A 132,695-nucleotide genomic window follows, 5' to 3' on the forward strand; every position below is an offset into this window, starting at 1 on the left:
TATCCCTTAATGGCTCCCTACATCATTATTGGACAGTATAAATTGGACATCCTCAAAAAACCTTTAATAACCTAAATAATTATAAATTTGATAAAAATACACTAGATAAAAAATTAAAAAAACTCACCCCTAATCCTCAAAAAAAACGGGTGATACCAACCCGATGCAATTTATATAAAAATTAGTATACAGAATTATATGTATATACAAAATAAGTACATGTATATAAAAAATATTTTAATATACAAAACCCTTAATCAAATACTGTATACTAATAATCTCATATTGCCAATCCATAATACATATATGTGGGTAAACCAAAATAAAATTACCTTTTAATAATATAATTAAAAATGCAAATAAACCCTTAAAAAACAGAGAAATAATGCTCATAATGGTGTATTAGCACAGGTTTTTTTTTGGCGGAGTGTAGACACTCTGTGCCTGAAGGAATGGAGTGAGGCTACCTCTCGGGGAAGTTCTGAAACTGTGGCAGGACAGGAATGTTGGTGGCGCATAGTTCTGAGGAAGTCTCGGCCTTCCTGTAGGGTTCACGAAGTTCAGGATTGATTGCACCTCCTCCCAGTTGGGTGCGGTCTGGTGGGATAACTGGGGTGTTGTGCATGGCCTGATAGGTGGAATGTGGGTGGGGTGTCCTCCTTCAGGGGGTGACCACAGTACCCTGAGGGTTGTCATTCCCCCTGTTGCTGCCATGGGCTCTATTCAGATGTTTTGGAATTGTAATTCTAAAAAAAACCTAATGTTTTATTTAACATCCAATTATTTATTGTAACACACTATTGTGAGTATTTTTCTATGTTAGTAAAACTGAGGACTGGTAGGATGAGGAGGGCGACAAAGGTTCTCTGTGAACAAACTTCACTACAATTAAATCGCTTTAGACCTTTCAGACTGAAGGCATCTATGTGGAAGAGAGCTCTGCATTGATTAAAGAAGGGAAATGTGTCGGGACATTACAGGTGATCATTGCTGACCACTGCATCACCCACCATAAGATAACAGCAACAACCATTTCAAGTCTGTTCTCTGTTTTGTGAATGAAAACGGTTGTTCTTATGTAGATCTTAGTAAACAAGTCTGGAGAGGAAGATGGAAGGTTCTAGGATGAGGCTTATTACAATCAGGCATCTAACACTAAAAATACGATGACTAGCATGGAGTAGGTTAGCGTAGTGTAGTTTAGTGTAGGTCCTGCCCTGAAAGAGTCTACCTTGTCGTGGTGGGCAGGCTTGTCATCTTTTGGTTAAAAATGTCAAAACTGGAGAAAGAATGTATTGTCTCTGGGCAGTTTCATTTTTGACCATGGGATTCAACTAAAAGACTCCTAAGATTTCATATAGGCAGACCAGAAAAAAGTGTGACCAGGGGTCTGACGAAGGGCGGCAAAAACAGCAAATCCCCAAAATTAAGCAAGTGCAGCACCACCCATAAATGAACATAATTAACAATGTGTCTCATTTATAAAATCATACAACAATAAAGTTCTGTGAGTATTTGTAAAACTGTAATGTAACAATGTGAATAAATGCAATAAAGAAAAAAAATATAGAAAAAAATAATTAAAAATGAAAATAATAATTAAAAAATATATTATTAATATATATTTTAAAGTTTTTTTTATCATTTTAATCTTAATTTATCTTTTTCCTTTATTGCATGTATTTATATTGTCATGTTACATTGTTACGAATAGTCATAGAACCTAAGGCCTTGTTCATGCCATTTTTTTCTGTATACCTTTCTGAGTTTTTCTGCATACGTTCTGCAAGGGTACAAAGAAAACAATAGTTCTCTATGTGCCCTATTCCCTGTATAAAACGCACAGATATGCGTATGAAAACAGATGTAAACTTGTGCTCTGCGAGTGAAATCTTTTCCATCAGTTTTTCTGCACGTATAGTGTGAACGAGGCCTAACTTGTATGATTTTATTAATGAGACACATTGTTAATTATGCTGATTTATGGGTAGCACTGATTTTAGCTTTAATAACTGTTGATCCTTCAGTTGAGAGGAGATACACGTTTTTTGGTGTAAGCAGCTTCCTTAATTAGGATACCTATACCACATAATAGGCACGGGATACCTATTGCTCGCCCGCCCGGCAGTATCATTCAGTCACAGAATTCTATGAATGGGAAACGACACTCTCGGCTTGTAGTCCTCAGTGAACTACCACAGCACTGTTGAGCACTGTGATAGTTCGTTGTCTCTTCCCGTCAGTGTGTATCTGCTTGCCCGTACGGAGTAAAAGCACACATACACTGACAAGTCTGCAGAAGTCCTGCATAGCACCCGCGATCTGCTGATTGCAGGAGCAATGCTTTCTAATAAATGCACATTTTCTTACCTGCAAAAAGATGTGCATGTATTATTTATTTATTTTTTTTAGAGGTGAACTTATTGTTTAAAACGAGCTATAAAATGGGATAGTTGCCATTTTTGTATACGTAAGAAACAGGCACAACAATGTGTCACATAGAGGCATGGTGAGGGGTGCAGCAATGAGGCCACAGTGTACAAACTGTGGACACCCTGTCCTCAGTCCATACTGAGCTCCTGAGCCGCACAGTGCCATTGGTTGGTAAGATGCTGTTAGGTGTGCAGTAGGCAGTGCCTTAGCAAATAATTACGCATCCCTCGCCCCATTCAGCTGAAGATTGGAATGTTCCCCAGCCTACAATTGAATGTAAACAAAGGGTTGGGGTGCTGGGGATGCTGACTGATGTCATTGTTCAAAAAGTGCCATAGCCATGTTTGGTTTATTACATCAGCCAGCATTCTTAGCCCCTTCATTTACAATCAGCTGTCACCTGGAGAATCTCCTGGTTGTCAGCTGAATGGAGCCAGAGATGCATCCTTGGTTGCTAGGATAGCAGCAGCCTCCAGCATTCTAGCAACCAGCAAGCCCTAAGGAGGAAGCGTAACATCCACAACAGCTTTGCAGCGCAACCATGGTCTGGCCTGTCTCTGTACACCAAATTGGAGGTGGTTTTAATTACCTCCTGTTACGTTATCTACAAACTGTCAGTAATTCTTACATTTGAAAATTCCTAAAATAGGAACTACCCAAGTCTGTTGCATGTTTTGGAACTTTACGAGCAAGGCTTTCCTTAATTATGTGCAGATGATTTAAAGGCAATCTGAATCTCCCCAATGTGCCTAACATTGATGTCAGTGGGAAAATAATTTTTCATACATTGATGTCAGTTAAAATATAATGCCTGCTTGTACATTTGACTTACATCGATGTCACTGGGAATATAATGCTCTCAAGTTGCTGTAGATGGGAAAATAATTCCTGTTTCACTGGTGTCAGTGTGTTGCTACATAAGTGTACAGACGGTGGGAAGGGGTTTATTTGGTGTGGATGGGAAACCTCACATTGGAAGGAAGACCACATGAAATCACCACACACTGACAGCACAGCAATGAAGAACTCTCTTTAACACGTGTGTGCATGTGCGTGCGTGTATATAACAAGTTTACTGCTACTTTAAATTGGTAAAGATTGTAAAATAATGCCCTTTATACTGGTGTCAATGGGAAAACTATTCCCCACCGACATACCAGTGACAGTGTGCAAAAAAAAAAATAATGGTGTCAGTGGGAAAATAATTCCCCTTATGTGAGCATCCCTTTGGTAATATTTTTCACATACGTGGATGTCAGTGGAAAAATTGCCAGTAAGGCTACGTTCACACTAGCGTTGTGTGCAGGCGGAAGAGAGGCATTTAGGAAGCATTTTTACCGCTTCCCAAATGCCTCGGACAATTCTGCACATTGCAGCACATGGTGCTGTTCTAACGGGAGCATTAGCATCGAGGCAAAACAGACGCCTCTGGTCGAGTCAGGAGGCGTTGAAGCCTCCTATTCTAGTCTATGGTGCCGCTCCGCAAACGCCCGACTGGCGTTTGCGGTGCGGTTGCGGGGTGTTTGCGGAGCGGTAACACCATTCAAACTTCATTATAGGTGTTTGTGGGGCATTTTTAATGCTCGGCAAACGCCTAGCAACCGCCGCTAAACCGTGCATGAGGCATTTGCCGAGCGTTAAAATACGCTCCGCAAACGCTGGACCAACGCTTGCCAAACGCTATAGGGGCGTTTGGCAAGTGTTGGTAAAACAGTCAAGTGTGAACGAGCCTTAAATTGGAGTCAAAAATAATTTCCATTACACTGGTGTCATTAGGAAAATTATTTCTCTTTTCTTTTGTTAGTTCATCCTGGGACAAATCGGTTCAATCTCGGGACAAACTGATGCACCTGTCACCAAACACCAGGTTTTCTCTGGCCTGGTGGATCATCATTCAAGCTTTGGAGTTGGGAAAATCCTTCCTATTGATCTCTTAAAAGATCCTCACAATGGAAGCAAGTCATGGGTTAGATTCCCTATGAAATTGTTATTGCGATCTGTGTTTCCCCTGGGGAGATTCACCTTCTATGTCCTGGTAACAGTAAGTGACATATAATGAGGGATTAAATGGAGATAACTGTATCTATAGACAAATCGTTTTCACTTTTGGATAGAGTAGAACAAATGTCTGCATTGGAGGACTTCTCTATTCCTTTTCTGGGAACAGCCTTACAATTTTACATTTCTCATAATGTTCTGCTTCAGTGACAACAGCCATCAAGAAAAATAGAGACTCTCCCCAGTGGGAAAAAAAAACCAATAAAACACAACAGGGGCGCCGATCCTTCCCACTTAACCAAGAACAGAAAAAAAAGTTTTGGCTATGCATACAGGTTACGTGTTCTGGTGAGGAATGTCTACGAGGGAATTTCCTGGCAAACAAGGCTCCAGGAGGGTTACTGTTCTGATTTTGGTTGCAGGGATGGGACTGTGTTAGTGTTGGGGGGTGGTGAGGAGGCAGGGGTGTATCTGCCATGAGGCAAACAAGGCATTTGTCTAGGGTGGCAGTTTACAGGGGGGCGGTACGCCCCCCAGGCAGAAGGGACACTGTGTGTGTCAGCAACAGGGCTGCCATGGGTGAGTGTACAGCCAAGCCGACACACAAGGAGGGTCACCCGGGCTAAGGGACTGGCTGCAGAGGAGAGAAGAGTGGTGGGCGGATCCCTGGTGTGCGCTCGGAGCGCGTGAGGGCGGGGCCCACTGTCAGTGTGCGCTGGGACGTGCAGGATGGCCAGAAGGTGCCAGCGGAGGAGGAAAAAGAAAAGAACGAGGTCAGGATGTAGGAGCCCCCCGCTCTTTTGCAGCCGCCGCCGGAGATCCTGAGGGATATGGGACACAAGCGTCCCTCCTGGAGTGATCCTGACACTGTCTGGAGGAGCCCCTGCTGGACAGGTAAGAGCTTGGAGGACTGGTGCTTCCCCACTCCTGTCCCCCCGACACACAGCCCCCCACCTGTCCCACATCCCTCCCCCGTACCATTGCCCCCTCTCCGTCACACTGACCCCTGTCACGCTGCCCCCTCCTGTCACCCTTTCCCACACCTGTTCCACTTCCCCCCTCCTGTCCCCCCACATTGTCCCACTACCCCCCATCTGTCCCCACTGCCCCTCACCTGTCCCTCTGTGCTCCTCCTGTCCCACTGCCCCTCACCTGTCCCTCTGCGCTCCTCCTGTCCCACTGCCCCTCACCTGTCCCTCTGCGCTCCTCCTGTCGCGCTGCCCCGATCCTGTCCCATGCCCCCGTCACGCTGCCCCCCACCTGTCCCTCTGCGCTCCTCCTGTCCCGCTGCCCCGATCCTGTCCCCTGTCACGCTGCCCCCCACCTGTCCCTCTGAGCTCCTCCTGTCCCACTGCCACTCACCTGTCCCTCTGCGTTCCTCCTGTCCTGCTGCCCCGATCCTGTTCTATGCCCCGTATCACGCTGGCCCCCACCTCTCCTTTTGAGCTCCTCCTGTCCCACTACCCCTCACCTGTCCTTCTGCGCTCCTCCTGTCCCTCTGCGCTCCTCCTCTTGTCCCGATCCTGTCCCATGCCCCCCGTCACGCTGCCCCTCACCTGTCCCTCTGCGCTCCTCCTGTCCCACTGCCCCTCACCTGTTCCTCTGCGCTCTTCCTGTCCCGCTGCCCCGATCCTGTCCCATGCCCCCCACCTGTCCCTCTGTGCTCCTCCTCCTGTCCCACTGCACTTCTCCTGTCCCTCTGCCCCCACCATTCTCCCCACCCATCATGCTGCCCCCCATCATGCTGCCCTCCCCCTGTCATGATACCTCCCTCTTGTCCTGCTACCCTCCTACCTGTCTCGATGGCCTACTCCCCCTTCCTGCTGCCCCCCTCCTCTCCTGCTGCCCCCTTCCTGTCCTGCTGCCCCCCATCACGCTGACCCCCTCCTGTCCCACGACCCCTCCCTGCCATGTCACACTGCCCTCCATCATGCTCCTGTACTGAAGAGGTGGATCTTAAACAGCAAGGGCAGAGATAAATGTAGATGGGGGGTGCTCAATTTTAGTCTTGCCTAGGGCAGCAAAAAAGTAAAATACACTACTGTGGGGAGGGTCGATGCTGGGACTGCAGGGATGGGTCAGTATGTGGGGATTGCAGGGAAGGGCCAGTATGTGGGGATTGCAGGGATGGGTCAGTATGTGGGGATTGCAGGGATGGGTCAGTATGTGGGGATTGCAGGGATGGGTCAGTATGTGGGGATTGCAGGGATGGGTCAGTATGTGGGGATTGCAGGGATGGGTCAGTATGTGGGGATTGCAGGGATGGGTCAGTATGTGGGGATTGCAGGGATGGGTCGATGCTGGGACTGCAGGGATGGGTCAGTATGTGGGGACTGCAGGGATGGGTCAGTATGTGGGGATTGCAGGGATGGGTCAGTATGTGGGGATTGCAGGGATGGGTCAGTATGTGGGGATTGCAGGGATGGGTCAGTATGTGGGGATTGCAGGGAAGGGCCAGTATGTGGGGATTGCAGGGATGGGTCAGTATGTGGGGATTGCAGGGATGGGTCAGTATGTGGGGATTGCAGGGATGGGTCGATGCTGGGACTGCAGGGATGGGTCAGTATGTGGGGACTGCAGGGATGGGTCAGTATGTGGGGACTGCAGGGATGGGTCAGTATGTGGGGACTGCAGGGATGGGTCAGTATGTGACGATTGCAGGGATGGGTCAGTATGTGGGGATCGCAGGGATGGGTCAGTATGTGGGGATCGCAGGGAAGGGTCAGTATGTGGGGATCGCAGGGATGGGTCAGTATGTGGGGATCGCAGGGATGGGTCAGTATGTGGGGATCGCAGGGATGGGTCAGTATGTGGGGATCGCAGGGATGGGTCAGTATGTGGGGATCGCAGGGATGGGTCAGTATGTGGGGATCGCAGGGATGGGTCAGTATGTGGTGGATGGGAGGATGGGTCAGTGTTGTCTGTGATGGATACTACCAGCACTGATCTCCTCCCACTTCCAGCTCATACATGGGTATGGGGAGCCCTCTTTGTATATGGGTGACACACCATTCCTTCCCACAGTGAGGACCCCTTTGCTCCCATCCTCACCCACCTACCTGTCTTCTGGATGAAGTACTGACAGCGCCTGCTGCTCACTGCACCCATCATCTGATACTTCATGTCCGTCCCCTCGCCCTTCACTTGCCGACATCGTTCCACCACCTTTACGCATTTGGCGTCCATGTTGGCGGCTCACGGCTCTTCCACTATGAGGCTGATGGTACTTCACGTCCAATCAGATTCCCAGTATGGGGGAGGGGCTCTGTAAGACATAAACAGTGAGTTGTATGAGGATCCGCCATCGTTAGCGCCCACCCAAGCAATCATGTGACCATCATGGTGTGGGGCGAAAGTCAGACATGATTGAAGAGCGATCTCCACCAATCTGATCTGACAATGTGTGCTGTGCTCATACAATCCTCCACAATTTGACCTTTCTATTACATCCGGGACCACCTAGTAATGGCGGCTGTATTGTAGGCAGGTTCCCTTAATGGGACCTGGGGGGTCAGAGGTCACTGGCAATCTGCACAGGCCGGCTCCCTGCTTTGAATCTGCAACATAGAGGTGACCCTTCTGATAAAGAACACAGACTGCCCGGACCCTCAGCCATTTGTTATCTGATTGACCGACATGAAGCCACCTCTACCCCTTACATGGACTCATCCCATCAGAGTGCCCCCTTACATGCATTGTTCCCATCGGTTTGCCCCTCTGCATGGACTGTTCTCATCGGAGAGCCCCCTTACATGGACTGTTCCCATCGGAGTGCCCCCTTTACATGGACTGTTCCCATCGGAGTGCCCTGTTACATGCATTGATCCCATCGGAGTGCCCCTTTACATGGATTGTTCCCATCGGAGTGCCCCTTTACATGGACTGTTCCCATCGGAGTGCCCCTTTACATGGACTGTTCCCATCGGAGTGCCCCTTTACATGGACTGTTCCCATCGGAGTGCCCCTTTACATGGACTGTTCCCATCGGAGTGTCCCTTTACATGGACTGTTCACATCGGAGTGCCCCCTTTACATGGACTGTTCCAATCGGAGTGCCCCCTTACATGCACTGATCCCATCGGAGTAACCCCTTACATGCACTGATCCCATCGGAGTGCCCCCTTTACATGGACTATTCCCATCGGAGTGCCCCTTTACATGGACTGTTCCCATCGGAGTGTCCCCTTACATGCACTGATCCCATCGGAGTGCCCACTTTACATGGACTGTTACCATCGGAGTGCCCCGTTACATGCATTGATCCCATCGGAGTGCCCCTTTACATGGACTGTTCCCATCGGAGTGCCCCGTTACATGCATTGATCCCATCGGAGTGCCCCTTTACATGGAATGTTCCCATCGGAGTGCCCCTTTACATGGACTGTTCCCATCGGAGTGCCCCTTTACATGGACTGTTCCCATCGGAGTGCCCCTTTACATGGACTGTTCCCATCGGAGTGCCCCTTTACATGGACTGTTCCCATGAGAGTGCCCCCTTACATGGACTGTTCCCAAGGGAGTGCCCCCTTACATGGAATGTTCCCATCGGAGTGCCCTCTTACATGCACTGTTCCCATCGGAGTGCCCCCCTTACATGGACTGTTCCCATCGGAGTGCCCCCTTACATGCACTGATCCCATCGGAGTGCCCCTTTACATGGACTGTTCCCATCGGAGTGTCCCCTTACATGCACTGATCCCATCGGAGTGCCCCCTTTACATGGACTGTTACCATCGGAGTGCCCCCTCACATGCACTGTTCCCATCGGAGTGCCCCCTCACATGGACTGTTCCCATCGGAGTGCCCCCTCACATGGACTGTTCCCATCGGAGTGCCCCCTCACATGGACTGTTCCCATCGGAGTGCCCCCTCACATGCACTGATCCCATCGGAGTGCCCCCTCACATGGACTGATCCCATCGGAGTGCCCCCTCACATGGACTGATCCCATCGGAGTGCCACCTCACATGGACTGTTCCCATCGGAGTGCCCCCTCACATGGACTGTTCCCATCGGAGTGCCCCCTTACATGGACTGTTCCCATCGGAGTGCCCCCTTACATGGGCTGTTCCCATCACCATCAGCACCGTGCAGGCAGCTGCTCCAAGCACAGCGCCAGTCTCCTAGCAACCGATGTAAACACTACAGAACAGATCACACACATTTCTTTTTCACGCTCCTCAGCTCCGTCTCCTAGCTGCAAAGTTGCTCCGCCCCTTTCTCACTGCATCATCGGAGGGAGGAGTCTAGACTAAGGCGGGGCTCTATTCAGACAAGTCTGACTGCAGAATTTGAGAGGAAACACATGACCTCCACTCCGCCCCTTTTTTAATGAACTTTGAACTAACAAATATTCAGAGGCTACAGAGTGGAGCTCCACTTGACAGGAAACATGTGACCTCCAAAATGGAGTTCCATTCTGCAGCCAGACTTCTCAGTTTCTGTACAAATCTACAAAGGAAATATGTGACATCCACTTCATTGAGCTGCGTTTGTTGGTTGTTTATTAAATTAAAGTTCAATAAACAAATAGAAAAAAAAAGGAGACCTGAACTAAAGATGGAGTGCAGGCCACATGTCCTATCTAGAGTGGAGCTCCATTTTGCTGCTAGGCCCCTCCCCTCCACTCATCTCCTGGAAGGCACAGCGCCGGTCTCCTAGCATCCTATGGATTCTATGATCCTACCCTCGCGCTGCTTTGCCCCGCCTCCTGGCTGTTCGTGCCGCCCCGCCCCCTTTGGACGTTTCCAAAGGAAGAGGAGTCTAGACTGTGAGGAAGCTCTGCTCAGAAAGCAAGGACACTCTGGAGAGGACCGTCCAATCATCTCTGGAACAGACTGGGGGGGGGGCAGGTGACATAAAGGGACACTCCGATGAGAACAATCCATGCATGGGGCACTCCGATGAGAACAGTCCATGTGAGGGGGCACTCCGATGGGATCAATCCATGTGAGGGGGCACTCCGATGGGAACAGTCCATGTGAGGGGGCACTCCGATGGGATCAGTCCATGTGAGGGGGCACTCCGATGGGAACAGTCCATGTGAGGGGACACTCCGATGGGATCAGTCCATGTGAGGGGGCACTCCGATGGGAACAGTCCATGTGAGGGGGCACTCCGATGGGATCAGTCCATGTGAGGGGGCACTCCGATGGGAACAGTCCATGTGAGGGGGCACTCCGATGGGATCAGTCCATGTAAGAGGACACTCCGATGGGAACAGTCCATGTGAGGGGGCACTCCGATGGGAACAGTCCATGTGAGGGGGCACTCCGATGGGAACAGTCCATGTGAGGGGGCACTCCGATGGGAACAGTCCATGTGAGGGGGCACTCCGATGGGAACAGTCCATGTAAGGGAGCACTCCGATGGGAACAGTCCATGTAAGGGGGAACTCCGATGGGATCAGTCCATGTAAGGGGGCACTCCGATGAGAACACTGCATGTAAGGGGGCACTCCGATGGGATCAGTCCATGTAAAGGGGGCACTCCGATGGCATCAGTCCATGTAAGGGGGCACTCCGCTGGGAACACTGCATGTAAGGGGGCACTCCGATGAGAACACTGCATATTAGGGGGCACACCGATGGGAACAGTCCATGTAAGGGGGCACTTTGATGGGAACAGTCCATGTAAAGGGGCACTCCGATGGGAACAGTCCATGTAAGAGGGCACTCCGATGGGAACAGTCCTTGTAAGGGGGCACTCCGATGGGAACAGTCCATGTAAAGGGGCACTCCGATGGGAACAATCCATGTAAGGGGGCACTCCGATGGGAACACTGCATGTTAGGGGGCACTCCAATGGGAACAGTTCAAGTAAGAGGGCACTCCGATGGGAACAGTCCATGTAAAGGGGGCACTCCGATGGGAACAGTCCATGTAAAGGGGCCACTCCAATGGGAACAGTCCATGTAAGGGGGCACTCCGATGGGAACAGTCCATGTAAGGGGGCACTCCAATGGGAACAGTCCATGTAAGGGGGCACTCCGATGGGAACAGTCCATGTAAAGGGGCCACTCCAATGGGAACAGTCCATGTAAGGGGGCACTCCGATGGGAACAGTCCATGTAAGGGGGCACTCCGATGGGAACAGTCCATGTAAGGGGGCACTCCGATGGGATCAGTCCATGTAAGGGGGCACTCCGATGGGAACAGTCCATGTAAGAGGGCTCTCCGATGGGAACAGTCCATGTAAGGTGGCACTCCGATGGGAACAGTCCATGTAAGGGGGCACTCCGATGGGAACAGTCCATGTAAGGGGGCACTCCGATGGGAACAGCCCATGTAAGGGGGCTCTCCGATGGGAACAGTCCATGTAAGGGGGCTCTCCGATGGGAACAGTCCATGTAAGGGGGCACTCCGATGGGAACAGTCCATGTAAGGGGGCACTCCGATGGGATCAGTCCATGTAAGGGGGCACTCCGATGGGAACACTGCATGTAAGGGGGCACTCCGATGGGAACAGTCCATGTAAGGGGGCACTCCGATGGGAACAGTCCATGTAAGGGGGCACTCCGATGGGAACAGTCCATGTAAGGGGGCACTCCGATGGGAACAGTCCATGTAAGGGGGCACTCCGATGGGAACAGTCCATGTAAGGGGGCACTCCGATGGGATCAGTCCATGTAAGGGGGCACTCCGATGGGAACAGTCCATGTAAGGGGGCACTCCGATGGGAACAGTCCATGTGAGGGGGCACTCCGATGGGATCAGTCCATGTAAGAGGACACTCCGATGGGAACAGTCCATGTGAGGGGGCACTCCGATGGGAACAGTCCATGTGAGGGGGCACTCCGATGGGAACAGTCCATGTGAGGGGGCACTCCGATGGGAACAGTCCATGTGAGGGGGCACTCCGATGGGATCAGTCCATGTAAGGGGACACTCCGATGGGAACAGTCCATGTAAGGGAGCACTCCGATGGGAACAGTCCATGTAAGGGGGAACTCCGATGGGATCAGTCCATGTAAGGGGGCACTCCGATGAGAACACTGCATGTAAGGGGGCACTCCGATGGGATCAGTCCATGTAAAGGGGGCACTCCGATGGCATCAGTCCATGTAAGGGGGCACTCCGCTGGGAACACTGCATGTAAGGGGGCACTCCGATGAGAACACTGCATATTAGGGGGCACACCGATGGGAACAGTCCATGTAAGGGGGCACTTTGATGGGAACAGTCCATGTAAAGGGGCACTCCGATGGGAACAGTCCATGTAAGAGGGCACTCCGATGGGAACAGTCCTTGTAAGGGGGCACTCCGATGGGAACAGTCCATGTAAAGGGGCACTCCGATGGGAACAATCCATGTAAGGGGGCACTCCGATGGGAACACTGCATGTTAGGGGGCACTCCAATGGGAACAGTTCAAGTAAGAGGGCACTCCGATGGGAACAGTCCATGTAAAGGGGGCACTCCGATGGGAACAGTCCATGTAAAGGGGCCACTCCAATGGGAACAGTCCATGTAAGGGGGCACTCCGATGGGAACAGTCCATGTAAGGGGGCACTCCAATGGGAACAGTCCATGTAAGGGGGCACTCCGATGGGAACAGTCCATGTAAAGGGGCCACTCCAATGGGAACAGTCCATGTAAGGGGGCACTCCGATGGGAACAGTCCATGTAAGGGGGCACTCCGATGGGAACAGTCCATGTAAGGGGGCACTCCGATGGGATCAGTCCATGTAAGGGGGCACTCCGATGGGAACAGTCCATGTAAGAGGGCTCTCCGATGGGAACAGTCCATGTAAGGTGGCACTCCGATGGGAACAGTCCATGTAAGGGGGCACTCCGATGGGAACAGTCCATGTAAGGGGGCACTCCGATGGGAACAGCCCATGTAAGGGGGCTCTCCGATGGGAACAGTCCATGTAAGGGGGCTCTCCGATGGGAACAGTCCATGTAAGGGGGCACTCCGATGGGAACAGTCCATGTAAGGGGGCACTCCGATGGGATCAGTCCATGTAAGGGGGCACTCCGATGGGAACACTGCATGTAAGGGGGCACTCCGATGGGAACAGTCCATGTAAGGGGGCACTCCGATGGGAACAGTCCATGTAAGGGGGCACTCCGATGGGAACAGTCCATGTAAGGGGGCACTCCGATGGGAACAGTCCATGTAAGGGGGCACTCCGATGGGATCAGTCCATGTAAGGGGGCACTCCGATGGGAACAGTCCATGTAAGGGGGCACTCCGATGGGAACAGTCCATGTAAGGGGGCACTCCGATGGGAACAGTCCATGTGAGGGGGCACTCCGATGGGATCAGTCCATGTAAGAGGACACTCCGATGGGAACAGTCCATGTAAGGGGGCACTCCGATGGGAACAGTCCATGTAAGGGGGAACTCCGATGGGATCAGTCCATGTAAGGGGGCACTCCGATGGGAACAGCCCATGTAAGGGGGCACTCCGATGGGAACAGTCCATGTAAGAGGGAACTCCGATGGGATCAGTCCATGTGAGGGGGCACTCCGATGGGAACAGTCCATGTAAGGGGGCACTCCGATGGGATAAGTCTATGTGAGGGGGCACTCCGATTGGATCAGTCCATGTAAGTTGGCACACCGATGGGAACACTGCATGTAAGGGGGCACTCAGATGGGATCAGTCCATGTAAAGAGGGCACTCCGATGGCATCAGTCCATGTAAGGGGGCACTCCGCTGGGAACACTGCATGTAAGGGGGCACTCCGATGAGAACACTGCATATTAGGGGGCACACCGATGGGAACAGTCCATGTAAGGGGGCACTTTGATGGGAACAGTCCATGTAAAGGGGCACTCCGATGGGAACAGTCCATGTAAAGGGGCACTCCGATGGGAACAGTCCTTGTAAGGGGGCACTCCGATGGGAACAGTCCATGTAAAGGGGCACTCCGATGGGAACAATCCATGTAAGGGGGCACTCCGATGGGAACACTGCATGTAAGGGGGCACTACGATGGGAACAGTCCATGTAAGAGGGCACTCCGATGGGAACAGTCCTTGTAAGGGGGCACTCCGATGGGAACAGTCCATGTAAAGGGGCACTCCGATGGGAACAATCCATGTAAGGGGGCACTCCGATGGGAACACTGCATGTTAGGGGGCACTCCGATGGGAACAGTTCAAGTAAGAGGGCACTCCGATGGGAACAGTCTATGTAAGGGAGCACTTTGATGGGAACAGTCCATGTAAGGGGGCACTCCGATGGGAACAGTCCATGTAAGGGGGCACTCCGATGGGAACAGTCCATGTAAGGGGCACTCCAATGGGATCAGTCCATGTAAGGGGGCACTCTGATGGGAACAGTCCATGTAAGGGGGCTCTCCGATGGGAACAGTCCATGTAAGGTGGCACTCCGATGGGAACAGTCCATGTAAGGGGGCACTCCGATGGGAACAGTCCATGTAAGGGGGCACTCCGATGGGAACAGTCCATGTAAGGGGGCACTCCGATGGGATCAGTCCATGTAAGGGGGCACTCCGATGGGATCAGTCCATGTAAGGGAGCACTCCGATGGGAACAGTCCATGTAAGGGGGAACTCCGATGGGATCAGTCCATGTAAGGGGGCACTCCGATGAGAACACTGCATGTAAGGGGGCACTCCGATGGGATCAGTCCATGTAAAGGGGGCACTCCGATGGCATCAGTCCATGTAAGGGGGCACTCCGCTGGGAACACTGCATGTAAGGGGGCACTCCGATGAGAACACTGCATATTAGGGGGCACACCGATGGGAACAGTCCATGTAAGGGGGAACTCCGATGGGATCAGTCCATGTAAGGGGGCACTCCGATGAGAACACTGCATGTAAGGGGGCACTCCGATGGGATCAGTCCATGTAAAGGGGGCACTCCGATGGCATCAGTCCATGTAAGGGGGCACTCCGCTGGGAACACTGCATGTAAGGGGGCACTCCGATGAGAACACTGCATATTAGGGGGCACACCGATGGGAACAGTCCATGTAAGGGGGCACTTTGATGGGAACAGTCCATGTAAAGGGGCACTCCAATGGGAACAGTCCATGTAAGAGGGCACTCCGATGGGAACAGTCCTTGTAAGGGGGCACTCCGATGGGAACAGTCCATGTAAAGGGGCACTCCGATGGGAACAATCCATGTAAGGGGGCACTCCGATGGGAACACTGCATGTTAGGGGGCACTCCGATGGGAACAGTTCAAGTAAGAGGGCACTCCGATGGGAACAGTCCATGTAAGGTGGCACTCCGATGGGAACAGTCCATGTAAGGGGGCACTCCGATGGGAACAGTTCAAGTAAGAGGGCACTCCGATGGGAACAGTCCATGTAAGGTGGCACTCCGATGGGAACAGTCCATGTAAGGGGGCACTCCGATGGGAACAGTCCATGTAAGGGGGCACTCCGATGGGATCAGTCCATGTAAGGGGGCACTCCGATGGGATCAGTCCATGTAAGGGAGCACTCCGATGGGAACAGTCCATGTAAGGGGGAACTCCGATGGGATCAGTCCATGTAAGGGGGCACTCCGATGAGAACACTGCATGTAAGGGGGCACTCCGATGGGATCAGTCCATGTAAAGGGGGCACTCCGATGGCATCAGTCCATGTAAGGGGGCACTCCGCTGGGAACACTGCATGTAAGGGGGCACTCCGATGAGAACACTGCATATTAGGGGGCACACCGATGGGAACAGTCCATGTAAGGGGGAACTCCGATGGGATCAGTCCATGTAAGGGGGCACTCCGATGAGAACACTGCATGTAAGGGGGCACTCCGATGGGATCAGTCCATGTAAAGGGGGCACTCCGATGGCATCAGTCCATGTAAGGGGGCACTCCGCTGGGAACACTGCATGTAAGGGGGCACTCCGATGAGAACACTGCATATTAGGGGGCACACCGATGGGAACAGTCCATGTAAGGGGGCACTTTGATGGGAACAGTCCATGTAAAGGGGCACTCCAATGGGAACAGTCCATGTAAGAGGGCACTCCGATGGGAACAGTCCTTGTAAGGGGGCACTCCGATGGGAATAGTCCATGTAAAGGGGCACTCCGATGGGAACAATCCATGTAAGGGGGCACTCCGATGGGAACACTGCATGTTAGGGGGCACTCCGATGGGAACAGTTCAAGTAAGAGGGCACTCCGATGGGAACAGTCCATGTAAGGTGGCACTCCGATGGGAACAGTCCATGTAAGGGGGCACTCCGATGGGAACAGTCCATGTAAGGGGGCACTCCGATGGGAACAGTCCATGTAAGGGGGCACTCCGATGGGATCAGTCCATGTAAGGGGGCACTCCGATGGGAACAGTCCATGTAAGGGGGCTCTCCGATGGGAACAGTCCATGTAAGGTGGCACTCCGATGGGAACAGTCCATGTAAGGGGGCACTCCGATGGGAACAGTCCATGTAAGGGGGCACTCCGATGGGAACAGCCCATGTAAGGGGGCTCTCCGATGGGAACAGTCCATGTAAGGGGGCTCTCCGATGGGAACAGTCCATGTAAGGGGGCACTCCGATGGGAACAGTCCATGTAAGGGGGCACTCCGATGGGATCAGTCCATGTAAGGGGGCACTCCGATGGGAACACTGCATGTAAGGGGGCACTCCGATGGGAACACTGCATGTTAGGGGGCACTCCGATGGGAACAGTTCATGTAAGAGGGCACTCCGATGGGAACAGTCTATGTAAGGGAGCACTTTGATGGGAACAGTCCATGTAAGGGGGCACTCCGATGGGAACAGTCCATGTAAGGGGGCACTCCGATGGGAACAGTCCATGTAAGGGGGCACTCCGATGGGAACAGTCCATGTAAGGGGGCACTCCGATGGGATCAGTCCATGTAAGGGGGCACTCCGATGGGAACAGTCCATGTAAGGGGCACTCCAATGGGATCAGTCCATGTAAGGGGGCACTCTGATGGGAACAGTCCATGTAAGGGGGCTCTCCGATGGGAACAGTCCATGTAAGGTGGCACTCCGATGGGAACAGTCCATGTAAGGGGGCACTCCGATGGGAACAGTCCATGTAAGGGGGCACTCCGATGGGAACAGTCCATGTAAGGGGGCACTCCGATGGGATCAGTCCATGTAAGGGGGCACTCCGATGGGATCAGTCCATGTAAGGGAGCACTCCGATGGGAACAGTCCATGTAAGGGGGAACTCCGATGGGATCAGTCCATGTAAGGGGGCACTCCGATGAGAACACTGCATGTAAGGGGGCACTCCGATGGGATCAGTCCATGTAAAGGGGGCACTCCGATGGCATCAGTCCATGTAAGGGGGCACTCCGCTGGGAACACTGCATGTAAGGGGGCACTCCGATGAGAACACTGCATATTAGGGGGCACACCGATGGGAACAGTCCATGTAAGGGGGAACTCCGATGGGATCAGTCCATGTAAGGGGGCACTCCGATGAGAACACTGCATGTAAGGGGGCACTCCGATGGGATCAGTCCATGTAAAGGGGGCACTCCGATGGCATCAGTCCATGTAAGGGGGCACTCCGCTGGGAACACTGCATGTAAGGGGGCACTCCGATGAGAACACTGCATATTAGGGGGCACACCGATGGGAACAGTCCATGTAAGGGGGCACTTTGATGGGAACAGTCCATGTAAAGGGGCACTCCAATGGGAACAGTCCATGTAAGAGGGCACTCCGATGGGAACAGTCCTTGTAAGGGGGCACTCCGATGGGAACAGTCCATGTAAAGGGGCACTCCGATGGGAACAATCCATGTAAGGGGGCACTCCGATGGGAACACTGCATGTTAGGGGGCACTCCGATGGGAACAGTTCAAGTAAGAGGGCACTCCGATGGGAACAGTCCATGTAAGGTGGCACTCCGATGGGAACAGTCCATGTAAGGGGGCACTCCGATGGGAACAGTCCATGTAAAGGGGCACTCCGATGGGATCAGTCCATGTAAGGGGGCACTCCGATGGGAACAGTCCATGTAAGGGGGCTCTCCGATGGGAACAGTCCATGTAAGGTGGCACTCCGATGGGAACAGTCCATGTAAGGGGGCACTCCGATGGGAACAGTCCATGTAAGGGGGCACTCCGATGGGAACAGCCCATGTAAGGGGGCTCTCCGATGGGAACAGTCCATGTAAGGGGGCTCTCCGATGGGAACAGTCCATGTAAGGGGGCACTCCGATGGGAACAGTCCATGTAAGGGGGCACTCCGATGGGATCAGTCCATGTAAGGGGGCACTCCGATGGGAACACTGCATGTAAGGGGGCACTCCGATGGGAACACTGCATGTTAGGGGGCACTCCGATGGGAACAGTTCATGTAAGAGGGCACTCCGATGGGAACAGTCTATGTAAGGGAGCACTTTGATGGGAACAGTCCATGTAAGGGGGCACTCCGATGGGAACAGTCCATGTAAGGGGGCACTCCGATGGGAACAGTCCATGTAAGGGGGCACTCCGATGGGAACAGTCCATGTAAGGGGGCACTCCGATGGGATCAGTCCATGTAAGGGGGCACTCCGATGGGAACAGTCCATGTAAGGGGGCACTCCGATGGGAACAGTCCATGTAAGGGGGCACTCCGATGGGAACAGTCCATGTGAGGGGGCACTCCGATGGGATCAGTCCATGTAAGAGGACACTCCGATGGGAACAGTCCATGTAAGGGGGCACTCCGATGGGAACAGTCCATGTAAGGGGGAACTCCGATGGGATCAGTCCATGTAAGGGGGCACTCCGATGGGAACAGCCCATGTAAGGGGGCACTCCGATGGGAACAGTCCATGTAAGAGGGAACTCCGATGGGATCAGTCCATGTGAGGGGGCACTCCGATGGGAACAGTCCATGTAAGGGGGCACTCCGATGGGATAAGTCTATGTGAGGGGGCACTCCGATTGGATCAGTCCATGTAAGTTGGCACACCGATGGGAACACTGCATGTAAGGGGGCACTCCGATGAGAACACTGCATGTAAGGGGGCACTCCGATGGGATCAGTCCATGTAAAGAGGGCACTCCGATGGCATCAGTCCATGTAAGGGGGCACTCCGCTGGGAACACTGCATGTAAGGGGGCACTCCGATGAGAACACTGCATATTAGGGGGCACACCGATGGGAACAGTCCATGTAAGGGGGCACTTTGATGGGAACAGTCCATGTAAAGGGGCACTCCGATGGGAACAGTCCATGTAAAGGGGCACTCCGATGGGAACAGTCCATGTAAGAGGGCACTCCGATGGGAACAATCCATGTAAGGGGGCACTCCGATGGGAACACTGCATGTTAGGGGGCACTCCGATGGGAACAGTTCAAGTAAGAGGGCACTCCGATGGGAACAGTCTATGTAAGGGAGCACTTTGATGGGAACAGTCCATGTAAGGGGGCACTCCGATGGGAACAGTCCATGTAAGGGGGCACTCCGAAGGGAACAGTCCATGTAAGGGGCACTCCGATGGGATCAGTCCATGTAAGGGGGCACTCTGATGGGAACAGTCCATGTAAGGGGGCTCTCCGATGGGAACAGTCCATGTAAGGTGGCACTCCGATGGGAACAGTCCATGTAAGGGGGCACTCCGATGGGAACAGTCCATGTAAGGGGGCACTCCGATGGGAACAGTCCATGTAAGGGGGCACTCCGATGGGATCAGTCCATGTAAGGGGGCACTCCGATGGGATCAGTCCATGTAAGGGGGCACTCCGATGGGAACAGTCCATGTAAGGGGGCACTCCGATGGGAACAGTCCATGTAAGGGGGCACTCCGATGGGAACAGTCCATGTGAGGGGGCACTCCGATGGGATCAGTCCATGTAAGAGGACACTCCGATGGGAACAGTCCATGTAAGGGGGCACTCCGATGGGAACAGTCCATGTAAGGGGGAACTCCGATGGGATCAGTCCATGTAAGGGGGCACTCCGATGGGAACAGCCCATGTAAGGGGGCACTCCAATGGGAACAGTCCATGTAAGAGGGAACTCCGATGGGATCAGTCCATGTGAGGGGGCACTCCGATGGGAACAGTCCATGTAAGGGGGCACTCCGATGGGATAAGTCTATGTGAGGGGGCACTCCGATTGGATCAGTCCATGTAAAGGGGGCACTCCGATGGCATCAGTCCATGTAAGTTGGCACACCGATGGGAACACTGCATGTAAGGGGGCACTCCGATGAGAACACTGCATGTAAGGGGGCACTCCGATGGGATCAGTCCATGTAAAGGGGGCACTCCGATGGCATCAGTCCATGTAAGGGGGCACTCCGCTGGGAACACTGCATGTAAGGGGGCACTCCGATGAGAACACTGCATATTAGGGGGCACACCGATGGGAACAGTCCATGTAAGGGGGCACTTTGATGGGAACAGTCCATGTAAAGGGGCACTCCGATGGGAACAGTCCATGTAAAGGGGCACTCCGATGGGAACAGTCCATGTAAGAGGGCACTCCGATGGGAACAGTCCTTGTAAGGGGGCACTCCGATGGGAACAGTCCATGTAAAGGGGCACTCCGATGGGAACAATCCATGTAAGGGGGCACTCCGATGGGAACACTGCATGTTAGGGGGCACTCCGATGGGAACAGTTCAAGTAAGAGGGCACTCCGATGGGAACAGTCTATGTAAGGGAGCACTTTGATGGGAACAGTCCATGTAAGGGGGCACTCCGATGGGAACAGTCCATGTAAGGGGGCACTCCGATGGGAACAGTCCATGTAAGGGGCACTCCGATGGGATCAGTCCATGTAAGGGGGCACTCCGATGGGAACAGTCCATGTAAGGGGGCTCTCCGATGGGAACAGTCCATGTAAGGTGGCACTCCGATGGGAACAGTCCATGTAAGGGGGCACTCCGATGGGAACAGTCCATGTAAGGGGGCACTCCGATGGGAACAGTCCATGTAAGGGGGCACTCCGATGGGAACAGTCCATGTAAGGGGGCACTCCGATGGGAACAGTCCATGTAAGGGGGCACTCCGATGGGAACAGTCCATGTAAGGGGGCACTCCAATGGGATCAGTCCATGTAAGGGGGCACTCCGATGGGAACACTGCATGTAAGGGGGCACTCCGATGGGAACACTGCATGTTAGGGGGCACTCCGATGGGAACAGTTCATGTAAGAGGGCACTCCGATGGGAACAGTCTATGTAAGGGAGCACTTTGATGGGAACAGTCCATGTAAGGGGGCACTCCGATGGGAACAGTCCATGTAAGGGGGCACTCCGATGGGAACAGTCCATGTAAGTTGGCACTCCGATGGGATCAGTCCATGTAAGGGGGCACTCCGATGGGAACAGTCCATGTAAGGGGGCACTCCGATGGGAACAGTCCATGTAAGGGGGCACTCCGATGGGAACAGTCCATGTAAGGGGGCATTCAGATGGGAACAGTCCATGTAAGGGGGCACTCCGATGGGAACAGTCCATGTAAGGGGGCACTCCGATGGGAACAGTCCATGTAAGGGGGCACTCCGATGGGAACAGTCCATGTAAGGGGGCTCTCCGATGGGAACAGTCCATGTAAGGGGGCACTCCGATGGGAACAGTCCATGTAAGGGGGCACTCCGATGGGAACAGTCCATGTAAGGGGGCACTCCGATGGGAACAGTCCATGTAAGAAGGCTCTCTGATGGGAACAGTCCATGTAAGGGGGCTCTCCGATGGGAACAGTCCATGTAAGAGGGCTCTTCGATGGGAACAGTCCATGTAAGGGGGCACTCCGATGGGAACAGTCCATGTAAGGGGGCACTCCGATGGGAACAGTCCATGTAAGGGGGCACTCCGATGGGAACAGTCCATTAAAGGGGGCTCTCTGATGGGAACAGTCCATGTAAGGGGGCACTCTGATGGGAACAATCCATGTAAAGGGGTTCTCTAATGGGAACAGTCCATGTGAGTGGGTACTGAGATTAGAATAGTCCATATAAGGGGGCACTCCAATGAGGACAACTGATGTAAGGAGGAACTGTATTGGGGACCCTGATGTAAAAGGGCACTCTGATGGGGTTAATCCATGTAAGGGAGACTCTGTAGGGACATCTTGTGTAAGAGGAACTTTGATGAGGACTCCTGACATAAGGAACCACCATGATGGGGACAGTCCATGTAAAGGGGCACTCCAAAAGGAACAGACCTTGTAAGGGGGCACTCGGATGGAGACAGCCCATGTAAAGGGGCACTCCACTAAGGACAGTCCATGAAATGGAAATTCTGATGAGGACAACTGATGTAAGGGGACACTTGGAGAATCTGATATAAAGAGGGCCTTTGTGGATTACTCCTGATAAAAGTCAGGACTCCAATGGGGACAATGCATGTAAGGGGGACCTTAATGAGGACTGCTGATATAATGGGGCGCAGTGATGGGGAGACCTGATATAAGGGGCACAGTGATGGGGAGACCCGATATAATGGGGCACAGTGATGGGGAGACCCGATATAATGGGGCACAGTGATGGGGAGACCCGATATAATGGGGAGACCCGATATAATGGGGCACAGTGATGGGGAGACCTGATATAATGGGGCGCAGTGATGGGGAGACCTGATATAATGGGGCACAGTGATGGGGAGTCCTGATATAATGGGGCGCAGTGATGGGGTGACCTGATATAATGGGGCGCAGTGATGGGGAGACCTGATATAAGGGGGCACAGTGATGGGGAGACCTGATATAATGGGGCGCAGTGATGGGGAGACCTTATATAAGGGGGCACAGTGATGGGGAGACCTGATATATTGGGGCACAGTGATGGGGAGACCTGATATAATGGGGCACAGTGATGGGGAGACCTGATATAAGGGGCACAGTGATGGGGAGACCTGATATAATGGGGCACAGTGATGGGGAGACCTGATATAATGGGGCACAGTGATAGGGAGACCTGATATAAGGGGGCGCAGCGATGAGGAGACCTGATATAATGGGGCACAGTGATAGGGAGACCTGATATAAGGGGGCGCAGCGATGAGGAGACCTGATATAATGGGGCGCAGTGATGGGGAGACCTGATATAATGGAGCACAGGTTCTGTTTATTCATCCTAATGACAGTCTAATACAGACTAGTGGATCCCGGGTCATGTCTGGTGGGACAGAAGTGTGAAGAGGGAATACTGGTTCTCTGTGTCTCTAGCGCACAGTGTGAACAGCTGTCAGTCAATCACACACAATGGTGACATCACGCCCCTCTGGCTTTTTTTAATCTTTTATTATCTACAGAAATAGTACATATCATACATAACTATATGATACAGCCTGTCACCAACATTACCAGAGCCCCCCGTAATATCAATTTATAAATCTGTGTCCCCCTATAACATTGTTTTCTTATCAGAAGGCTGATGTCTGGAAGATGTTGGAACTAAGTATCCGATATGTGAAGGGGGAACTTTCTGGCCGCGATTCTTCAGATTATAAACCAAACGAGTCCACCGAAATCATTATCAACACATTAGTGAAAGTGTCTCGGTGAATTCATAAGGAAATCTGTAGCATCATAAAATGTAATACAACAAAATAAAACCGAGGGGTGACTCTATGATACATCAATAGACTGTCCACTTTGCAATTGCAGTTGCTCCACAGCTTACTAAATACGGGGAAGCACTGCTGACATCCATCACCTCATTACGTGCGAGAACAAATGTTGTTCTTTTTCATGTTCATGCATGTGATTGGGTATTCTTTACCAGCTGCAGCTTTATTTCATTTACTAAGCTCTGGAGCAATAGAACTTGCAAAGTGCACATGCGATTTAACTTTAGTAAATCAACCCCAAAGTGTCCATGTTTTGTTCAGTTCTTCTCCTTCACGTTGTATTTTAGAGAAGAAACATTGATCAAAGAAAAGGAGATATATAGAGACATTATAGGTGATCATTGCTGACCACTGCAGCACCCACCATAAGATAACAGCAACAACCATTTCAAGTCTGTTCTCTGTTTTGTGAATGAAAAGGGTTGTTCTTATGTAGATCTTAGTAAACAAGTCTGGAGAGGAAGATGGAAGGTTCTAGGATGAGGCTTATTACAATCAGGCATCTAACACTAAGAATACGATGACTAGCATGGAGTAGGTTAGCGTAGTGTAGTTCAGTGTAGGTCCTGCCCTGAAAGAGTCTACCTTGTCGTGGTGGGCAGGCTTGTCATCTTTTGGTTACAAATGTCAAAACTGGAGAAAGAATGTATTGTCTCTGGGCAGTTTCATTTTTGACCATGGGATTCAACTAAAAGACTCCTAGATTTCATATAGACAGACCAGAAAAAAATAGTTATATGTCTATAGAGAAAAAAAGATGCAGACAGTAATCTGTACAAACTATTTTAAAGTGGCTTTGTATGTTATCAGCATTTTTAATGCTACACGTTTATTCCTTCTATTTCATGCCGGCAACATTTCTCTGATCTAATGTTTACAGGGGTATACTCTCTGGCCACGACACGACTCTGGAGATTTCTCTGCTGACCCACGGATGTTGATCAGGTGGCCAGGTAGGGTGGCGGCTTTCTCTTTGGGTCCTCATGCTGTTAGGTCTGCTGTCATAGGACTGCCTTGGTCATTCTTCTCCTCTGATCAGTCCTCAGTGTTGCCAATATAGAAATAATGCTCGTTCAGCAATCTTGGTCAAATGATCAGCCTATTTCTTTGTGAACTTCAAAAGTTTGACTAAAACTCTGGCCACTAGACTGAATGCGTTAATCCCTACTTTGACTGATAAAGATCAAGTACGTTTCGTACCTGGATGCCAGGCGGCTGATAATATCCGCTGCTCTGTTTTAATCAGTCACTTCGCTTGGATGCGATCCCGTGATCTTATGTTTTTGTCCTTGGACATGACTAAAGCCTTTGACACTCTTTCTTGGAATTATTTGCAGAGGGCCTTGCAGAGATGGGGTCTAGGAGTTCATTTTTTTCCATGGATTTATAGACTTTATAGTACTCCGTTCGCTACGGTCCGCTATCATGGGGTTGAATCCTCTCGCTTTCAAATTAGGGGTGGTACGCCTCAGGGTTGTCCCTTGTCTCCTCTTCTTTTTATCATGGCCCTAGAACCCCTAACTGTTCGTATTCGGCTTCATGCGGACATTTCGGGTCTTGTGTTGATGTGGGTACATCATACGATTGTGCCTTTTGCGGACGATATCCTGATGTATCTCTCTTCAACATTTGTTTCTCTCCCTAATCTCCTTTCGCTTCTTACTTATTTTGCTCATCTCTCGGGTTTACATGTGAATCCTATGAAGTCAGTGGCTATGAATATTTCACTTCTTCAGTGGGTTGTGGCGCATCTTCAATCCCAATTTCCGTTTCAATGGACCTCCGCTCTTCCTTATTTGGAAGTTAAACTTACACCTTCTTATGATTTGTTATACCCGGCAAATATTCCTCCCCTACTTTCTCAGCTAACCAAGTTGATCTCTTCTTGGCAATCCATGACCTTATCATGGTTCAGTAGGGCTCATGCGATTAAAATGACCTACCTTCTGAAATTATTGTATCCTTTTCAAGTGTTCCCTGTTCGGGTTCCACCTCATACACACCGTACACCTTGTACACGCATCTCCTTTTGCCTTCTGCTTTGCCCTAGCTTCCTCCGTCCTCACTGCCTAAACCCTTGAATCCTGTTATGGCTCATTCTTTGAAAATCTGGGACTCATGTAAGTATTCGGCGGGCCTACTCTCCCCACATTTACCTCTTCTACAGTTATTCAACTGTCCGCTTTTTCCCCCCCGGGGGATTCTGATGAGATGCCTTTCTTTGATAAATAACCCATGGTTTTACGTCTGTTCACTCATTGATCATGGGTCGGGGTCTGCGTATGTTCGCGCAACTTTGAGAGAGTCATGCTATTCCTCCCTCTGAGATATTTCCGTATTTGAAATATGTCATTTTGTTGCACCCTTGATTCGCAGACGGGATTCCCCCTGAACTTTATCTGGTTTTGAATCGCTTTGTAAGGCGTCGACTTCCACTAAAGGTGCCCTCTCTCATGTTTATTTATCAATCCAGAATCATATGGCTGAACCTTTACCTACAAATTGTGTACAATGCATTGTGGAGCTTCTGATGGAAATCTACTGAGGATTGGGGGCCTATGTGACAAGCGGTTTCTCGATGCTCTCGAATTCCTTTAAGGTGATCTCGGGATGGTATTTTACCCCATCTCAATTAGCTAAATTTATACCAGATCACGACTCGCAGTGTTTTCGTGGCTGTTCTCTAGAGGGTACGATGCTCCATATTTGTTGGACCTCTCCAGTGGCCCACCGATTATGGACTAGGGTTTACAATCTTATATATTCAGTTACGTCTATTAATCTAAAAAAAGACCCTATTGAAGCGTTGCTTTTTAAGCCACTCCATGGCCTACCTCGTTGACCCTCTCGCTTGTCAATTTTGTTTTGTTTCTGGCCACTAAGCAGACTATTGCCAGCTCTTGGAAGTCCCCCACTTTACAATTTGAGGAGGTCAGGTCTAGGATCCAAGGCGTCTTTATTAATGAAAAATTGATGGCAGTTTTGGAGCATAATCATGATAGGTTTCTTTCAGCTTGGCAACCTTGGGTGGACTACCACCCAATTTCTCGTTTTAACATGAAGCTCACTAATCTTTGATGTGTTGGGATTTTCCCCTTCAATCCCCCTATGTGGGGGTCATGTCTCCTGGCCCTCCCGTCAGACAAACTTCTTTTCTTTTGCTGGTCTGTTTCTTTCTTCCCTCTCTTCTTTTCCTGTCTTTTCTGGAGTGGGGGGGGTCTGGGGTTCCTGAATCCTTGGCCCTCTTTGGATTTTCTCTCACTTTTTTTCTTTCTTCCTTCTTCCACATGGTTTGTTTCAAATAGACCAATTGGTTGTCATTTGTTGTTGTTATCTGATAGTTCTATGATTCTCAGGGAAAATATTTCTTCAAGAGGACGAGGCTCTCTCTGTGTTTTTGATGCTTTTCTCGAAGGTATCTTATGTATTTTATAACGTGATTGTGGGCTTCGTAGCCCCCTGTCTTATAATGTGTCATCTGGATCCCTGTGTGGGCCTTATATGTCTATTCCTGTGTTTCTGTGTGGTGTTTCCTTGTCCTCTGTTGTCTGGTGTTGCTTTCTATCATATGATTTGTCATGATTTGTATGTTTCTCTCACTATGTTCAATAAAACTTTTAGTACAAGAAATAATGCTCGTAATAGTGTATTAGCAGAAGTTTTTTTAGGCGGAGAGTAGACGCTCTGCTCTTGGAGGTATAGGGTGATGACTAGCATGGAGTAGGTTAGCGTAGTGTAGTTTAGTGTAGGTCCTGCCCTGAAAGAGTCTACCTTGTCGTGGTGGGCAGGCTTGTCATCTTTTGGTTAAAAATGTCAAAACTGGAGAAAGAATGTATTGTCTCTGGGCAGTTTCATTTTTGACAACGGGATTCAACTAAAAGACTCCTAGATTTCATATAGACAGACCAGAAAAAAATAGTTATATATCTATATAGAAAAAAAGATGCAGACAGTAATCTGTACAAACTATTTTAAAGTGGCTTGGTATGTTATCAGCATTTTTAATGTTACACGTTTATTCCTTCTATTTCATGCCGGCAACATTTCTCTGATCTAATGTTTACAGGAGTATGCTCTCTGGCCACGACACAACTCTGGAGGTTATTAAACTTATCAGTTTCTATTGCTGCCTGTGCCCCCCATTAAAGAGATTCACCCTCTTTATTTTTGCTGTTTATCATTATCATTGAAAGTGAAAATAAAAGAAAATCCCAAATTTTGGGTTGTCCCCAGAAAAGTAGAAGAGGGGAAATCTTCCAATAGGGACACTAGTTCTGGTTACCTGGGGGTCCCAAAGGAATTCCCTTAAATTGCATGGATTTCCTTTTACTTCCTGTTTAGCTATGGGACAGGAAGTGAAGGTAAATCTTTGCAATGGGACACAGATGTCGAAAAAAAAAATCTGGCAGAGGTTATTCCTCCCTTGCTCTATCCAGTATGAAAAAAAAGTTGTGCCTATAGTTCTACATTAACCTTTTATAAATGCATGGTGCACGTCACATTATGCAAAAGAAAGTTATTTAGTCTGAATAGCATCCCATTTTACATGGAATAATTAACCACCAGTAAATTCTCACTGAATGTCACATTGTGTGTTAGGTAGTCATTCATTCTGAATGGCACCCCGATGCACCTTGTCAAAGGGCAGTGCCTGTCTATCAAGCACCTTTTTTAGTTTGGTTTGGTGTGTTAGGCCACCCATTTCAATGAATGGACTGCCTTAACCTCCCTGGCGGTATTCTTGAGTGTAGCTCGGGGTAAAATGTCTGTACCAAAAGCGGTAACCCCGAGCTACACTCGGGCTTACCATGCGGCGCTGCATAGGGAGTCCCTGCAGCACTTACCTTGTCCTTCGCTCCCGCGATGTGTCCCCTGCAGCATCCCCGGCCATCTCCTCCGGCTGATACCGGCATCCGGCTCCTGTGTTCCGGTCCCTGTGACGTCGGGACGTACGGGTGCCGCCAGCGGCAGGAAATTTGAAAATTTTAAAAAAATGTCATTTTTTTCAAGACGATTTTACATAGTAAAACATTGCTGTCTCAACCAATTTCACATACATTTTGTCCCTAGTGCTTTGTCCTGTCCCCTGTCTGCATTTTGACTGTTCTTTCTGCCTGGAAACTTAGAAAAGTCCATGGCGTCCAAAAAGTGTCCCTTTAGGTCAAAAGCGGGTTTAGATCAGCTAGAGAACAGCGATAGTAAATCAGAACCACTTGCAGAATTGAGTGATAATGATTCGTGGAGAAATTCGTCATCAGACACTGAAAACAATTTTGCGACTTTGCTCAGCGATGTGCGAACCTGGCGCTATATTTCAAATTTCAGTGTTTTTGGTTTGATTATGTTATTGAATTAAATGTATTATTATATTATTATTTTTTTATGATTATTTATTAAATTATAATTTATGATTTTGTGTTTCAAATTTTATCATACCCGGGATGTTTAATAAACTCTTGTTCGGACAGATTTCAGTGAGTTATTCCTAAATATTACAGCCTACAATAAAAAAACTACATATTTCCATGCAAAATAATGGTACTGCTTTCAGCACCAAAAATCTGAAATAATCATACCGCCAGGGAGGTTAATGCACCACACATTAAGACATGTGCACTGTGACACCTCAATGGTGTGAATGAGCTCTTAGGGACATATTGGCAAAGCACTGAATGTGACACTCCCCAAGCATTTAATGATGGTTAATCATTCCCCGTACTTTTAGGCGCTTGGACTAGGGAGAATGACTGCTTATTGTATATGTCACTAGATCTTAGTTTCGAGCTAAGTAAAGCCCTGTATACACATTGAAAATATCGGACGAATGATTGTCCGTTTTTTTTTGCATGCTAGTATCATATCGAAAGTGAAGAGGTTACTAAAGTTATGAAAATTCTTGAATACAAATTCAGAAGTGATGTAATAGAATGTAGCACTACCCTCTTAGGAGTTGCTATAGATTTGGGTCCCCCTATAGTCCTGCACAGCCAGGCAACAAGCATTTTCTTCAGACCTTGCACACTGGAGTTAATAAACAGTCTTTGAGCTTGGTTTTTAGGTTTTATTAAGGGGTTTGAACTTAGATGGAGTTGAGAGGTGTATGGGATGCCCAAGGAACTACAACTTGAGGACAAACTCCTTAGCAACTATGTACAAGTCTCTATACAGCAAAATCTCTTCTTGGAGAGTTCTCCTGGTGTATCACCCCAGACCCAAGATTAATTCTTTTCTTCACCCAGCTGCCTGAGGGAATCCCTGGACAAGAATACAAGAAGCTGCCACTTTAGATGAAAGCAGTCCCAGATGAGGAGCTAGTCAGGTTTCCCACCAGAATGCTCTCTCCCCTTATCAGGCCCAGGGGGTGTAGGATTACTCCCTAAGTCCTCTCCAGTAATACATGAACATAAAATATGCAGCACTAAAAATTGGATATTAAAATAGATAATAAAATGTACATGATATACGTGTGCAAATGAGCAACATAACTTGGTGCTGAAACCAATGATTTAAAGCAATATCAAATATCCTGAAGGAAAAAGGTGCATATAGTGACACTAGTGCCAAAGTCAGTCTATTCGGTGGTATTGAAAAATGATAAAAACAATCCGTGACATCTGTGGCTTAGAAAGTGAATGTTGATTGCACTAACCAGATAGCGCAATTATTGCGCATTGGAGTAAATAGGACCTACTCCTGGTCATCTGGATCTGGAGCACTGCAACGTGGATCGTCACCAGGTCACCAGCATTCAGGTACTATGCGTCTGAAGGTAGAAAGCTCATCACCAGGTATTCCGTCATCAGCCACCAGAGGAATGTTACCCGCTCTCATATGTCAGGAATCACCTTAGGGGGGGCTCGCAGGACAAACAAGCCTAGAAGAGAGGTATCCGATAGTGTAGTATTTTTATTAAAGGATGTAATATAAAAACAGGTAAACAACTTACATAAAATATCAAGATGGCCACCGGTCATTCATAAGGACCGTGCGGGCTAAGGTCACTGTGTGGGGGCACCTCCCTGATGCGTTTCGTGTAAGTACACTTTTTCAGGTGCCCATCTGACCACAACACTTTCTCCCACTCCTTCTCTGAATCATTTAGATGTTTACTGGCAAACGTCAGACTTTCACATTTACATGTGCCTTCTTGAGGAGGGGGACCTTGCGGGCGCTGCAGGATTTCAATCCATGGAGGCATATTGTGTTACCAATGGTTTATTTGGTGACTGTGGTCCCAACTGCCTTGAGCTCATTCACAAACTACTCCCAAGTAATTCTGGGTTGATCCCTCATTTGTCTCATCATCCTTACCCCATGAGGCGAAATCTTGCTTGGATCTCTAGACCGAGGGCAATTGATGGTTATTTTGTATTTCTTCCATTTGCGAATATTCACTCCAACAGTTGTCTCCTTCTCGCCAAGCTTCTTGCTGATGGTCTTATAGCCAATTTCAGCCATGTGCAGGTCTACAATCTTGTCCCTGATGTCCTTTGACAGCTCTTTGGTCATTTGCCCATGATGGTGAGGTTTGAATGGAAGAAAGATTCTGTGCACAGGTGTCTTTAGGAGCACCTTCTTAAATTGACAGGACTAATCTGTGGCCCACATGAGCACATAGCCAGTCTGTAGGAGCCAGAATTATTGTTGGTTGGTAGGGAATCAAACACTTATTTTACTCACTGAACTGCAACTCAATTTATAACATATTTTTTTTCTGGATTTTTGGTTGATATTCTGTCTCTATCATTTAAAGTATACCTATGATAAAAAATGATAGACCCTTCATTTCTTTGTAAGTGGGAAAACTTACAAAATCTGCAGGGGATCAAATAATTGTATTCCCCACTGTATACCCAGGTCCAGCCAACAATTAAAGTAATCACTTAAAAGTGACTGGAAACCTATATTTTTTTTTTAATAAAAACATGCCACCAACTTACCTGCTCTGTTCAATCATTTTGCACAGAGTAGCCCCAATCCTACTTTTCTGGGGTCCCCTCTCCCCTTTGCCAAGTACCCCCCATAGCAAGTTGAATGCTATGGGGGCACTCATGCAGGCTCACTCCTAAGACACATCTGTGTGTCCATTGACACAAAGAGTAGAGTAATGGCGTGAACCTCCTGCGCTCCCAAGTGTATCAACTAAATACAAAAAACAAACAAAAACACACCTGGAGAAGCTGCTAACATTAAATCATATACCAGTGATTGTGTTAAATAAATACAATAAAGAATGTTGCGCTACTCCTTAAGGTACATATACACATAAATAATAAATTAATAGGTGATGTGTAATCACAAAATTGCATCAATTTAAATAAAAATAATAAAAAGTGAAAGTGATATCAATTATTATTAATTATTAATTTGTGCCCATGATTCATTAAATCTAAAAAAATTAAAATAAACTCATATAACTGAGAGCATGTAAAAAACACATTTACATATATACATAGATATATATAATACCGTGCATATAGAATCACACGTGCCTCTCGTGTAGTGGGAACACCCCAACATAACAATGCATCAAACAGTGCTCACAAAGTCCAATAGTGATAAAACGAAAAACATGCGCTTCCAATGACTACTGTTGGTGACCATAAATAAACCAGAAATCATGTGGATCTTTGGGTGAATGTGAATTCTGACAATCCGACCACCATCTGGATTAGCCTCTCACCTCATCACTTCGACCTTTGAGGATCAAAGCGCTTTTGTGGATCCCCCTCACAGATCCTCCAAGATAGCTATCACTGCAAATGTTGCTCCTTGTCGCACCCAAATCTCTCAAGACTTAATATTCCACCAATGGCTCCTCTCCAAGTAATTTGCAGCATCAATCTCTCAAATAAGAAATAATATAGATCCTCCCATAGTGCAGTATATTTTATTTTCCACAGTAGGGACAAATAGCATAAAATAATATAAAAGTTTGTCACTCACGTTTGAGCCCTGAGGAAGTCACATGATATTGTGACGCAACACGTCGGCGGGACGTGGTGATGTATTTCCGGCGTGGCGGCCATCTTGGTACACCTGTTTGCAGAGTTGTACACCCATACATACATGCCCTCATCCGAAAGCATGGGGTATTGAATTGGCTGCCACGTGAGTGACAAACTTTTATATTATTTTATGCTATTTGTCCCTACTGTGGAAAATAAAATATACTGCACTATGGGAGGATCTATATTATTTCTTATTTGAGAGATTGATGCTGCAAATTACTTGGAGAGGAGCCATTGGTGGAATATTAAGTCTTGAGAGATTTGGGTGCGACAAGGAGCAACATTTGGAGTGATAGCTATCTTGGAGGATCTGTGAGGGGGATCCACAAAAGCGCTTTGATCCGCAAGGGTCGAAGTGATGAGGTGAGAGGCTAATCCAGATGGTGGTCGGATTGTCAGAATTCACATTCACCCAAAGATCCACATGATTTCTGGTTTATTTATGGTCACCAACAGTAGTCATTAGAAGCGCATGTTTTTCGTTTTATCACTATTAATACCTATTGGACTTTGTGAGCACTGTTTGATGCATTGTTATATTGGGGTGTTCCCACTACACGAGAGGTACGTGTGATTCTATATGCACAGTATTATATATATCTATGTATATATGTAAATGTGTTTTTTACATGCTCTCAGTTATATGAGTTTATTTTAATTTTTTTAGATTTAATGAATCATGGGCACAAATTAATAATTAATAATAATTGATATCACTTTCACTTTTTATTATTTTTATTTAAATTGATGCAATTTTGTGATTACACATCACCTATTAATTTATTATTTATGTGTATATGTACCTTAAGGAGTAGCGCAACATTCTTTATTGTATTTATTTAACACAGAGTAGAGTGTTGCTTGGCTCTGCCCCCTGCTCTCTCCGCACTGGCTGCGATTGACAGTTGCCAATGGCTCCTGCTACTGTCTCTGAGGGAGAGAGCCTCAGTGCTGGATCGAGATTGGACTTAGGTAAGCATGTTGGGGGGGAGCTGCACTCGGAAGGTTTTTTTTACCTTTATGCAGTAAAGGCATTAGGTTAAAAAAAGACCTTCAGCCTCTAGAATCATTTTAAGGAGAAAGAAAAGATGATTATTAATTTTTAATTTTATAGCCACCGTTTAAGTTCCAATTTCCAGAAACTGTTAGTAAAAAGCCGCATAGAGTGTCTTAGTGCCCATGATTGGACTTTATTACTATTGCAACCATTACTAGCACCTGAGGAGCTTCTTTTGAAAACCCAGGGACTATTGATTCTAATGGGAAACAAAGAGGTGCTGATTTGGTGCAGACTGAAGAGTGCTGTAAATGCTGACAATTATTATTAAGGTAGGCATACATGGACGGGCTGAATCAGTCTAAATTTAGGCTGTGAGTGGTCCTGACAACACCACCCAGGTTGATCAAATCAACTGAGCTAGGTGGAAAATATTCCGTCAAAGAGTGACTGCATCCTATCAGATGCATGCACTATTCAGGTATTCAGACAGCTGCGGTTGCTGTGGCTGTCTGAATACAATGCTTGGCATGTAGTGTGGAAGTAGAAATCTATTACTTTTCTCTCATTCAATCTATGGAATGAATGAGAAAAATCTAAATGTGTATTGCTAGCTTTAGTGGAGGGGGATTTTGCTTATACCAGCTACTGTACCTAAATAAAGCAGAGAGTGATTTAAGAGCTTTTGAGGTTTTAAGACCTGTATATTAAAACACTCAGAGCAGCTAGCTGTACTGTGTCATTGTACAGGTGTGTAAGTCTGATAACCAGTGACTAAGTAGTAAGTGTTTCTGCTTCAGAATGCAAAAACAGATCCTCTCTGAATGTAGCAACCAGCCCAGAAAACCACATCTGGAATATTACTTCCCTCTGTATTTTATTGTATGAGTAAAGCAAGCCTTAAGATTTCTTTAAAAAATTTTATGATAAAGGCCAACAGTCTAAAAAAAGAAATAAAGAGTTCAAGAAATAAACTACAAAACACAGCAACCTATAACAACTCAACTCATTAAAATTAAAATGACTAAAGTAGGGCCAACATAAGCTAGATTCTGATCGGTTATCAGTTGGCAATTGTATTTATTTCTTTGCTTCTTGCGTTGGTTTATTGAATTAAAAGGTTAGTCTAGCAGGATGTTAGGACAGAAACCTCAAAAGCTTGTGTTGTTTTACTGCAGATAACCAGGGGCGTATCTGCCGCAAGGCAAACAAGGCGTTTGCCTAGGGCGGCAGTTTTCAGGGGGGCGGCCCTGCCCCCAGGCAGAAGGGACAAGGGACCAAGGCTTGGAAGGTTAGGAGAGCTTGGCAGGGCTCGGGCGGGAGGCAGGCTCAGGTGGAAGGCAGGGTTTAGACAGAAGGGCGGGCTCAGCAAGTTTTGAGCAGGGGAAGGTGGGCTCGGCTTATGCCATCTTGAGTTAATGGCAAGCCAGCTGTCTTACCCTCTCTGTGCCTTCCCGGAGCTCTGATTCCCTGTTGTACCCACTGCCATCATTACGATCCGGCAAGAAGCCCAGAGCCAGACTGACCATTGCAGCTATGCTCCGCTTACCCGGTCTCTCTGCAGCCAGCCGGCTGTCTATTCCATTCACTGCATAGGGCCAGAGGGCGGAGCCTAGAGGTCAGCTGACCGTGCAGAAGGGGTGCAGAAGAGGAGACCATCGCTGCATGGCAGGTATCAGTGCAGCCGCAGACACCACGGACCCCAGATAAGGGCACCTTTACTTGTCAAATAGAGTCTCCCCCTCTCTCTCTCCTCCCCTCTCTGTTCTCCCCCCCCCTTCTCTCCCCACCTCTCTACCCCCCTCTCTTCCCCCCTCTCTCTCTCCCTGTATCCCCCTTTCTTCCCCCCTCTCTCTCCCTGTCTCCCCCTCTCTCTCTCTCTCTCTCTCTCTTCTCCTCTCTCTCATTTTGCACAAGATAAAAGTAGTCTGGGGGCTAACAAGCCTCTGGATTACTTTTACAGGCGGCGGAAGGGTGTCCCTCCCCCTCCTGCCACCGACACCTTTACCAGGGTCTACCATGCAGTCCCAATGCAAATGATCAGACTGATCTGTGTCTGATCGCATGCATTGGGAGGCCAGAGGAGAGATTTGGGGTCTAATAGACCCTAGATCTTTCATAAACAGGAACTATCATGGTGTATGCTATCACAAGGGATGTTGTTCATCCCTTTAATAGAAATAAAGTTGATCATAAAAAAGTTAAAAGGTACAGTGTACAAAAAAATGTCAATAAAGATATAATAAAAAAAAAAAAAATGAAAGCACCCCCGTTCCCCCATGCTCACCGGCACCTAGGTCCCTCACGCATATGTAAATGGAGTTCGCACCACACATGTGAGGTACTGCCATGAAAGTCAGAGTGAGAGTTCTAGCACCAGACCTCCTGTGTAACTCTAAACAGGTAACTTGTAAAGGCTTTTAAAATTTTGCCTATGGAGATTTTTAGGTACCATAATTTGGCACCAAATGGTATACCATGGCTGGAGTGGGACAAATTCAGATGGTGGGGGTTGCCCGATTTTAGTCTTTCTGGGGAAGGAGGAGACACCCAATTTTAGTCTTGCCTAGGGCAACACAAAACCAAAATACATCACTGCATATAACAGTTCATCTTATAGAATGAAATATTGAAATAGCAAAACATCATTTTTTTCTCTGTACTTTTCATTAAAATACTGAAGTATTAAGTAAAGTATTAATAAATAATCCAGTTTTATCTTGAACCAGTGAATAAGGTATTGTCTTTATAAATATGACAAAATACATACATTCATTAACAAAAACAAACTAAAAAAATCGAGTAAGGAATTACATTTGCATTGCAGTACAGTGACAATACCTTTTTTTTACCACAGTGCAAAAAAATGAATGCATCTACCTTGCAGCAAATTGATTCATACATGTTGACTGCCAACACCTGTATATCTTGCTTACTAAATTGTGATTGACTTTCTCAACTGCCTTGTAATTTTTACTAGGATTATAAAACAGCCCATCACAATAGATTGACAATTAAACTATTCAGGCAAGGGGAATTAAACAATAAATGCAAGGGGAATTCTGACAACTGCCATACAGAGGCTATTGTCAAGAGATACTTTGGACCTGTTTTGAGTTGTAATTAAGCTGGGTAAAATCAATGGTGGAGTTAAATAGAGAGAATAACAAAAATCATAATTGGTTGTAACAATATCAGCTTCCTGTGTGCTGATTCTCCAGTTGATTTTTCATGTCTTAAAACAGACTAAATGGTAGTTTCAATAAAAATAAAGATGTTTCAGTACACAAAATGGTAAAATGTTGTAAAACAACTTCATAAAAAAGTGTCATATGAAGTGATCTGTCATATGAAGTGATTAAAGAATGCTGTACTAACTTAGCTATGATGGCGAGGGGAATGTGCAAAGTGCTGGTGATAAATGAATTATTACGCTTTGGCCCCTCACAATTACATTGGAAACATTACTAACTGCTAGAGGCACCGAGGGCAGGACAGCATACCATGAGCTAGGACGGCAATGCTTACAAAGTATTGGCATCCTCTTACCATCACTACAGCAGTCTGGTTGTTGGGATATTACCCTAATAAGTGACATGCTCAGGAAGGCATAGCACTATTCATATCTTGCTGCAAATAAATACATTTCACAATTAAATTAACAGATTAATTTGCTAATTATGATGAGCAAAATACTCAGGAAAAATTACATTAAAGCAGGAGAAAAAGTAAAAAAAAAAATGAAAGTACAAGGGTCTGAAATATGAAAAAAATATATATTTTCATATTTCAGTGCCGCTGGAAGAAAAATATGTCAAATTGCTCTGGGTGACATACACATTTTTATACACGAGGACCATTATAAGTGGTTTCAGAGCTAAACTATTTTACAGTACATGATACTGTAAAAAGAATACACATTCATAAATCACAACTCTAACTACACGTACATACAATTAATTTTACACTCATTTAAATCACAGAAATAAATTACTAGAATTAAAGTTAAATACCTATTAATTGAATGCCACATAGTTCAACTAGAGACATCGCTTTTGTCATTGAGGTTCTCCTTAGTTTTGTTCATACTAATTAGCATGGGAATACCCAGTGTTTCTGTCATGGTCATCATTTTCTTTATTTTGTTGTGCTTCTTTTCTTTACCTTTAAAAAAAACAAAAAAAAAAAAGGTTAAAATATAAATATGACATAATGCATCTTGGGAGACTTGTTTGTAAAGGCCATGTTTGAATCATATTTATAATTGCAGTGCGTTTGACACAGTCTAAATAAGCCCCAACTTCTATTCCACATGTGCCGAATCCATCCCTCCAGGTCATTTCATGTGGCCGTCAGCTGCAGCACCCCCCTAGTCTTTGCCCCCACCTTGCCTGAGCAGTCAGCATCTGGAAGGGAGGCAGAACTCCTCAGCCAGATCCTCCGTCACTCTGTGCAGCCACGGACAGGCTCATCTCCATCTCCTCCTCTCCTGTCTCAGCAGTCAGTAGCAAAGAAGAGGATTGAACTCCTACAGATCCTGTGTCTCTCTTTGCAGCTTAGGACAGGCCATCTCCACCCCCACCCCCTTTCCTGTCCCAGCATTCAGCAGCAGAGAGGAGTACAGAACTTCTTTGCCAGATCCTGCATTTCTCCATGCAGCCATGGACAGGATCGTCTCTGTACCCCCTTTCCCATCTCAGCAGTCCACAGTAGAGAGGATGACAGATCTCCTACATATGCTGTGCCTCTCTGTGCAGTTGCAGCATTCCCACGTTTCTGCCTCCCCTGGTCTCAGCATTCAGCAGACTCCAGTCCTTCTCCAGACCCTACCCTTTCTGCTTCCAAGCTCTGCCCCAAGTTTATTCCCTGCAGCAGCAGTAAGGGGGGTGCACTGTAATGCAATGGAGAGTGGGGGACTCTTGACTTCTGATGGTGGGGGGCTCTTGACATCTGATGTAAGGGAGGGTGGGGAGCTCTGGACATCTAGTCTTACAGGTACAACTGGCCCTTTGAGGGCAACCATAATGCTGGTGCAGCTAGACGTGCTGATGCGGTTAGACACCCCTGTTCTATTCTATTTTCTCTCACTACAGAAGCCTTGGCATTGGTGTAAGACATGAATTAGGGCAACACTTTGGCTAGCATACATATTGAACCACTTGATTTTCGTCTAGGCTACAGGTACTCAGTGTGTAACAAATCTGGCCATTCATGGCAATGGCCAAGTTAGGTAGATGTAGACAAGCCAGGAGGCTACCAAGAGTCTACATTCGTTCAGATGTTTCTGGATGCCCTCTAACCATAAATAATTTATTCAGACAGTTCTGTATCTGCGTGGCAAGCTCTTGCCCTGGAAAAGCAGTCATTAGCCTACAAATAGACCAGGTAAAGACAGAGGGCCTAAAATGAGCTTGCCCTGTGATCATCTGCACGTACAAGAGGCTTTTTAAATACTTAAAACAAAACTTGACTCTCTCAATCAGCATGGACTATTTCTAATCCTTATGCTGCTAGCATTAGTAAAGTATATCATATTTACTTGTTTTAACCTTTTCTTTTTTTGTATTCCTTCATTAACTTCCTGGTTTCCGTGCCTAAGGAAATTATGTCATGCATCCCAGGAGTCTTCAGGAGGGGAGGGTTCTCAGCTCAGCCAATGCCTGAGCTAAGGGCAGATGGATTCCAGGAAGTAACTGCCATATGAAACATCTGCCCTTACTCAAGATGACCACAGCCAGAAATGCCAGGAGGTGTTTTTCAAAATGTTTTCTCAGCAAAATAAAGCATGGAGACATGAATGGATGGAGGAGTTTGTTTTGAATATTAAAAATGAATTGTATAGCATTTTTGGTTTGTGGTGCTCAGATGCAGTGCAGTTCCACTTTAAGTTGGAATCTAAGCATTTGAATCTGAGGTTTAAATCGTCTTAACTTACCCAATCTCCTTCACCTTCTGAATAACCCAGGGCAAGTTAGGTCTGGAGTAAAGAATCTTGCCTTCTTTTGTGATAAACCTGGAAGAAATACATAGTATTTGAGAACACTTCATAAGTGTTTATTAGCATTAAGATATAAACAGCAGATATGCATATAATCAGAAACTGGCTAGTTTTTGCGCATATCAATGTAAACATTTGTTAAAAGTTAATTATACAAATATACTGTATGAATATAGCACAAAGCACAGCACCTACCCTCCCCACAATGCACCACTCAGGACCTCAGCAACCCATCACCAGGATCCAGTACAATCACATGGGGTGCAATTACCCCCAATAATGGGTATTTTTGCCCCACTTCCATTCTCTTCCAGCTCAGTGGCTAAGTAATTAGCACTGCTGCCTGGCAGCACTAGGGTCGTTGGTTTGAATCCCAACCATGACACTACCTGCATAGAGTTTACATGTTCTCCCTGTGCCTGCGTAAGCTCTTTCAGGGCAGGGACTGATGTGAATGTACAATATAAATGTAAAGCGCTGCGTAAATTGAGGACCCTATACAAGTACCTGTAACAAATAGTAAATAAATTCTAATCTTAATACTTATATCACAGCTTCAACACAAGGTGAAGCTGCTGTAGGAGGAAGTCCACTATAGGAACTTTGGATTTAGCTGAGGAGACCTTGGTGCAGCAGGTGCTAAATTTATCAGTGTCTGCAAATATAAACAAGTGTACAGAATTAACGATCACGTGAAATTCTATGTTACTAAAACAAAATGTAAGGTGACAGCAAACTGCGTTTCATATACATACCACTTGATATTTCATAAAGGAATATCTCCACCAAAATGAAGAAATCCCCACCAATTCAGCTTTTGGGTTGGTTGGTTGGTTGCTTGCTTTTGTGCCTTAGTCTAGAAGAGCAAGCCTATAAAAGGTATCACTTTCTTACATCCAGATTCCCAAGATATTTGTTTGTTCTTTCAAATGAGGAATCTGCTACATAACATGACACATCCCTTTAGCTAGTGGATAATGGCTTTGCCAATTGGTCCAAATTGAGAATTTAGAGGGAATATTTTACTAATGGCGAGATTGCCTTTTAAAATAAAATGGTGAAGGATCTGTATATAAAATCTTCAGAAGAGGTCCTGAGTAGCCTTTACCAGTCAGTCATATGAAAATCGTCATTTTATGGCTGCATGATTAAATACATTCAGTGTTGCAAAAAATCTATTGATAAAAGATGGGATGCAGAAACAAACAGGGAAAATATTGCCCAATAAATAGTTATAACACTGTATTGTCTTCTACTCTTCTTTCTCCTTAAACCGTGCCAAACATTTAAGTCATTTTATAAAAAGTGATACAAATTGGGAGATTTTCTCACAGATTCCTCCCATTGTCCTTGCTTAGTTTCCTTGTGTATATTAGAGGCTGAAGTAAAAAACTCACTAGTTTATGTAGGAAAAATCTTTACTGACCCACTTGTTCCATAAATCAGTTCACATGTAACCATACATCCTTCCACCTGCATATTATCTATCTGCTTACTATGTGTTCTTCTGTCGCCACTTACCAGCAGATACGGTGACTACTGCAACTGCAAGGAGTGCCATACACAGCATGGTCTTCGTGGAGCACATGATGTTGGGGTATCTTTGACCTTTAGGGCTCTTGTCTTCTCCTGTATGCAGAGCTGCTGAGTACTGATAGCCACATGGAGCCATCATCTTTTATAGACCCAAAAAGAGGAACTTTACAAAGGCAGAAGGAAATGATGCTGGTATTTCCATGCAGTGATTACAGCTTCAGCATTTACAGGTGAAACCAAAGATGACAAATCTTTTTCTATAGCACTGAATAGCTGAAGATAAAAGAAAAGAAAGAATAATTGTTGCAGAGCTGGCCATCATAGAAACATTGATAATGATAATGTTGATGATGATAAAAGGTCAATTTAACCAACTTGCTGGTTTATTACATTTTTTTATTGACAGCAAGGGCAAAATCTCCTCTTTACAGATCCCAGTTTTCCCCCCTCCACTAAGTCTCACCACTTCTGCTGCATTCAACGGTATATAAAGTATAAATGGTATATTCCACAGGTGAACAGGGAACCTCCTGATAATGGCTCTGGTGGGTAAGCAGAGTTGAGAATTTAGGTACAAAACTGGCATCACTGGTTGTGTAACTCAAATTTTATTTTTTTAATATAATAATAGCTTCCATAGTTGAGTTAGGTCCCTTTTACAGTTTTGCCAATGCTGATCTGTTCCCACTGTTGAATGCTACATTATCCTATGATTTGGCAGTGAAGAACTCCTCCTGTTGTTTCTAGGAGGAGGTAAGGAAGAGTGGAGTCACCAGTTTTCATCAATGGCAGTAGCACCTACATCAACACAAGGCAACTTGTGAAAACAGATGACACCATGAAAAAACAACACTTGGCTGGCACAAATAGGCAGTGAGTGGAGGGACCTGGCAGGGAGAGAAGGTGGAGAAATGCTCCCAATGCAATAAGCTTTATTGGCTCTTCCAAAGACACAAACCAGTCATTTGGATACGTTGCAAAAAGGTAATTTTATTAAATGCATTACTGTTACTGCATATAGTATGTTGTATACGCCAAGTGGCCTTAAGAATAAATTCACCTTTTGTAATATGCTACATGTCACACCTATATTCAGGGTGTAACATGTTATGAAAGGACCGGTCGCTGCTCCCATCTGGCTTTTTTAGATGTTTTTTGGCAAAGTCTAATCTGGCTTTTCTATTTTTTGGGCTTTCCATTAGGATTAATATTATTATTATTATTATAATACAGTATTTATATAGCGCCAAAAGGTTTGCTCAGCGCTGTACATTGTAGTGGGGGACAGTACATGGTACAATACAATAACAAAACAATACACAAGGGGTTTGAGGGCCCTGCTCTTATTATATACCTATAGCTTGAATATGTTTTGGTAAATACCTGAAAAAAAATAAAATTGTGTGCAAATATATATAAACCTAACTGTACAGTTGAAATCTGGTTGAAATTGCCCTGAAATTTGCTTTTGTTGAGAATAGACTGGGTGTCTTCATCTTTTGCTGTATAGAGATTATTTTTTAAATGCCATTAAAGAATTCTGTAGATATAGGAAGAGATAGTCCGGCGGGAGCACATCTGACCCAACCCGTGTAATTAGCTGGTAACATCCCCCCCCCCCCAGAGGTGGAGTGAAACATGTTGGGGGCATGGCTTGGATGAATCAAGTTGAGGCTTCTTTTATCTGCTAACCATTCACGCCAGGGAAGGTGTGTGGCCTCCGGGCAAACGTTTCTTATTTCTACAGCATGCTTTGGGTCTGGACGAACTTTTTCCCAGCCTGCACCTTCACTAGTCAGTGGAATCCAATTCATCGGACCTTGTTAGCCTAAGCATTTATTGTGTACCATTAAGGAATATTGTAATTGTTCTCTTACAGTATATTTAGGTATATGAGCAACATTCTTGTACAGCATGTAACCCTTTACTAATGCAGCTCAGGGTTATCCAGAAATACAAATAAACCGTGCAGCTACTGACTGTTGCAATATAGAGGAAGCAACATCATGCGTCTCAGCAACCTGCAGACAAATGAGGACTGCGAGGGGTTAATTCTGCAGGGAGGCTGTCTAGGCTTAAGGTTGGACCAACAGACAGTTGCTGCTGCTGTGAGAAGAGGGAGAGCTGCACCCCAGAGGAGCTGGTGAGATCCATCCAACCCCCATAACACCCTGTGTACACCCAGCATGCAATTTCTCACCACCCATCACACCCCTCTATTGTGTACAGACACAACTGATACCCTGGAGACTAACATACACTTCATTACATCCCACCATACCCTGTATACACTCATCATACCTTGCACACACCCATTACATCTGATACCCTACAGACCAATGTAAAGCCATCCACTCCCTGCAGAGACCTGACACCACCCAACACTCCCCATTACACCTATCACACCCCAACATACCCTGCCAGCACCACTCACCACATATCCCACCCTACTATTCCTGCTTACACCTATCACACCCTTCCTACAGCTAAGGCCTCCCATCCTACTCTGTGTATACCCATCACGTCCCATAATACACTGCATACACCCCTCCTTCATTGTCACCACCCTTTACACCTAGTTGCTATTGTCACCATGCAACCTCTCTCTCATTGTGGGGGGCGCATGATTTTTGTGTTGCTTAGGGCAGCACAAAACCTAAGTACACCACTAATGCACTGCTAATAGCCCCACCGCCTACTCCACCCGGGGGAGTGCAGTTTGGCATCTTTGCCCTGGGCACTGAAAGAACTTGTCCCAGCAGTGTTCCACTCTAAAACCTGGGAAAAAATGTGTCTCAAGCTTTATTGCCATCAACCCCTTGGGCTCCGTACAAACTGAGTGAGTAATATAGAAAATACAAAATTATAAAAATATTTGAAATAGAAGGTACATGCAATTGTTTAACAAAATATACAAAGCAATAAATTGAAGAAATATTCTTTCCCCTGTGAATTTACAAGGTAAAAGTATGAACTTGTAATGAGAGGTCTCTGATCATCTGCCTCCATCCTTGACGCCCCATCCCTGAATAAATATATGCAATATTATCTTGCCTTTTTGGTCCTCCGGTGCCTGTAGACCAACGGTGGTCAACTTACTAGGTATAGGGGGTCTCAACTCTGATCCCTGACATTACAAATAGGTGCATACTGCAGATGGTCAAAGACAACATTCATGCAACAGGCGTGGATTTGAAACTGGAGCGTGGCTGCAGGAGACAGAGACTGGGGCATAATATGAGAGACTGTTACTGCAGTTACATCCCCTTTACAAATAGGTACTCCAACTCCCACTAATGTGGCTCAAAGAGAATTGATGTCAGACACAGCCAGGCAATAAGCATTGTCACTGCGGCCCCCACACTTCTCCCATAATAGGGTCTGTTTAAGTGAATGGGACTAGAAAGCAGCCGTTGTTAACAAATCTCATATGTATTCAGTAAGTAAATTGAAGCCAACCAGATAGGCAGGAAACCAGCATTTTCTAAAGCAGGTCGGCAATGGCCAAGTATAGAATTCGCTCCATGCTGGTGTTCTTTAAGAGTAAAAGTTTTGCTAAAAATTTACAGCATAAGAAGCTTTTATTTCCACCGTTAATTACTGAGCATGAACATATGAATTTAAAAAGTAAAAGTGACTTCTGTTTAGTTTCACTCTTCAACACAAATGAGCTGTCTGATAGAATTACAAAACACTTTGCCATGTATTAGTAGAAATACAAAGCCATGTACTGCCATCTACTGGGAACTCTCTAATTATACGCTTTTTGAACTACATTGAAATACTGTAGGTGTTGTGTTTGTTGGCTACCCTGCCATAAAAAATCACTTTAAAGGGTAAGCTCACTTTTTAGTAAAACATAATAAATGCACATTTTTGTACAGGTAAAAAAATGTATTGTATTTATTGAATTTATCATTTTTGTCTGCAGGAGCCTGTAAAGCATTGCATCGGTGATCAGTAGATCGCTGATGCCAGGCAGGTCTCCTACAGATCTGTCAGAATATCTGCTAGCCCGTACGGTGGTGAGAAGATCCCCCAATAGATGTCAAAGCGGGGATTGGGAGGGAGCGGGGGCCAGTCAGATCGTAACATATTACATGTTACACCCTGACTATGGGGCTAACGTGTAACATGTTATGAAAGGTGAACTTATCCTTTAACCACTTGCCTACCGGGCACTTTCACCCCCTTCCTGCCCAGGCCAATTTTCAGCTTTCAGCTCTGTCGCACTTTGAATGACAATTGCGCGGTCATGCAACACTGTGCCCATATGAAATATGTATCATTTTTTGGAGACAGATAAAGCTTTCTTTTGGTGGTATTTAATCACCACTAGTTTTTATTTATTTTTTGATAAACAAACCAAAATCAACTGAAATTGTTTTCTTAGTTTCTGTTATAAAATTTTGTAAATGAGTAATTTTTCTCCTTCACTGATGTGCGCTAAGGAGGCTGCACTGATATGCGGCACTGATCAGGAGGCACTGGTAGGTGGCATTGATAGGCATCACTGGTGCACATTCACATACATCACTGATGGGCACTGAAAGGCAGTACTCATATATGGCACTGATAGGCGGCACTGACAGGCACTGATAGGTGGCACTGACTGGCACTGATAGGTGGCACTGAAAGGCAGCTCAGATGGGCACCAATATGTGGCATTGATGTGCACTAACGGGCACTGACAAGTGGCATTGATGGGCACTGATGGGGCTACACTGATCATCAGGGCACTGATGATCAGTACCCTGATGATCAGTGTAGATGTCCCCTCTGAGGAATGCTGATTACCGTCTCTCCTCTCCAGCTGTCAGCGTGACAGCTCGAGAGGAGAGAAATTCCGATAACCGGCATTTCCTTATTTACATGCGATCAGCTGTGATTGGACACATCTGATCACATGACAGAGCCGAAGTCATTGGCTCTTTCTGCTGATTGGTGATCCACTGTGTCCCAGGAACACAGCGCACCACCGATCGAGTGCGAGGACGTCAAATGACATCCTCCTAGAACGAGAGAACCACTTTGCGCCCGTCATTTCCTTATATGGCGGGCGGGAGGCGGTTAAAGTACTAGGCATGAAAAAATACTGTTCTAAGAGAGACTGTTATTGCTGAACTCTTTCATAAATGCTTTACTGTATGTCTAGTTGTCTCTGTTTTCAACATTTCTAAGTCACTGACATAAAAACAAGTATTGAGCATGTAGCCGGTTATAGTCAGCAAAATCCTGATTTGCATACTTGTTCCAAGTCAGTGGCTTAAAAAAGTATCAAAGCCACCAGATCAAGCATGATAGCCAGGGAACTAGAATTTACAAAAGTAGAAGACAACTATTGCATACCCAGCACCTCTCTCAGTATGGGTTTCCTTTAAAAATTGTGTTTAAAGGACTGTTAGAAAGAAGAAAGTAAAGTTTATTTGTGCATTCAGAGTAATTCAGTGAAGAGTGCAGAGTCTTCAGTTTAACCAATAAGAATGTATTTTTCTGAGGTCATAGCAGGATTCACTCTGGTTGGTTTGCTATGAGTTACTGCACACAACTAGCACTCTTGTTGAAGAAGGTTATTTCTCATGTTTTGTGAGTTGCAGCAGGACTGCAAGAAACGTTTAGGAGTATACAATAAGATGAAGAGCCGGCAACTAGTTCTCCTGATAAAAGTACTTTATTCATAAAGGTTACAGTGTGCAAGTTACAGCAGCTTACGCATTTCGGTAAAAAGCTTTTTTTCATAGCCATTTGCCGAAACGCGGGAGAACGAGTTGCTGGCTCTTCATCTTATTCTCCTACGCTGTTCAAAGTGCCAGGAAGAAGCTTTGGAGCACCGTTGGTCTACCTCCAGGGGAATTCTATCTAGGCGTACATTTTCATTTGTGCAAGAAATGTTGCTCTTAGGAGCAACTTAGAGCATTTTCCAACCAAAAGAAGTAGATAGGGAGACATCCATGTTAGACAGGACAGCAGTATGTGCAATGGATAAAATGCAAAATCAGCAATCCTTGGTGCAGAGATCTAAGCAAAGAAGAAAGATTTTATGGTGCTAAACCTTTTGTATGGTTCAGGGGGTTTCAGCGTTAATGGTTAGGTGAAGACTTTAGGTTAAAGTGACCCTTTCCCTTGCTAATGTATGGCAAACTAAAAGCCCCCTCCTTCCCCCAAGCAGTATATAATCAGCTTTTATTGCTCTTGTGCCACTTGTTCCAGCTGCCTCAGAGCCAAAAGCTCTGTGTAAGCTCCAAACCAAAGAGTTGGAGCTTACGCAGGGCGAAGGACTCCTGCATCCTCATGTGACAGTGCTGAGCCAATCACAGGGCACCAGTGCAGCCATGAGAAAACCGCTGTGAGTCACATGCTCAGCCATACCTGGAAGTGCAAAGTATTTCACTTCACCCGAGAGCAGCATGGGAGTAAAGAAAGGTGAGCGTATGTTGTTATAAGAATATCAAGTCATTCTTTTACTCTGCCCCACATGGCCAGAAGAAAGACTTAGTTTGAATTATAAGTGTTAGGGCTAGGATTAAGGTGAGGTTAAGGGTTATGTGTTAGGGGAAAGCTAAGTGGTCACTTTAGAGGTTGGGTAAAGTTTAATGTTAGACATTTGGGGACAAGGCTTGCGTTGAGGTTAAGGACCTGCACTGTAACTTTAATATCCTCTATCTACTAGGTTGCCTTGACACTCAAAACAAAACTGTGTCTCCTTCATATGTACGATGAATCCGTTATACCTGTTAAGGTTGTGATCCCTACCATAAGACTACTCTACATAGCTATAAACAAAAAAAGGCCAAATATTTTGAAGAAAAACTATATTTTTTATTTTCAGCTATAAAAAATATATAGTATACTCAAAGTTAGTTATAAATTTAGGCCAAAATGTATTCTGCTACATGTTTTTGGTAAAAAAAATCCCAATAAGTGTATATTGATTGCTTTGTGTGAAAGTTATAGCGTCTACAAACTATGGTATAGATACTGCAATTTATGACATTTTTTTGCTATACAGCGCTGCGCTAGTTCAACGGACAATTGCGCGGTCATGCAATATGGTACATAAATGAAATTTATGTCCTTTTTTAACACAAATAGAGCATTCTTTCGGTGGTATTTGATCACCTGTGCGCTTTTTATTTTTGGCGCTATAACCAGAAAAAGTTTTGAAGAAAAAAAAATATTTTGGAAAAAACAATATTTTCTCATTTTGGTCATAAAAATATCTAAAAAAACTAAAATTTCGTCATAAATTTAGGCCAAAATGTATTCTGCTACATGTTTTTGGTTAAAAAAATCCCAATAAGTGTATATTGATTGCTTTTCGTGAAAGTTATAGCATCTACAAACTATGGGATAGATAATTGAATTTACATAGCTTTTACCTTCTGACTGCCCATCACATTTCTTGAGGTGCTAAAATACCAGGATAGTACAAACACCCTCAAATGACCACTTTTCTGAAATTAGACACCCTAAGCTATCTGCTGAGAGGCATATTGATTCCATGGAAGATTTATTTTTTTTCCACAAGTTTCTGGAATATGACAAAAACTTTTTTATTTTTACACAAAGTTGTTATTTAAATGATTTATTTCTCGCACAAGCCATGAGTATATGTGGAATTACACCCCAAAATACATTCTGCTACTTCTAATGAGTATGGGGATACCACATGTGTGAGACTTTTTGGGAGCCTAGCCACATACAGGAGCCTGAAATCCAATGACCACTTTGAAAGCCTGAAGGTGCGTAACTTCCTCATTACACTTCCTCACTACCTATCACAGTTTCGAAGGCCCTGACATGCCAGGATAGCCCCAAACCCCCCCAAATGACCCCTTTCTGGAAAGTAGACACCCCAAGGAATTTAAAAAAAGAGGAATGGTGAGTATTTTGCAGATCTCATTTTTTCTCACAAGGTTTTGAAATATAAAAAAATATGTTTTTGTTTTTTTCTTCATTTTCCAAAAGCTTGTGGCAACAAATGAGATCTGCAAAATACTTACCGTGCTTTTTATCAAATTCCTTGGGGCATCTACTTTCCAAAAAGGGGTAATTTGGGGGGGTTAGGTGCTATCCTGGCATTTCAGGGCCTCCGAAACTGTGATAGGTAGTCTGGAAGTGTAATAAGGAAATAAAGCCCTTTAAAAGCCTGAAGGGGTCCTGTACTTGGCTAGACTGCCAAAAAGTATCTCACATGTGGTACCCCCATACTCGGGAGAAGTAGCAAAATGTATTTTGGGGAGTAATTCCACATATAACCATGGCATGTGTGAGCAGTAATTCATTTAAGTGACAATTTTGTGTAAAAAAAATATATATATTTATTTTTGTCATTTTCCAAAAACTTGTGGTAAAAAAATAAATTCTTCTATTGATTCAACATTCCTCTCAGCAAATAGTTTGGGGTGGCTACTTTCCAAAAAGGGGTCATTTTTGGGGGTGGGGGCGTTTTATGCCCAGCATTACAAGTTTATGCCACACATCATTCACTCTTCTAACCACCTGAAGACCAAGCCTTTTTGTTCACATGAACAAAATCAGTATTTTTTGCTAGGAAATTAATTTAACCCCCCAAACATTATATATTTTTTAAAGCAGACACCCTAGTGAATAAAATGGTGGGTACTACAATTTTTTATGGCACATAGTACTCGCACAGCGATTTTTCAAAGCAATTTAAAAAAAAAAAAATACACTTTTTTACTTTTAATGCACAAAAACACAATATATTGGCCAATTGTTTGGTAAAATATAAAAGATAATGGTATGCCGAATAAATAGACCAAATATGACATGCTTTAAAACTGTGCATGCCCTGTGCAATGGCGACAAACTGCAAACATTTTTAATATCCATAGGCAGCGCTTTAAAAGCCACCATTTTAGATTTACAGAGGAGGTCTAGTGTTAGAATTACTGCCCTTGATCTGATGTTCATGGCAATACCTCACATGCATGGTGCAACCGCTCTTTACATAACGGCACAGGGTCAAGGCTTGAGATTTCTTCCCACCTGTGTGCACAAGGCTTGTGCACACAGGTGGGAGGGGCAATTTTTTGTTTTTTTTTTAGTTATTTTGATTTTTTTTTTATTATTTTTACCTTGTACCTTTCATTTTTATTTTTTTTTTAATCACTTTTAATGCTATAACAGGGAATGCAAATAACCCCTATAACTTCAATGGGCATTGTCATATTCTTTTTTGAGAAATCTGGGGTCTATCAGACTCTGGATATCTCCTCTGCCCTTACATTATCTAATCAAACCAAAATCGGTGTGATCAGATGTTTTTCTAATTTACAAATGGCGCTGTTTATATCCTGCGAAACTGAAGTGATGAAATGCTTGTAGCTTGCAAATTCTTAGACTATAGAGATGATTGGCAACATTCTGGTCTCCAATAAGCTCTATGGTCAGCTGGCAGAAACACCGGCTGCATTCTCAGGTTCCCCTGATGGCACGGGACTGCCCGAGAAGGCCGTGGAAGGCAGCGGGGGAGGGGGGACATCATCTCCCATTGCTTGTAAAAGCAATCTTGCAGCTAATTAGCCACTAGGATTGCTTTTACATGAAAGCCGATCGCCGGCTGAAACAAAACGATACCAGGATGATGCCTGCAGCTGTAGGCATCATCCTGGTATAACCATTCAAATCCAGTGATGTACCAGTACTTCGCTGGTCGTTGTTGGTTATATATGCTATGTTCTTTTTTTTTTTTGTACGCAGCCTGTGGACTGAATGAAAAAATTAGAAGAAATCTCTGCCAGAAAAAGTGTGTGGTATGCCCACCATTAGAATATACCGCCCTGCATCCACCCACCTCTAATGGTGGGCACACATTAGGTCACGCTTTGCCACAAGTGCCAGTTCCAAGATTGAATAAATGTCTAAATAGTGGTACGCTTGAATAAAAATTGTCCACGTATAAGTGGTACCCCATATGGAAAAATGATGACACCAAGTCCCAAACTATCTTGCCACTGCTCCCCATGTAGTCTGGGCATACGGGCGGGCTCCACATGACTATCTTTTCCCTAGTAAATCCGAAACTTATAAGTATAGCTTGTTGTCCTCTCACAGGTCTTCTACATCTTGACCCCATATCTGGCAGTCTTGCTGGGGAGAAACTGAATGCAAGGCGGCCAGAAAAATTAATGAGGGACTCATCAACGCAGATGTTTTGCTGGGGAGTATAGACATCTGCAAATTTTAGGTTAAAGTGATTTGCGAGGGGCCGAATTTTGTGGAGCCGGTCAAATTCAGGGTTACCCCGAGGATGACAGTGTATTGTCGCTGAAATGTATAACACACATTATACTCTCATATCTATGCCTGGCCATGGCAGCAGAGAACACGGTATATGATGAATCGGTTTGCGGACCAATACAACCGCAATTGATTTCTTTTAGCAATGCCCATGTTGAGGGTTAGGCCCAAAAAAAATGTAAGTTTGAAAACCGTAATGAGTTTCCATGCGAATGGTCTGGCAAGGTTTGAATTTGGGTTGGCGGCAATAAATTGTTGTGCATATAAACTGCTTTGATCCACAATCAACGCATACAGATATTCTGTGAAAAACAGCTCCAAAAATCAAGGAGGTATGTGAAAGACCAGGATGTACTAGACCGCTGGTACTCGCCAGTTCACCAAAAGGTAGAGCGGCACTAGTACTGGCACTCTGATTGTACTATACTGACCTATTTTAAAATATACATTTAATAAAATATGCTAGATTTTAACTGTATTTGTATTATCTACATCTACCTATTACAACAGAAATGGCCATCGTATAATTATTTAATTTTTAATTATCTATCATTATGATTTAATATTTATTAAATCTTTTTTATAAAGCCATTAGTGAATAACCACTTATTGACTACTCATACTTAAATTGAAAGCAGAATAAAGATACATTTTTTTCCCTTAATTTATATTATGTAAATTCTGTAGCATTTATATACACATATATATACAGTATAAATGCATTATAGTAAATCACCGAGTTCTATCTGGACAGGGGGTTTTTTGTATGGAGCTAATGCTATCATACAGCATGATGCTCCGTTTTGTTTCACCAATAATGCTCATCTCTGTCAGTAGTCTGATCGGCGATTATAATATATTCTGCTTTCCCCACCTAGAATATGGCGCCTATCCTGTAAGTCCCATGTATTTTGAATGGACACTGGAGGAATAACTGCATTCCTCTCAGCGTCCTATGGCAAAATGGCGCCGATTTACTGCGCATGCGCGAAACGCCGGCAAAATGGAGATTCATTAACTCTAACCTTCATAATCCGTCACTGTTTAACCCTCCACCACAAAATAATACTTATATTAATGCTTTTAGGGATACAGTGTTACGTGATTTGGAGACTTTAAAAACAAAGAAAATCAACAAACATGATACTAATCGCAGAGCTATTGATTCATTATTAGAGAAGAAAGACCTCGTGATCCGCCCCGCGGACAAAGGGGGAGGAGTTGTAGTCCTCAATAAAATCGACTATATTACAGAAGTCCAAAATATTCTCAGTGATAGAGATACATATTTACCGTTACCTAAAAATCCAGTAGCTCAATATAAGAAAGAACTTAAGTCTATTATACAAAGGGGATATGAGGAGAACATTATAAGTAAAAAAGAAAAAGCATTTTTATGCCCAGTATCACCTAGACTTCCTATTTTATACATATTACCTAAGGTACATAAGGACCCACTTAAGCCACCAGGGAGGCCGATAATAAGTGGCATAGGATCTCTAACGGCCAGAATAGGTAAATACATTGATCATTTCCTACAGCCACTTGTGATGAAAACACCGGCATATCTTAAAGACACAAAGCAGGTTCTCCATGATATTAAAGATATATCTACTAATTCGAATACATTCCTGGTTACGGCCGATGTGGCCTCTTTGTATACTAATATAAACCACTCGGATGGTATGGAAGCAGTGAGGTTTTTCTTAGATGATTTTAGTGATATATCAATTTTACAGAAGAATTTTATCTTAATACTTTTAGAATTCGCAATGAATAAGAACCATTTTTGGTTTAATCGGCAGTTTTATTTGCAGACTAAGGGTGTGGCGATGGGGGCGAAATTCGCCCCCAGCCTGGCGAATTTGTTTATGGCCAGGTGGGAGGAGGATGTCATCTATGCTAGAGATTGGCCTGAGCTCTCCTTTTACAGGAGATACATAGATGACATCCTCCTCATATGGAATGGCAATGAAGAATCACTTTTAAATTTTTTCACCACTTTGAATTTTAACTCTCTTAACATCAGTCTCACTTTTAATTATAGTCATGAGAACATTAATTTTCTGGACCTGACTCTGATAAATTTTGAAGGAAGAATTATAACGGAGTCATTTTTTAAGAAAACTGATAGAAACAGTTTCATTCCCCTGGAAAGCTGCCACCATCCGGCATGGTTGCAGAATATACCAAAGGGCCAGTTTACCAGAATTAGACGCAACTGTACCAATGTTAATACATACTATAAACAGGCTGCCATTATTAAAACTAAGTTCCTTGAAAAGGGTTATGATGAGAATACCTTGATGCAAACTATGACAGAAGTAGGCAACTCTAACAGAGATTTGATGTTGATGAATAATGATAACAAGAGACCTGAGAGAATCTGTCCTTTCGTGACAGACTATTCAATTCAATATAAGTCTGTCACCAGGATAATTCGTAATAATTGGAAGATTCTTATGTCAGATCCAGTTTTAAGACGATTTTTACCAGATAAACCACAGATTGCTTTTAGAAAAGTTGCTTTGTTGGGGACCAGAATAGCCCCGAATGTTCTCGACCCCCCTATATATGCCCCTTTCTTTCCTCAAATGAAAGGTTTTTACCCATGTAGAAAGTGTATGATCTGTACAAATAGTAAATTTACAAGCAGACACACAAGTTTCAGCTCTACAGCAAATGGCAGGACCTTTAAGATTGACGACTTTATTACCTGTACAAGTAAATATGTTGTTTATCTAATACAATGCCCCTGCCATTTACAATATATTGAACGCACAACCAGACGATTGAGAGATCGTTTAAAAGAACACGTGAATAATGTCAAAAAGGGCTATAAGGATCACTCATTATCACTCCATTATAAAACGCATCACAACCAAGACCCATCATCATTAATATTTATGGGTATAGGACTGATAAACGCACATTGGAGAGGACAAAATAAAAAAAGAGCGATCTCACAATTAGAGTCTAAGTGGATTTATGACCTTGGATCTTTATATCCAAAAGGCCACAACATTGAATTTGACTTGAATTGCTTCATTGATGACAGTTAATGTGCGTTTACATTGTTCTGAAATTATTGATATTTTTGCCCTGTATGAGTTGATGTGGTTGATGGTGTCCTATTATTAACAACACCAACATAACGTTTCATTATGAATTCTATTTTATATATGTTTTTAGGGATTTTTTATATATATATTTTTTTTTTGTATATTTTTATATTCTTATACAATTTTACGTCTCATGCTTATGTACCAGTATTGATGTTTTATTTAATTTTCTGACCATATGAAATTGATTGTACTATACTGACCTATTTTAAAATATACATTTAATAAAATATGCTAGATTTTAACTGTATTTGTATTATCTACATCTACCTATTACAACAGAAATGGCCATTGTATAATTATTTAATTTTTAATTATCTATCATTATGATTTAATATTTATTAAATCTTTTTTATAAAGCCATTAGTGAATAACCACTTATTGACTACTCATACTTAAATTGAAAGCAGAATAAAGATACATTTTTTTCCCTTAATTTATATTATGTAAATTCTGTAGCATTTATATACACATATATATATACAGTATAAATGCATTATAGTAAGTCACCGAGTTCTATCTGGACAGGGGGTTTTTTGTATGGAGCTAATGCTATCATACAGCATGATGCTCCGTTTTGTTTCACCAATAATGCTCATCTCTGTCAGTAGTCTGATCGGCGATTATAATATATTCTGCTTTCCCCACCTAGAATATGGCGCCTATCCTGTAAGTCCCATGTATTTTGAATGGACACTGGAGGAATAACTGCATTCCCCTCAGCGTCCTATGGCAAAATGGCGCCGATTTACTGCGCATGCGCGAAACGCCGGCAAAATGGCCGCCGCGACTAGTGCGATTGCCATTTCTGTGTATAAATAGATGGGGAAGGATGTCCTGCTGTAAGCCCTGAATCTCTGAGGACGTGCATCGCACGAAACGCGTCAGGGGGGTTACAGCTTTTGGACATCTAGCCACCACATGTGGCCAACATTGTATGGTCAGTACTTTTTGTTGTTTCACCCTTTTTTGGCTAAATAAACCTCAGTCATACAGCATCACACTATGTGGCGTCCTTTATTGGGCTCTCTTTGAGAGCACCACCTCCCACAGTGCCTATCTGGACTAAGGGGTATCTCTGACGCCTACACGGTTTGATGAATCCTGGTTACTGTGCTTTGCGGTGAAACAGAGGATAGTGCGGAGTGCGGTCTGACCAGAGCCTTGATGCTGGAGCGTTTATGCAGATTACACTTCTCTACATGCGTTATTTAAACGCACCTCTGGTGAGTGCGCACTCTATCTGTTCCTAGGATTTTTCACCTTTCTTATCACCATTGACCTGGGATGAGGACTTTACGTGTGCTTTAACATTTCTCACAAATAGCACACTGTTTACCATTGTATCACAATTTTTTTTTGATCACTGGCATTCGTATGCATATACATCTTATAGAGATTTTTATTGTATTCTGATTTTAGCGCTGCACCTATTTTTCTCCTTTATTTTGATCATTGTAAGGCTGGTTGGTTGCCTTTTTTGGTGTTCTAGCTGCTTATATATTTTTGTTTGTAGCGCTCGCTATACCATTTCCACAGTACTGGCACTCTGCTGCATATGAGAGTCATCAAAATTTACCGGCAAGTGCTAACAGAGATCAGGCCTGATTCTGCGAACACTGCGGTTTTGTGTCCAATGTATCAAGTGACAGTGACCTACTGACACTGCACTTGCTGGGGGAGAAGGGGGGGTAAGCGTAGGGGCTAAACGCAGGTGTTGGCAGGTGCCGGGGCTGATCCCGCTAACGCTGCGTTTTTGTGAACGCTGGTATAGTGCTGACCTGATCAAAGATATTGACCCGTTCAGACACTATACTAGCAATGGAGGTTTATTGTACATGAGCGTGCTCCTGGCAATCAAGGGGTTAAATGTGATGACTGGTGTATGGACGGGCAATCTGACGCTATCTGGGAGGGGTGTGAAAACCACGGAAGCGCGAATCACGTATATATGTATATATATATAAAATGTGATTTTGCGTACCCATGCCGCCCTGTAGCAGTATTTCTGTTGTAGGGTGGTCAGGAAGCGGTTACAGAAGAGGTTTGTGTTACGACGCTGCGTTACTTTAACTGACAATTGCGCGGTCATGCAACACTGCACCCAAATTAAATTTACTTTTTTTTCCCACAAATTGAGTTTTCTTTCGGTGGTATTTGATCGCCTGTGCATTTTTTTATTTTTTACGCTATAAAAAAAATAAAGAAAAAAAAAACAGACAATTTGGAGGAAAAAAACATTATTTTTGACTTTTTGCTATGAAACATGTCTAGTAAAAAAAATGTTTATAAAAAAAATCAAATTTCGGCATAAGTTTAGGCCAAAATGTCTTTGCTAAAATAAAACCCAATAAGTGCAAATTAATTGGTTTACGTGAAAGTTATAGCGTTTACAAATGGCGATATATATACACTGAGATTTTTTTTTCTTACTAGTAATGGCGGCGATCAGCAACTTATAGAGGGTCTGCGGGGGACATTCTGACACTGGGGGGAACTGACTTCATGTCATGGACATTCCCAGTGACACCAATACAGTGATCAGTACTAATAAATGCACTGACACTGTCCTAATGACACTAGCCAGGAAGGGGTTAACATCTGGGGCGATCAAAGGGTTAACTGTGTGCTGTTTCACTGTAAACTGTGTGTGTGCTTTCCACTGTAAGCACACTGCTTTGTATTGCTCTGCTATGTGAAGCCATACAAAGCAGTGCACAGGAGCTGACAGGGGAGAGAACTGTATTGTTTACATACAATACAGTTCTCTCCCCAGTCGGTAATGCTCGACAATCACTGGGTGCTGGCAAGTAATCACTGACCGGGACCCGGTGATTGACAGCCGAGGCTGCGAATAGTGGCGAGGGTAGGGGCGCACGTCCTCTACCCGGAAATGCAAAATCACAAATACATATACACACGCAATATATATATATATATGTGTGTAGGTGAATTGGATCCTGTCTAAATTGGCCCTAGTATGTGTATGTATGAATGTGAGTTAGGGACCTTAGATTGTACACCCCTTGAGGGTTAGGGACTGATGTGAATGTACAATATATATGAAAAGCGCTGCGTACATTGACGGCGCTATATAAGTACCTGAAATAAATACATACATACATACACACATGATTTTGCGCACCCCTGCTAGAGATATTTTTTGGTAGTATTTGCATTTTTTTATTTTTGCGCTATAAAAAAAAAAAAGACTGACAGACAATTTAAAAAAAAAACCAAAAAAAACCCCAATATTTTTTACTTTTTCTTAGGTGAGGGTGAGGGCACACAGTTGTGGTCTGACCCCATTGAACATGACGTGTTGTTTAACCACTTGCCCTCCAGGGGATTTACCCCCCTTCCTGACCAGGCAATTTTTCACGATACAGCGCTGCGTTGCTTAAACTGACAATTGCGCAGTTATGCAGCACTGCACCCAAATGAAATGTATGTCCTTTTTTCCCCCACAAATTGAGCTTTCTTTCGGTGGTATTTGATCTTTTACTTTTTGCTATAAAACATACCCAATAAAAAAAAATTTAAAAATAAAATTTCTTCATAAATTTAGGCCAAAATGTATTTTGCTACATGTCTTTACTAAAAAAAATCCCAATAACTGTATATTTGGTTTACGTGAAAGTTATAGCATCTACAAACGACGGTATATATATGCTGGAATTTTTTTTTTTTTTTATGCTAGCAATGCCGGCGATAGGTGACTCATAACGGGACTTCGGTGGGCATTCTGATACTGGGTGGGAACTGAATAACTGCCACTGACATCTCCAGTGACACTAATACAGTGAACTGTGCTAATAAAAAGCACTGACACTGTACTAATGACACTGAGCAGGAAGGGGTTAACATCTGGGGCGATCAAAGGGTTAACTGTGTGCTGTGTGTGTTTTACTACGTATGCTGTGTTTTTTACTTGGGAGACATGCTGCTTTGTATCTCTCTACTGTGCAGAGAGATACAAAGCAGCATGTCCATATTGACAGGAGAGAGATCTGTGTTTACACACAGATCTCTCCCCTCTCAGCCCTGCTGTCAATCACCAAGTCCCGGCTAGGAATCGCCGGTCGGGAACCAGTGATTGACATATCCAGCAGCCAATGACCTCCTTTATTGTATACTCTTTGTAAAATCAATGACAGTGCAGCAGGATGAAAGACTACCCCTAACATGTTTTATGCCAACCAGCGCTCTATGAGTAAGCGTTGGTTGGCGTGAAGCAAGCTAGGGTAGTCTTGTTCATCCTGCTGCATTGTAATTCATTTATGAAGAGTCTACAATCAAAGTTAATGTTGTTTACTGGTCATGCAGTCATCTGATTTTCTCCATGCCTCAAGTTTACAGTGGAGAACTGGATTAGCAGCTGGGATTTTGGGCAGAGAGAGGTGGACGGACCCGGAGCAGGATTGTATAGTAAATATGGGAGCGCTGTGCAGAATATGAGCCCTGTTTACATTAGGTGAACAGAAGCTTGCCGGTGGGTGAAAGTGAAAAAAAGTTTAATTCGGCTTTAATGTTCCAGCATACAAAGACATTTTAGACAATGGTGTGCTTCCAGCTTTGTGATAACAGTTTGAGGAAGGCCCTTTCGGTTCCAGAAAGACTGTGGCCCTGTGTACAAAGTCAGCTCCATGAAGGCCTGGTGTGATGAGTTTGCTGTGGAGAAACCCTGGAGTGCCCTTTATAGAGCCCTGACTGAACACCTTGAGGATGAACTGTAATGGTAATTGTGAGCCTGGTCTTCTCATCCAACATCACTACCTGAGGAAATTCCCAATGAAACAAACATGTCTATACTTATCTGCTCTGTGCAATAGAATTCCACAAAGCGGCCCCGACCCTCCCCTTCTCGGGTCCCCTACCGGTGCTCCTGGCGCCTGCTCTCTTGCTGGTGACCCCAATAGAAAGCAGATTTCCATGGGGGCGCTCATACAGGCTTACTCTCGAGTCCCACTGCTGTGTCCACTGACACAGACAGCAGAACCTGGCCCCATCCCACACTCCCTCATCACATGAGTTGACTGACAGGAGCAAGAGTCAATGTCTCCCGCAGCTATCAATCTGCCCAGTGAAGAGGGACAAAGAAAGGAGAGACACAGCTCTTATGCACAATGCTGGATCACAACGGGGATCAGGGAAGTATAAGGGAAGGTGACAGTCTGTTACACAAAAGGTTTTTTACCTTAAAGCGGAGCTCCACCCAAAAGGGGAAATTCCGCTTTAAGGACTGCTCCCCCGCTCCCCCGCTCCCCATTAAGGATTGACACATTTGGGGGGGGGGGGGGGGGGCGGTAACCGAATTTGACAGGTACCAGTTCCCACTTCCGGTACGATCGCCTAGGCGATCAGAAACGGAAGGTGTCCTCCCTCCCTGTAGTCTTTTGGGACACATGACAGGTCCCAGAAGATTACAGGACCATTCATGAAGCGCAGTGCTACTCGCACATGTGCAGTGGGTACCCGGCTGTGAAGCCGCAGGCTATCACAGCCGGGTTCCCACACTGAACATGGCAGTACCTGGAACACAGGATGGCCAGTGAAATGGGCTGCGGGGGACACACTGTGGGACCGAGGGACAGGTAATTGGCTGTTAAAAGTCAGCAGCTGTAGTTTTTGTAGCTGCTGACTTATTTTTGGACAGGGTGAGTGGAACTCCGCTTTATTGCATAAAATCCATTAAGTTAAAAACCCTTGAGGATTTAGAACTACTTTAATGCCTGAACTCAGCTGCTGCAACTAGAAAATGAGACAGAACACTGCACATGCACGTAGATTGAACCTTGTAGCACCCATGCTACAACTGTGCGCCCACTAAAAACCTGGAAGCATACTGGTTTCTATGCAGAAGTGAGCCTGATTTTGCACTCCCCAGCTTTAATAAATAAGCCCCACAGTAACCAGATCACATGGTACAAAAGTACCATGCAATCTGGTGCGGGCAAACGCACTGCATTTGCGACCGGCACTTGGGGTGTCATTACATTTCTATTGACACCCGCTGCAGATTGCAAAAGCCCATGTATATAAATGGCCAGACGGGAGCAGTGCAGGGGCGGGTGGCCGATTCTGTGTGAGGTCCTGATCACATGAAGAGTAGTAAGCAAGATGTCACTTCTGTCATCATTGCTTACTACGTGTGAACTCTTTGAATGATCGCAGAGGTGACATCGTACAAGGCTATTCACAACAGCCTTGTACCATGTGACAAGCTGTGACCAATCACAGCTCACACAGTATTTCTCAATGGCTGCAAGAATGCAGCTAGAGAGAAGTAGAAATTATTGCTTTTACAGCATGTATGGGTTTAAAAGCAATCAGTATAAAAAAAAAAAAAAAAAAAGACAAAAATCTTCACCACGCCCCACAAGTAGTACAGTAGTACCATAGTGACACTGTACTACTTGTGGGGGGTGATGAAGAATTTTTTTTTGCTGCTCTGGTGACAGTATGTTGAAAAAAAACCCCAAAAAAACCACATAAATAATAATATAAAAAAAGAAAAGAAAAATGTAAAAAATGTTTTGAAAAATTATAATAATTTTTGGTTATAAACTAATTTGGGTTATTTTTTTTTTACTAAAAAGATAACAGAATAAATTTTGGCCAAGATTTATGAAGAAAGATTATTTTTTCAAAATTGTTGGACTTTTTTATTTATATAGCAAAAAAAAATAAAACTCTCAGTGGTGAATAAACACCACCAAAATAAAGTTTTATTTGTCTCAAAAAATGCTAAAAAATTCATATGGGTACAGTGTTGCATGACCGCGCAATTGTCATTCAAAGTGATAGCACTGAAAGCTGAAAATTGCCCTGGACAGGAAGGGGGTAAAAGTGTCCAGACTTGAAGTGATTAAAAGGCATTTAACAGAATTTTTTTACTATTTAACTATCTTAAACTAGGAAAAAGTGTTATTCCTGCCAAAACTTTTTTCCAAAGAAGGTGGGATGCAGTTAGGATCTCTGTGCCCACTGCAGGGGAGATTCCTCCTCCCTACATGTTCAAAGGAACAGGAAGTGAACAGAATCTCTCTAGGGACGCATCAGCAAATAAAACCACTTTATTCATAGAAGGGGAAGTGTTAGAACCTCTGTGATTTTTTTTTTCTTTCCTTTCATATAGTGTAAACGTTAGCTGGGTATACACAGTCTTTTTTCAAGCAACCAGTTGATTGAATGGGAAGAAAAAAAACAAAAGAAAAACCAAAAAACAACTTCCCAAATCCCAGCATCCACACAAGTGAGGGATACACACATACTGAGATATGGGCAGTTCCTGCTGGACAGGAGGAATTTCAATACGCATACACCCTGCTTTACTCTCCTCATTTCCTATGTGGGTTAAGTGAAATTTCCTTGATAAATGTCAATAGAAACTCAACAGATGTCCTAACACTTCCACTTGCAAAAACAATAGAAAAAATGATTTTGTTTGAAGATTCACCTAAAATCCGTCTCATTTATTACTGTGCCGGAACCCACAGAGGATGCCAGTGAATAATGGAGATGTGGACATGGAAGGGTTGTGTACCATGTATTGCCTATAGCCAACACACAAGTATTTATACAGCAATAAATGAAAAATAAAAGCTTACTTACTACTGGCACAGATCAGAATAATCCCAGCAATAGAGCTGCAGAGAATACAGATCAACACGATGGTCTATGGAGCGATTCTGCGAACAGAAAGAACACAGCCAGGTCATGAAATAAAGACTAACAAAGCATTCCCATTCCACCAATACAAAAGCAGTTACTCATACGCATTCTTATAACCACTCAATGCCGTCATCTTTCTCATCATCTTAAAATATGTAGGGATGGTTACCTGCAAAAGACACCTGGCAATTAGACCCCTGATGTCTCCCCTGCCCTTCACTGAAGCCAATGAAGCGCAGATCACGCAGTGCGAGTCTGAGGTTCAAAGGTGGAAAACTGGAACCCGGGAAACATAGTGGGAGGTGGTAGGGGAATTGGATGGTGCATTAACGGGGGCCCATGAAAGTGATCCATCAGCTGTACATCCACCAGATCGATTCCACCTGATAGCTGAAAATCGGCTTGTTAAAGATACATGCTACAGCACCTGGGAAACTGTGTAAAACCCTCTGCTGCTGCAGACATATGCCATACATCAGGGGAAGCAATAGGATTCAATAAAGTCCTAAAAGGCTACGTTCACCTTTCTGACCAGATTTCATATTCCAACTATATTTAACCACTTGCCCTCCTGAGGATTTACTCTCCTTCCTGACCAGGCCTCTTTTTGCTACTCGGAGCTGCACTAATTCAACTGATAATTGTACGGTCATGCAATGCTGCACCCAAACGAAATTTACATCCTTTTTTTCACACAAATAGAGCTTTCTTTTGGTGGTATTTGATCACCTGTGCGCTTTTTATTTTTCATGCTATAAACAAAAAAAGACCAAAAATTTTGAAGAAAAATGATATTTATTACTTTCAGCTATAAAAAATATATAGTAAACTCTATAGTTAGTTATAAATTTAGGCCAAAATGTATTCTGCTACATGTTTTTGGTAAAAAAAAATCCCAATAAGTGTATATTGATTGCTTTTTGTGAAAGTTATAGTGTCTACAAACTATGGTATAGATACTGCAATTTACGCCATTTTTTTGCTGTACGGCGCTGTACTAGTTTAGCGGACAATTGCGCGATCATGTAATACGGTACATAAATGAAATTTCCATCCTTTTTTTCCCACAAATTGAGCTTTCTTTCGGTGGTATTTTATAGCGCAAAAAATAAAAACCGCACAGGCAATCAAAGAAAAAGGCTGACAATTTTGAGAAAAAAAAACAATATTTTGGACTTTTTGCTATAAAACATGTCCAGTAAAAAAAATATAAAAATCAAATTTAGTCATAAATTTCTGCCAAAATGTATTCTACGACATGTCTTTGCTTAAAAAAAATCCCAATATGTGTAAATTAATTGGTTTACGTGAAAGTTATAGCGTCTACAAATGGCAGGAAAGATACTGGGATTTTTTTTTATTATACTAATAATGGTGGCAATAAGCGACTTATGGCGGTGATCAGCGATTTATGACAGTGATCAGCGACATATGGCGGGACTGCGGCGGACATTTTGACACTGGGGGAGAATAGACTTGGGGTCACTGACATCTCTAGTGACACCAATACAGTGATCAGTGCAAAATAAAAAAAAACACTGACACTGTACTAACGGCACTGGGGAGGAAGGGGTTAACTTTTATTAGGTAAAGAAAGGGTTAACTGTGTGGGGAGAGAGTTTTACTAGGGGGCGGGGGTGTGTACTTCACAAGAACACGCTGATCCCGAGAGATAAAGTCTTCTCTCAGGTTCAGCGTGCTCTGAACTGACAGCATGGCTGCATTGTTTACATTGAAGTTCTGCTATCTGTCAGTGATTACTTTTAATCGCCGGCACCCGGCAGGAAATGACCCACCGGGAGCCAGTGACAGATGCCTCTCGCGCGCCCCCTACCTGTTTTGCACAGCGACGTTAAAAGACGCGCACAGGTCACATTCTCCAACCCCCCCATCCTGAAACTGCACCCCATGTCACCGGAACCACAGGGTGCTTCTACCTGCACAAAAAAAAAACAAAGATACAAATATCCAGTGACAACTCTTTCCCTTTCAGTGATAACAATAAACATGAGGATAAATAGAAAGGGTAAACCCTCTTAATGTAGGCACAGATATCAGTAAAACCTGACAGGTGTTCTAATCCCTAACCACTATAATGGAAAAAAAGGGGGTTTTAAATACTTTTTTAGTTATAATTTAAATAGTTTCTAAACAAATTGGGTTTTTTTCAGTTTTCCTGAAAACCCCATGGAGAGTCCTTTGGGTGAATAATAGAAATAGACCAAGACTGCATGAGTGATTGTCAGTTTTACAGTCTTTCATTTTACATTATTTTAAAAAGTATCATTTTAGTTCATCATTAAAGTCCATTTTAGTGTAAAGTGATGGTAGGTAATGCAAACACTTAAGCTTAAGTTAAATATTTAAATACACTTAACTTAAATAGTCTTGTGACTTCAGCAGAGCTCTAGTTAAAGCACGTAGGAGTTTTCTTTCTGCTCTAGGAGGATGTGAAAGTTCTGACCCTCTGTCTGGACAGTGCTGATTGGCCCTGTACTGATCACATACACTCTCCAAAGATAAAAAAAAAAAAAAAACTTCTAGCAATACACACCAAACTGAGCATGTGCATTTGACTATGGATTCAATCTGTATCAGGTGGTTATTTCAACAAGAGGAGGGGCAGAGAAGTCAGGATCAAACAGCCTTTTTACACAATGTAGAGGATTAACCCCTTAGGTTCCACAGTGAGTATAACAAGCATGCTTTACTGCATATACAAACTGATTTTACTCTTATGGGTTTAGTAACACTTTAAATGAATATTTAATTTGCTTTTACAATGGTAGAGAAATCATTAAAAAAAAGTCCCCCGGGAAGTTAAAGGCATAATGTGCTAGTATGTACCACATACTGTACTAGCACATTATGACAGACTTACCTGTAAAAGGGATCCCTCCAGTGGTGCTCTGTCACTGCTGACAGGGCTTCCATCTTCAGCCGGCCATTTGAATGGCTGAGCCATGAGGATGTTACACCCGCACATGCACACGGGAGTCACCATCGCGGCACAGCACCCTGGATTGACAGCACATTCAGTGTGCCCTCAGTTCAGAGCTCATGCGCTGGTGACGTCATTAACTGCAGAAATTGTGAATATCTCCATAACCACGTCAAGTCCGGACACTTTCACTTCCTTCCTCTCCAGGCCAATTGTCAGCTTTCAGTGCTGTCACACTTTGAATGACAATTGCACGGTCGAGCAACACTGTACCCATATGAATTTTTCAGCATTGTTTTGAGACAGATAAAACTTTATTTTGATAGTAATTATTCACCACTGGGATTTTCATAAATTTTGGCCAAAATTTATTCAGTTATCTTTTTAATAAAAAACAAAATAACCCAAATTAGTTGTAGCCATTGAGAAATACTGTGTGAGCTGTGATTGGTCACAGCTTGTCACATGGTACAAGGCTGTTGTGAATAGCCTTGTACCATGTCACCTCTGTGATCATTCACAGATATCACACGTAGTAAGCAATGATGTCAGAAGTGACATCTTGCTAACTACTATTCATGTGACCACTGATTGGCCAATCAGTGATCACATGATCTGGACCTCACACTGAGGTCCTGTACAGCGATCGGTATTCCGCTGTGTCCTCTGGACACAGCGGGCACCGTATAGCGGTGCCGCGCGCTCCCGGGGAGCGTGCACAGGCTAAAATGGCGGGCGGCGTTTATGAACGGCAACTCACCCCTACACTGCTCCCATCCGGCCCATGTATATAAACGGCCAGACGGGAAGTGGTTAATAGTGCATGTTTAGGAGACATTCATTGTGCCTACAGGCAGGGGCGGACTAACCATTTGGAAACTCGGGCACTGCCCGAGGGCCCAGGGTCAGTAGGGGGCCCCATGAGATGCCCCTGGTACCTTTTTCAGAGGCTTGAGTTTGGGCAAGGACACAGGGGCCCCAAGATCCCCTATTGCCCGGGGGCCCCATGAGTTGTCAGTCCGCCCCTGCCTACAGGTAAGATTTATTATAAGCATACCTGTAGGTACAATTGACCAAGCGGAGTTTACTACAACTTTATCATTTGATTTAGGAATGGATGTCATTTATCAAATGTAAACTACACATAAGTGGAAATTTGTTTGTTCAAGACAAATTATCCATCTTATTCCTTAAAAATTTGTTCATGGCTATAGTGGACAACAAACGATTTCACCTCACTAAATTTTAGAAAATCGAGTAAAAGTCACTGCTCTTTTCACATTGTCCCTTACAATGTGATTCCTAGAAAACTCAAAGAAAAAAGAGTTGTTCTTTTCTTTACGTTTCCATCAGGAATGATAAAGACAGCAATGTGATACTTATAGTCAATGCGAGTTTCCTTTGAGCACAACACTCCATAGATAAGACAGGTAATCACAAGCAGCAATACATTGCGCACTGAGCTGTGTGGGAGCATCTTGCTGCACTGACCACTGACACATGGACCTGTAGACAAGGCTACGTTGTCATATATAGTTCAGTACACATTGGATTCCAGTTCTCCCCTCCGCCTTCTAAGAGGCCGAGTACAAGTTGCAGCACTGAAAGGAAATTCTTTAAAGGAAAAAAAAAACTGAATCAGAAAATTCTCAGCTGTTTACGTCACATTCAGATTCCCTTCTCAGTGAATAATGACACTGAACCCTGGCTCACACTGATACAGTGCAGAATTTGCTGCGTTTTCTGTGAGAATTCCGCACCGCTTCAGAAACGCACCCTGTTCATGCGAACCGCTGCGTGTGTGTATGTTAACAACAGCCCGGAAGCGGTCTGAAAAACGCAGTGCAATGTGCAGAATCGGATCGCATAGGTGTGAATACCCATGTGATCTGATTCTATTGTGGACCCAGAAAAAGGGTCCTGCACTTTCTGGTGTGCTGCGATTAGAGCCATACAAAATGTATAGCTCCAATTGTACTGCACACAAATCGTATGTGATTTGCACAGGAATGCGGTGCGGTTCCTGTGTGAATCACATGCAAAATACCGCACTGCATGTATGTGAACCCAGGCTCAAAAATGCTCATTAGTCCAGAATGACTGTTCTAGTTTCCTTTTCTATGTACATTTAGTGCTGGTTCACACCATGCCAGCATCTGCATCGCACAGGAATGCACTGTGCATTCCTGTGCGACTCAACCTCATGTAAAACGCACTGCTTTTGCGATCTGTAGTGCATGTCAATAAAAATGTAATGACACGCCAACTGCAGGTTGCAAACTAAGTGCTTTTCCCACACTGGATTGCATGGTACTTTTGTAACATGTGATCAGGTTACAGTGCGGAAATGAATGAATGTGCATGAAATTGCACTGCACTGAACAACCGTATGTGAATCGCACAGGAAAGCAACACGCATTCCTGTGTGATTCATCTCTGGACATGGTGTGAATTGTATTGTCAATTTCTTTATGTTGACCTTGACCATTGTGGATGGCTACTTAGACAAGAATATCTCTTATGTGTACAACAAAGTGATTGTCTCTATTTCTGTCTACAAACAGAAGAAAAATGTAGGCCAGTGGTGGGTACTGTACTAAATACAGAGGTCCTTAGGGGTGGCATTGACCACCAAAGAGTCACATTCATCGTTTTGATTCCTGTAAGTTGTTTTTGTTGTTGTATCAAACTGCATTAGCTTATTATTGTTTTGTAGTTTGGAGTGCCCCCTTACATGCACTGTGCCTATCGGTTTGCCCTTCTGCATGGACTGTTCTTATCGGAGTGCCCCCTTACATGGATTGATCAAATCGGAGTGCTCCCTTACATGGACTGATCCCATCGGAGTGCCCCCTTACATGCACTGTGCCTATCAGTTTGCCCTTCTGCATGGACTGTTCTCATCGGAGTGCCCCCTTACATGGACTGATCCTATCGGAGTGCCCCCTCACATGGACTGATCCCATCGGAGTGCCCCCTCACATGGACTGATCCCATCGGAGTGTCCTCTCACATGGACTGATCCCATCGGAGTGCCCCCTTACATGGACTGATCCCATCGGAGTGCCCCCTCTGTAACACTAAACTGATGACCTGTAGAGGCTTTTGAAGTGTTGCTTATAGAAAATATAAGGTACTGACGTTTGTCGCCATTTCACAGGTACATGTAAATTTAATGTTTGACATGCTAGGTATCTATATACTCAGCGCACCCTCGTCTTTTATATTTTACAAAACATTTGTTTGTAATTTGTTGCATTTGTTTGCCTTAAAATTCAGTTTAGTGGGTTTCTTCATGAAATTTTGCATTTCCTAGACTTTTGTGGTAATATTGTGCGACATAAAGAATTGGAACTACCCCTATTTCATTCTTTAGGGTGTCTGCTTTCAAAAAATGTATAATGTTTGGGGGTTTTGTGTAATCTTCAGGCCTAAAATGGTTTTGTAAACTTGTTCAAAAAAATGCAAAAACGGTTCTGGCAGTGAAAGGGCTAAAATTGTTCAGAATAGCTTGCAGTCTGCCCAAAGACCAAACATCTAAATAGTAAGATTTTTTTTGTTTTGTTTTTTAAACAAGAGTTTTAGATTTGCTTTGTCATTGGGAACCCATAGTAAACATATAGTGGGGGTTTCACAAATGTGACTGCAAATGTAGAACTAGACTTTAGACCTCATGCAAACTTGGTGATTAGCCCCAGTGTATGAGGCTTCTGTGTTTAGGTGTCGACAGGTTTCAGAGGTGCACTGTCCAACCTCGCTGCAAGCAGTCCGCGTTACGAGCATTCGTCTCTGGGCGCTCACTGCCCTTTCGGCCCTCGAAGCTAAAACATCTGCATACTGGGACTGTATGTACTGTATACAAGTCAGCAATTCAGTTCTAAAAACATTAAAGTATGGTGGCTATGGAGGACAAGATAGGCAACCAGTATTGGATCTGGGACTAAGCTGGGCCTCAGCAGGGTCATAGTTCTGTATGAGTCTCTTAGACTTTTTTCTTAATTACAAGCATGCAGGTAATAGACAGAAAATAGTGACAGAGGGTCTTAACTTGCAGAAGGCAAGCAGTGCCTCCCTAGGTGGCTCATTCTCTGGGTGACATGCTGCAGATAAGTAAATTACACATTTTAGACCAATTTTAAGTACATAGGAGACATAAACAGATGAGTAAAGCCTGTAGAAATGACTGAAGATGCCATAACCCATAAGGTCAGTCCACCCAAGGGTGATATTGTTGTTGTGGGTTGAGCCTTGTTGCATGAATCAGCCCCTGGCCTCGTATATTTATTTTATGGGTGTTCCTGCTCCTTCTGTTACATTTTCCATAGTATAAAATAGAAGAGTGGAGACCCCTCATAATGGGCACTGCAGGGGTATAGACCCAGGACTTCAGAGGTCTCATCTTTAGAGCTCTTAAAGTAGAAATAAAGGCAAAGCTTTTTTTTTTTAATTTCCAATAGGGTAAAGGAGGGTTTTAACACTTGTCAGTTTTATTTTGGTCATCTGTGTCCCATTGGGGAGATTTCCTTTCATTTCCTATCCCATGGCCAAAAAAGGAAGTGAAAGGAAACCCATCCAAAGTGAAGGAATCCCTGGCTGTCATCAAAACTAGTGTCCCTTTGGAAGATTTCCCCTCTATTCCTGGTATGGTCACAAAACTAAATTTGTGATCTTCTTTTACTTTCGGTGATAATAGTAAACCGGGCAAATAGAGAGGGTGAATCTCCCTAAAGGGGACACCAGGGGTGGACTGACAACTCATGGTGTTCCCGGGCAATAGGGGATCATGGGGCCCCTGTGTCCTTGCCCAAACTCGAAAAAGGTACCAGAGGAATCTCATGGGGCCCCCTACTGACCCCGGGCCCTCGGGCAGTGCCTGAGTTTTCAAATGGTTAGTCCGCCCCTGGGGGACACAGACAGCAATAAAAACCTGACAGGTGTTCTAAACCCTCTCCACTCAATTCAAAACTACAAAGTTTTTCCTGTAGGTATACTTTAAGAGATACAGAGAACCGCCAGGTGATCTCTCTTTAGCATAAACCCAAACTTTACGGGTGGACCGATCTTTCAATAACACATGTGAATAAATAGGATCGATAATAAATAAATAAAAGCTTTAGACTTCGTTCACACAGGCGTACTGCCGCTTTTAGCCACAGGTGTTCATGCATCCCCATGCGGGCAGTCCCATTCATGTCAATTGGGACACAGAGCTGCATGGACACAGCCACTGCTCTCAATCTGACAGCTGTGTGGGTGTACAGCCCCAAACGCACACTTCTGCATTTCGGACTGCACCCTCGCATCTGCATGGCACCCACCTGAACACCTGGGCATCCCCCTGTGGTCATACATGGCCCTCTCACAGGTATACACTGCAGCACACCCATGTGAACGAGGCATAGAAAGTAAAAAGATGTTTTTTTACAACATCCAAGTGAAAGATAGAACACCAACAGGTCAGAAAAAGAATTGAAAAAGTCAAAAACAGAATCACCGAGTTGGAAAAAGGATCACCCACTTGTGTCAGTGTTTTGTTGAATAAATTTATGCTTTAACCACTTGCCTTCCGGAAGATTTACCCCCCTTCCTAAGCAGGCCATTTTTTACGAAACAGCGCTGCGTTATTTTAACTGGCAATTGTACAGTCATGCAATGCTGAACATAAATGAAATTTATGTCATTTTGTTTCCCCACAAATAGGTATTTGATCACCTCTGCAGTTTTTATTTTTTGCGCTATAAAGAAAACAAAATACTGACAATTTTGTAAAAACAAAACAACATTTTTTACTTTTTGCTCTAAAACATATTAATTACAAAAAAATAAATACATTTCATCGTAAATTTAAGCCAAAATGTATTCTGCTACATTATGGTGAATACTTGTGAGCTATTAAAATTCCCCCTGATTCCCCCAAATTCCCCCTGATGAAGTCACATGACCCTGTGACGCAACGGGTAGGGGAGGGGCTCTGACGTCACGACATTGCACTGGAGAAGCGAGCAGATCCGAGCACAAGCACAGGCAGACAGCACTGCAGGGGCAGCTGCAGAGAGGTTTCTTTTTACCTACTTTTTACCTGCTGATTGCCATCCATGCCTGTTTGGATCATATATGAGCTGCATACCATCAAGTTATACCTGTTATTGGCAGAAATAAATCCATCTTGTGTATAAGGATAAGACACTATGGTCTGCTTTTTCCTCTTTTTGACCAAACATCCCATGAGCTGATATAAGGAGAAGTGAACGAGGAAACAACCCCAGGAGGGGAATTGGGAGATCCCAAGAGAGCTATCCAGCGTACTCATAGATACACAGGGAGATAAAGGAGATAACAGGAGGATCCATCCATATGCATGTCCACCTCATAGGACGGCTAGAGCAAAGGCATCATCCCATTTCATCTATCCTGGAAGGATAAAAAGCGTATTTGCCTGGATTCATTCAGGCAAATATAGAGGTGAGCATATAAGGAGACCATCTAGCACTCGGAGAAAAGGAACAGAATATCCACCTGCACATTTACTTTAAAGACTGTATATATATTTGTTTAATATTAGCACGTGCACATATGCTTTTGCACTATTAATATAGAGTTTACACAGTTATATATAGGTGCAACATAGGTTTACACCGTGGCACTCATTAAGGCATTATTGCTTTAGGATTATTTACCATGCATGCTATCTATATGTATTATTTCATATGCATTTAGTGGTATAATCACAGTTCATATTTGGTAATATTGTTATTTGATACACTTTAGAAGCTTAAGCTGTATATATAAATATATAGGAGCGCGGCGCAATCTTTTTTCTAGTATTCTGCTACATGTCTTTGCTAAAAAAAAAATCCCAATAAGTGTATATTAATTCGTTTATGTGAAAGTTATAGCATCTACAAAATGGCGGCACATACAGTACGTATAATGAATTTTTTTTTTATATACTAGTAATGGCGGTGATCAGCGACTTATAGCGGAACTGTGGGACTGCAGTGGGCAATCTAACACTGGGGGAGACTAACTGCCACTGACCAGTGACACTAATACAGTGATGCTGTACTAATGACACTGGGCAGGAAGGGGTTAACATCTGGGGCGATCAAAGGGTTAACTGTGGGTAAGGGAGTTCAAGTTCTCCTTTATATATCTATATTGTACCGCGCTCCAAAATTAATAAATCTAAGTGCTCTAAATAAATAAATAAATAATTGTATATAACTAAAAATTCAATAATAATCTATATCCATAATACTTAAATTCATATTTGCATAATACTTGAATCCATGATAGAAGTGAAAAAATTCAATTAATATTGTAAATCAATACATAAAAAACTTCGTGCCTGAAAAACTATTTAAAAAAAATAATAAATAAATAAAATAAAATAAAATAAACTGGAAGAAAATTTTGTATGAATTAATAATAGTTCAGTTCATACGAATTGAGATGGTAATGTGAATCAATCTGACTGGCGTGGTAAGTCTATGTTCATGGCATGAACCTCTCTCTCCTTCCTCCTCTCCTTTCTCCTCAATTCAGCTTTTCTCAATTAGGACTTTCTCCTCTATCTGCTTGGCTTATTCCTCCATAAACGATGCATACATAAAAAAGGAAAAAAGAAACATAGTGTCTTATCCTTAGTAAAATTGTTTAATGAGCTTCTGATCTCCCACTCACATGGTATCAGCAAAAGTAACGCTTTGTGTAAATAAATCCAGGTCCTCCTGCAAACAGCCCTGCAGGTGTGTGTGTGTTCACTCGCTATACTCGCCGTTTCCTCTGTGGATGCGTGATGACGTCACCGCCCCTCCCCTACGCGTTACGCTACAGGGACTCGTAGCTTCCTCTGGGGGATGTACATATGCTATACCTGCATTATAGTTTGCAGTGAAAATCGTTGAATTTTCAAAGTGGGGCTGGTCTAAACTGAATCTAGCAGAACTCCAAGGTGGTGGTCCTGGAGCTGCTTATTTTTCCAGATGCATGAACTCTGTTTGTTAAGAACATCCCCTATAGCACAACTTCAGAGGAATTGCAAGAGATTTTTGAAAATGCCAAAGACATCCGTCTTCCAACTTCAAAAGATGGTGCTAGTAAAGGGTAAGTAGATCCATGCTGTCTTTGACTGCCTGCAAAAGAATTTGCACATTTTAAAGTGTTAGTAAACCGCAGGAGAAAAGTGATCCCTGCAAGTTAATGTCATAATATGCACTGCATACTAGCACATTATGTAAAGCTTATCTTAAAACTAAGCCCTCCGGTGGGGCACTGTCACTGCTGCAGAGGCTTCTGTCTTCACCTGGTCTTCCTTTTCAGGTTCCGTCTGATAGGCCGGGCCATGATGGTGTCACTCATGCGTGTGAGAGTCCCGGGCTACGGCACAGTACTCCGAAGGATTGGCATGGGTATGCCGTTCAGGGCGCATGCGTCGGCTTTAAAAATGGATATCTTCTAAACAGTGCACGTTTAGGACATATCATTTCATCTACAGGTAAGGCTTATAAGCTTACCTGTAGGTAAAAGTTAAAAAAAAAAACAAGTTCACTACCACTTTAATGAGATTAAATGGATTTACTCGCGCTTTATTGCATTGAGTTGCCCATTTATTACTGCCAGTGTGTGGTAGCAGACTTTAGAATTGCACAAGAATTTAATACAGTGCACTACAAAATACATACAGTTGTGTTCAAAATAATAGCAGTCAGACATTGCTAACCTGATCAATCACTGTTTTGGTTCAAAATCATCGCAGTGTGGAGTTCTATTAGTGAGCTCATTCATTCTTTGAAAAACAGGTGGCAATTATTGCCCTTATTTAAGGAAGGAAGGCAGCAAATGTTGTATATGCTGTTTACAGTGCATTTCTCTCTGAAATTCTGAGGAAAATGGGTCGTTCCAGACATTGTTCAGAAGAACAGCGTACCTTGATTAAAAAGTTGATTGGAGAGGGGAAAACATATAAAGAAGTGCAGAAAATGATAGGCTGCTCAGCTAAAATGATCGCAAATGCTTTAAAATGGCAACCAAAACCTGAAAGACGTGGAAGAAAGCGAAAAACTACCATTCGAATGGATAGAAGAGTAGCCAAAATGGCAAGGACTCAGCCAACAATCAGCTCCAGGAAGATCAAAGAAGGTGTAAAGTTACCTGTGAGTACTGTTACAATTAGAAGACTCCTATGTGAAGCCAAGCTATCTGCAAAAAGCCCCCGCAAAGTCCCACTGTTGAAAAAAAGACGTGTGCTGAAGAGGTTACAATTTGCCAAAGAGCACATTGACTGGCCTAAAGAGAAATGGCGCAACATTTTGTGGACTGATGAAAGTAAGATTGTTCTTTTTGGGTCTAGTGGCCGGAGACAGTTTGTCAGACGACCCCAAACACTGAATTCAAGCCACAGTACACTGTGAAGACAGTGAAGCATGGTTGTGCAAGCATCATGATATGGGGATGTTTCTCGTACTACGGTGTTGGACCTATTTATCGCATACCAGGGATCATGGGTTAGTGTGAATACATCAGAATACTTGAAGAGGTCATGCTGCTTTATGCTGAAGAGGAAATGCCCTTGAAATGGGTGTTCCAACAAGACAACGACCCCAAAAACACCAGTAAACGTGCAACATCTTGGTTCCAGACCAACAAGATTGACGTTATGGAGTGGCCAGCCCAATTCCCGGATCTTAATCCAATAGAAAACTTGTGGGGTGACATCAAAAATGCAGTTTCTGAGGCAAAACCAAGAAATAGAGAAGAACTGTGGAATGTAGTCCAATCATCCTGGGCTGGAATACCTGTTCACAGGTGCCAGAAGTTGGTTGACTCCATGCAACACAGATGTACAGCAGTTCTCAGAAACAGTGCTTATACAACTAAATATTCATTAAGTGATTCAAAGGAAAGCAAAATCTTCAAACATTTTTCAGTTTATATAGTGAATGTTTGAGCTTGTAAAGAAGAATACAAACACTGCTATTTTTTTGAACCGTCTAATATTCACTTTTCTTCAATTTTTTTTAAGCGGAACAACATAAATTTGATATATTTTTCTTCATGTTTTGATTTGGAATAGAATGTGTAGTGTTCCCAATGCATTTGTGTGTATGGAAATAAAAGCTATTAGAAGGATGTTGAACTTTATTCACTTTTTTCAACACACTGCTATTATTTTGAACACAACTGTATATGTGTAGTAAAATGATCTTTGAATTCTGTTTCTTGAATATATTCAGCTGTGGCATGGTTCTCTATACATGTATATCATGTTAATATGTGAGAATATCTTCATTCCTTTAGAGGCAGTCTCCAGGCTTTCTTTTGATTATACAGTTTAATGTTACTAGTGCTTATAAAGCGCTTACATTTTCTACTGACTGCAATATTCCATTATTTGGCCTGCTTGGACTACAGGCTAGCAAGGACTTTTTGGGACTGTTGGTAATGCCAATGCATCTAGAGACCTACGCCAGCTTTTTTTAAATATATTGGAGAACAATCGGGGTTCTGGTCATACCCTATCTGTCTTTCTGAAATTCTATTGTGTACAGTAAAGGTCATAGAAGATACTGGTCTCCTGTGCATAAGATGGATTTACAGTGGGGCAAAAAAGTATTTAGCCACCAAGTGTGCAAGTTCTCCCACTTAAAAAGATGAGAGAGGCCTGTAATTGGCATCATAGGTAGACCTCAACTATGAGAGACAAAGTGAGAAAAAAAAATCCAGACAATCACATTGGCTGATTTGGAAAGAATTTATTTGCAAATTATGGTGGAAAATAAGTATTTGGTCAATATCAAAAGTTCATCTCAATACTTTGTTATATATCCTTTGTTGGCAATGACAGAGGTCAGTCGTTTCCTGTAAGTCTTCACAAGGTTGGCACACACTGTTGCTGGTATGTTGGCCCATTCCTCCATGCAGATCTCCTCTAGAGCAGTGATGTTTTGGGGCTGTCGCTGGGCAACACGGACTTTCAACTCCCTCCAAAGGTTTTCTAGGGGGTTGAGATCTGCAGACTGGCTAGGCCACTCCAGGACCTTGAAATGTTTCTTACGAAGCCACTCCTTCATTGCCCGGGCGGTATGTTTGGGATCATTGTCATGTTGGAAGACTCAGCCACGTTTCATCTTCAATGCCCTTGCTGATGGAAGGAGGTTTGCACTCAAAATCTCACGATACATGGCCCCATTCATTCTGTCCTGTACATGGATCAGTCGTCCTGGTCCCTTTGCGGAGAGACAGCCCCAAAGCATGATGTTGCCACCCCCATGCTTCACAGTAGGTATGGTGTTCTTTGGATGCAACTCGGCATTCTCTCTCCTCCAAACACGACGAGTTGTGTTTCTACTAAACAGTTCTATTTTGGTTTCATCTGACCATATGACATTCTCCCAATCCTCTTCTGGATCATCCAAATACTCTCTAGCAAACTTCAGACGGGCCCGGACATGTACTGTCTTAAGCAGCGAAACACGTCTGGCACTGCAGGATCTGAGTCCCTGACAACGTAGTGTGTTACTGATGGTAGCCTTTGTTACATTGGTCCCAGCTCTCTGCAGGTCATTCACTAGGTCCCCCCGTGTGGTCCTGGGATTTTTGCTCACCGTTCTTGTGATCATTTTGACCCCACGGGGTGAGATCTTGCGTGGAGCCCCAGATCGAGGGAGATTATCAGTGGTCTTGTATGTCTTCCATTTTCTAATTATTGCTCCCACAGTTGATTTGTTCACACCAAGCTGCTTGCCTATTGCAGATTCAGTCTTATCAGCCTGGTGCAGGTCTACAATTTTGTTTCTGGTGTCTTTCGACAGCTCTTTGGTCTTCACCATAGTGGAGTTTGGAGTGTGACTGTTTGAGGTTGTGGACAGGTGTCTTTTATACTGATAACAAGTTCAAACAGGTGCCATTGATACAGGTAATGAGTGCAGGACAGAGGAGCCTCTTAAAGAAGAAGGTACAGGTCTGTGAGAGCCAGAAATCTTGTTTGTAGGTGACCAAATACTTATTTTCCACCATAATTTGCAAATAAATTCTTTCCAAATCAGCCAATGTGATTGTCCGGATTTTGTTTTACTCATTTTGTCTCTCATAGTTGAGGTCTACCTATGATGCCAATTACAGGCCTCTCTCATCTTTTTAAGTGGGAGAACTTGCTCAATTGGTGGCTGACTACTTTTTTGCCCCACTGCATATATAAGCAGGTGAGAATAATGTAGCTGTAATGAAGAGGCTGGTATCACAGGTCTGCCTAAATGGTTCGGTTTTAAAAATTTAAACCATTCCAAAGGGTATTTCATCGACCTTTCTTTGTAGACAACTTGTCTACAATCCTACTTGGCCTCAGTTAACCACTTGGTGCCCACCCATAATGTACTGCAGACAGGCAGCCACTGTAGGCAAAGCAACATAACCGTACATCGCTGCCTACTTCTGAGTTTTGGGCATGTGCATGGCATCCCCTGGCCAGCACCCTCTGTGATTTTACACAGTGGGAGCCTGTGAGCAAATCCCAGCTGGGACCTGCTGATCACCAGTTTCTCATCCAGGATGAGAAACTTGGAGATCTAGTAGTAAAAGAAGCACACGTTACACATAGTTGGGCACACCCCTTGATGGTAACCCCCCCCCCCTTCCATCCAGTGTCATTAGTACAGTGACAGTGTATAATATCACTGTATTAATGTCAGTGGCAGTTGGTCAGTTCCCCCCAGTGTCAGTGTCAAGATTGTCACACTATTGCAATCCCCAAGTTGCTGATCACTGCCATTGGTACACAAATAAATACAAATGTTAGTGTGTACATGTAACCTAGGTTTGTTTAAAAGTTATAGCACCTACAATCTATCGATATACACTTTTCCATCAGACATATAGCACAATACATTTTGGCCAAAAGTTATTTTTTTTTTTACTATTTTCATTGGATATGCATATAATAGCAGAAAGGGAAAAAATAAACTTTTGGTCTTTTGATTTATATTGCAAAAAAAACCCAGTGGTGACTGAATGCCACTAAAAGATCTTTGTTTACAAAAAATTGTATATAAATTTCTCTTGGGCTCAGCGTTGTTGACCGTGCATTTACCAGTTACAGTAACGCGTCATTCAGTATAGCATCAAATGGCTTAGTCATGTAGGATGTAAAATCTTCCGGAGCTGAAGTTGTTAATGAGTCGAGTAGAGTGTAAGCTTGTTTTTTGTATTTGGCTGCAATGTGGTACACCACTATTCTCATGCATTAACCTGGGGATCAGCAACCCATAGATCGCGGCCAGGTGACTGGAAGATGGCAGTCTGGACTTGCTTACAGAGTGCAATGCAGAGGGGCTACTTGTGAAGTTGGAGCTGTAGTAGGGATCCAGAGCTGCATAAGCCAATGCCGCCTGTGTGCTGGCTTCTGTCCAATGTGAAGTGATACCAAATGCACTCCACCTCTTACCCTGGCCAGCTGTCTCCAGAGTGGTGTCAGCAGCAGGAAAGAGATCTTGAAGTCACTGTGAAGCAATATACTGGGCATAATAGTATAGGGTTGCTTTTGTACTGATGCACTGCGGTTTACCCACACTGGTGCAGTGGACCTGCAGCTTGCCTGTGGGTTTGCTGCACTTGGCCACATACTTTTATTCAATCCTACTTTCTGAAAGCACACCAAAACTCCTGAATGCAGGATTTCAGAAAGCACACCAGACCTGCAAGATATAATAGAAGTTTATAGAAAAGTGCAGTTAACCCAGGAAAGTTACAGATGCTTTGCACCGCAGTGCATGTAAACCACAGCACATCAGTGTGAAAGCAGCCTTCTAGGGTGCCCAGAACGATCCATTTAAATTTGTAGTTGAAAACCTGCAGTTGGGGTGTGGTGTTTGTTTTGTTTTTTATCTTTTTTCCCCCTGCCCTAACTGCACCCCCTTTAGCGGCAATGGCAAGGGGTGTGCACATGTGGCAGCAGGAGTTAGAAGTGGTCATGGTTGGTGGGTGTAGCATCTGTCAAGCATGACCCATTCAAGTGAAAGAGGCTGCTCTGCAATTGCCCTGCAACCTTGACCAGTACAGCAAATGGGGTTAAAGCAGGCAGCATTGTTGCTTCCTCACCCTGTTTTTAACCCTTTAGTCTAGGTTCACACCTAAGTGTTTTGCTTTGTGCAGAAATGCACAGCAGTCCATTTAACATGATTTCCTATGGGACATATTCCAGGGGTGTGGACATTTTTTGAAAAACCTACTTGTCCAAGGGACTAAATCGGTGTCCCAATCTACTTGTCCCTCATGACAATCTACTTGTCCAGATATTGAAAACAAATTGAACCAAAAGCTTATTTAAATCAGAGGTGGATATTAGGAATATTTTAAAAATAAAAAGGTTTTATGGTGACTTAAACATTTAATATTTCTAACATTGCGCTGTTTATGTGATGGGGGGCAAGTCTCTGATGGGGGTGCTGCTTATGATTGAGTGTGGCTTTGAACGAGTGTGAAGCAGTTAAACACAGCACTTTAATTATGCCTTCTCTACTTTCACAGGTAACTGCATCTATCTCCTACCTCCGCTCTTAACCAGAAAAACGCATTGACTCCTGTTAAATTCTGAACAAATGGTGTATTTATATTTGTATATGTTGACCAGTCCTCACCTCCTAGGTGCACTCAGGTTTACGACTGTAGCCTGGTTCCTAAGAAACATCCCCCACTATTCATGTGATCCTTATCAGCTTCTAATTGGGGCGGAGTTGAATGCTCATTTGAGCATCTCCCTATAAATTTAGATCAGCTCATGGGGGGAGATCACTGATGGGGGTGCTGCTTATGATTGACTGCGGCTTTTAACGAGTGCGAAGCAGTTAAACACAGCAGTTGAACTAAAGCAGCAGGAAGACACAACAACAGCATAAACTCTCCTGCACGCTGGACAGACTGCAAGCAAACACCCTGGGAAACCTCTCTTACATACCTGAGTCCCACTCTGTGTACCTTTTATACAATACACCCCCTCTTCTCCTTTCCATATTACTATCCTTTGTTCCCAAATCTCATTTCTTTACCCCTCTGCTCCACCCCAAAACTTGTACATCTCCCCCTCATTGCTATCATCTCCCTACTATTGCTCTCATCACCTCCCCAAAATGCCTCTTCCACTCCTCCTTGTCATTTTCCTCTCCTCCGTTCCCAAAATCCATTCACTATATCCCTCTACCCCTCCCAAACAATTGTATATTGTGTCCTCACTGCTTCCTTCACCCCTCTACGGCACCCACCACCTCCTCCTATTACTCCACTCTCCCACTGACCCGAACACCTCCACTAGTAGTTTCTCACGCTCCTGCACATCGCGCTCCCATGCCACCTTTCTCACCCTTCTCCTCCTCATAACCGCGGGGGACATCTCCCCGAATCCTGGCCCTTCACCACCTCCCTCACCCGCACAACACCCTCCCGCCTCCACGTCCCGCCGCAACCCTCGCAACTTAGTATCTGTCCCCCTGCTCCCTAAAATCTCCCCACCCCCCCCGTTTTCATGTGCACTCCTGAACGCCCGATCGGTGTGCAACAAGCTTACCGCCATCCACGACCTCTTTGCTTCCCGCTCCCTCATCCTCCTAGTGATCACGGAAACCTGGATCCAGGCCACTGACTCCTCCCCTGCTGCACTCTCCTACGGAGGTCTCACCTGGACCCACTCACCCAGACCTAACGGTCGTAAAGGTGGTGGGGTTGGTCTGCTCCTGTCACCGCAGAGCACCTTCCGAGTCCTCCCAAACCCCCCTCCCTCCCACTCCAATGGGATCAGTCCATGTAAAGGGGGCACTCCGATGGGATCAGTCCATGTAAGGGGGCACTCCGATGGGATCAGTGCATGTAAGGGGGCACTCCGATGGGATCAGTGCATGTAAGGGGGCACGCCGATGGGATCAGTCCATTTAAAGGGGGAACTCCGATGGGAACACTGCATGTAAAGGGGCAATCCGATGGGAACAGTCCATGTAAGGGGGCACTCCGATGGGATCAGTGCATGTAAGGGGGCACTCCGATGGGATCAGTCCATGTAAAGGGGGCACTCCGATGGGATCAGTCCATGTAAGGGGACACTCCGATGGGATCAGTGCATGTAAGGGGACACTCCGATGGGATCAGTGCATGTAAGGGGACACTCCGATGGGATCAGTCCATGTAAGGGGGCACTCCGATGGGATCAGTCCATGTAAGGGGGCACTCCGATGGGATCAGTCCATGTAAGGGGGCACTCCGATGGGATCAGTCCATGTAAGGGGGCACTCCGATGGGATCAGTGCATGTAAGGGGGCAATCCGATGGGATCAGTGCATGTAAGGGGGCAATCCGATGGGATCAGTCCATGTAAGGGGGCACTCCGATGGGATCAGTCCATGTAAGGGGGCACTCCGATGGGATCAGTCCATGTAAGGGGGCACTCCGATGGGATCAGTCCATGTAAAGGGGGCACTCCGATGGGATCAGTCCATGTAAAGGGGGCACTCCGATGGGATCAGTCCATGTAAAGGGGGCACTCCGATGGGATCAGTCCATGTAAAGGGGGCACTCCGATGGGATCAGTCCATGTAAAGGGGGCACTCCGATGGGATCAGTCCATGTAAAGGGGGCACTCCGATGGGATCAGTCCATGTAAAGGGGGCACTCCGATGGGATCAGTCCATGTAAAGGGGGCACTCCGATGGGATCAGTCCATGTAAAGGGGGCACTCCGATGGGATCAGTCCATGTAAAGGGGGCACTCCGATGGGATCAGTCCATGTAAAGGGGGCACTCCGATGGTATCAGTCCATGTAAGGGGACACTCTGATGGGATCAGTGCATTTAATGGGGCACTCCGATGGGATCAGTCCATGTAAAAGGGCACTCCGATGGTATCAGTGCATTTAAGGGGGCACTCCGATGGTATCAGTGCATTTAAGGGGGCACTCCGATGGTATCAGTGCATTTAAGGGGGCACTCCGATGGTATCAGTGCATGTAAAGGGGCACTACGATGGGATCAGTGCATGCAAGGGGGCACTCCGATGGGATCAGTGCATGTAAAGGGGGCACTCCGATGGGATCAGTCCATGTAAAGGGGGCACTCCGATGGGAACAGTCCATGTAAAGGGGGCACTCCGATGGGAACAGTCCATGTAAAGGGGGCACTCCGATGTGAACAGTCCATGTAAAGGGGCACTCCGATGGGAACAGTCCATGTAAGGGGACACTCCGATGGGAACAGTCCATGTAAAGGGGCACTCCGATGGGATCGGTCCTTGTAAGGGGACACTCTGATGGGAACGGTCCATGTAAAGGGGCACTCCGATGGGATCAGTCCATGTAAGGGGACACTCTGATGGGATCAGTGCATGTAATGGGGCACTCCGATGGGATCAGTCCATGTAAAAGGGCACTCCGATGGTATCAGTCCATGTAAAAGGGCACTCCGATGGTATCAGTGCATTTAAGGGGGCACTCCGATGGTATCAGTGCATTTAAGGGGGCACTCCGATGGTATCAGTGCATTTAAGGGGGCACTCCGATGGTATCAGTGCATGTAAAGGGGCACTACGATGGGATCAGTGCATGCAAGGGGGCACTCCGATGGGATCAGTGCATGCAAGGGGGCACTCTGATGGGAACAGTCCATGTAAGGGGGCACTCTGATGGGAACAGTCCATGTAAGGGGGCACTCTGATGGGATCAGTCCATGTAAGGGGACACTCCGATGGGAACAGTTCATGTAATGTTGCACTCCGATGGGATCAGTCCATGTAAAGGGGCACTCCGATGGGATCAGTGCATGTAAGGGGGCACTCCTATGGGATCAGTCCATGTAAAGGGGCACTCCGATGGGAACAGTCCATGTAAAGGGGGCACTCCAATGGGATCAGTGCATGTAAGGGGGCACTCCAATGGGATCAGTCCATGTAAGGGGGCACTCCAATGAGAACAGTCCATGCAGAGGAGCAAACCGATGGGAACAATGCATGTAAAAAGGCACTCCAATCGGAACAGTCCATGTAAGGGGTAGGGGCAGTTTCATGTCGGTCAATCAGATAACAAATGGCTGAGGGTTCGTGCAGTCTGTGTTTTTTATCAGAAGGGTCACCTCTATGCTGCAGATTCAAAGCAGGGAGCCGGCCTGTGCAGATTGCCAGTGACCTCTGACCCCCCAGGTCCCATTAAGGGAACCTGCCTACAATACAGCCGCCATTACTAGGTGGTCCCGGATGTAATAGAAAGGTTGCCTCATGGCAGATACACCCCTGCCTACTCACCACCCCCCAACACTAACACAGTCCCATCCCTGCAACCAAAATCCCTCATTATATGTCACTTACTGTTACCAGGACATAGAAGGTGAATCTCCCCAGGTGGTGGAACGATGTCGGCAAGTGAAGGGCGAGGGGACGGACATGAAGTATCAGATGATGGGTGCAGTGAGCAGCAGGCGCTGTCAGTACTTCATCCAGAAGACAGGTAGGTGGGTGAGGATGGGAGCAAAGGGGTCCTCACTGGGGGAAGGAATGGTGTGTCACCCATATACAGAGAGGGCTCCCCATACCCATGTATGAGCTGGAAGTGGCAGGAGATCAGTGCTGGTAGTATCCATCACAGACAACACTGACCCATCCTCCCATCCACCACATACTGACCCATCCCTGCAATCCCCACATACTGACCCATCCCTGCAATCCCCACATACTGACCCATCCTCCCATCCACCACATACTGACCCTTCCCTGCGATCCCCACGTACTGACCCTTCCCTGCGATCCCCACGTACTGACCCTTCCCTGCGATCCCCACGTACTGACCCATCCCTGCGATCCCCACGTACTGACCCATCCCTGCGATCCCCACGTACTGACCCATCCCTGCGGTCCCCACGTACTGACCCATCCCTGCGATCCCCACGTACTGACCCATCCCTGCAATCCCCACATACTGACCCATCCCTGCGATCCCCACATACTGACCCATCCTCCCATCCACCACATACTGACCCATCCCTGCGATCCCCACGTACTGACCCATCCCTGCAATCCCCACATACTGACCCATCCCTGCGATCCCCACATACTGACCCATCCTCCCATCCACCACATACTGACCCATCCCTGCGATCCCCACGTACTGACCCATCCCTGCGATCCCCACACACTGACCCATCCCTGCGATCCCCACACACTGACCCATCCCTGCGATCCCCACACACTGACCCATCCCTGCAGTCCCCACACACTGACCCATCCCTGCAGTCCCAGCATCGACCCTCCGCACAGTAGTGTATTTTACTTTTTTGCTGCCCTAGGCAAGACTAAAATTGACCACCCCCCATCTACATTTATCTCTCCCCTTGCTGTTTAAGATCCACTTCTTCAGTACAGGAGCATGATGGAGGGCAGGAAGGAGGCAGCAGGAGAGGAGGGGGGCAGCAGGAAGGGGGAGATCAGGACAGGAGTAGGCCATCGAGACAGGTAGGAGGGTAGCAGGACAAGAGGGAGGCATCATGACAGGGGGAGGGCAGCATGATGGGGGGCAGCGTGATGGGTGGGGAGACAGGTGGGGGCAGATTGGACAGGAGGAGTGCAGTGGGACAAGAGGAGGAGCACAGAGGGACAGGTGGGGGGCATGGGACAGGATCGGGGCAGCGGGACAGGAGGAGTGCAGAGGAACAGGTGAGGGGTAGTGGGACAGGAGGAGCGCAGAGGGACAGGTGGGGGGCAGCATGACGGGGGCATGGGACAGGATCGGGGCAGCGGGACAGGAGGAGCGCAGAGGGACAGGTGGGGGGCAGCATGACGGGGGCATGGGACAGGATCGGGGCAGTGGGACAGGAGGAGCGCAGAGGGACAAGTAAGGGGCAGTGGGAAAGGAGGAGCGCAGAGGGACAGGTGAGTGGCAGTGGGACAGGAGGAGCGCAGAGAGACAGGTGGGGGGTAGCGTGACAGGGGGCATGGGACAGGATCGGAGCAGCGGGACAGGAGGAGCGCAGAGGGACAGGTGGGGGGCAGTGGGACAGGAGGGGCACAGAGGGACAGGTGAGGGACAGTGGGGACAGATGGGGGGTACAGAGTGATACGGGGCATGGAACAGGATTGGGGCAGCGGGACAGGAGGAGCGCAGAGGGACAGGTGAGTGGCAGTGGCACAGGAGGAGCGCAGAGGGACAGGTGGGGGGCAGCATGACGGGGGCATGGGACAGGATTGGGACAGGATCGGGACAGGAGGACAGCACGTCCCAGCGCACACTGACAGTGGGCCCCGCCCTCCGAGCGCACACCAGGGATCCGCCCGCCACTCTGCTCTCCTCTGCAGCCGGTCCCTTAGCCCGGGTGACCCTCTTTGTGTGTCGGCTTGGCTGTACACTCACCCATGGCAGCCCTGTTGCTGACACACAGTGTCCCTTCTGCCTGGGGGGCGTGCCGCCCCCATGTAAACTGCCACCGTAGACAAACGCCTTGTTTGCCTCATGGCAGATACACCCCTGCCTCCTCACCACCCCCCAACACTAGCACAGTCCCATCCCTGCAACCAAAATCCCTCATTATATGTCACTTACTGTTACCAGGACATAGAAGGTGAATCTCCCCAGGGGAAACACAGATCGCAATAACAATTTCATAGGGAATCTAACCCATGACTTGCTTCCATTGTGAGGATCTTTTAAGAGATCAATAGGAAGGATTTTCCCAACAAAGCTTGAATGATGATCCACCAGGCCAGAGAAAACCTGGTGTTTGGTGACAGGTGCATCAGTTTGTCCCGAGATTGAACCGATTTGTCCCAGGATGAACTAACAAAAGAAAAGAGAAATCATTTTCCTAATGACACCAGTGTAATGGAAATTATTTTTGACTCCAATTTTAGGGCTCATTCACACTTGACTGTTTTACTAACGCTTGCCAAACGCCCATATAGCGTTTGGCAAGCGTTGGTCCGGCGTTTGCGGAGCGTTTTTTAACGCTCGGCAAATGCCTCATGCGCAGTTTAGCGGCGGTTGCTAGGCGTTTGCCGAGCATTAAAAATGCCCCACAAACGCCTATAATGAAGTTTGAATAGTGTGACCGCTCCGCAAACGCCCCGCAACCACACCGCAATTGCCAATCAGGCGTTTGCGGAGCGGCAACATAGACTAGAATAGGAGGCTTCAACGCCTCCTGACTCGACCAGAGGCGTCCGTTTTGCCTCGATGCTAATGCTCCCGTTAGAACAGCACCATGTGCTGCAATGTGCAGAATTGTCCGAGGCGTTTGGGAAGCGGTAAAAACGCTTCCCAAACGCCTCTCTTCCGCCTGCACACAACGCTAGTGTAAACGTAGCCTTACTGGCAATTTTTCCACTGACATCCACGTATGTGAAAAATTTTACCAAAGGGATGCTCACATAAGGGGAATTATTTTCCCACTGACACCAATGTAATTATTTTTTTTTTTTTTTGCACACTGTCACTGGTATGTTGGTGGGGAATAGTTTTCCCATTGACACCAGTATAAAGGGCATTATTTTACAATCTTTACTAATTTAAAGAAGTAGTAAACTTGTTATATACACGCACGCACGCACGCACACACACGTGTTAAAGGGAGTTCTTCATTGCTGTGCTGTCAGTGTGTGGTGATTTCATGTGGTCTTCCTTCCAATGTGAGGTTTCCCATCCACACCAAATAAACCCCTTCCCACCGGCTGTACACTTATGTAGCAACACACTGACACCAGTGAAACAGGAATTATTTTCCCATCTACAGCAACTTGAGAGCATTATATTCCCAGTGACATCGATGTAAGTCACATGTACAAGCAGGCATTATATTTTAACCGACATCAATGTATGAGGAATTATTTTCCCACTGACATCAATGTTAGGCACATTGGGGAGATCCAGATTGCCTTTAAATCATCTGCACATAATTAAGGAAAGCCTTGCTCGTAAAGTTCCAAAACATGCAACAGACTTGGGTAGTTCCTATTTTGGGAATTTTCAAATGTAAGAATTAAGTCACAAATTGAAGAACAACAAGCACCAAGTCACTATATATAAACAATTGTTTATTCAATGGGACTATTATTTTGATGATATTTGGATTCATACTAATCACTACTAAATTATTTATGAGCATTTGGTTATTTTTATTTATGGAGGATCATTTAAATGCATTTTAGTTGAGTGTTATTAGTTGGTTTATTATTTTTATTATATTAAATGAGGGTATTATGAATATAAATGAAATTGAGGGTATTAGTAAGTACATCATGTCACTAATAGATGATTTATGAGCACTTGGTAAAATATATTTTTTTAGAGGAGTATTTTATGTGGAATTATTTTGATATTTATTTGGAGGAGATTGATTAGTTGAAATTATCTATTTAAATATTTTTTGGTATTTATACACTTTTATTAGTTATTTGTATCATAATTTGAATTAATTTAATGGTAATAATTTAATTATTATTTATTGAGAAGTATTTAGGAGCGCAACATATATTTGTAGATATTTCCAACACAGTTGTAGTTATGTGGTTCATGTTTGCGATCCTCTAGTAATTATCACACCTGTGGCTCGCAAGTCACTCTGATTCATCTATAAAAGGCAAACGTTACCTGTGTCTTTTGACAGATATACCCAGTAAATATTTTACCATTGCAGTACCTCTAGCATCTCCCCTGCAACCTTCATACAGTCTATAGCCCCTTTAGAGTCTCCCTGCCACCTACAGATTATAGCTGCTCTAGTATCTCCCTTCGTGCCACCTACACCCTCTATATTCTCTCTAGCATCTCCCTGCCAACCCACCACCTTCAGGGAAGTTTGCCTGTCATTCTAGAACCGTGGCCACTCTGCACCTCCTTCCCACCACCACCTACAGGAGGTCACACAGAGGATGGCTCTCTTATCCAGTTTGCCGTTGTGTTTTGCACTGCAGACCCTATGCAAATCCAGGTCTGCCAGGATTGCCTCCATGTAACAGGATTTGAGAATGGTGACTCGCTCATGATAGCAAATAATGCATTGTGGGAAGGCAGGGGGTATAGCCATGTATTTTTATACCTGAAAGTACTGGGATTTTCACTGGTGTGGATATGGGAGGTAGACAGGAACTAGGAAGGTAATTAATCACTTCCCGTCCGGCCCATGTATATAAATGGCCAGACGGGAGCAGTGCAGGGGTGGGTGGCTGATTATAATCGATTGTTGTACAGGACGTCTGTGTGACGATCACGTGATCACTGATTGGCCAATCAGTGATCACATGAAGAGTAATAAGCAAGATGTCATTTCTGACAGCATTGCTTACTATGTGTGAAATCTTTGAATGATCACAGAGGTGACATGGTACAAGGCTATTCACAACACCCTTGTACCATGTGACGAGCTGTGACCAATCACAGCTCACACAGTATTTCTCAATGGCTGCAAGAATGCAGCCAAAGAAGAGTAGAAATTATTGCTTTTACAGCCTTTATGGGTGTAAAAGCAATCAGTGTAAAAAAAAAAATCTTCACCACCCCCCACAAGTAGTGACACTGTACTACTTGTGGGGGGTGATGAAGATTTTTTTTTTTTTACTGCTAGGGTGACAGTATGTTGACAAAAAAAACATAACTAATAATATAAAGAAATAAAATAAAAATTTAAAAAAAGTTTTGAAAAGTTATAATTTTTGGTTATAAACTAATTTGTTTTTTTTTTTTTTTACTAAAAAGATAACTGAATAAAATTTGGCCAAGATTTATGAAGAAAGATTATTTATTTTTTCAAAATATTTGGGACTTTTCATTTATATAGCAAAAAAAATAAAAATCCCACTGGTGAATAAATACCACCAAAATAAAGTTTTATCCATCTCAAAAAATGCTAAAAAATTCATATGGGTACAGTGTTGCATGACCGCGCAATTGTCATTCAAAAAGTGTGATAGTGCTGAAAGATGAAAATTGGCCTGGACAGGAAGGGGGTAAAAGTGTCCAGACTTGAAGTGGTTAAAAGGCATTTACCAAAATTTTTTTTACTATTTAACTATCTTAAACTAGGAAAAAGTGTTATTCCTGCCAAAACCTTTTTTCCAAAGAAGGTGGGATGCAGTTAGGATCTCTGTCTGTGCCCACTGCAGGGGAGATTCCTCCTCCCTACATTTTCAAAGGAACAGGAAGTGAACGGGATCTCTCTAGGGACGCATCAGCAAATAAAACCACTTTATTCATAGAAGGGGAAGTGTTAGAACCTCTGTGATTTTTTTTCTTGCCTTTCATATAGTGTAAACGTTAGCTGGGTATACACAGTCTTTTTTCAAGCAACCAGTTGATTGAATAGGAAGAAAAAAAACAAAAGAAAAACCAAAAAACAACTTCCCAAATCCCAGCATGCACACAAGTGAGGGATACACACGTACTGAGATATGGGCAGTTCCTGCTGGACAGGAGGAATTTCAATACGCATATACCCTGCTTTACTCTCCTCATTTCCTATGTGGGTTAAGTGAAATTTCCTTGATAAATGTCAATAGAAACTCAACAGATCATCTTTCTCATCATCTTAAAATATGTAGGGATGGTTACCTGCAAAAGACACCTGGCAATTAGACCCCTGATGTCTCCCCTGCCCTTCACTGAAGCCAATGAAGCGCAGATCACGCAGTGCGAGTCTGAGGTTCAAAGGTGGAAAACTGGAACCCGGGAAACATAGTGGGAGGTGGTAGGGGAATTGGATGGTGCATTAACGGGGGCCCATGAAAGTGATCCATCAGCTGTACATCCACCAGATCGCTTTTACCTGACAGCTGAAAATCGGCTTGTTAAAGATGCATGCTACAGCACCTGGGAAACTGTGTAAAACCCTCTGCTGCTGCAGACATATGCCATACATCAGTGGAAGCAATAGGATTCAATAAAGTCCTAAAAGGCTACGTTCACCTTTCTGACCAGATTTCATATTAAATCTATATTTAAGGTGTAACATAACATATGGTCACCTTCTCCAACCCCCCCCATCCTGAAACTGCACCCCACATCACCGGAACCACAGAGTGCTTCTACATGCACAAAAAAAAACAAAGATACAAATATCCAGTGATTGTGTTTCCAAGTGCAATTAACACAATACTATGCACCTCACATTTTGGGGGCATGACCCCCTTTTCCAAGTCTTGAAAAAAGACATGAAAAAAGGGGGCCAACACTGTACCAGAAACAGGCCTCAGCGATTCAACCGTGGCCTCCACCCTCTCTTCCGCTAGCAGTGCCAGCTTTGTCCATAGCTGTGGCACATGCAGGGTCCCCGGCACCTTGAGCAAGCCGGCGCTGAGGACTGAACTGGTGTTCTGGTCCTCCCTCTGCCCCACTGGTGTCACACTTTGGATAGGACACTTCATGTGCCAGCATGGGTACACCCAGACAAGTGTGGATGCATAAGGAGGCACAAGGCACGAGAGTTCCTCACAGAGATCTGCGATTTTGATATTGTATTATGTAATATGGTTCATTATTAAAGGATTCATTGCACTAGGGCACATGTGTGCTTTGTCTATTTTTTGTTTATGCTTCTACCTGAGGCTGTTTGAGTTTGATTTAGGTGCAGCTGTGTATGGCTCTGCTCACACAGCCATGTGACCAATTCACAGGGATCAGTGATTGGAAAGACTACAAGTCCCATCTGCCACAAGAGCAGAGGAACTCACAGATCTAATTAGAGCACTGTGTGGTGGTGTCACTATACTTGTAATCCATTGATTTTTTCTTCCACTTCCAAAACAGTATGTGCATACCTCCAGAGAGACTGGGGGCTGGGCTGGGGACGATGCAGGAGCCTATGCACTGCACCAGCAATAAACTGATTGTAACTGCCATGCTCTGCAGGCTTCAATGCACTTTATTCTGACTCAGATTGTTGTGATAGCAATTTATCCCTTGTGAGACCTCTCTGCCTAGCCTGTATAAACGGATATAATCACTGTGGACAATCCTTATCAGATAGCTGAACTCACCAATACTGTGTTCATCCAGAAGTTGCTTTATTCTGTACATGTGAAACAGGATACAGCAGAATGAATGGTTTCCAGTATTATGCGGTCAAAAGATGATACTTTGTGTAGCGTACTATGCAGAATACATGTGTCCCTGTTACATGTGGACTGTTAGCTGCCTCCATGACACAGGAAGTCCTGTACTCAAGAAGAAGGGAGGAGCTTCATATACAAAGGAACTGTGTCATAGATCTCAGGGAGGCAATATGAAAAACAAATGCATTACCAAATAAGGCCACTGGTGGCAGCATATAACTAACTATAGAAATATCCATAGGAAATGGTACAAAGAATAAACGATATGAATTCTCATGAACATTAACAGAAATATTAACTGTGTAACAGCATACACTTATTTGTTTATTTTACCATGGTTGCATTTATTCAATCTTTTCAACTATTCCTTTATAATCCATCATACTAAAACATATACAGTGCTATCCTATGCGGTTATCAAAGGGCCACGATGATATAGAACTGATTTGACCATCGACAAGAGATTACAGCTGGCACTGTGCTTTACTGAATAAACTACTAAGGCTACCCAGTTCAACTTGTCAGCCAGCCCCAGTCTAACAATGGATTTTGCACAAGGAACATGGATAGGTATAACTTATCAAAGAGGGGGATAAGATAGCCAGTTCAACATGACAGCCAGCCAACAACCGTCCATGTTCACTGCTGTAAAAGCCAGTTACTTGATTGGATTGCGATCTAGAGAACTGGAGGCCAAGTCAACACCTCAAACTCCCTGTACCCCTCCAACCATTTTTGCAGTGTGGCGGGGGGGAGCATTCTCCAGCTGAAAGAGGCCACTGCCATCCAGGAACAGCGTTTCCATGAAGGGTTGGACTCCATCAGCAGCAATGCTTAGGTAGGTGGTCTGTAGAAAGTAACTTCCACATGAATGGCAGGAGCCAAGGCTTCCCAACAGAACATGGCCCAAAGCACCACCCTGCCCCCACCGACTTACCTTCTTCTTATACTGCATCCCACAGCCATCTCCTCCCCAGGTAAGTGAGACACACCCAACCATCCACATGATGTAAGAAAACTAACATGATTCTTCAGACCCGCCACCTTCTTCCATTACTCCGTGCTCCAATTCTGATGCTCATGCGATCATTGTAGGGGCTTTTGTCTGTGGAGCTGGGTCAGCATGAGCACCCTGACTAGTCTGCAGATATACAACCCCCATAGACAACAAACTGTGATGCCTATTTTTTCTGCTTTCAAATCTTCAACTTCAGAGACAACATGTTCACATGCCGCCTAATATATCTCAGTCACTTTCAGATGTCATTGTAAGCAGATAATCAATGTTGTTCCCTTCACCTGTCAATGGTCATAATGTTCTGGCTGATCAGTGTCCTGTATACAGATCCCAGTATACAGGATTATATTATATACAGATCCCGATATTATTGTATAGAATATAAAACCCTCTCTGATATTCTGCAAATAGAGATGTCATGCCAGGTGTAGCTGATCTCTCCGGGATAATGGCCTCCAATCGCACCCCCCCTCCAATCGCACACCCCCTTTTGATCGCATCCTGCCCTCCAATCATGCATCCCCTTCCGATCGCACAACCCCCTCCGATCGCATCCCCCCTGCGATTGCAGCTTGATTTCCTGGGATCTATACCCACACTGATATCCTGCAGCACCACTGTTGTTACTTCCTCTGGATAGGTAGGTAGATAGGTAGGTAGGCACCCTCACAACCTACAATACTCTTTCATAATCCCATGGAACAAGAGAAGAAAACATCCTCCATAGCGTAAAACCACTTTATTCCAATGAGATAGATAAGTCAAAAAATTTGCACTCACATTTAGTTGATAATATACAAGCCTTTACCCTAGGTACTGGGTGTATTGCATGAAAAGGTGTACCAAAATGGCGCTACACTGGAAGTACGTCACCACGCTTTGCCGTCGACGCGTCGCGTCACGCTTCCACGTGACTTCTTCAGGACTGCGTGATTGGGACAACCACTGCCATACTAGCGTAGTCCGAACAGTAACTAGGCAACCCTACTGTCGGACTTGCAGTGAAAACAAGCCTGTTTTCCACAGACCCTATAGATCACAGGGCAGTACTTCTTAATGGCACTATATAGTATATATCCCTTAATGGCTCCCTACATCATTATTGGACAGTATAAATTGGACATCCTCAAAAAACCTTTAATAATCTAAATAATTATAAATTTGATAAAAATACACTAGATAAAAAATTTAAAAAACTCACCCCCTAATCCTCAAAAAAAAAAAAACGGGTGATACCAACCCGATGCAATTAATATAAAAATTAGTATACAGAATTATATGTGTATAAACAATAAGTACATGTATATAAAAAATATTTTAATATACAAAACCCTTAATCAAATACTGTATACTAATAATCTCATATTGCCAATCCATAATATATGTGAATAAACCAAAATAAAATTACCTTTTATTAATATAATTAAAAATGCAAATAAACCCTTAAAAAACAGAGAAATAATGCTCATAATGGTGTATTAGCACAGGTTTTTTTTTAGGCGGAGTGTAGACACTCTGTGCCTGAAGGAATGGAGTGAGGCTACCTCTCGGGGAAGCTCTGAAACTGTGGCAGGACAGGAATGTTGGTGGCGCATAGCTCTGAGGAAGTCTCGGCCTTCCTGTTGGGTTCACGAAGTTCAGAATTGATTGCACCTCCTCCCAGTTGGGTGTGGTCTGGTGGGATAACTGGGGTGTTGTGCATGGCCTGATAGGTGGAATATGGGTGGGGTGTCCTCTTTCAGGGGGTGACCACAGTACCCTGAGGGTTGTCATTCCCCCTGTTGCTGCCATGGGCTCTATTCAGATGTTTTGGAATTGTAATTCTAAAAAAACCTAATGTTTTATTTAACATCCAATTATTTATTGTAACACACTATTGTGAGCATTTTTCTATGTCAGTAAAACTGAGGACTGGTAGGATGAGGACGGCGACAAAGGCAGTTCTCTGTGAACAAACTTCACTACAATTAAATCGCTTTAGACCTTTCAGACTGAAGGCATCTATGTGGAAGAGAGCTCTGCATTGATTAAAGAAGGGGAAATGTGTCGGGACATTACAGGTGAGCATTGCTGACCACTGCATCACCCACCATAAGATAACAGCAACAACCATTTCAAATCTGTTCTCTGTTTTGTGAATGAAAACGGTTGTTCTTATGTAGATCTTAGTAAACAAGTCTGGAGAGGAAGATGGAAGGTTCTAGGATGAGGCTTATTACAATCAGGCATCTATCACTAAAAATACGATGACTAGCATGGAGTAGGTTAGCGTAGTGTAGTTTAGTGTAGGTCCTGCCCTGAAAGAGTCTACCTTGTCGTGGTGGGCAGGCTTGTCATCTTTTGGTTAAAAATGTCAAAACTGGAGAAAGAATGTATTGTCTCCGGGCAGTTTCATTTTTGACCATGGGATTCAGCTAAAAGACTCCTAAGATTTCATATAGGCAGACCAGAAAAAAGTGTGACCAGGGGTCTGACGAAGGGCGGCAAAAACAGCAAATCCCCAAAATTAAGCAAGTGCAGCACCACCCATAAATGAACATAATTAACAATGTGTCTCATTTATAAAATCATACAACAATAAAGTTCTGTGACTATTTGTAAAACTGTAATGTAACAATGTGAATAAATGCAATAAAGAAAAAAAATATAGAAAAAAAATAATTAAAAATGAAAATAATAATTAAAAAATATATTATTAATATATATTTTAAAGTTTTATTTATCATTTTAATCTTAATTTATTTTTTTCCTTTATTGCATGTATTTATATTGTCATGTTACATTGTTACGAATAGTCATAGAACCTAAGGCCTTGTTCATGCCATTTTTTTCTGTATACCTTTCTGAGTTTTTCTGCATACGTTCTGCAAGGGTACAAAGAAAACAATAGTTTTCTATGTGCCCTATTCCCTGTATAAAACTCACTGATATGCGTATGAAAACAGATGTAAACTTGTGCTCTGCGAGTGAAATCTTTTCCATCAGTTTTTCTGCACGTATAGTGTGAACGAGGCCTAACTTGTATGATTTTATTAATGAGACACATTGTTAATTATGCTGATTTATGGGTAGCACTGATTTTAGCTTTAATAACTGTTGATCCTTCAGTTGAGAGGAGATACACGTTTTTTGGTGTAAGCAGCTTCCTTAATTAGGATACCTATACCACATAATAGGCACGGGATACCTATTGCTCGCCCGCCCGGCAGTGTCATTCAGTCACAGAATTCTATGAATGGGAAACAACACTCTCGGCTTGTAGTCCTCAGTGAACTACTACAGCACTGTTGAGCACTGTGGTAGATCATTGTCTCTTCCAGTCAGTGTGTATCTGCTTGCCCGTACGGAGTAAAAGCACACATACACTGACAAGTCTGCAGAAGTCCTGCATAGCACCCGCGATCTGCTGATTGCAGGAGCAATGCTTTCTAATAAATGCACATTTTCTTACCTGCAAAAAGATGTGCATGTATTATTTATTTATTTATTTTTTTTTATAGGTGAACTTATTCTTTAAAACTAGCTATAAAATGGGATAGTTGCCATTTTTGTAAACGTAAGAAACAGGCACAACAAAGTCAGGGCCTGGACTGAGCGAAGTATAAGGGAGGGCCAGCATGACTGGGGCGTGCAGACGAGGCAGAGAGTGTAATTTGGGTGGAGTATAGGCAAGGAAATGGGGATGGGGGGTGGTTACTTACTTGATTGGTGTAGGCAGCATTGTGGGTGGTCTTGCAGGTTTTGAATTGGGGGGTTGTGTCTTGTCGGAGTCAGTCGGAGCTTGTGCCATCACGGAGGTGGTTTCTTCTTTTGCTGGTACCTGCGGCGGAAAAAATACTAGGCCATGAGTGACTTGGACGGGATGCTATCCCAATTGCGGGCGGCAGCTGAAGCCAATGGCTCAGGGTGGTTAAGGGAGAGGCTGTCAGACATGCTGCAAGGCCCCAGGCCCGCGTCACCAGGCCCTTCTACTGGGCGCACACGTGCTCGGCGGTCTGTGCCTCCGGTGCGCTTTAGCCCAGAGGTGACAGCTCGGGTTCTGCGCCGTTCTGGGAGCCCCTTAGGGGACCCTCCAGCTCCGCCGGTGAAGCGTCGGCCTGCTTCTCCGGGGAGGGCTGGGAGGAATCCTCGTCGCTGGCGGACCCCTGGCAGGAGCACATCTAATACCACCCGCTCCCCAGCCAACTCACCTCTTCTGCAGGACCATGCGGCTGGCCCTGCAGGCTTTGGGCCTGCAGCGGTGGGGGCCCGGCGTGGGAGGAATGGCGGGCGGCCTTCGGGGGGGACTGTGTCCACGTCCCCAAGGAGAAGAGGATCGGGCTCGACAGGATCACGGCGGGCCCAGGAGGGTGCCGCCTCGTCACAGGCCGGGACCACGATGTCGGGGCCATCTTCTATGGAGCGACAAGGCCGTAGTGGGCGGGGCTTAGCGGCTCGGAGCTCCGGCCCGGCAGCGGGTGAAGAAATGGCCCCTGTGTGCGGCCTGGGCTCCGGAGCCGGGATTCGGCAGCTTCCTCGCCGGCCTGCGGCTGCTGGGCTCTCTTCTGCTGTCCAGCGGGCCTCTCAGGAGATGGCGGCTCGGAGCGCCGGGGGGGCGGCGCCGGATGATGTCATTCCCGGGCGCCACCCGGGCTCTGGAGCCGGGACCCGGTCTGCAGTGAGGAGTCAGCTTGCAGCTGCTGGGCTTTCAGTGGCAGCCCAGCGAGCCCGTCGAGGGGGGGCGGACCTCCCCCCTGTGCAGCGGATCTGTGCTGGAGCAGGACAGGGTCCCCTGTCAGTTGGGGCTTCGGCTGCTGGGAGTTCCTCTGCCTCCCAGCGAGCCCAGCGTGGGAGGGATGATCCGGCGGCTCTGGGCTCCGGTGTGGCGGGGGCCACCCTGTCCGTGTGCCGCCCGGGCCCAGGAGCCATGCAAGAGTCGGGAGCGAGGCCTGTTGCGGCCTGGGACCAGGAGCCTGTGGTGTGGAGATCTGAAGGGGAGCTCAGCGGCTCCGAAGATGATGGGGTCCCTTCATCCCTGCATGGATCCGGATTGGCGGCTGTGGGTCCCGGTGAACGACTGCAGCCCGGTGAGTTGAATTCTGGGGCTGTTTTCTCATTGTCTTCTTCTTCTATGTTTGAGGGTTCGCGGGACCTGGGGAGTGGCGCTCTTGCTTTGGCGTCAAGCGGGCCTGGGGCTGCGAGGGTTAATGTGTCTTCCCTGGGGGCTGAGGGGGTTGTTAGTATGCTACTGTCGGGTTTTCGGGATGTGTTGGCGCGTTGTGAGGCGGGGTGGTTGCTCGGGGTGCGGCGCCACCTTTGGCTGCATGGTCGGCGGTGCAAGCTGCGGCATGTGGGAGCGGTGTTGGTCCTGGGGGTGGTGGACGTGAAGCTGCGGGGGTTATCCCGCAGGTGGTTACGGTGGCTGGGCCGCAGGTCGCTGGTTCCTCTGCTGCAGTGCGGTCGGCGGTGGTTAGTTCTTTTAGTTCTGGTTCTGAGGCTCTGGGGGGGGAAGCGGCGGCGGATCATTCTGGGGTTGATGGCGGAGATAAAGGGGTGACGGGGTTTGATGGTGTGCGTTTGGCGGATGCAGCGAAATGCGAAGTTTACGTGTGCTTCGAGGGGCCCTTGGGGGCTCATCTGAAGCCGGAGGTGAAGGAGCGCATTTGGAGGGGTGAATATGTTGAAATATTTTCTTTGTTGCCGTTGGAGAAATTCAACTTAGACAAAGTTCGGCCAGACGAGAGTAAGAGGGAGGAGGAGGAAAAACGGCGATATCGTTTGATTCCCCGAACCTTCTCTAATTGGCTTCAGGCGTTTGCCATTCTGGCAAGCGTTATTGGTGAGAGGACGCCGGAGCATTGTTCCCCCCTTTTTTGTTACTTAGATGCCATAGGGGAAGCTCAGAGGGTTTATGGGGGCATCGCGTGGTTACGATATGACGAGCAGTTTCGTCAGCGTATGGCGGTTAGGCCTTCTTTGCGGTGGGACCATAAGGATATCGGGCTGTGGATGAAGCTTATGACTACGGGGCGGACCGCAGTTCATCCCTTTCAGGGGGGGGCCGGGGGTACAGCTATGGTTGCACAACCGGCCGCGTTTAGAAAAGGTTTCTGCTGGCAGTTTAATGAGGGATCGTGCAAGTTTGGATCCGGCTGCCGATTCCGTCATGAGTGCTCGGGTTGCGGGGGGGCTCACCCATTGTACCGGTGTTTTAAGCAAGGGCGGGGGAGAGGTGGCGACACTGGAAAAAGGGATGTCGCCGGTGAGGGTAGGAAGGATGTTGCCGTTTTTAAAGCGGTACCCTGATCAGGCAGCGGCAACCTTGTTGCAGCGGGGTTTTTCTGAGGGTTTTTTGATCCCTTGTGTATTGGCGGTGGTTCCTCCAGCGGCGGATAATTTGAGGTCGGCGCGGTTGCACCCGGAGGTTATTGGGGAAAAAATTAAAAAGGAGGTGTCATTGGGTCGTATGGCTGGCCCGTTTGTGGACCCCCCTATGCCGGATTTGGTAATTTCGCCGCTGGGGGTTGTTCCAAAGAAAGAGCCTAATAAATATAGACTCATTCATCACCTGTCTCATCCGCGGGGGGGTTCGGTCAATGATGCTATTGACCCTGGTTTGTGTTCGGTTTCCTATACGTCTTTTGACGCGGCGATTTCATGGGTGCGGCGGTTTGGTCGGGGTGCCCTGTTGGCAAAAACTGATATTGAGGCGGCGTTTCGCCTTTTGCCGGTGCATCCTAGTTGTCTCCGATTGCTGGGTTGCAAATGGGAGGGGTGCATATTTGTTGATCGTTGCTTGCCTATGGGCTGCGCCATTTCTTGTTCTCTATTTGAGACTTTTAGTTCTTTTCTTGAATGGGCGGTTAGGGATGTTTCTGGGCTCGCATCTGTCATCCATTATTTGGATAATTTTTTGTGTATTGGCCCTCCGGGTAGTTCCATCTGTGCATCGTTACTGAGCACGGTGGAACATGTGTTCGAGCATTTTGGCGTTCCTTTGGCTTCGGATAAGACGGTAGGTCTGACAACGGAATTGTGTTTTTTGGGAATTATTGTCGATACGGAGGCCATGGAATGTCGTTTGCCGCAGGATAAATTGGAGGAGCTCCGGGGGTTGGTGAGTTCGGTGGGTCAGTGCAGGAAGATTAGGCTTCGGGAATTGCAGTCGTTACTGGGCAAGTTAAATTTCGCTTGTCGCATCATGCCCATGGGGCGTATATTTTCCAGGCGTTTGGCGGCTGCCACGGCTGGTGTGGCGGCCCCGCATCACGGGGTTCGGCTGCGAGGTGAGCTACGGGATGATTTGGGGGTATGGAGGTCGTTTCTCGATTCCTATAACGGAAGATCACTTTGGTTGGATGGGGTCGTGTCCAATTTTGATTTGGAACTCTTTACGGATGCGGCGGGCTCGGCCGGTTTTGGGGCCTATTTTCAGGGTCAGTGGTGTGCGGGTTCGTGGCCTTTGCAATGGCGGGAGGTGGGTCTGTTGCGCAATCTGACCTTACTGGAGCTTTTCCCCATCGTTTTAGCTGTTTCTTTGTGGGGTGCTGTTTTCCGGAATAAACGGATTCGTTTTCATTGTGATAATTTGAGTGTGGTTCATGCCATTAACCGTGTTTCGGCCATGTCTAGGCCGGTGGTTCGTATGTTGCAGCGGTTGGTTTTGGACTGTTTGAGTCTCAATTGTTTTATTTCGGCTGTACATGTTCCGGGTGTGGATAACTCAGTTGCTGATGCTCTATCTCGTTTTCAGTGGGACAGATTCCGTCGGTTGGCACCAGAAGCGGAGCAACGCGGTATCGATTGTCCGGATCACTTGTGGAGCATTGCCTTGCCTCTTCAGCGGCCTTGATTCAGACATCAGTTTGCGCGTCCACTTGGGTTTTCTATGAGAAGGTGTGGCGGGAATGGCTGGAGCTGGTGAGTGAGGTGGAGGGTGGTTTAGGGGTGGATGATGCCCTATGCCTCCTGCTTTATTTCATCGGCAGGAATTTTGAAAGGGGTGTTTCCGCAACTTTGATGTCTCGCAAGCTGGCGGGGTTGGCTTTTCATTTAAAACTGGTGGGGGGTCGTGACGTGACGAAGGATTTCCTTGTTCGGCAGGCTATGCGGGGGTACAGAAAAGGCCGTTCCATCCCTGATTCTAGACGGCCGGTGTCTTTTGAGGTTCTTCAAGTGGTGGTTGGCCAGTTGGACTGTATTTGTTCCTCGTTGTATGAGGCGATTTTGTTCCGTGCGGCTTTTGTGCTGGCATTTTTTGGGGCCTTTCGGGTTGGGGAGTTGGTGAGTCGGACTAAGTGGGGCGAGGGTGGTTTGGCCGTAGATGAGGTGGTCTTGTTGGGTAGTGGGGTGCGAATTTTTCTGCGCAAGTCAAAAACGGACCGTTTGGGTCGGGGTACCTGAGTGGAATTGGCTGAGATTCCGAGTTCTCGGATTTGTCCGGTACGGGCGGTTAGGGAATTTCTCGAGGTGAGACCTGACCTTCCTGGGGTTTCCTTTTTGCATATGAATGGGATGGCTCTGTCTCGATTCCAATTTGGGGCAGTGTTTAAACGGTGTTTGCAGTCTGCCGGGTTGGGTGTGGAACATTACTCGTCTCATTCGTTTCGCATTGGGGCAGCTACGGAGGCCGCCCGCTGGGGGTTAGGTGATCAAGTGGTTCGTCGGATTGGGCGTTGGGATTCGGATAGGTTCAAGTTGTATGTGCGTCCTCAGTTCTTGTGAGTTAAAAAAAAAAAAAAAAAATAAAAGTTTTTGGTGTTGTTGTGTTGGTCTCTGTGGTACTTGTATTTTGTTAACTTTGTGTTTTTGTTTGTTTTGCGGGGGCCTTTGTGGTGAAGGTTCTATCTCCTCCCTTCTTTTGTGTGTTTCTTTGCAGGTTCCGAAGGCTGCTTGGTATGGATCTTGGGCCATTCATATGTTTTTTGGGGGGCTAAAAGGGCGGATGTTCGTCCAGAGGGTCGGCAACTGGGATTTGAGAGGGGGGAGGTGAGGCTTCGTTGGCTTGGAGTGCCGGGAATGTTGTGGTCCAGGGTGGTCCCGGAAATTCATCACTATTCCCGTTTGGACCGGCCTCCAGATGTTTTGGTATTGCATGTGGGGGGTAATGATCTCGGGTTGCGCTCCATGCGGGAGGTTATCCGGGACATTAAGTTTGATTTTTTGCGGATTCGGTCTTTTTTCCCGGACACAGTGCTGGTATGGTCGGACATAGTGGCCCGTGCTTATTGGCGTATGGCCCGCTCCGTTGAAAAAATTAATAGGGCTCGAGTTAAGGTGAATAAGGAGGTGGCGCGTTTTGTGGTGAGGAATGGTGGCCTAGCAGTCCGTCATAGGGAGTTGGAGGAGGAGTCCTGGCGGTATTTGCGCTCGGATGGGGTGCATCTTAATGCAGTTGGGATTGATCTGTGGTCCTTGGGCCTGCAGGATGGTATCCAACGTGGGTTACGTGTGTGGCGGGCTACACGAGTGTAAGGGTTCACACTCGTGTGCTGTGGCAGGGGTCGATGGGTCTTTGAAGGCGGTGGTGGAGTGACAAGTTGAGGAATTATGGGTTGGGCCCATTGTAGGTATGGGTGTCCCTTCCCAATAAAAGGTCATATTGGTAATGTGGGAGTTAATTTGGCTGTATCTGGGTTAAGTAACAGTAGTATTGTCCCCGAGGCGATGTAGTAGCGGCTGGGGGCCTTTCATTGAGTAATAGATACAGCCGAGTTGGTGATGGGAGTAATGGTGCCTTCAGAGACCTCGGACCCGGGTGGTAATGTACTAAAATATTATGTTGAGTTATGTTAAATAAATGGCTGCTATGGCCGGTTTTACACCAAAAAGTGAGTTGCGTGTTTATTTGGGGGGAGGGAAGGTTTTTGAAGGGGTGGTGGTGTTTTAAAGGGGGTAGGTAAGTATTAGCCTCGGGATTCTGCAAGTCCAACAGTCATGTGTCACATAGAGGCATGGTGAGGGGTGCAGCAATGAGGCCACAGTGTACAAACTGTGGACACCCTGTCCTCAGTCCATACTGAGCTCCTGAGCCGCACAGTGCCATTGGTTGGTAAGATGCTGTTAGGTGTGCAGTAGGCAGTGCCTTAGCAAATAAATACGCATCCCTCACCCCATTCAGCTGATGATTGGAATGTTCCCCAGCCTACAATTGAATGTAAACAAAGGGTTGGGGTGCTGGGGATGCTGACTGATGTCATTGTTCAAAAAGTGCCATAGCCATGTTTGGTTTATTACATCAGCCAGCATTCTTAGCCCCTTCATTTACAATCAGCTGTCACCTGGAGAATCTCCTGGTTGTCAGCTGAATGGAGCCAGAGATGCATCCTTGGTTGCTAGGATAGCAGCAGCCTCCAGCATTCTAGCAACCAGCAAGCCCTAAGGAGGAAGCGTAACATCCACAACAGCTTTGCAGCGCAAACATGGTCTGGCCTGTCTCTGTACACCAAATTGGAGGTGGTTTTAATTACCTCCTGTTACGTTATCTACAAACTGTCAGTAATTCTTACATTTGAAAATTCCCAAAATAGGAACTACCCAAGTCTGTTGCATGTTTTGGAACTTTACGAGCAAGGCTTTCCTTAATTATGTGCAGATGATTTAAAGGCAATCTGGATCTCCCCAATGTGCCTAACATTGATGTCAGTGGGAAAATAATTCCTCATACATTGATGTCGGTTAAAATATAATGCCTGCTTGTACATGTGACTTACATCGATGTCACTGGGAATATAATGCTCTCAAGTTGCTGTAGATGGGAAAATAATTCCTGTTTCACTGGTGTCAGTGTGTTGCTACATAAGTGTACAGACAGTGGGAAGGGGTTTATTTGGTGTGGATGGGAAACCTCACATTGGTAGGAAGACCACATGAAATCACCACACACTGACAGCACAGCAATGAAGAACTCCCTTTAACACGTGTGTGTGCGTGCGTGCGTGCGTGTATATAACAAGTTTACTGCTACTTTAAATTAGTAAAGATTGTAAAATAATGCCCTTTATACTGGTGTCAATGGGAAAACTATTCCCCACCAACATACCAGTGACAGTGTGCAAAAAAAAAAAAAAATAATTACATTGGTGTCAGTGGGAAAATAATTCCCCTTATGTGAGCATCCCTTTGGTAATATTTTTCACATACGTGGATGTCAGTGGAAAAATTGCCAGTAAGGCTACGTTCACACTAGCGTTGTGTGCAGGAGGAAGAGAGGCGTTTGGGAAGCGTTTTTACCGCTTCCCAAACGCCTCGGACAATACTGCACATTGCAGCACATGGTGCTGTTCTAAGAGGATCGTTAGCATCGAGGCAAAACGGACGCCTCTGGTCGAGTCAGGAGGCGTTGAAGCCTCCTATTCTAGTCTATGTTGCCGCTCCGCAAACGCCTGATTGGCGTTTGCGGTGCGGTTGCAGGGCGTTTGCGGAGCGGTCACACTATTCAAACTTCATTATAGGCGTTTGTGGGGCATTTTTAATGCTCTGCAAACGCCTAGCAACCGCCGCTAAACCGCGCATGAGGCATTTGCCGAGCGTTAAAAAACGCTCCGCAAACGCCGGACCAACGCTTGCCAAACGCTATATGGGCGTTTGGCAAGCGTTAGTAAAACAGTCAAGTGTGAATGAGCCCTAAAATTGGAGTCAAAAATAATTTCCATTACACTGGTGTCATTAGGAAAATGATTTCTCTTTTCTTTTGTTAGTTCATCCTGGGACAAATCGGTTCAATCTCGGGACAAACTGATGCACCTGTCACCAAACACCAGGTTTTCTCTGTCCTGGTGGATCATCATTCAAGCTTTGTTGGGAAAATCCTTCCTATTGATCTCTTAAAAGATCCTCACAATGGAAGCAAGTCATGGGTTAGATTCCCTATGAAATTGTTATTGCGATCTGTGTTTCCCCTGGGGAGATTCACCTTCTATGTCCTGGTAACAGTAAGTGACATATAATGAGGGATTTTGGTTGCAGGGCTGGGACTGTGTTAGTGTTGGGGGGTAGTGAGGAGGCAGGGGTGTATCTGCCATGAGGCAAACAAGGCGTTTGTCTAGGGTGGCAGTTTACAGGGGGGCGGCACGCCCCCCAGGCAGAAGGGACACTGTGCGACAGCAACAGTGCTGCCATGGGTGAGTGTACAGCCAAGCCGACACACAAGGAGGGTCACCCGGGCTAAGGGACCGGCTGCAGAGGAGAGCAGAGTGGTGGGCGGATCCCTGGTGTGCGCTCGGAGCGCGTGAGGGCGGGGCCCACTGTCAGTGTGCGCTGGGACGTGCAGGATGGCCAGAAGGTGCCAGCGGAGGAGGAAAAACAAAAGAACGAGGTCAGAGTGTAGGAGCCCCCCGCTCTTTTGCAGCCGCCACCGGAGATCCTGAGGGAGATGGGACACAAGCGTCCCTCCTGGAGTGATCCTGACACTGTCTATAGGAGCCCCTGCTGGACAGGTAAGAGCTTGGAGGACTGGTGCTTCCCCACTCCTGTCCCCCCGACACACAGCCCCCCACCTGTCCCACTTCCCTCCCCCGTACCATTGCCCCCTCTCCGTCACACTGCCCCCTGTCGCGCTGCCCCCTCCTGTCACCCTTTCCCACACCTGTTCCACTTCCCCTCTCCTGTCCCCCCACATTGTCCCACTACCCCCCATCTGTACCCACTGCCCCTCACCTGTCCCTCTGTGCTCCTCCTGTCCCACTGCCCCTCACCTCTCCCTTTGTGCTCCTCCTGTCCCATGCCTCCTGTCCCGCTGCCCCGATCCTGTCCCATGCCCCCGTCATGCTGCCCCCCACCTGTCCCTCTGCGCTCCTCCTGTCCCACTACCCCTCACCTGTCCTTCTGCGCTCCTCCTCCTGTCCCGATCCTGTCCCATGTCCCCCGTCACGCTGCCCACCACCTGTCCCTCTGTGCTCCTCCTGTCCCACTGCCCCTCACCTGTTCCTCTGCGCTCCTCCTGTCCCGCTGCCCCGATCCTGTCCCATGCCCCCCACCTGTCCCTCTGTGCTCCTCCTCCTGTCCCACTGCACTCCTCCTGTCCCTCTGCCCCCACTTGTCTTCCCACCCATCACGCTGCCCCCCATCATGCTGCCCTCCCCCTGTCATGATGCCTCCCTCTTGCCCTGCTACCCTCCTACCTGTCTCGATGGCCTACTCCTGTCCTGGTCTCCCCCTTCCTGCTGCCCCCCTCCTCTCCTGCTGCCTCCTTCCTGCCCTCCATCATGCTCCTGTATTGAAGAGGTGGATCTTAAACAGCAAGGGGAGAGATAAATGTAGATGGGGGGTGGTCGATTTTAGTCTTGCCTAGGGCATCAAAAAAGTAAAATACACTACTGTGCGGAGGGTCGATGCTGGGACTGCAGGGATGGGTCAGTATGTGGGGACTGCAGGGAAGGGTCAGTATGTGGGGACTGCAGGGATGGGTCAGTGTGTGGGGATTGCAGGGATGGGTCAGTGTGTGGGGATCGCAGGGATGGGTCAGTTTGTGGGGATCGCAGGGATGGGTCAGTTTGTGGGGATCGCAGGGATGGGTCAGTTTGTGGGGATCGCAGGGATGGGTCAGTTTGTGGGGATCGCAGGGATGGGTCAGTTTGTGGGGATCGCAGGGATGGGTCAGTTTGTGGGGATCGCAGGGATGGGTCGGTATGTGGGGATTGCAGGGATGGGTCGGTATGTGGGGATTGCAGGGATGGGTCGGTATGTGGTGGATGGGAGGATGGGTCAGTGTTGTCTGTGATGGATACTACCAGCACTGATCTCCTCCCACTTCCAGCTCATACATGGGTATGGGGAGCCCTCTCTGTATATGGGCGACACACCATTCCTTCCCCCAGTGAGGACCCCTTTGCTCCCATCCTCACCCACCTACCTGTCTTCTGGATGAAGTACTGACAGCGCCTGCTGCTCACTGCACCCATCATCTGATACTTCATGTCCGTCCCCTCGCCCTTCACTTGTCGACATCGTTCCACAACCTTTACGCATTTGGCGTCCATGTTGGCGGCTCACGGCTCTTCCACTATGAGGCTGACGGTACTTCACGTCCAATCAGATTGCCAGCATGGGGGAGGGGCTCTGAAAGACATAAACAGTGAGTTGTATGACGATTCGCCATGGTTAGCGCCCACCCAAGCAATCATGTGACAATCATGGTGTGGGGGGAAAGTCAGATATGATTGAACAGCGATCTCCACCAATCTGATCTGACAATGTGTGCTGTGCTCATACAATCCTCCACAATTTGACCTTTCTATTACATCCGGGACCACCTAGTAATGGCGGCTGTATTGTTGGCAGGTTCCCTTAATGGGACCTGGGGGGTCAGAGGTCACTGGCAATCTGCACAGGCCGGCTCCATGCTTTGAATCTGCAGCATAGAGGTGACCCTTCTGATAAAAAACACAGACTGCCCGGACCTTCAGCCATTTGTTATCTGATTGACCGACATGAAGCCGCCCCTACCCCTTACATGGACTGTTCCGATTGGAGTGCCTTTTTACATGGACTCATCCCATCGGAGTGCCCCCTTACATGCACTGATCCTATCGGAGTGCCCCTTTACATGGACTGATCCCATCGGAGTGCCCCTTTACATGGACTGATCCCATCGGAGTGCCCCTTTACATGGACTGTTCCCATCGGACTGCCCCCTTACATGCACTGATCCTATCGGAGTGCCCCCTTACATGCAGTGTTCCCATCGGAGTGCCCCCTTACATGGACTGTTCCGATTGGAGTGCCTTTTTACATGGACTCATCCCATCGGAGTGCCCCCTTACATGCACTGATCCTATCGGAGTGCCCCTTTACATGGACTGATCCCATCGGAGTGCCCCTTTACATGGACTGATCCCATCGGAGTGCCCCTTTACATGGACTGTTCCCATCGGACTGCCCCCTTACATGCACTGATCCTATCGGAGTGCCCCCTTACATGCAGTGTTCCCATCGGAGTGCCCCCTTACATGGACTGTTCCGATTGGAGTGCCTTTTTACACGGACTCATCCCATCGGAGTGCCCCCTTACATGAACTGTTCCCATCGGAGTGCCCCCTTTACATGGACTGATCCCATCGGAGTGCCCCCTTACATGCACTGATCCCATTGGAGTGTCCCCTTACATGAACTGTTCCCATCGGAGTGCCCCCTTACATGCAGTGTTCCCATCGGAGTGCCCCCTTACATGGACTGATCCCATCAGAGTGCCCCCTTACATGGACTGTTCCCATCGGAGTGCCCCCTTACATGGACTGATCCCATCAGAGTGCCCCCTTACATGCACTGTTCCCATCGGAGTGCCCCCTTACATGCACTGATCCCATCGGAGTGCCCCCTTACATGCACTGATCCCATCGGAGTGCCCCCTTACATGCACTGATCCCATCGGAGTGCCCCCTTACATGCACTGATCCCATCGGAGTGCCCCCTTACATGGACTGTTCCCATCGGAGTGCCCCCTTACATGGACTGTTCCCATCGGAGTGCCCCCTTACATGCACTGATCCCATCGGAGTGCCCCCTTACATGCACTGATCCCATCGGAGTGCCCATTTACATGGACTGTTCCCATCGGAGTGCCCCCTTACATGCACTGATCCCATCGGAGTGCCCATTTACATGGACTGTTCCCATCGGAGTGCCCCCCTTACATGCACTGATCCCATCGGAGTGCCCCTGTACATGGACTGATCCCATCGGAGTGCCCCTTTACATGCACTGATCCCATCGGAGTGCCCCCTTACATGGACTGATCCCATCAGAGTGCCCCCTTACATGGACTGATCCCATCAGAGTGCCCCCTTACATGGACTGTTCTCATCGGATTGCCCCCTTACATGGACTGATCCCATCGGAGTGCCCCCTTACATGGACTGTTCCCATCGGAGTGCCCCCTTACATGCACTGATCCCATCGGAGTGCCCATTTACCTGGACTGTTCCCATCGGAATGCCCCCTTACATACACTGATCCCATCGGAGTGCCCCTTTACATGGACTGATCCCATCGAAGTGCCCCTTTACATGGACTGATCCCATCGGAGTGCCCCTTTACATGGACTGATCCCATCGGAGTGCCCCTTTACATGGACTGATCCCATCTGAGTGCCCCTTTACATGGACTGATCCCATCTGAGTGCCCCCTTTACATGGACTGATCCCATCTGAGTGCCCCCTTACATGGACTGATCCCATCGGAGTGGGAGGGAGGGGGGTTTGGGAGGACTCGGAAGGTGCTCTGCGGTGACAGGAGCAGACCAACCCCACCACCTTTACGACCGTTAGGTCCGGGTGAGTGGGTCCAGGTGAGACCTCCGTAGGAGAGTGCAGCAGGGGAGGAGTCAGTGGCTTGGATCCAGGTTTCCGTGATCACTAGGAGGATGAGGGAGCGGGAAGCAAAGAGGTCGTGGATGGCGGTAAGCTTGTTGCACACCGATCGGGCGTTCAGGAGTGCACATGAAAACGGGGGGGAGATTTTAGGGAGCAGGGGGACAGATACTAAGTTGCGAGGGTTGCGGCGGGACGTGGAGGCGGGAGGGTGTTGTGCGGGTGAGGGAGGTGGTGAAGGGCCAGGATTAGGGGAGATGTCCCCCGCGGTTATGAGGAGGAGAAGGGTGAGAAAGGTGGCATGGGAGCGGGATGTGCAGGAGCGTGAGAAACTACTAGTGGAGGTGTTCGGGTCAGTGGGAGAGTGGAGTAATAGGAGGAGGTGGTGGGTGCCGTAGAGGGGTGAAGGAAGCAGTGAGGACACAATATACAATTGTTTGGGAGGGGTAGAGGGATATAGTGAATGGATTTTGGGAACGGAGGAGAGGAAAATGAGAAGGAGGAGTGGAAGAGGCATTTTGGGGAGGTGATGAGAGCAATAGTAGGGAGATGATAGCAATGAGGGGGAGATGTACAAGTTTTGGGGTGGAGCAGAGGGGTAAAGAAATGAGATTTGGGAACAGAGGATAGTAATATGGAAAGGAGAAGAGGGGGTGTATTGTATAAAAAGGTACACAGAGTGGGACTCAGGTATGTAAGAGAGGTTTCCCAGGGTGTTTGCTTGCAGTCTGTCCAGCGTGCAGGAGAGTTTCTTGCTGTGGTTGTGTCTTCCTGCTGCTTTAGTTCAACTGCTGTGTTTAACTGCTTCGCACTCGTTCAAAGCCGCAGTCAATCATAAGCAGCACCCCCATCAGTGATCTCCCCCCATGAGCTGATCTAAATTTATAGGGAGATGCTCAAATGAGCATTCAACTCCGCCCCAATTAGAAGCTGATAAGGATCACATGAATAGTGGGGGATGTTTCTTAGGAACCAGGCTACAGTCGTAAACCTGAGTGCACCTAGGAGGTGAGGACTGGTCAACATATACAAATATAAATACACCATTTGTTCAGAATTTAACAGGAGTCAATGCGTTTTTCTGGTTAAGAGCGGAGGTAGGAGATAGATGCAGTTACCTGTGAAAGTAGAGAAGGCATAATTAAAGTGCTGTGTTTAACTGCTTCACACTCGTTCAAAGCCACACTCAATCATAAGCAGCACCCCCATCAGAGACTTGCCCCCCATCACATAAACAGCGCAATGTTAGAAATATTAAATGTTTAAGTCACCATAAAACCTTTTTATTTTGGTTCAATTTGTTTTCAATATCTGGACAAGTAGATTGTCATGAGGGACAAGTAGATTGGGACACCGATTTAGTCCCTTGGACGAGTAGGTTTTTCAAAAAATGTCCACACCCCTGGAATATGTCCCATAGGAAATCATGTTAAATGGACTGCTGTGCATTTCTGCACAAAGCAAAACACTTAGGTGTGAACCTAGACTAAAGGGTTAAAAACAGGGTGAGGAAGCAACAATGCTGCCTGCTTTAACCCCATTTGCTGTACTGGTCAAGGTTGCAGGGCAATTGCAGAGCAGCCTCTTTCACTTGAATGGGTCATGCTTGACAGATGCTACACCCACCAACCATGACCACTTATAACTCCTGCTGCCACATGTGCACACCCCTTGCCATTGCCGCTAAAGGGGGTGCAGTTAGGGCAGGGGGAAAAAAGATAAAAAACAAAACAAACACCACACCCCAACTGCAGGTTTTCAACTACAAATTTAAATGGATCGTTCTGGGCACCCTAGAAGGCTGCTTTCACACTGATGTGCTGTGGTTTACATGCACTGCGGTGCAAAGCATCTGTAACTTTCCTGGGTTAACTGCACTTTTCTATAAACTTCTATTATATCTTGCAGGTCTGGTGTGCTTTCTGAAATCCTGCATTCAGGAGTTTTGGTGTGCTTTCAGAAAGTAGGATTGAATAAAAGTATGTGGCCAAGTGCAGCAAACCCACAGGCAAGCTGCAGGTCCACTGCACCAGTGTGGGTAAACCGCAGTGCATCAGTACAAAAGCAACCCTATACTATTATGCCCAGTATATTGCTTCACAGTGACTTCAAGATCTCTTTCCTGCTGCTGACACCACTCTGGAGACAGCTGGCCAGGGTAAGAGGTGCAGTGCATTTGGTATCACTTCACATTGGACAGAAGCCAGCACACAGGCGGCATTGGCTTATGCAGCTCTGGATCCCTACTACAGCTCCAACTTCACAAGTAGCCCCTCTGCATTGCACTCTGTAAGCAAGTCCAGACTGCCATCTTCCAGTCACCTGGCCGCGATCTATGGGTTGCTGATCCCCAGGTTAATGCATGAGAATAGTGGTGTACCACATTGCAGCCAAATACAAAAAACAAGCTTACACTCTACTCGACTCATTAACAACTTCAGCTCCGGAAGATTTTACATCCTACATGACTAAGCCATTTGATGCTATACTGAATGACGCGTTACTGTAACTGGTAAATGCACGGTCAACAACGCTGAGCCCAAGAGAAATTTATATACAATTTTTTGTAAACAAAGATCTTTTAGTGGCATTCAGTCACCACTGGGTTTTTTTTGCAATATAAATCAAAAGACCAAAAGTTTATTTTTTCCCTTTCTGCTATTATATGCATATCCAATGAAAATAGTAAAAAAAAAAAGATAACTTTTGGCCAAAATGTATTGTGCTATATGTCTGATGGAAAAGTGTATATCGATAGATTGTAGGTGCTATAACTTTTAAACAAACCTAGGTTACATGTACACACTAACATTTGTATTTATTTGTGTACCAATGGCAGTGATCAGCAACTTGGGGATTGCAATAGTGTGACAATCTTGACACTGACACTGGGGGGAACTGACCAACTGCCACTGACATTAATACAGTGATATTATACACTGTCACTGTACTAATGACACTGGATGGAAGGGGGGGGGGTTACCATCAAGGGGTGTGCCCAACTATGTGTAACGTGTGCTTCTTTTACTACTAGATCTCCAAGTTTCTCATCCTGGATGAGAAACAGATAGATCCCTCTGTTGATAGTCAACACAGTTCTGGGCTGTGATTGTACACTGGTGATCAGCAGGTCCCAGCTGGGATTTGCTCACAGGCTCCCACTGTGTAAAATCACAGAGGGTGCTGGCCAGGGGATGCCATGCACATGCCCAAAACTCAGAAGTAGGCAGCGATGTACGGTTATGTTGCTTTGCCTACAGTGGCTGCCTGTCTGCAGTACATTATGGGTGGGCACCAAGTGGTTAACTGAGGCCAAGTAGGATTGTAGACAAGTTGTCTACAAAGAAAGGTCGATGAAATACCCTTTGGCATGGTTAAAATTACAGCTACATTATTCTCACCTGCTTATATATGCAGTGGGGCAAAAAAGTAGTCAGCCACCAATTGTGCAAGTTCTCCCACTTAAAAAGATGAGAGAGGCCTGTAATTGGCATCATAGGTAGACCTCAACTATGAGAGACAAAATGAGTAAAACAAAATCCGGACAATCACATTGGCTGATTTGGAAAGAATTTATTTGCAAATTATGGTGGAAAATAAGTATTTGGTCACCTACAAACAAGATTTCTGGCTCTCCACAGACCTGTACCTTCTTCTTTAAGAGGCTCCTCTGTCCTGCACTCATTACCTGTATCAATGGCACCTGTTTGAACTTGTTATCAGTATAAAAGACACCTGTCCACAACCTGAAACAGTCACACTCCAAACTCCACTATGGTGAAGATCAAAGAGCTGTCGAAGGACACCAGAAACAAAATTGTAGACCTGCACCAGGCTGGGAAGACTGAATCTGCAATAGGCAAGCAGCTTGGTGTGAACAAATCAACTGTGGGAGCAATAATTAGAAAATGGAAGACATACAAGACCACCGATAATCTCCCTCGATCTGGGGCTCCACGCAAGATCTCACCCCGTGGGGTCAAAATGATCACAAGAACGGTGAGCAAAACTCCCAGGACCACACGGGGGGACCTAGTGAATGACCTGCAGAGAGCTGGGACCAATGTAACAAAGGCTACCATCAGTAACACACTACGTTGTCAGGGACTCAGATCCTGCAGTGCCAGACGTGTTTCGCTGCTTAAGACAGTACATGTCCGGGCCCGTCTGAAGTTTGCTAGAGAGTATTTGGATGATCCAGAAGCGGATTGGGAGAATGTCATATGGTCAGATGAAACCAAAATAGAACTGTTTAGTAGAAACACAACTCCTCGTGTTTGGAGGAGAGAGAATGCCGAGTTGCATCCAAAGAACACCATACCTACTGTGAAGCATGGGGGTGGCAACATCATGCTTTGGGGCTGTCTCTCCGCAAAGGGACCAGGACGACTGATCCATGTACAGGACAGAATGAATGGGGCCATGTATCGTGAGATTTTGAGTGCAAACCTCCTTCCATCAGCAAGGGCATTGAAGATGAAACGTGGCTGAGTCTTCCAACATGACAATGATCCCAAACATACCGCCCGGGCAATGAAGGAGTGGCTTCGTAAGAAACATTTCAAAGTCCTGGAGTGGCCTAGCCAGTCTGCAGATCTCAACCCCCTAGAAAACCTTTGGAGGGAGTTGAAAGTCCGTGTTGCCCAGCGACAGCCCGAAAACATCACTGCTCTAGAGGAGATCTGCATGGAGGAATGGGCCAACATACCAGCAACAGTGTGTGCCAACCTTGTGAAGACTTACAGGAAACGACTGACCTCTGTCATTGCCAACAAAGGATATATAACAAAGTATTGAGATGAACTTTTGATATTGACCAAATACTTATTTTCCACCATAATTTGCAAATAAATTCTTTCCAAATCAGCCAATGTGATTGTCTGGATTTTTTTTTCTCACTTTGTCTCTCATAGTTGAGGTCTACCTATGATGCCAATTACAGGCCTCTCTCATCTTTTTAAGTGGGAGAACTTGCACACTTGGTGGCTAAATACTTTTTTGCCCCACTGTAAATCCATCTTATGCACAGGAGACCAGTATCTTCTATGACCTTTACTGTACACAATAGAATTTCAGAAAGACAGATAGGGTATGACCAGAACCCCGATTGTTCTCCAATATATTTAAAAAAAGCTGGCGTAGGTCTCTAGATGCATTGGCATTACCAACAGTCCCAAAAAGTCCTTGCTAGCCTGTAGTCCAAGCAGGCCAAATAATGGAATATTGCAGTCAGTAGAAAATGTAAGCGCTTTATAAGCACTAGTAACATTAAACTGTATAATCAAAAGAAAGCCTGGAGACTGCCTCTAAAGGAATGAAGATATTCTCACATATTAACATGATATACATGTATAGAGAACCATGCCACAGCTGAATATATTCAAGAAACAGAATTCAAAGATCATTTTACTACACATATACAGTTGTGTTCAAAATAATAGCAGTGTGTTGAAAAAAGTGAATAAAGCTCAACATCCTTCCAATAGCTTTATTTCCATACACACAAATGCATTGGGAACACTACACATTCAAAATCAAATCCAAACATGAAGAAAAATATATCAAATTTTTGTTGTTCCGCTTAAAAAAAATTGAAGAAAAGTGAATATTAGACGGTTCAAAAAAATAGCAGTGTTTGTATTCTTCTTTACAAGCTCAAACATTCACTATATAAACTGAAAAATGTTTGAAGATTTTGCTTTCCTTTGAATCAATTAATTTTTAGTTGTATAAGCACTGTTTCTGAGAACTGCTGTACATCTGTGTTGCATGGAGTCAACCAACTTCTGGCACCTGTGAACAGGTATTCCAGCCCAGGATGATTGGACTACATTCCACAGTTCTTCTCTATTTCTTGGTTTTGCCTCAGAAACTGCATTTTTGATGTCACCCCACAAGTTTTCTATTGGATTAAGATCCGGGGATTGGGCTGGCCACTCCATAACGTCAATCTTGTTGGTCTGGAACCAAGATGTTGCACGTTTACTGGTGTGTTTGGGGTCGTTGTCTTGTTGGAACACCCATTTCAAGGGCATTTCCTCTTCAGCATAAGGCAGCATGACCTCTTCAAGTATTCTGATGTATTCAAACTGATCCATGATCCCTGGTATGCGATAAATAGGTCCAACACCGTAGTACGAGAAACATCCCCATATCATGATGCTTGCACAACCATGCTTCACTGTCTTCACAGTGTACTGTGGCTTGAATTCAGTGTTTGGGGTCGTCTGACAAACGGTCTCCGGCCACTAGACCCAAAAAGAACAATCTTACTTTCATCAGTCCACAAAATGTTGCGCCATTTCTCTTTAGGCCAGTCAATGTGCTCTTTGGCAAATTGTAACCTCTTCAGCACACGTCTTTTTTTCAACAGTGGGACTTTGCGGGGGCTTTTTGCAGATAGCTTGGCTTCACATAGGAGTCTTCTAATTGTAACAGTACTCACAGGTAACTTTACACCTTCTTTGATCTTCCTGGAGCTGATTGTTGGCTGAGTCCTTGCCATTTTGGCTACTCTTCTATCCATTCGAATGGTAGTTTTTCGCTTTCTTCCACGTCTTTCAGGTTTTGGTTGCCATTTTAAAGCATTTGCGATCATTTTAGCTGAGCAGCCTATCATTTTCTGCACTTCTTTATATGTTTTCCCCTCTCCAATCAACTTTTTAATCAAGGTACGCTGTTCTTCTGAACAATGTCCGGAACGACCCATTTTCCTCAGAATTTCAGAGAGAAATGCACTGTAAACAGCATGTACAACATTTGCTGCCTTCCTTCCTTAAATAAGGGCAATAATTGCCACCTGTTTTTCAAAGAATGAATGACCTCACTAATAGAACTCCACACTGCGATGATTTTGAACCAAAAACAGTGATTGATCAGGTTAGCAATGTCTGACTGCTATTATTTTGAACACAACTGTATGTATTTTGTAGTGCACTGTATTAAATTCTTGTGCAATTCTAAAGTCTGCTACCACACACTGGCAGTAATAAATGGGCAACTCAATGCAATAAAGCGCGAGTAAATCCATTTAATCTCATTAAAGTGGTAGTGAACTTGTTTTTTTTTTTAACTTTTACCTACAGGTAAGCTTATAAGCCTTACCTGTAGATGAAATGATATGTCCTAAACGTGCACTGTTTAGAAGATATCCATTTTTAAAGCCGACGCATGCGCCCTGAACGGCATACCCATGCCAATCCTTCGGAGTACTGTGCCGTAGCCCGGGACTCCCACACGCATGAGTGACACCATCATGGCCCGGCCTATCAGACGGAACCTGAAAAGGAAGACCAGGTGAAGACAGAAGCCTCTGCAGCAGTGACAGTGCCCCACCGGAGGGCTTAGTTTTAAGATAAGCTTTACATAATGTGCTAGTATGCAGTGCATATTATGACATTAACTTGCAGGGATCACTTTTCTCCTGCGGTTTACTAACACTTTAAAATGTGCAAATTCTTTTGCAGGCAGTCAAAGACAGCATGGATCTACTTACCCTTTACTAGCACCATCTTTTGAAGTTGGAAGACGGATGTCTTTGGCATTTTCAAAAATCTCTTGCAATTCCTCTGAAGTTGTGCTATAGGGGATGTTCTTAACAAACAGAGTTCGTGCATCTGGAAAAATAAGCAGCTCCAGGACCACCACCTTGGAGTTCTGCTAGATTCAGTTTAGACCAGCCCCACTTTGAAAATTCGACGATTTTCACTGCAAACTATAATGCAGGTATAGCTCTAGAAAACGACTGAAATGCAACGTTTATTTAAACTCACAGAACAAACCTTTTGTGAAGGGCTAACTGAACACATCAGGCCTACATTTCTACGACTTTGGAACATGCACCACGACGAAGCTACTATTGTCTTCCTCTAGTACTGCAAACTTTACCTATGAGGAAACTGAAGCTATTGTTGAAACAAGGATGCAAATATGGGCTTGACTGAACCCCAACCTTCCTTATCTGCTCACTTTATTAAAACTGGTGATTAAGTATTAAAAACAGTGTGTCAGCATAACAACCAGGCTGCCAACATCTTTTTGGTCCCCCCAATAACAGCATCACTATAAAGGGAACGAAGAGTGAGCAGTAATTGACTTTAATTTACAGAGAGTTTCACAATCCATGCCTTAAAGTCAATTAGAATGCAAAAGATACACAGGACCTATTCTTGCTTGCTATTAGGCTAGATGTGTACATTTAATATATAATCATATTATGAAAATGTAAAAACTAGCCAACGGATCAATTTAAAAACAAAAGTACTATATGGAAGGACAAACAGATCCTATCCTATGTTCTCTGCATTTTTTGTTTTCTCTGCAGGAGTGTTGGCCTTCTCTACTTTCATCACAAAACAAAGAACCTTCTTTCCATTTAATTTCAGGGCTTTTTCCACTTCCTCCGCAGTAGCAAACTCCACATAGCCAAACCTCCTGCAGTAGAGATGGAAAAGTGAAGGAGCTGCAGCACAACAAACAAACAAACAAGAGATCCCTGTGCTCAAATCCCAACCGCTAGTGCATGCATTTATCTATCAGGTGCTAAAGGGGTGTAACCACATATTAACACTAGAAATTCTGAGGACCCTCTGCACACTGGTATATACCCTTTCCAGCAGACTATGCAATAAATAGGGATATTTAGTTCACACATATTGCAATACATGCTTAAGCTGGCCAACTGTGTCAAAGTAATCCCTCTATGGCCAGTCCTACTCTGCTCTGCCGACGCAAATGCTACTGTGGACACAATGCTAGCATAGGGGAAAAGACACAATGGGGGAGAGCTACAAGGTTCAGGTGTGGCTACTGACCCAACAATACAACAAACAAGATATACCTGTGCTGAAATCCCAATAGCTAGTACATGCATTTATCCATCAGGTGCTAAAGGTGTGTAATTAATATTAATATGTGGTTACATCCCTTTTAGCACTTGATGGATAAATGCATGTACAAGCTATTGGGATTTAAGCACAGGTATATATATTTTTGGAAAGGGTCAGGGACTTTTTTTTTTAACACAAAGTTGAGTTTTCGGTTCTATAGTCTTCAATGGAGACAATGCGGAAAAGCATGTAGTGCATTTTTTTTAATGCATTTTTTTGGTTTAATCTTCCTAGCAACTAGAAAAAAAACGTATGTACAAAAACACACCGCAAAAAGCACTGCAGAAACGCAAACTGCATAGGTGTGAACCAGCAGAAGCATGCAGTTGCAGAGCAAGTGAAGGAGCTGCAGCAAAGGGCGCCTATTCAGCACGTTATCTTAAGAAATACTTACTTGGAGGCTCCAATCTGAACATCCTGCACTGGCAAGTTCTTCTTACAGAAAAAACTCCCTCAGAGCATTTTTAAGTTCATCATAATCTTTTGCAGAATTCAGATTTGCAACAAATACTGACAAATCTAAGAAAAGGAGTAAAAAAAAGAAAAAAAGATTTTAACCAGAAATACCAAATACACATTAGCAAATATGGCATGAACTTTGAAATGATGGCCAACATTGAATAGAATTAGCATGTAAAGCAGGAATTTCAGCTTCATTATCTGTCCCAGAGACCCAAGGGAACGCTATTATGCTACTATACGAACACAACTTAAAGCAGAGATATACACACACCGATTTAACAGTTTCACATAAATGACATTCAGAGCATCCCATGAGAACAACTGTCACAGTTGCCTGCATCTTTCAACTAAACTGTCAAGCCATTTAATGGTTGGTGTTCTAACCAATCACACGCGCAGCACCATGGCAACTGCAGAACAGAGGCTAAAGCTGGCCATACATTACACAACTTTCCTATTCAATTTCCTTTAGATTTACCTTCAACTAAGACACGCAAGAGCCTTCCTGACTGCATACAAACTGAAAGTTTAGGTTTGACCGCATATGTTTTGGAAAACCTAAAGGAAATTGACACTTGCAGACTTAATACTACTGACAAGAGAAAACTCAACTGAAATTTTCTTGACACTTGTACCCCAGAAGGGCCATTATATTGCCAGGTGAGAATTCTCAAATTTTCTCAACTGGAATGCACACAGCCAATATGGATTTCCTGACATTTTCGATAATCTCTGCATCTGGATATGCATAGTACACGACAAAGGTCTATAGGTGCCAGAAAACCAAGAGTCCAGCATACATCCAGCGCCCCGAATAACGTTTCCTAAACACATCACTTCCAGAGCCAATTTTTTTAACATTTTGCGTACATTTGTACATAAAAATGCACATGAAACCCTGAAAATATTTTAAGGTACAAAAAAAATTTTAATGTATGAACTTTTTTTTTTTTTAAATATTTTTCAGCAAAAAACTAATGAAAACAAATGCTCAATTTCCTGGTAAAGTATAAAAAAAAAAAAGTAGTGTCACCATGGTGACACTCCACTCCTAGAGTGACAGTATGTAAAAAAACAAATATAAAAAAATAAAATTGTTAAAAAAAATGTTTAAAAATTATAATTTTGGTTATAAACTAATTTGGGATTTTTTATTTACTAGAAAGATAACGGAATACATTTTGGCCAAGATTTATGATGAAATATATATTTGCAAAATTTTATAAGAAAAACACTTTTTTCAAAATTTTTGGACTTTCATTTACATAGCAAAAAAAATAAAAATCCCAGTGGTGAATAAATACCACCAAAATAAAGCTTTATCTGTCTAAAAAAAAGGCTAAAAAATTCATATGGGTACAGTGTTGCATGACCGCGCAATTGTTATTCAAAGTGTGATAGCACTGAAAGCTGAAGATTGGCCTGGACCAGGAAGGGGGTAAAAGTGTCCAGACTTGAAGTGGTTAAATATGGCAATGCAGTTAAGTAGAGCAAAAAGGCTTTTTTTTCCCTTTTTAAATCTGTTGGATAGAAGAGGAGAGGGTTACATTTATTGACCATCTGTGTCAGAGAATTCCCTTCACTTCCTTCAATGTTGCCTCAACATGAAGAGGAGATATCTTTCCAATGTGAAGGATATCCTCTCAGACAGTTGTCACAGGAAAACGTGCCCCCATTAGAAAAAGGTCTCCTGCATTCATGTTTTGGTGGCAACAAAATGTTGAATCTCTACAACGGGGACACAGACGGCAAAAAAAAAAAAAAAATCTGACAAAAGGTTTTCTTTCATTACACAAGTAAAAAAAAAATAAAAGTTCCAGTAAAAAGAGATCTCCATTGCATGTTAAAAACAAAGTTATCACATTTATGGCACATCAGCAAACATCAGTCATCAAAGATCAGTATTAAGTCCCAAAATTGTTCATCATTTGTGCCAACAATTCATAAGACAGCAGGCAGCTTACCCTCCTCTTCAGACTCCTCCTTTCCAGGTTTCTTCCCTTGAGGCATTTTGGCAGGAGCTTTCTTGGCAACAGGTTTTTTCTCTTCTTCAGATTCATGTAAAGAATAGAATTCCATTAACACACCAAACCAAATTTCAGTGACACCATCTCTCTATTAGATATCTAGTATTGTAAGAGTGGGAGGAGCCATCCACTATGTCCATGTCTCCTTCCCCTGTAATCCCAGGGCGTTGCCATGGAAACAGAGGTGACCCGGAAGTAGAAAAGAGGGCAGCCTGTCACTTCAGGTGTCCTCAGCCCACAGAGCGCCGCCTCTTTCTCTATGATTTGCCTCCTGTTCTCCTCCCCCTAGGTGGAGACCCGCCCCTTCCGTCACGGCAGATGAGGATTCTGATCCCGCCTCTTCTCCGCCCCCTCAAAGAGTTCTACACCATACTCCTCCCCCCAGGCGGAGTTTCGGTCTTTTCCCCACTCTCATTTAGAGAGGTACCACGCCCCCACATTTATGGAGGTGAAAGCCACCCCCTCTAAAAAGTTCAATGGGAGGACATAGAGATGCCGCCCCAAAGCTTTGTCGCCCCGCCCCCATGCTCTGATGCCACGCCCCCGTTTTCTGAGTGGTAGGTTGCAAAGTCCCCGCCCCTCTCATTTGCATAAATGTTGCAGAGGATTGTGGGTATGTTGGTGTGTGATCTGGGGATGGGGGCTGAGCGGTTGTGTGTAATGTATGAGTACGGTATTCGGTGTAAGAGGTATACATTATTCATAATAATACATCCACACATACATCACAGCAGACACGTCTAGGAATAAAGGGAATGAAATGGACGGGCTCTCCATGATGTGACCCTCACAGATCCTGGAAGGGTTTATATAGAACAGGACACACCATGGTAATCAGCTGAGGGACGGCTTACTACCAAGGCTATGTGCACACCTTGGGGGGGTGTGAGGCCAGAACCAATCACTGGTGAGTCCAGAACCAATTGGTGTCCAGAACCAATCACTGGTGAGTCCACCAAGACCACATGACATGAGAAGAGCAACAAACGAAAAGAGAAGAAAAAGAAGAGATGTTGTCATGTGGGACCTTGGAGGGTGGTGGAGGTGATTGGCTGCCTGGCAGAGCAAGTCTGCGGTGTGAGATGGAGGCGCCCCACTGAAGAGTGAAGAAATGCGTGCGTGTGGGCGCTACCAGAACCCGATTCAGACTACTCTCCCTTCCCTCACCAAACTTTTACTTCACCACAGCATGTGAGGGTGCTGCACGACCCGATTCAGACTACCTTCCCCTCCCCCACCCTCATTATTCATCACGGCATGTGAGGGCGCTACATGACCCGATTCAGACTACTCTCCCCTCCCACACCATCATTACACTCCGCCACCGCATGTGGGGGCGCTACACCACTACTCTCCCCTCCCACACCATCATTACACTCCGCCACGGCATGTGGGGGCGCTACACCACCCGATTCAGACTACTCTCCCACCCTCATTACACTCCGCCATGGCTTGTGTGGGCGCCACACGACCCGATTCAGACTACTCTCCCCTCCCCCACCCTCATTATACTCCGCCACAGCCCGAGGGGGTGCCACACGACCCGATTCAGACTACTCTCCCTGCCCTCATTATACTCCGCCACGGCTTGTGGGGGCGCTACAGAACCCAATTCAGGCTACTCTCCCTTCCCCCACCCTCATTAATCCCCGCCACAGCCAGTGTGAGCGCCACATAACCCGATTCAGACTACTCTCCCCTCCCCACCATCATTATACTGCACCACGCCCACTCTCCCCTCCCCCACCCTCATTATACTCCGCCACGGCTTTTGGGGGTGCTACACAACCCAATTCAAACTACTCTCCCCTCCCCATCCTCATTATACTCCGCCATGGCTTGTGAGGGCGCTACACAAACCAATTCAAACTACTCTCCCCTCCCCCATCCTTATTATACTGCACCACGGCCTGTGGTGGCACTACACGACCCAATTCAGACTACTCTCTCCTCCTCCACCCTCATTATACTCCGCCACGGCCTGTGTGGGCGCCACACGGCCCAATTCAGATGACTCTCCCCTCCCCCACCCTCATTATACTGCACCATGGCCTGTGGTGGCACTACACGACCCAATTCAGACTACTCTCTCCTCCTCCACCCTCATTATACTCCGCCACGACAAAACCACTTCTTCGGTTCCAAGACCTTCCATTCTCAACCAGTGTTCCATGGAACCCTGGGGGCTCCTCCAGAGGTTAAGAGTCCTTTGAATTGTGGCTGAATCTGATGGTGCCTGAATAGTTCTGGACCAAATGCCTATTTGAAGAGCCAACGGCAGGACACCAAAGATCTTTTTAACGGTCTGTAAGAGTGGCCTGCTGACCACCATTGTAGGGGGCAATCTTCCAAATGACTACCACTAAAAGGGGGGTGCGAATTCTTCCCACTGGCCACCAATGCAAGGGCCACTCTTTCAAATGATTACCACTAAAAGGGGCAAAATTCTTCCCACCGGCCACCAATGCGAGGGCCGTTCTTCCCACCGGCCACCAATGCGAGGGCCGTTCTTCTCACCGGCCACCAATGCGAGGGCCGTTCTTTCCACCGGCCACCAATGCGAGGGCCGTTCTTCTCACCGGCCACCAATGCGAGGGCCGTTCTTCTCACCGGCCACCAATGCGAGGGCCGTTCTTTCCACCGGCCACCAATGCGAGGGCCGTTCTTTCCACCGGCCACCAATGCGAGGGCCATTCTTCCCACCGGCCACCAATGTCAGGGCCATTCTTCCAACAGGCCACCAATGTAAGGAGCATTCTGCCCACCGATCACCAATGAATTAATTTTAGCAAGGGTTTCCTGAAACCTGAAAATTATTTCAAGGATTCCTCGGGTAAAACTCTTGAGAAAGTCTGTCTAAGAGTTTCACAAAGATGCTCAGCATTTATATTCACAACTTAGGTCACCTCACCCTGATTGCCATGGAACATGGAAATGTGGATTGTCCAAGAGCAGGATGTGGGTGTGTGAAAGTGGCACCATCCTGTCCTAGTTACATAACCCCATTGTTGGTGTCAGGAAACCTTTATAGTCATTAGCTCCTCCATTTACATCGGCTGATAGTGTGAATTGTCGTCAAATCACCGGGGCATTATATGTGGTAGTAAGATGGTGAAGAAGGCCACCCACCCAGTGGTGTATTTAGGTTTTGTGCTGCCCTAGGCAACACTAACATCGTCCGACCCACGGACACCGACCAACACCAACCCCCCCACCCCCTTGTCCCTCTCGTGGAGAAAGCCTGACATTGACCAACAACACCCTTGCCCCCCACCTGGGAGAGCCTTCCACTACCACCCCCCGCCCTGGCAATAGGGAGAAAGATACTCATCTTCATCTCTGGACATCACCGGGAACGAGAGTCAGGCTCTACATACACCATTAACCACTTCCAGTCCGCACACTTTCACACCCTTCCAGTCCGGACACTTTCCCCCCCTTCCAGTCCGGACACTTTCCCCCCCTTCCAGTCCGGACACTTTCCCCCCCTTCCAGTCCGGACACTTTCCCCCCCTTCCAGTCCGGACACTTCCCCCCCCCCTTCCATTCCGGACACTTTCCCCCCCTTCCACTCCGGACACATTCACCCCCTTCCAGTCCGGACACTTTCACCCCCCCTTCCAGTCCGGGCACTTTCCCCCCCTTCCAGTCCGGACACTTTCCCCCCCTTCCAGTCCGGACACTTTCCCCACCCTTCCACTCTGGACACTTTCCCCCCCTTCCAGTCCCGGCACTTTCACCACCCTTGCACTCTGGACACTTTCCCCCCCTTCCAGTCCGGACACTTCCCCCCCCCTTCCATTCCGGACACTTTCACCCCTTTCCAGTCCGGACACTTTCACCCCCTTCCAGTCCGGACACTTTCACCCCCTCCCAGTCCGGACACTTTCAACCCTTCCAGTCCGGACACTTTCAACCCTTCCAGTCCGGACACTTTCACCCCCTGCAAGTCCGGACACTTTGTCCCCCTTCTAGTCCGGACACTCCCCCCCCCCCCCAATCTTCAGCTTTCAGTGCTGTCACACTTGGAATGACAATTGCGTGGTCATGCAACACTGTACCCATATGAATATTGTAGCATTTTTTTAGACAGATAAAACTTTATTTTGGTGGTATTTATTCACCACTGGGATTTTAATTTTTTTGCTCTATAAATGAAAAAGTCCAAACATTTTGAAAAAAAGTGTTTTTCTTATAAAATGTTGCAAATAAATATTTCATCATAAATCTTGGCCAAAATTTCTTCCGTTATCTTTTTAGTAAAACAAAAAAAAAATAACCCAAATTAGTTTATAACCAAAAATTATAATTTTTCTCAATTAATTTTTGTTTTTATTATTTACATAGTGTCACCCTAGCAGTACAGGGTCACCATGGTGACACTGTACTACTTGTGGGGGGTGATGAAGATGTTTTTTTTTGTTTTTTTTACACTGAATGCTCTTACTCCCATAAATCTGTAAAAGCAATAATTTCTCCTCTCTGGCTGCATTCCTGCAGCCATTGAGAAATGCTGTGTGAGCTGTGATTGGTCACAGCTTGTCACATGGTACAAGGCTGTTGTGAATGGCCCTGTACCATGTGACCTCTGTGATAATTCACAGATTTCACACGTAGTAAGCAATAATGTCAGAAGTGAAATCTTGCTTACTACTCTGCATTTGATCACTGATTTGCCACTCACTGATCACATGATCACACAGAGATCCCATACAGCGATCGCAGTGCCGCTCACTCCCGGCTGCGCTCCCATCTGGTCGTTTATGGACATGGTCCGGACAGGAAGAGGTTAACGGGTTAATTTGCTGCATGTACGCGCCCTAAACTGAACTTCACTGTATTTTTCATGGAAATTTTAGCTTTGCGCTAATGTCGTGGGACGCAGAAACTTGGATCGGCCGCCATCTTGTTCTCCGAGGTCTTTGCTTTCAGGAAACACATCATGGCGGGAGGTTTCATCTGACCTATCAGGACTAAAACGCAAATCCAGCACCGGCGGGGGAAAGGGTTCATCCTGATTGGTGGTTATAGGTGTCAGGGCTCCGCCCCTGCGGTACGGTGCACTCCCCTGACTGTCCGCAGCTTGTAGGAGAAACGCGGAGGAGGACAGGGGTCTCCGGAGGAAGGGGGAGCCCCAGACACATCTCTAGAGACAGAGAGAGAGGGAGAGGAATTAGTGAGAGGTCACAGAGTATACCCTGCATGAGGAGCTCCGCCTTCACTGGGAACATGCTGCTTCCTCCAGGAGAAGGCTCTGTGTACAAAGAATGGAGGGGCAGTGAGGGGGCACCGCCCTATTCACTGTCTACCACACCGGAGTCTCACCTCTGCCGCTGCAAACATCTGCCTGAGTGCCACTGTAGCGGCAAGATCTGTCTCCCATGAAGCAACTGCTCATGTCCCGGTTTTAGGCATAAGAAGCCGATCGCGGTCTGTAGTACGGAGCTGCCACAGTTAACCCGTTTTAGGCTGGATTACACTTACACGCATCGCTGAAGCTGATCCCTCGGATCACTAGGCGCCGACGACGCTCCCACAAGATGGTTCTAAGCTGCGTATTGGGGAGCATCAAGGATCGGAGAGAGAGGGCAGTTACATTGGGGAGGGGGGTTGTTACATGGGGAGTACAGTCACATGTGAGGAGTACAGTGACATGGGGGGAGTAAATGACATGTGGAGGGGATCAGTGACATGTGTGGGCCATAACATGTGTGGAGGGGCAGTGACATGGGGGGAGCATGACATGCGGAGGACAGTGACATGTGGGGGGCCAGTGACATGAGGGGGGTGAATTGGCATGGGGAGGACAGTGACATGTGGGGGGAGGACGGGGGCATGACATGGGTAGGACAGTGACATGTGGGGGGAGGACAGGGGGGGCGTGACATTGGGAGGACAGTGACATGTGGTGGGGTCAGTGACATGAGAGGGGGAAGTGACATGGGGAGGACAGTGATATGTGGGGGCCGTGACCTGGGGAGGACAGTGACATTTGGGGGGGGTCAGTGGCATGGGGAGGACAGCGACATGAGAGGGGGGCATAACATGGGGAGGACAGTAGTGAAGTGCTATATACCATAACCTTATAATAAAAAGTGCAACAATGTGCGCCAACATATAGTGTCAAACCTACAAATACATACAAAACCAATCAAATCATTTTCATAAATAAATTTCATAAATCACACTTAAAGTGATACGTGCAAAAAAAAGTGACCAAATTATGTGTATATACCAAATATACACATATATTTCACTCTCCAATAAATACTAATATGTGCAATAAATGATTAAACAACCCCTATCACAAATTATATACCAAACTTAAAGTGATAAGTGCAAAATAGTGTCCAAACTGATACAAAATGAGTCTAAAATCACAAAAAGTGGTGGTGTGAACCTCCTGCGCTCCTAATCTTAAATATATATCCTGTTATGAGAAGCTGCTAACATTAAATCATATACCCGTGATCTGTGGTTTAACTGGTTGCCGACCAGCCACAGTGTTTTTACTGCGGCAAGGCGGCACCTCTGCGCAGAGCGACGTTAAAAACAGCGCTCTGCAAAACAGGTAGGGGGCCCGCACAAGGCGCGTGCCCACCCTACCCGCCTCGCTGATTGTGGTTTCCATCACCGGGTTTCGGCGATTACAGGCAATCACTGACAGAGAGCATGGCTGCAGTGTTTACACTGCAAGTCTGCTATCTGTCAGTTCTGAGCACACAGCTGATCCTGAGAGAAGAGTTTATCTCTCCAGATCAGTGTCCTGTGAAGCATCCTAACACCCCCCCCCCAGTAAAACACTCCCCTCACACAGTTAACCCTTTCAATACCTAAAAAAAAGTTAACCCCTTCCTCCCCAGTGCCATTAGTACAGTGTCAGTGGTTTTATTTTGCACTGATCACTGTATTGGTGTCACTGGGGATGTCAGTGACCCCAAGTCAATTCCCCCCCAGTGTCAAAATGTCCGCCGCAGTCCCGCAATCCCGCTGTAGGTCGCTGATCACTGTCATAAATTGCTGATCACCACCATAAGTCTCTGATCGCCATTATTAGTATAATAAAAAACAAAATCCCAGTATCTTTCCCGCCATTTATAGACGCTATAACTTTCACGTAAACCAATTAATTTACACATATTGGGACTTTTTTTTAGCAGAGACATGTCGCAGAATACATTTTGGCACAAATTTATGACTAAATTTGATTTTTACATTTTTTACTGGACATGTTTTATAGCAAAAAGTCCAAAACATTGTTTTTTTTTCTCAAAATTGTCAGCCTTTTTTTATAGCGCAAAAATAAAAAACGCACAGGCGATGAAATACCACCAAAAGAAAGCTCAATTTGTGGGGAAAAAAGGATGTAAATTTAATTTGTGTGCAGTGTTGCATGACTGCGCAATTGTCAGTTAAAATAACACAACAACGTAACACAAACAGCTTCTGTGACCGCCCTATAGCAGAAATACTACTACAGTGCGGCATGGGTGCGCAAAATCACAAATATATATACGTGATTCGTGCTCCCGTGGATTTCACGCCCCTCCCAGGTAGGGTCAGATTGCCCATCAGTACACCAGTCATCACATTTAACCCCTTGATTGCCAGGAGCACACTCATGCACAATAAACCTCCATTGCTAGTATAGTGTCTGAACGGGTCAATATCTTTGATTAGATCAGCATTATACCAGCATTCACATTAGTATAGCGTCCCCAAAAACGCAGCGTTAGCGCGATCAGCCCCGGCACCTGCCAACACCTGCGTTTAGCCCCTACGCTTACCCCCCCTTCTCCCCCAGCAAGTGCAGTGTCAGTAGGTCACTGTCACTTGATACATTGCACACAAAACCGCAGTGTTCGCAGAATCAGGCCTGATCTCTGTTAGCACTTGCCGGTAAATTTTGATGACTCTCATATGCAGCAGAGTGCCAGTCGTAGTGCCACGCTACCTATTGGTGAACTGGCGAGTACCAGCGGTCTAGTACATCCTGGTCTTTCACATACCTCCGTGATTTTTGGAGCTGTTTTTCACAGAATATCTGTATGCGTTGATTGTGGATCAAAGCAATTTATATGCACAACAATTTATCGATGCCAACCCAAATTCAAACCTTGCCAGACCATTCGCATGGAAACTCATTACGGTTTTTGAATTTACATTTTTTTGGGGCCTAGCCAACATGGGCATTACTAAAAGAAATGAATTGCAGTTGTATTGGTCCGCAGACCCGATTCATCATATGCCGTGTTCTCTGCTGCCATGGCCAGGCATAGATATGAGAGTATAATGTGTTTTATGCATTTCAGCGACAATATACTCTGTCATCCTCGGGGTAACCCTGAATTTGACCGGCTCCACAAAATTCAGCCCCTCGCAAATCACCTTAACCAAAAATTTGCAGATGTCTATACTCCCCAGCAAAACATCTGCGTTGATGAGTCCCTCGTTAATTTTTCTGGCCGCCTTGCAGTCAAACAATTTCTCCCCAGCAAGCGTGCCAGATATGGGGTCAAGATGTAGAAGACCTGTGAGAGGGCGACAGGCTATACTTATAAGTTTTGGATATACGAGGGAAAAGATAGTCACATGGAGCCCCCTGGATGCCCAGACTACATGGGGAGCAGTGACAAGATAGTTGTCATCCTTTTTCCATATGGGGTACCACTTATACAGTACGTGGACAATTTTTATTTAAGCGTGCCACTATTTAGACATTTGTTCAATCTTGGAACTGGCACTTGTGGCAAAGTGTGACCTAATGTGTGCCCACCATTAGAAGTGGGTGGATGCAGGGCGGTATATTCTAATGGTGGGCATACCACACACTTTTTCTGGCAGAGATTTCTTCTCATTTTTTCATTCAGTCCACAGGCTACATAGAAAAAAAAAAGAACATAGTATATATACCCAACAAGGACTAGCGACGTACTGGTACATCACTAGACTTTGAATGGTTATACCAGGATGATGCCTACAGCTGCAGGCATCATCTTGGTATCGTTTTTTTCAGCCGGCGATCGGCTTTCATGTAAAAGCAATCCTAGTGGCTAATTAGCTGCAGGATTGCTTTTACAAGGAGCGGGAGATGATGCCCCCCTCCCCTGCTGCCTTCCAGGGCCTTCTCGGGCAGTCCCGTGCCATCGGGGGAACCTGAGAACGCAGCCGGTGTTTCTGCCAGCTGACCATAGAGCTTATTGGAGACCAGAATGGTGCCAATCATCTCTATAGTCTAACAATTCGGAAGCTACAAGCATTTCATCACTTCCGTTTCGCAGGATATAAACAGCTCCATTTGTAAATTGGGAAAGCATCTGATCACACCGATTTTGGTTTGATTAGATAATGTAAGGGCAGAGGAGATATCCAGAGTCTGATAGACCCCAGATTTCTGAAAAAAGAATCTATGGCAATGCCCATTGAAGTTATAGAGGATATTTGCATTCCCTGTTATAGCATTAAAAGTGCTAAAAAAAAAAATGAAAGGTACAATGTGAAAATAATAAAAAAAAAATCAAAATAACTAAGGAAAAAAAAAAATCGCCCTTCCCATGCGCGCACACCTGTGTGCACAAGCCTTGACCCTGTGCCGGTATGTAAACAGCGGTTGCACCATGCATGTGAGGTATTGCCGTGAACGTCAGATCAAGGGCAGTAATTCTAACACTAGACCTCCTCTGTAAATCTAAAATGGTAGCTTTTAAAGGCTTTTAAAGTGTTGCCTATGGATATTAAAAATGTTTGCAGTTTGTCGCCATTGCACGGGGCATGCGCAGTTTTAAAGCATGTCATGTTTGGTATCTGTTTACTCAGCATACCATTTTTTTATCTTTTATATTTTACCAAAGAATTGGCCAATATATTGTGTTTTTGTGCATTAACAGTAAAAAAAGTGTATTTTTTTTTTATTTGCATTTGAAAAATCGCTGCGCGAGTACTATGTGCCATAATAAATTGTAGTACCCACCGTTTTATTCACTAGGGTGTCTGCTTTAAAATAATATATACTGTTTAAATTAATTTCCTAGCAAAAAATACTGATTTTTTTTCAAGTGAACAAAAAGTGTCAGAAAAGGTTTGGTCTTCAGGTGGTTAGAAGAGTGAGTGATGTGTGGCATAAACTTCTAATGCTGGGCATAGAATGCCCCCACCCCCCAAAACGATCCCTTTTTGGAAAGTAGACACCCCATACTATTTGCTGAGAGGCATATTGAATCAATAGAAGAATTTATTTTTTTACCTCAAGTTTTTGGAAAATGACAAAAAAAAAAAATATTTTTTTTACACAAAATTGTCACTTAAATGATTTAATGCTCACACATGCCATGGGTATATGTGTAATTACTCCCCAAAATACATTTTGCTACTTCTCACGAGTATGGGGGTACCACAAGTGAGAGACGTTTTGGCAGTCTAGCCAAGTACAGGACCCCAAAATCCAATAAGCACCTTCAGGCTTTTAAAGGGCTTTATTTCCTCATTACACTTCCAGACTACCTATCACAGTTTCGGAGGTCCTGAAATGCCAGGATAGCACCTAACCCCCAAAATGACCCCTTTTTGGAAAGTAGACACCCCAAGGAATTGGATAAAAAGCATGGTAAGTATTTTGCAGATCACATTTGTTGCCACAAGTTTTTGGAAAATGAAGAAAAAAAACAAGAATATATTTTTTCTATTCTTTTTTTATACTTCAATATTTTTATTGAAAGATCGGTATACAACAGTATACATAGAAATATAGACAATATTTACCGACATGGTGAGATGGAGTACATAAGCATATTCTTAGAACATAGCAGCTCACAAGAAATATAGGAAAAATATCCCTAGTCAACCACATTGTATACAAAGGACTCCATCACCACCAGACGGGAAACTTTACATCTATCAGTGAATATAGGCAAGTATCTTATAGATTTACCAAAAGTATCAAAGATCAGTTCAGAGAAGGAAAAGAAATAAGGATGAAGACTAGAAAAGTCATAAAAAGGTCTAAGGTAAGAGAGAAAGATTAGAGAGAAAAAAAGGGGGGGGGGGGGGTTTGAGCAGTAGCACCATTAACTAACAGAAATATATCTGATCCATAGTTCCCACGTCACCTCAAATCTGGCCACATCATTGTTGACAATACTTGTGAGTTTATCATTTACCATTATCCAATTGAGTTTTTGTTTAACCCCATCCAATGGGATCAGTGATTGTCTCCAACTTCTAGCTATGGTGATGCGAGCTGCCAATAAGAGGCAGAGAATCAATTTAATTAATTTTTTGGGAACATCAGTGGGTAGCAAGTGAAATAACGCCACTTCAGGTGATTGTCGGATATTAACTCCTGTTACCGAATAGATAAAATTAAACATTCGGATCCAAAACCTATTTACCACCGGACATTTCCACCATATATGGAACATAGTGCCTTCTTGTCTACAATGTCAAAAGCAAGTAGGTGACACTGACGGGTACATTTTAGCCAGGCGCATGGGAACCAGATACCAACGAAGTAGCGTTTTATAGTTGGATTTGATAAGAACAGTATTAATAGAGATCTTTGATAAAGAATGGGCCACATCTCACCAAGTATCCAGGTCTAATGAGCTATTCAAATCCTGTTCCCATTGAGTCATATAAGATAATTTTGTGAGTGGATCAACAAGGGAAGCATAGATAATAGATAAACGATCTCTCATCATCCCAGTCACTCCACAGGAGACCTCCAAACGGACTGAGTGTGCAAGGTTCTGTGATTAATTTGAGTTTACTACCGATAAATGAGATAAGTTGATAATAATGAACTAATTCCCCAGGAGGCAATTGATATCTTGTCAAGAAACTTTGGAGAGAACGGGGACGAAGCCCATCCAGGTAGTCCCCAATATGCAGTAACCCTTTATTTATCCACCATTGAAACACCGACAGTGACAAGCCGGGTATAAACTCGGGATTGCAAAAAACTGGAGCTAGGGGAGTATGCGGGGAGAATAAATGTTTGCGAGCTCGCCATCTATCCCACACCGTTAATGAATAGGACAATGTAGGACACATAACAGGAGGACGCAAAAGACCGGTAAGCCACATAAGAGCCCCAATAGCATAAGGATAGCAAGATAAGGCCTCAATGCCAACCCACTGAGGGACATAACTCCTGGCCGTAGTACACGATAATTGTGCTATCTGAGCCGCCTGAAAATAGGCAAAAAGATTAGGAAGTCCCAAACCGCCATGCTTCTTCAAGGAGAATAGGGTTGACTGGTTAACCCTAGGATGTTTTCCCCTCCAGATGAATCTAGAGACTGCTGTTTGCAATAGTAACAGGTCCCGTTTGGGAACCATGATTGGTAACGTCCTAAAATAATATAATAATCTCAGCAAAAAGGTCATTTTAATAGCGTTAATTCTGCCAAACCAGGAAAGTGAAAGATCCTGCCATTCCAATAAATCAGATCGAAAGCGTTGAAAGAGTGGAGGATAATTTGCCCTATACAACAACGAGATAG

The 132,695-nt window shown here is 45.5% G+C and overlaps 1 protein-coding gene, 2 long non-coding RNA genes and 1 other non-coding gene across 4 annotated transcripts; 2 read left to right on the forward strand and 2 right to left on the reverse strand.

Annotated features, from left to right (window-relative positions):
* Positions 1-36,612: 36,612 nt before the first annotated feature.
* LOC149466513 (uncharacterized) lies at positions 36,613-106,402 on the reverse strand. The gene is made up of 4 exons (XR_016312045.1): positions 106,364-106,402; positions 41,442-41,729; positions 39,858-39,935; positions 36,613-38,086 (listed from the first exon to the last, which is right to left on the reverse strand). It is a non-coding gene; the product is annotated as an uncharacterized LOC149466513 (long non-coding RNA).
* On the forward strand, positions 96,790-101,985 carry LOC149466514 (uncharacterized). Its single transcript, XM_089672383.1, has 2 exons — positions 96,790-97,598; positions 101,390-101,985. The coding sequence occupies exons 1-2, from the start codon at positions 96,911-96,913 to the stop codon at positions 101,983-101,985; spliced, it is 1,284 nt and encodes a 427-aa protein (XP_089528509.1). The 5' UTR covers positions 96,790-96,910.
* A 2,453-nt stretch (positions 106,403-108,855) lies between the features above and the next one.
* On the forward strand, positions 108,856-116,836 carry LOC149466515 (uncharacterized). The gene is made up of 2 exons (XR_016312046.1): positions 108,856-108,907; positions 116,285-116,836. It is a non-coding gene; the product is annotated as an uncharacterized LOC149466515 (long non-coding RNA).
* A 3,201-nt stretch (positions 116,837-120,037) lies between these two features.
* On the reverse strand, positions 120,038-120,103 carry LOC149466516 (small nucleolar RNA SNORD82). Its single transcript, XR_016312057.1, has one exon. It is a non-coding gene; the product is annotated as a small nucleolar RNA SNORD82 (small nucleolar RNA).
* Between the last annotated feature and the right edge of the window lie 12,592 nt (positions 120,104-132,695).

The sequence above is a fragment of the Staurois parvus genome, unplaced genomic scaffold, assembly GCF_062004578.1.
Source record: "Staurois parvus isolate SC_StPar_1 unplaced genomic scaffold, SC_StPar_1.0 ptg000126l, whole genome shotgun sequence".
Lineage (NCBI taxonomy): Eukaryota > Metazoa > Chordata > Amphibia > Anura > Ranidae > Staurois > Staurois parvus.

What these genes read in the sequence shown, in the direction of transcription:
- LOC149466514 (XM_089672383.1), top strand. Translation starts at nt 96,911, where the DNA reads ATGTCGGGGCCATCTTCTATGGAGCGACAAGGCCGTAGTGGGCGGGGC. An exon ending in CGGTGAACGACTGCAGCCCG is followed by an intron (nt 97,599 to 101,389) that starts GTGAGTTGAATT and finishes GTTTCTTTGCAG; the next exon opens with GTTCCGAAGGCTGCTTGGTA.